The sequence below is a fragment of the Homarus americanus genome, unplaced genomic scaffold (genome assembly GCF_018991925.1).
Source record: "Homarus americanus isolate GMGI-L3 unplaced genomic scaffold, GMGI_Hamer_2.0 scaffold27231, whole genome shotgun sequence".
In the NCBI taxonomy this organism is placed as follows: Eukaryota; Metazoa; Arthropoda; class Malacostraca; order Decapoda; family Nephropidae; genus Homarus; species Homarus americanus.
In genome coordinates, this window is record NW_024718545.1 from 1,013,942 (window position 1) to 1,158,120 (window position 144,179).

At 39.9% G+C, this 144,179-nt stretch overlaps 1 protein-coding gene across 3 annotated transcripts; it reads right to left on the bottom strand.

Moving 5' to 3' along the window:
- Window positions 1-28,180: 28,180 nt before the first annotated feature.
- LOC121859703 (BTB/POZ domain-containing protein 1-like) lies at window positions 28,181-97,883 on the bottom strand. 3 transcript variants are annotated; one of them, XM_042356627.1, is made up of 10 exons: window positions 97,657-97,883; window positions 88,384-88,417; window positions 45,365-46,091; window positions 42,020-42,207; window positions 40,472-40,520; window positions 39,504-39,605; window positions 34,891-35,027; window positions 33,830-34,103; window positions 30,518-30,661; window positions 28,181-28,473 (listed from the first exon to the last, which is right to left on the bottom strand). In XM_042356627.1, exons 3-10 carry the CDS (start codon window positions 45,512-45,514, stop codon window positions 28,222-28,224), a joined length of 1,296 nt encoding a protein of 431 aa, XP_042212561.1. In that variant the 5' UTR covers window positions 45,515-46,091; window positions 88,384-88,417; window positions 97,657-97,883; the 3' UTR covers window positions 28,181-28,221. The 3 variants fall into 3 exon arrangements, with proteins under 3 accessions (XP_042212561.1, XP_042212560.1, XP_042212559.1); XM_042356626.1 differs by lacking the exon at window positions 88,384-88,417; XM_042356625.1 differs by lacking the exons at window positions 88,384-88,417; window positions 97,657-97,883 and adding an exon at window positions 62,830-62,925.
- Window positions 97,884-144,179: the final 46,296 nt, after the last annotated feature.

The window sequence follows — 144,179 nt, forward strand, 5'->3', positions numbered from 1 at the left end:
AGAAATGATGGGAGACTTACAGTAAGTGTAAAGCCAAAACAGAACAAACTAAAACATAGAGGAGGCATTACCTTAACTGAGACGAGTCTTAGTGAGAAAACCACAATAATTCACAGGCAACCATATGACCAGGTGACCTCTCCCTCCTAACACACCTAAAAATCAATAAAGACAAAATTGTGGTCTTGAAAGGTCTCCGAGACCGAGACCTACGTCACTGATGATTATATATGTTTGGAGGGAATGGTCGACTGGTTAAGTTTAAGTTCAGGTAGAGAGACTTACTTCACCTCAGATCACTAGACCATGCATGTGGCTTTCAAGTACATGATATGCAGCGGGTTGGGAAGAGTTATGTAGCCTGGCAACCCGGATTAACCCGGATATATGGCCGGGCCAGTGGTTTGAGGGAGTTGCCTGGTGGTCTAGTATTATTTTTATTTTTTTTTTACCATACAGAAATGTTGGAAGGACCATAATAAGAAATAGTGATAACAGTGAGAAGGTTCAGCAATATGAATGACGCTAGTCACACTTGGTGGGGTGACACCCGTAACTACCTGAAGGAGGTGAAGATCATTGGTCAAAGTCTGTAGGAGGTTTAAGCCAAAGGACATTCAGGAAGAAAGTATAGTAAATATTCATTTAAATATGCTCTTTAAAATAACTAAAATTTTCATGTCACTATAACCCACTGCAGTCCATGCATTAGTTACACAACTAACATTGATAATTTTTTGATAAAATATTTAGTCTTTTCATGCCTATGGTCACAACTGTACACAGCTTCATGCTTCTCCCGTATTTTCCAAAATTATGCATCGTAAAAAATATCCTATGATGATGGACTTTTGCTAAAAAATGGTCAATTATGCATTTGCTTATGCACGTATATAATTACACAATTATCTTATGCCTAGTAATTAAACCAACACCGATTGGTGAGCGTGTTCCAATGTTCACCTCTTGGCAATAAGTTTTGTCTTGGTTCTATGTGGGATCCGTCGTGTGGCTATTATCCTGTGAGCTGAGATAATGTACACACACGTTAGGTGAGTAGAGGAGTTAAAGAAACACGCCACAGCTGAATTAATCTCTTATAATATATCTAATAGTGTATATTGAAAGAACGCAACTTTTCCGTTACAAGTTTGTCTTTATTCAACAAAAGTTTTTCACAAACACCGACATTCCACCGTCAGTACTCTGCCCACACGGAAGATGATCATGGTAAACCTTCTAGAGTCCAGACACACAGAGGCTACGACTTTCCCTCATCTGAAGCTCCCTGCTGGAACTTCTTTGAGATGGGAGACCCAAGATGGTGCCGCTGTTTGTTTTGCTCTTTTGACTTGGGATCAAAGTGGCGACCACACCTTTCATGTTGAGTTACAATGCGCCGTATAACCTTTGCTGGATTCCTTTGATGCCGTCTGAGAAATTCCCTGAAAATGTCTAGCCTGGATACTTTTGCTCTAGATGTCATCATTCTCGGGACTGTCTTTCTCGTGTGAGTGTTAGTGCTCACTCCGATCTAGTAGCCACTGTCATTATATTAATTTCCTTCACTGAATATCTGCTAATTATTTCACTTCCTTAGACGACGCGGGCTTGTACACTGTAGGGGCCTCTCCTTCGTTACTGGTTCTAACGCCTAATACTCATCGGAAGGTTTTTCTCTCGAGGTATTCCAGGATCTTAACTCAAATGGTGTTCGCTTTATAATCATGAATATCTTAGGTAGTGATTTATATTTACATGGATAGATCTGATTACTGGTCTATCATAATTCTACTTAACCTAACCTAACCTAACCTAACCTAACCTAAGCAGAGGTGACAGTGAAAACAGAGGCTGGATGAGCAGAGGACTGTGGGTGAGAGGTAGGGACGGTATATGAGGGAACAGGCAGGTAGGAATAACTGGGTTAAGGAAGAACGAGTTTGAAGGAAGAACTGGGAGTAAGAAGAAAGCGAACCAGGAAATAAAAGTAGGGTTAATAATATATAAGAACAGTAAGAAGAAACAGCAGAGGAAAGGGAGCAGGAGAGACTGGGTTAAGCAGAAACGAATGGGGAAGAATGATTGTACTTAAGCAAGGAAGAATGATAAAAGTAAATAGGAACAAATAAGGAGAAAGCGTAAAGGCAAAGGGGATAGTAACTAGCAGAGTCAAGTAAACAAGAAGGGGGTAAGCAGGAGTAAGTAAGCAGAAGTAGGTAGACAAGCGGATCAGAGATAAGTTGAAACAGGTAAGCAAAACGTCCAGGTTATGCAGGAAGGTCCTGGGGTAAGCAAGATAATTCAAAATTAGAGGGTTTGCGGTAAGCAGAAGCAGGGGGGAGGCTACCGGTGGCGTGGACTGGCCAGGGAGATGTGAGTCCTGAGGTCACCTTTCGACGTCAGGAGCGTGGGCAGCATCGTCCACGCTCCCTGCAGGTGTAGGTGTGTGTCGAGGGGGGGATGCATTGGTCAGGTGCTTCACTCTCTCACAGTATTGAATTTATTTCTCCGCTGTGTAAGCTTTGGTAAAATAAACTTTGGTCTAGGAACTGTTGCTTTCACTGGAAACATTTGCTTTTCCACCATTTACGCTCGTGGCACAGATTCAGGGTCTCAGTATCAGCCCTGAGAACAGCGTCCGCTGGGAACAAACTATTTACACGTATCATCACGCTGAGTCGCAACATTGAAACCAGAAATCACGTAGAAATTTTCAGGTACATATTAATTTCATGACAAACATAAAACATTCTGACCAGCAGATTGACAGGCAGCTCCATATTGACTGGTGCTCCACGACAGTGAATGGAAACGTAATTAGATGGCCGAGGAATATGCAAATGGTATTTGATATTCATATTTGGCAATCAAAGTTTCCTATTTTGAATCAAAACCGAGCAAACTCGTTTTTCCGAATCCAGAGGACGTGAACAGGCATCAGGTCGTTGTTGTGGATGAAACCTGTTTCCATGATGTGCAATTATCGAATTTGTATTATCCGTGTGGAGTATATTAATGTAATAGCCATGCAACATACTTAATATACGTGGGTATCACTTATTCTTCTTGACTTCTAACATAAGGAAGGAGTCATATTGTTTTTTCTTGTTTCGTCTTTCTTTTTTCTTGCCAACAGTCGACATTTAATCGTCAATCCTCTATTCTAGAACAATAAATCTTAAATTTATTATTTTTTCTGTTTTTTAATATCACAGGATCAAAGGTTAAACAAATAAAACAGTATAGTGTGTGTGTGTGTGTGTGTGTGTGTGTGTGTGTGTGTGTGTGTGTGTGTGTGTGTGTACAAGAAGCAAGATAATACCGTATGTACATCTTTACATTAATACACTTATTTGGATTTATTTTAGATAGAGTAAAAATACCAGTTTTAGAAAGTGAGAAAATAACATCAACGTGTCTCTTTCTTCAAGTGAAAGTAAATAGAAATAAGATTAAAAAAAACATACGAGATAAAGTAAGATGCACATAGGACAACACATGTAGAGTAAACCGTAAGAACAAGCAACAAGAACAGACAGGCGGAGAAGGAAGCAAGGTGGAGAACGAGAGAGAGAGAGATAGAGAAAGAGATATTGACTCAGAAGGTATGACCGACCGGAACGCGGCTAAAATATGGCCCAGGAGAATGATAATGAGCGATCCTGCCTCTTAGGGAGAAGCTGGAATATGAATAGAATTAGAATAAATTAGCAAATGATCGGTTTTCCAGCGACGCACGAAGAGGTCCAGCAGTGCATAAATAGAGCTCACCAGGCGGCGGCAGGGAAGGCAGGAGACGAGAGAGATATGGAGAACCAGTTTTGTGGCAAAATATTTCCCTTTTTGTTTCGCTCTTAGTAGGGTTGTGGGGCCATCTGGTGACGTTGGGAGCCCGACCAGCGAGGAATATGGCTCCTAGATATTTACATTTACTGTCTACCTGTCTGTGTTTTTCTGAGGAAGGGCCGTGTAGCGACAAAGTAAAGCTCACATAGCTTACCTATCTTGTGAGAGGTGCGTTTAAAAAATGGTTGAACAAGTGAGCACTGACTCTTGGGTTAATCCTGTTTCCTATGCAAAATGTGATGGGGTAAGAAGGTGCCCAGCTGAACTGTTGATAAGGTCTGTGAGCCTCGTGCTTTACCTCAGGGCACCCGACCTTACGCAACAATGTGAACTCTTGAGAGCCTCTCTCACCGACACCCTATATTTGCAGAGGCGTACCAAAGCATCACACGTTGTTATGTATTCAAATAAAATTCCGTATTTTAATGAGAGGACGACCTCACTCCTTCAAGACCCATTTGCATTCCCCTTCGTCACACTATCATTTCCCAGTAGTGCATCAGTTAGGTGGCGGACTTGTGTGTGTCTATGTAAGTGAATTGTGTTGAAGAGGTGCGTGAGGTGGAACAAGTGAGACGGGCAGAGAAATATTAATAAAATCTTGCAGTGGTATATATATATATATATATATATATATATATATATATATATATATATATATATATATATATATATATATATATATATATATATATATATATATATATATATATAAACGAAACACAAACCAAAATAAATTAATGTATAAATTTTGTGGAACGTGTCAAGTAGCGGTCGAAGAAAATATTATTTGGTTTTGGTGAACCTAAGTCACGAGTGGAGGTGAAGTATGTCATGATTATGGTGGAGACGAACACGGACTTGCGCAGCCTGTCTCGGTCTGGCAAGTGTTGTACTCTTTTGAGTTCGATCATGAAATAAGCGGAGAGGTGCCAGTAGTCTCTTTTCTGCTTCGAATTTGGTTTATTACCGATAATTCAGGTACCTGTACAGTATAGATCTCAGAGCACAATATTGAAGACAAAGATGCTATACAACAGTGCTGTAGTTACAATAAAGGCTTGTTATCACATAAGACGATACACTACAACTCGCAATAGAAACAAGTAATACGAACGTCTAAGACCCACCAGTGAAATGTCGGCAAGGATGTGTATAAATTGTCTCAGGATTTTTTTACAACTTTTACCAAACTAGGAACGTAGTGGGACACACACACACACACACACACACACACACACACACACACACACACACACACACACACACACACACACACATTTTATGCAAATATGTAGTTTTTCATATAATGGCAGCATCAAGGTCACATATCCCCAAGAACTTGATTTTTCAAGGAAAACAAGAAATAAAAGTTGAGTTACGTTTAAAGTGATCTTTGTGAGAGAGGTTTATAAAATGTCTGTATATTTAAAGAAATTCTCCAGTGAGGTGCGCTATGTAAGTAATGCAGGAAATAAATATATATTTTTGATACATACAGTAAAGTAATATGAAATAAATTTACTTCCACTTGGCCGACATGTGAGGAGGAAATCTGCTCTAAGATCCAAGAAGTGAGTTATGGGTACATTAGAAGAAATGCGCAAAAAAATTAAATACCTTCAAAGACTCGTGCCTTTCAAGAGGCCACGACCTCGCCCTCAGAAAGTGCTGACGAACTTGGCAGGAAAAAAAAAATATATATATTCTCAGAATTTGTGAAGAAGGCAGCCTCGACCACACTCATCACCCCTCACTGCTCCTGGGCGTCAGCTGTTGGCTTTATTATTATAATTTTGTTTGTTTTGTATTTTTTCGTTATCTTCCTTTTGTTATTATTATTATTATTATTATTATTATTATTATTATTATTATTATTATTATTATTATTATTATTATTATTATTATTTCATGTATGGTCTTGTACTGTATATGTCTTTTCTCCTTTATAATTTTGTTTAATATTTCTTCTTTATTATTTTTTCTTCTAATATTCTCGATGAACCTTTGTTGGTGACGATTGAGCAGTAAGTGATGGAGACGTTTATAATTTCTTAGGGTTATTTTCCGTCTGACAAGAAATGTATTACTTGGTTGTGTTTCAGAAGCTGTTTGGGGAGTGTTATGATCAAGAGTTATTTCATTGGTTAATGTTAAAATAGTGGTCGGTTTGTCATCCTGGTGGTTATGTTGGGTAGGTAAGGTTAATTTAGGGCAATTTAGGTTTGGTGTATTTAAGTTAGACAACATAAACAGCCTCACCCATGCATCTGAGCCTTGACCCTGGTAACGTGATGTATGTCCGTATAACTTAGCACTAAAAAAAGGTACTGTAGCTACGTTGAATCATCTGTACAAAATAATCCCGCTATTGGGCATCAAAATATAACCCGAAGTAATAGGTAGTACGGTATTAGGACAGTAGTATGTGATAGTCGTAGTAATGTCTAGTTAGCGTTATCTACTCCACATTATCTTCCACCTTTCATCGACTACCCAGTTAACTACTCCCTCCTTTAGTAATTAAATCCGGGTCGAAATGATCGTCGGAAACATTAGGAATCTCTCCGGTTCACATATTCTCGACCACTCGCGGGCCTCCATTAGCCAGCCGGCAGCGGACGTTCTTTGTTCCTACGAAATACTGTTACTGGTCGGTGACTTGACGTGATTGTTAGGGCCTACACCAATTGGGTTGTTAGTGCCTCTATTGATTACCAGCACGCTTCATGTACAGTCACCCAAAAAAGTCCTGTCGCGAACCACGAACCCCGAGATTCAGACTCGTGAACCCGAAGCAGTAGACACTGATACATTATTCTGTCCATAAATGCTTCGGATTCAAGAGTCTGAATCTCGGGGTTCATGGTTCGCGACAGGACTTTTTTGGGTGACTGTACATCTGTAGCAGCTTAGTTTACCATATTTGTAGCAGCTCTGTTTACTGCTGTCAGTGTCCTCATGCGAGGACATTTTGATGCAAGTGTCCACAGCGGGCACAATTATTGTGTCCTTATAATCTTTGACGACCCTCTCTTCAATTCCATAGGAGATAACTGTATCCACAGCAAAATACATGAACATGCCCGTTGTATCTGTGAAGATCACGCCCGTTCACAGATTAGCCAGTCAGTCGTTCATGCAGAACCTTCATTAAACGTGCAGCCAGCAGGGCGAGTGATGCAGAATGTTGCAGCGTTGTGCTCCTGGCTGCAGGGTGGGATGCTTGATCAAGAGAATTTTCTGGCCTCTCCGCTTCGGAATTTCCACCGTGAGCAAGCGTTCCCCCGTCGAACATGAAAGCGTACTGCAATTAAAATTTGTTTCAATGTAAATTCGAATGTGTTATGGCATATTAGTGAGACTGTTTATTTTTGAGGTTCTGTAAAAGTAAAAGAAAGATATCCTCCAGAAGCCTTGATAACGTAGGGAAGGCCATTATCACTCCAGGCGAGCTACACCCCAGATACTGATCACAGCCTTCGGTAAAAATAACACACGAGGCCCTAAAATACGAGAGAATCTGCCGGCGCGATATTTTGCTCAACATGACGTGAATTTCCAGTTTATGAGCGTCCTCGGGGGCAAGATTTAAACTCAATTTTCTCTGGAAATGAGAAACAAGTGCGTATGTTCGTAGGGGGAAACTCTACTGTCTAAATCCACTCAGCGCTATATTCGTAAACGTCACTTTGATACCGTGCCGCTCCCCGTTGTTGCACGAGGAATTTGATCTTGATGTATAACCTTGGCTGTAACTCGGGGAGGGCGTGAAGGAGCTGGAGAATGTGTAGTGAATATGTATCGCTGTGAATAATGTCTCGGGGATTCATTATTGATTAATACTAAGTTGGATTGTTAAAATTTGTTGATATATTATAATCGGTTATTTGTTAATGGATACGATGCAATTTCAGTTCATCTTTCTTTTCTCTATTTTTTCTCTTCTCCCTTCTGTCAGTAATCCGATTATTTATTATTGAATCAAGTATAGTTCCAATTCCCTCTGTCTGTCCGTCTCCCTCCCTCCCTCTGCTTCGCTATCCTTTCCCTTAGTCAGTCGTTTCTAGTCTGTCAATGGCTCGCTCTTAGATGTAATACCTTACCTCTGCCAACTCGCTCTCCTCCCGTAAGCCCCCCACTGACAACCAAGGCCCTGTCCCCCCAGCCCGCCCACTAGGTCCTACTATCAGGGCTCCATCACACCCAGCTACAAGGCCACCAAACATCCACGACGTGATCACCGACCCAACCAGCCCTCCCACCCTCCCTTCCTCCCTCTCTAAATTCCCCAGTTAGTGGCAGGAGTTCAGGACTTTCCAGTTAATGTTGCAGATATCGTTCAGAAATAAGACCGAATCACCTGACGATTAGACACCCCAGCTTATTTCACTTAATTATTAAACAGCTTAACCTAATTTCCTCAGGTTGAGTTAAGGTATTTAATCATCAGGTAAGATAATCTTGGATGTCTAATATTCAGGTGATTTTTAAGACCTTTCTTTTATATAAACAAATAGTGTGTGGTCAAAGTCCCGTGTAACAAAGATATCTGTTAACACGGTCACGTCTCGGGGAGCTAACCTGTACGATTATATGTGGAAGAGGACGATAATAGTCTTGATATACCTCGAGCCCATTACTCGTGAAAGAGTTTTGCAGCAGGACCTTCCCCCATCGTGCTTTGCAGTATGACTCTCCCACTGTACCTGCTGCACTCTTACCTGTTCCTGTGACGTTTGCAGCATGTCCGTCTACGACTCCTGGAATATGATCGTCCCACTGTTATACCTTGTGCAGTATAACTCATCCTGTGCCCTTTTCTGCTTGACCGTGCTCTTATTCCTTCTGCAGCATGTCTTCCCCCAACACCTCCAGTTACCCCTGCATCATGATCCTCCTTCAATACTTTCTGCAACATGACCTTCCTTCAGTATCTCTTGCAGTATGGCCCTTCCACTGTGTCTTGTTAACTCCGGCTGTTAGTCATGCTAAGGACCAACATTTCACTTGAAGATCCTTGCTGATCCGCTGCTCAAGGTGCCGCGCCGGTGTGGATATTAATCTTGCCCGTATAATGCCTGGCCGGGATGTAAACAGTCGTCGGTATAGTAGAAGTAACTGTGAGATGGAAGAGAGTTCAGTCTGGGTTATGCTGAAGAGAAACATGTCTGTGGTGTATTGGGATAATTTATAGTAATACTCAGAAGAGTTCTCTTTGTATTACATAATACTGTTTGTTATATGTAAAAACAATGTGTGTGATATATAGAAAGTATGTCTGTGTTGTAGGCACAACACTGTTGTGTTATATTATACTTAAAAGTGAGTCTTTTCTGGGATATTGAGATATTTTAAGTTTAATTTCGTTTGTAATTCGTTAAATCATAAGCGTTGTTAATGTGTTCCCTTAGATTTTTTTCGTTAAATTTATGTTCAAGATTTCTCCCGCTTGATGCTGTGTTTGTATACATAACAACATATTCATATTCACAAAGTTCATGTGCCTTGATACTCATATAATGAAAGCCCCAGAATTTAGACACTAATTTATTGAACACAAGAACCATTTACTGTAAACTGATGCTTGTGCTACATCACAAACAAAAATAATGGAGTCGAACTTTTAAGAGGAAAGAAAGTCATTTCTGGTGTAGCGGACCTCGACATCCGGAGAAGCAGCCACCGCCGGCATCCTGTTGGAGATCGTGGTAGTTGACCACGATCCTCCAACACTGGAAGTCCTATCCCCCTCACGCTATCTTCACCCCCTCCCCCTCTCCTTCCCCCACAGACTACGCACTCTCAGGAGCCTCTTTGTTCCTCCACCCTTATCTGGTAACCATATTCTCTTCACAGAACTTTTGAAGGTATTATTTGTTCTCTCCTCCTTTGCTGTTAAATTCCCTCCCTCACAGACAGAGAAAACAAAATAAAAAGTCTTCCTCCTCCTCGTGTGTTTACCTGACCTTCGTAAAGATCCTCTGGGAAAAAAAAAGTCAGTCGTTCACCTCGCCTCTATTGCTTCCCCCAAACGTACCGCCTGTGAAGTATTTTTACCGCCCTTGGCCAGTTTATATCAAATACAATCGGTCACTTGAATCCCATTTGAAAATACTCAACCTGTGGCTTCACTTTTGCCCATTGTATTATGTATTGTCTTGTATGTATGTATGTATGTATGTATGTATGTATGTATGTATGACCTTCTTGTATGTTATTCAAAGATTGTCGAGAAGATGCCGTGTTTAGCTGAACCTGTGTATGTATATCTCTTTCATCTGTACTAAGTCTGTGTTTACATCTTGCACGTTAAGTTATAATTTCTTTTTGATCCAATATAAGGCCAGGTGAACATCGTGGTGTATGTGTCCTATTAGTGACTCCTTTCACCTGTTGTCCATCTCCAACATATTAACCCAAGACGGTACTGACGTCACCAGCAGCTAGTTGACGGATAAATAACATCAGAATCTTTACTTCGTCACCTTGTCTCTTGCTCACTGGCCCAACTTCTGCCCCGTCATAGCGGTATTCACTCTTCCCACCAAGTTTCCCAAAAACCTCTTTGCGCCATTCTTTATCCTCGTTAGTCTCTCTCTCTCTCTCTCTCTCTCTCTCTCTCTCTCTCTCTCTCATCTGGTAACAAAATACTTCTTTCATCTTTCAGGAGTTTGTATTAGTGTTCCTCCACGCACGCAAGCACGCAAACGCACGAACGCACACGCAAGCAAGCACGCTTCTCCAGAAACTACCTGATTATGTGCGTATCTCAGTTTTCGACCAACAACAATGATCTCCCCCCCCCTCCGTTCCGTTGATCTTACTGCGAACTTTGGACTGTTTTGATTATATTACTCCCAAGGCTCCTCTCTCGGCCGTCAACTTCTGGGGGAAAGTTGTGATGAGGGAGTGCGAGATACTGAAGTAAAAAACGCGAGAGTTTCAGCTTCCTGGTATTCGCATCCGTCATTAAAATTCAAATGATGAGCACTCCGTCTTATGAGGTGGGGTTCATTAATATCTTGAGTCGCATTAAGATGAGAATATTTATCAGCTGAGAGAGAGAGCGAGGAAGAAAAGTTCATGGCCAGGGATAGAGAAGTTTAATGATGTATTTGGTAGGTGATGGACACACACACACACACACACACACACACACACACACACACACACACACACACACACACACGATTCAACCAGCATAAATCTGAATCAAAACTAACACACGAATATTAAAAAAAAAGGAAAATACAAGTCAATAAAGTAAATAAAAGAAAGAACAAGATTAAGAAAGTCATCTTACATATTTAAGATGATGGTGGAGGGGGGTGGGGTAAGACTGGGCTTAGGGAGAGAAATAGATAGACCCTGTTTCATCATGGGGGTCTGAGCCCGGCCGCTTATCTCACCCACACCACCACCCGCACCACATTTTTTCGATGCGATTTCAAAACATGCAACGTCCGCGATTTTTCTATCACCCTGTACGAGCTCTCCTGTTGTGGATGAGGTCCCGAGTGTTCTTCTTCAGGAGTTGGAAACGTGTGGATTAATGGTGGTCGTCGTTGTTGGGTCTGGAACAACGCCGTGGAAGGAGATTCAAGATTTATATAATGAACACAAGGTGATGGGAAGTCGTGGTTGGTGAGCCAATTTTGGAGATGCAGAGATGGTGGTGGGAGGAAGAGGGGTAAGAGGAAGGAAGGAGGGAGGGAGTGGAAGGCAAGTGGGGTTGGGAGAGACGGGGATGGGTGGGGGGGAGAGGATTGGCACGTGAGCACCACCAGCCAGCACTACACCTCAGGCTACACCACCAGCCACACCCAAAGGTACACTGGCAAGCTGTGTCTTTGTGTTCCATTTCCAGGGTACTTCACTTGTCTTTTGGTTCAGGGTCATTAATACCACGAACCTACACACCATGAATGTCCTTTTGAGTGAAGCGTTTCTTGTGTGTGTGTGTGTGTGTGTGTGTGTGGTACAAGTCTGTATTTATCTATGACGTGGGCGTACACATACGATTAACTCCCATATACTGTATATAAATTTGTACTAAATTTTTCATCTATATTTTATAATCACATATAGATATTAAAACCCAGGCGTTGTCCACTGTACACATGCATTTATATTTAAGTGACTTTTGGCCTCGTGTGCCTGAAATGGTATAGGGCAGAGAGGCAGGTGTTGGTGGAGGCAAGACTCGCTTAAGGCTATACTCTCAGCCCATCCTCTTCAGAGATTAATGAAGTATAAGTAAATGAGTTAATGAAGAGATACTAGACTCCTAGAGAAATTGTGTGGGTGTTTTAAAGTGTTTTACTGAGGAGTTCTTACAAGTTCTGAGAGAATACTTTTTATTTCGGTGTTATTTCATGAGTTTGAGAGACTGTATCCAAACATTTAGTTGCGACATCTCGAGGAACAGTAAACCTTGTGATTTTTTATTTATTTATTTTTTTTTTTTTGCGGAAATATAATGGATCATATTGCAGTATAGGTTCAGTCAGCACGTGTGATGTTGTTGTGTGTGTGTGTGTGTGTGTGTGTGTGTGTGTGTGTGTGTGTGTGTGTGTGTGTGTGTGTGTGTGTGTGTGTGTGTGTGTGTGTGTGTGTGTGTGTGTGTGTGGTGTGCGCGATACTTCAGCCCTCTCTGCGGTCTTTCCTCCTTTTTCTCCTGTGTGTATTCTGCTCCCCTTCCCCCTTTACTCTTTTTTCCAAGTCTTTTGTTCCGTTTTCCTCTCTTTCATTCATCTATATTTTATTTTCATCGTGTGTCGCGTTTCCACCTGGAACTTAAAGTATTTCTGTGTTTCTGTTCTATTATTATTTTATTATTTATAATTTTCACTCTCGTATTTTTATGGGGTCTTTAATATCATTATTATTATTATTTTCATTATTATTTTGTTAATCGTGAATTCACCAAAGAGAGAGAGAGAGAGAGAGAGAGAGAGAGAGAGAGAGAGAGAGAGAGACCGTCATCACTGCTGAATCAGTCTCTTAAAACCAACATGTTGTTTGGTTCCCTTCGATACCTCACCCCATCACAACGTCTAGTAAATAGTTCTATCTCTTAAACTTATTTATGGAGAAGTTCAGCATAACTGGTTAAGTCTTCCGTTGTTCTGATATTAGTAAAGTTTTTCGCTTTATCTCTTGTCCATCGTGAACAGCCAAGCTCGTTTCTCTTCCTCTGAGAGTCATAATGTTACAACTCTCTCCCTCTACCACTGCTAGTTCCTCGGTGTCCCTCTAGACTTGTACACCACAGTCATTACATACACCCAAACACGCGACACAATCCTTGAGCAGCGCAGAGGGGAAATTTATACAGGTAGAATTATACAAAGGTTCCCAAGGTTTGTGTTGTCTGTTCTCAAAGTTATGACGTGAATTTCATTTCATGGATCTACATTCTTTCACAACATTGACTTAGCGGCAGATCAAAACCAACTTGAGAAAAACATCGTACAATCACAATCATAACTTATCTATAACTCTGTACTGTACGTTCTTCAAGTCTTCAGTACGCTCAGTCTTGCATATTTCTTGTTTCGCTTAACGTTAGGTATTTTAATATCCTTTCCTACACCTTGTCTCGGCATTTGCGTATGTCCTTCGGGGAAACCAACAATGTGTATATTTATTTGATAGTCATACCTGAATACTAAGTCCTCCAGCGAGCGTTACGGGAGTCTTAGTTTGTTTTAGACGCTTCAGGGTGAGGAGAGGAACAGGGTGAGGAGAGGAACAGGGTGAGGAGGGGACAGGGTGAGGAGAGGAACAGGGTGAGGAGAGGACCAGGGTGAGGAGAGGAACAGGGTGAGGAGGGGACCAGGGTGAGGAGAGGAACAGGGTGAGGAGAGGACCAGGGTGAGGAGAGGACCAGGGTGAGGAGACAGGGTGAGGAGAGGACCAGGGTGAGGAGGAACAGGGTGGGGAGGGAGGTGAGGAGAGGGGTGAGGAGAGGGAACAGGGTGAGGAGGGACCAGGGTGAGGAGGGACCAGGGTGAGGGAGGACCAGGGGTGAGGAGAGGACCAGGGTGAGGGTGAGGAGAGGACCAGGGTGAGGAGAGGACCAGGGTGAGGAGGGACCAGGGTGAGGAGAGGGACCAGGGGTGAGGAGAGGACCAGGGTGAGGAGAGGAACAGGGTGAGGAGAGGACCAGGGTGAGGAGAGGACCAGGGTGAGGAGAGGACCAGGGTGAGGAGAGGAACAGGGTGAGGAGGGGACCAGGGTGAGTAGAGGAACCATTCTCTCAAATCCTGGTGATACACAGAGCGCTGACTGGTCAACACAGGAACGAACATTTGAAGTCGTACGTCTTTAATTTGTTTAATGTATATGTGAAATAATAAATGTGGTCACAGGTAAATTTATCCATATTAGTGTGTCGTGTTACCTGAACCGTTTGTTGCCGTTATTGTTGTTTAAGTGTAATTGTTTGATTAACTTAATTTACACACACTCTCTCTCTCTCTCTCTCTCTCTCTCTCTCTCTCTCTCTCTCTCTGTTTCTCTGTATGTTTCTCTCTATTTCTCTCATTGTCTGTCTGTCTGTCTGTCTGTCTGTCTTTCTTTCCCTGTTTGTCTGCCTGTCTCTTTTCTCTCTCTCTCTCTCTCTCTCTTTCCGTCTCTCCTGCCCCTTTTTCTTTTCTCCCAAGATTCAAATTAAGCCAATATCTTAAGCAAAGTAGGACTCTGGCAACAATGCTCTCCTCCGGCCCATTCAATTCTTGCTCCATTTGCATAGGAATCGACCTTTGGTATGGGACGCATTGTGCGGTCTGAGTTCTAATTGCTGACAAATGCCTGGGGGACCAAAAATTGTTAGTGTCTGCGTATATTTGGATATATGAGTGTGTGTGTGTGTGTGTGTGTGTGTGTGTGTGTGTGTGTGTGTGTGTGTGTAAATGTGCACGTGTAAGTGTTTTTCTTGCCTAATCCTTGCGGGCCTCAGTAGTTTAGTGTGCTGGTAAGAAAACCTGAGAAGACCACACAGTTATAGCTCTTGAAGGTCAAGGTCAAGCAGTATGTGTGACCTTACTAACTAAAGCACAACCCGAGCTTGGCGGCAACAAACCCTAATTAAATGAAATATATTCTGAATACTTGATGTGATTTGATCCTAAAAGTGAATAATTTTGTTGGTCAAACATTTACAGGATATGTCAGAAGCCACTCGGATGGAGAAAGCCCTTCTTGGCCCGTACCTCGAAAGGGACAGTGATGAAGACTTTTGATCTCTGGAAACATGTATTTAGACCAAGTGATTATGGTGATATAAAGTCTGGGGAAACGTGATTGAGTAAGACTGGGGTGTACTCGTATGTGTTGCTGCAGATTATATTATCGTCTCTGGCACAGGTATAGAGTATACAGTTGCCCCATGTATAAATTTTTTTTTAATCAAGTGTGTTGTGTGTCTTTATGGTCGACCCGAGGGAGTGGAGAGACGGCGGTTGAGTTACCACAATAAAAGAAGGTGCAGGAGGACACACACACACACACACACACACACACACACACACACACACACACACACACACACGAAGAAACTGAACAAGAACATTAGAGTAGAGCGGTAATAAAGTAAATAAAGATAATCAGGAAAATTACTAAATAGGTAGAAATATATAACTACATGAATGAATAAGTGAATGCGTTAACTGAAGTATTAAATAAAACGAATCAGTGAGTAATATTTGTTCGTGATTTAAAGTAAATAATTGAATATTGTTTTTTCCTTTTGGTTCATCCATTAAAGTAGATTTAAAGTGAGAAAGTTATATTCACGTAATAAAGTTAATAAGTGAATATATTTCGTTCATATGTTAAAAAAAAATATATTGTCACGTTCCCTTGATAGTCATGACCCTCTCCCTGTCAACAGTCAACACCTTAGCCACACACCTGTTGCTCTTACGCCGTCAGAGTCACTGTTCCTGGTTCTTCATCACGACGAGGCGTCTTGAGGAACGATGTTTACACTATACGGTCTTGTTTATTTTACGGCCAATGACACTTGGTTATTTTTTTTTGCGTAGATATAAAGTCTGGGGAAACGTGATTGATTAAGATTGGGATGTACTCGTATGTGTTGCTGAATGATGAAGAATTGAAAAAAAAGAATGTGTGAAGGAAAAGAGATGGAAGGGAGGAAAGGAAAAAAAGGAGATTAAGAGATAGACAGGGATTAGAATGTATGGAAGGGAAAGATAAGATACGGAAAAAAACTGGAAAAGGATAATGGAAAGGGGTATTAATATAAAAAAAATGTATGAAAGAGGCGTGGGGGAAAACGAATGTGAAGAAGAGAACAGCCGTCGGGGGGACTATTATAGATAGAGAAAGATAGGAAAGGGGAAGAGAAGGGGAGGAAAGGATGAGGGTTAGGGACACAGGGGGTAGCCCCAGGAGGCCATTGTGTGGGGACAACACACAGTGATTGGCCCGGACAGGTGGGAGGATTTAAGCCAACCGCCTGACAAAACAAAAGCACTTGGCTCGCCTCCTCAACCCTGGGATGTGTGTTGGGCGTGATGGCAGAGATAGACTGTGTACAGGTGGAAGGGCTGTCTGCCTTGTTGGGTTATGTCTTAAGCTGGGAGGTGACGTGATGGTTACACACACACACACACACACACACACACACACACACACACACACACACACACACACACACCATATCATTTTATATCCCAGGACTTTCACCAGTATATAAATATTTAAAGCGTGTCGGCTCTATTAAAGATTCCTGGGAGATGTGAAGGAAAGTTGGGTATTTGAAGAACGCTTTTTATCCTTAGTTTTGACGCAGCCAGCGGGGAAGTGGTGCTGCCTCTCCATGCTGTCTTGTTCCTGAAAATAATTCTGTACTGACGAAATTTTTGAACGTCAAGGGTGAAGGGTGCAGCATGCATGATGAACCTCGGGAACTTGACAATTAATAATGAGGAAGGGTTGTGTTGGTGTGTATTGCAGTGGGAGAATGAAAAATTAAAGAGTAGGGAGAGAGTGAGAGAGAGAGAGTTGGGCGATTGCAAGTTATAGGAATGTGAGAGGCAGAAAGAAAGAGAAAGATGACGAAAAGAGAAAAAAATGAAGAGAGAAAATAGATTGAAAACGTCAAAAACGAATAAAAACATTAATCTCTCCCGAAAAAAACACCAAATGAAAGAGTAAGAGTAAAACCTAGAAACAGAACGAGGGAGATAGATAGAGAAACAATGACTAGGTGGGGGAAACAATAGAGGGAAATACAGTGGGAAGGGTCAAACAGAGAGACAGATTGAGTAGTGTGGGGTGGGTGGGGCGGGGAAGACTACACAAACTAGTGAACAGACGAGGCAGAAAAGTAATGGGTGGGAATGGAGACAAAAATACACGCTCTTGTACTATGCAATGCAATATATATCCAATCTGGCTACATTGTTCATGTCCTGCCCTGTACACACGATACAATTTGGGAAGTTTTTGACGTGTCCTCACCTCTGTGGATTTCTCGGCCGCTCATCCTAGAGGTCACATCTGACTAAAAAAAAAAGTGAATGAATGAATGATGACTATTGATCATAATGGTGATGATAATATTGATGATTGTCATAATATCAACAATAACAACAATTATATATTAATGTTAATAATACTACTAACGGTTAATGATAATGTAATTGATAAAAATAATAATAATAATAATAATACTACTACTACTAATAATAATAATAATAATAATAATAATAATACAGACAATCATGTGACTCCTACTACCATCTCTTCATCACGTCGTTAAGTATATAATTCCACTTGGAAGCGTCGATACAATTTATCATTGATGCGCAACTGAGTAGTGATTCAGTATCGACCAACTCACACAAAAGTAGTTCGTCTTCTTGGGCTCACTTCTTATTCCCACATCGTCTCCTCTTCCCATTCCTCCTTTCCTTCTTCCTATGTTTTGTGTCTACCTCCTCCAATGGCTACCTACCCCCCTCTCCCTTCCTCCTCATCCTCATCTTCCCTTCCTCCTTCTCCTCCTCCTCCTCCTCCTCCTCCTCCTCCTCCTTCGCCCTGTCGACACACCATTCCATATCTCTTCTTGCTACCTTCCCATATCTTTGGTGACGCCCTTGTCGTTCCTTTTCCAGCAGCACCCTCTCATGTCCTCTCCAACGCCCTCCCATATCTCTCCACCCCTCCCGTCCATTCTTTTGCCGACACACACACTTCCATGTCTCCTCTGTCGGTATTACGCCCCTTTGTCGAGATAATTATTACGTGCCTGTGTCGAAAATATTACAGACCATCGTTGAGATCATTACGCCTCTTTGTCGGCACCATTACACCCCTTCATCGACTGCATTTCATATCTTTGTTGAAACCACTTCCTTCCTTTGTTGAAGCCATTTCAGTCCTAGATGAAACCCATAACATAGCTCCATCAAAACCATAACATCTCTTTGTAGGGACCATTAAAGCTCTCTGGCAACTTCCTCCCCCGTCTCTTTCACGCCGCTGTTCTGCGTCTTTGGCGACACTCACTTACATCCTCTCCACCACCGTCCCGTGTCCTTTATGGCACCATCCCGTGTCCTGCATGGCACCTCTTGAATTTCTCTCAATGGGTGGCTATGTCCTATGCCATTTCCCAGCTCCATCTTACCTTCTTTATATTTTTCTGCCTCTTAAGACATTTTCTAAAAGGGTTACACTTTTTATCTTTTTATCGTTTTTCCTTTTTCTGTAAGATTTTATTTCTTGCTGCCTCTTCCCGTCTTCACCATAAATCCATACATAATCTTGAAGACTCACCATCACCCCCGTCCGTGAACCATCATCATCATCATCATTACCGTGAACCTCACCATCATCACCATTACCCTGATGCTTCACCACCATTAGCTGATGTGAACCGGGAGTATCACCCACAGTAACTGATGTGAACCATTAAGTAAGCGGAATTATTTTCCAGGAAAAACAAAACATGTTTACGATGTTTCCCACATATGAACTAGACATATTAATCATTCTTAAGATAAATAAACCAGGAAAATAAATGTCGACATGGGACTCATATACAGGGCCGACACCGGTAAATGGGGAATATTTACCTTCCTGTCAATAAAGAGTGTTTACCTTCCTTCACCCGGGACGGGACCATCTTGAGACGTAGGTATATTGACAGTCCTGAAATGTCTCTGGGATATAGGAAATCTCAGAGCCTTCTCGGTATATCATTTGATGGGAGTAAGAATACTTCTAGTATATTATTATAGTCTTGAGACAGTGGTGGTATATAGGAATTCTTGCGACGTTCTCAGTATATAAAGACCAGATGTTATTGGTATAGACGTTGGCAGCAAATACTTGGAGTATAGTCAAGTCTTGGGCATCCTGCTGGTACACAAACGGCCTTGGAGACTGTTGGGTGTCTGAAGTCTCCTGCCAGTATAGAGAAAGATCTCAAATGAATCCCTCCCACTGGCAATTTTGCTCGGCGATACGGAATTAAGTCTTCCTTTTGACGATGTCTCTCTCTCTCTCTCGCCGCCATCTCAGAACTCACTTGACCCCACGAGACTTAAATCTTATTTACTTGAAGACTTAATCCTATTAACGGGGTTGGCGAAGCGAGGCCGCAGTCGTGATGATATTTTTCAGTAGTAATTACGTTTTCTTGATATGCTGCAGGACCTTCTTTAACATTTCCTCCTACTCTTCTCATTTTCGTCTTAGTTTCTTCTCCACATTTATCTTCGTTTCGTTAATTCCCCTAAGATTATCTCCCACACCCATATGCTTGTTTTCTTCTCCCTTTCATTCAAGTTTCCCTCTCCTTTCGTTTCTTCATACATTTATTCCCCTTCCTGAGTTTCCACCATCTTTATTCCACCACGCATATTCACTCTTGCTACTCTTCTTCATGGTTCTCTCCTCTTCTTGCATCTTCCTCTTTGTCGTATCTCCTTCCCACCACATCATTCCTTCCCTCTTTGTTACCCTCCTTCTGTGTACACACCTAACATCTCCATATTCATTTGCTCCTCAGCGTGTGTTCCTGATGCCCTGTCAGGAAGTAAAACGCTTGAACAGGTGTAAGAGGTTATTAGAATGTGATTGTATCTTTTTCTTCTTGAGTCTGGGATAAAAATACGTTTTCTGTTATATTTGTTGTATTGGTTAATGTTTCTCCTATAGTTATATTTTATTTGCTTTGATTTTCATTTTATTGGGAGTTATTATTTATTAGGTCAGCTCTCTCCACCGTAACTTCCTCCTTCTTTTTTTTGTTAATGAATTTGTATCGGTTGCTCTTGTAAATTCTTCTCACATAATTGTTGACATGAAAAAGCTACTCTTCTTTTCAAATTGGCTGACATTGATAGTGAGATCTTTTCAAGTTATCTAAATTGCTTTTCTTCTGGACCCCTGCGACCCGACCCACTGTCGAAAACAAGCTCGCAATGGAACAAAAGGTTTGGATTTGCATTTTGTTTATCCAATCAAAGCTATTTTTACCCTTCCACCGTGCACCTGCAACCCCCTTTCTCCCAATCTCCTCACACAAGGCAACCTGGAAATAACAGCGATATAAAAGAAAGTAACGAAACACAAGAAAATTAAACGGAATTCACAGGCGTTTCTTATAAATTTATCATAAAAAGTAATTGGTTTCATGAGGAAACAACGAAGGGATTTCTTAGTTCCCGGATGCCAGACTATCTTTATAAGAATTATGGTCTTCTTTCTTGCGGTTCTGGGAGGAGGTTTTCCCCCGACTGGGAGATCAGATTAAGCCGTGCAACCTAATGCGATTTCTGGAGCACGGAGGGACGAATCAATCTCCGAAAGCTAACTTCCAATTTTCGCTTGTTGGTTTTACGACAATAAAACGAGATCATTCTCAATCTCTCTGGGTCAGTCTAGGTTCTGTGAGGTCTTACCCCCTCCTCCACCGGGCCAATCCTTTGAGAGCTTTGATGGGAGGGTATGTTACTCTCGGGGGTTTTGAAGGTCATTTCGGGTAGGTCTCAGAGCTGTGAGAGAAGACATGACGGTGATCATTTGAAAAGTTTCTTAAAAGATGATTTCCTGAGCCATTTTAGGGAGGTTTAAGAGATTTTATTTGTAGCAGCTCTCATTTGGGTTAATCTTAAAAATATAGCTGAAGAGATGAGCATTAACAAAATATACTTAGAGCTGAGTTCAATTAGATTGTCTTTAAAAAGTGTAACAAAGAAAATAAAGTTAAAAAATATAATGGGTTGTAGCTGAGCTCATCTGCATTAACGCCAGGTAATAGGTTAAGCATAGGTCAGTGTTGGTTAAGTCAGAAACCTATGCTTTTGTTTTAACTATAATATAACATTAAGGTGTTTTAAAAGCCATTCTCAGTCAGTTAAAGAGGAGTAAAAAAAATTAAAATGAAATTGAAACACTTGTAAAACCACATTAAAGAAATCCTCGAGAGAGTCAAGTTAGTCACGGGGTGTAAGTTTGGGCAAGTTTCTTTTAGTCACTTACAAAAAAAAAATACATTTTCTCTGCTCGTTCTAAACAGAGATGAATAAAAAAAGAAAGAAAAAAAAACTCCCAAGACGTGTCATTACCATCAGTTCATTAGGTATGACAAATTCTGTTTCCTAAGATATCGTGATTTGTATTACACTATAAAGAACCAATTAGTAGTTTTACATAAATGATAGAAATGTTCTTCTCCCGTAACAACATTCACTTCTATGCGCCTTTTCTTATCATACTTCATTAGTCAATACCATAATAGTGTTACCACCATACCCCGCCCCACAACTCTCACTGTAATGGGTTATCACCACATCCTCTCATCCTATCACCATAATATTACTTTCCTATCATAAAATAAACCTGTTTCTTCTTTACCAAGTAGTGGGTAACACGAGTGCCTTCCTTATTATCATCACCTTAACCTTGAGATGGATGATAGTTTAACCCACAGAAGACGATGATTTACAATATTTGAAGGATTGTGGTTTATTGGTTTAACCTTTTGAGGATGATTGATGAGTTAACCCTTTGAGGACAACGGTTTATCATAAAACATAACTATAGTACTATTTCTGCCACCAAATACCACCTTACCACCACAGACACACATATCGGGTGAATGAGCAGTTGCCTGGTCGTTGGAGCGGGGTAGGGTAGAGGGGGTATTCCTCAGCTAGCTCGTTTGCTTGATCTAAAGACTCCTTAAATTTTTTCCTCCTGGGCTATGTTAGAAATGAAGTTTTTGTTCCACCACTGCCACCAACTTTGGAAAATTTGATGAAAGGTTACGTGAGGCTGTTAGAGAAGTACAGTGTGATATGGTTCTCAGCTTGGTTCATTTGATGTATTATTTATCTTTTCCTTTTCGCCGCTCTCTTCTCTACTTTGTCTTCTGTAAATTTTGCTTGCCTTGTACTCATTTACTCTTCCCTCTCCTTTATGGTCCGTCTCTTGAATTATTCACATGGTTTCCTCTCAAATTAAGTCTTCCCTTCTCACATATTTATTTCATTTGCATTTCAGAATATCTTCATCCATTACTCCCCTTCAACGGAGTCCAAAAGAACGTCTCCTTTGCTATATTTTGTACTCTACCTTCCCCCTTTCACTCTTGAAGCTCCTCCTCCTCGTCCCGATTCTCAAAAAATACCCCACCTGTTATTCCCAATGGAGGCCATCCACGACGTTGAAATGTGTTCCCCTTTTTCACACTTTGTCCTCAACTTCTCGAAAATTAAGCTTCTCCCTCCACCAGCCTCGTGAAGCTCTACTCTCTGTCTCTCTCTTTACTTTAGAATTACATGATGGGCGGTTGGACGACCCTTTTGTCTCTTTCATGATCACTGATGGATGGATGAACTAACCTTCCGAACGTTTTAAGATTCTCCTTAGAGAGCGTGACGACCATACTCGCTTCAGGGTCTGTGGCACAGGGCTCGAGACCTTTACAACACATTATGACTCGGAGGATGAAGGGACGGTGACCCTTACTTGCACTTCAAGATTCTTAACGAAGGGTTTGAAGACCATTCGTCCACATTAGTATCCTCGGCGGGAAGGCTGGACGACCCTTCACCATTTCAAGAGCTCTAGCAGGTGGCCTTGGTGACCCTCCCCACCTTTAGGTTTGTGACAGGACGAGAGTTCCCTCGGGAGAAGGACGTTTTCTGTGAAGCACTTCTGACTTTACCGCCCACCACGCCAGGCTCCCAGCGTCTACAGTCAATAAATAAAAAAATAAAAAAATAAATAAATAAATATACAGGATATATATATATATAGTGCTGCTACTGACGACGACGACTTACCGATCTCTCCAACCCATCCATCAGTTCAGCCTTTCATCCACCAATACACCCGTTGACCTATCCACTCACCCGCCCATTCATCCATCCATCAATCTACCCTTCCACCTATCCACCTCATTCATCCTTCCACCAATCCACCCTCCATCCATCCTTCCACCTATCCACCTCATCCATCCTTCCACCAATCCTCTCTTCCTTCTCCCATCCATCTATCTTGCCCCTGTGTTCAGTCAGCCGTCACATGAACCTTCAGTGAGCCGTTGACCTTCCTGCTGATCACTGCGGTTCATTTCTCACACAGGAACGTAATTTCTATGTTGTAATTGTGTACTGAGCGAGTCCATTAGCACACTGATAACTTCCTTCTTGTCTCTATACACCCGGAGGCGAGTGGCGTGGAGGTGAGTGGCATGGAGTGGTGGGTGGGTTGGTGGGGTGGGTTGGTAGGGTGGGGTGGGTGGAAGTGATCGAGGTTGAGTGGAGTGGAGGGAATGACTAGACATCATCGTGTGTGTATGGAAGGACGATTGATTGATTTACTCTTTCCTTCCTTCCCTTCCTCTCTCCCTCCCTCCCTCCCTCCCTCCCTCTCACCATCTACTAGCTCACTCTCCCTCTCGCTATGAAACAGAACAATTCTCCACCCTCATTATTTTCTCTCACACCCTTCCCCTTCTCTTTTTCTTTCTCCTCCTCACCTTACATTCTCTTGATTATTCCTCATTCTCTCCTACCAACATTTCTCCTCCTCCTTTAAAGGTTGTAACACAGGAATTTCCCCCCCAAACTTCCTTAACACTCTTCTTTTTGCTAATTTATATATATATATATATATATATATATATATATATATATATATATATATATATATATATATATATATATATATATATATATATATATGTTTACATATAAACATTCAAATATATACATTTTCTCTGCACACTAACACCGTGTCTCTCCCTTGTTAAACGTAAAGCAACATTGGAATACGAGTGTAAAAAAAATATCAGCTTTTTGTATTCAATATACTTCATTTATTACTTCAACTCTGTTTCAAATCACACTGGAAAAGGTTGTTCATACAACTGCAAGAAAAATACGTGACCAGAGACTGAGATCATAGAATATAAAAAGAGAAACAACTTCATAGATCAAATGGTAAACCAAAACCAAAATAGAAATAGGACTTTTTTTTAGTTCAAACAGAGATTATTATTTTTGTATTTTTTTTTTACAACTTGTTACAAAAGTAAATATTATTCCGTGTTTCATCAGTGTCAGTTTTATCACTGGAAAGCGCTGGTAAAAGACTGCTTCATCTGGGGTTTATGTTATTTTTTTCCATTTCATGAAGTTATTATATACGACTCTGCTCGTACGTGTCCAGTTGTCCCTCATCGACTGGCCTAGACTGAGCATTGTGAAGATTGGTGTCGGCTCTTGTTAACACTACAAATATGTATTTTTTCCTCTCCGTGTAAATAGGACTTTTATATTCATTAAGTGTTTGTGTGGATAGGCAGTGATAGGCATTCTTAACAGTTACCAGTTCTAGAGATAATGAACTAGTCGTCACTGCTGTAGACACATTTCAGCTCTGTGTACTGTGTTAAATTTGTGTTTTTTGTGTTTCTCTGTTATTATTTCTTGAGTTGAGAAATTGTTTGAGTTTTCTCTTTTGAAGATTTGTACATGTCGTTCCTTTTGGGATTTTGTTAATGTTAAATGTGGTGTTTATTTGGATTTTATTAATTTGGTAATAAGGAGAATTACTTAATGTCGGACATGTAAAGAATTAGTTGCTGTTGTGTCTATTGGGATTTTGGTAATTAATGCTGTGTATGCTGAGAATTTCTAAATGAGTTACATGTTGAGAATTTGCTAATGTGGACTAATACTGTGAGGATAAGCTTTTGTTTAATGAATCATTCCTGGAAGAGCGAGGATAACTTGCTGAGGTGATCACTGGCTACCTGTCAACACGCGTTCAGAAACACCTGGGAATGTTTATCTATAATTCACTCATGATGGAGGAATTTCATTATATACCGTCGGCATGTAATATCAGAAATTTGAATAGAAATGAAACAGTGGACTTATGAATAAACATTGAGGATACTTGACCAGCAGTGTGCAGTAGAATAATCACAAGAGATTATTCATTTCATTAAATTTAAATGTGTGTCGGCCGGGCCCATGCCTAACTCGGTAATAGGAATTCAAACTACAGGTAATGACCATCTGGTGACCTGTTAGACACACTGAAAACTCCATGTTCCTTGTTAGCTACGGTAGTTAGCTCTGTGCCTCACTTTAGTAATGAACTCACAACCACTTAAGAGATTTTCTCCCTCTCCTCAGGCCTGACTACAGTTAAAGTTCCTTACCAGACCCCAGACTCGTGCGCTTCTCCTAGTCGTCACAGGTCGAGCTTTGTTGAATATAAATTACTACCGGCATATGAGTAATCAACAAAAGAATTAAAATTGCAACTGAATACTGATTTCTATCTTAATTAATGTAGCGCGGAATGTTGAAAAAAAAAAGGAGTTTTCAATACTGTACTTTACAGAGGATTATATACGAGTACATATGATATATACATAAAACTCTCTGTTGGTTCCCTTAGTTTTTGTTTTGAAGAATATATGGAGAGTCTAGATGCCTGCACTTATTGCGATCTCTCGTCTACATACGTTTATACACACACATTTAAGTATACACACAAGCAGTGAAGCAGACTCATAATGCCTTCTCATACATTGTCGCATATAAGATAATAGACAAAGATTCAAACACTCCAATCAACACCACGAGTATAACAATCTTTCTCACACACACGTTAATAAAAGCTGCTGCCTAAACTAGTACGAGCCTTATAATTGTTTCACTAATTGTATTTAACTTGAGTCCGATAATTTTCTTATAAATATTCCAAACATGATAATGACATCTGTTATGATATATGCAGTCCTGTTTTAAGTGTGTAATTATTAAGATATTTTTCATTAAATCTGCGAAGTTTACAGAAAAACAAAGGAATTTATTATCAATTCATAGTTACACCAGCTCACTCAACTTGTCCACTCATGTTCTGGCGATTCCTCATGACTGCATATATTTCACATCAAAACTTTTGTCTCTATTGTAGAAATATTTAATGGTGTATCTTGTATATTACTGAAGGTTTACATAATTCTTCCGTGAATCGATACCTTTACATATAGCAAAAGTGTACCTCAATAGCTGCTGTAGATGGGGGAATCGTGTATCATAATTCAGCAGTAAACTCACTCGTCTTCTCAAGCACATTACATTGTTTCGGTACTTTTACTTACCAACAGTGAATCGTGTTCTTAGCTTAAAGTCTGGAATTTAAGAGACAAACTCACTGCGACAAAAGGATTTAGAGCTTAGAGCAGGGGATCCAACACTAATTATGCAGGATTTTAGCATGTGAATATCTTATATCTCTGGGAATGGCACTGCTGTTTACTTACGCACGTTAAGAGTAATACATGTAAAATATGAGATACAACATATATATACAGAACATGGCTCGGGGTCTTGGTCCCTGAACACGAATTTGAATCCAGATGAACAGGAGTAAAATTTAATGCATCCTACGGGACATTATGCTGAGGAATTATGAAGTAGAGTGAAAGTGTCCAGTTAAATGTTGTCAATATTCTCACATAAGTGTACTCATCACCCATGACCTTCTGATGAGCATTACAGTGACTGGCAGGTGGTGAAATGTAATCCTGAATCAAGAGAATCACCGCCACCTGTTGTCTGGGTCACGGGGGACGATGTGAGGACTAACAGCGGCAGTGTCCATATTTTGGATCACGAGAGTGTAGGTCATGTAAGGTTAATAGGCAGCGATGACACTCCTCCTTGTGGCCTAGTAGAGGTCGTGTGAGGTCAACAAATGATGGTGAACAGTAATGGTAGTGGCAGGGGTCGGCCAGCGAGGTTAGCAGCCCCCTCATGTCCCCGCCCATGGCATCATCTTCAGCAGGGGGAGGCCAGACCAATGCAATTTGCTTTCAATAAAAAAATAACTGGAGACACTACGATCTATATATATAAAACACCTGGTAAACAGCTGTAACTCGTGAATCAAAGCTCTAAACACAGACTTTCTTCATTATACTGTATACGGTATATGTTCATATGTTCCCTCGTGTGACAAAGTTCAGAAGCTAACAGTCATGAGGAGTTACACAAGTTGTTACTAGTACAATACTGTATTGTATTGTACTCGAGGACACAATATAGAAAGTGTTTTACAAATTTATAATTTAATGTAAATGAACATACTGAAGTAAAAATATTGTTCAAATATATATATATATATATATATATATGTCTAAGTTTAGAGAATTACTAAATTCTGTAATATTCGCTGACTGGTCATCATCAGACCTGTTATATATATAGACAGTCAGTATGTTTTTCCACGTGTTTTTCCCAGATATAGAGATCGTGAAAACTTTATAGTGTTGTTATCAGTAAACACTCACTACTCAGCCACTACCTTTGCCTTTACTCGATACAATAATTATTACGTTTACACTTGTTTATTCAGCAAGACGTCTGTTATCGCTAGCGTGTCCTTGTGTGATTTTTAATATTTTCGCTGATGTGTTTGGTTTATATTCTCTCAGGTATTCTAAGTTTATCACCTTATGACTTCCTCTTTTCTACACGATAACTTTTTAAAACTGTCCAGCAACAAACACCACTGTTTATTCTCTTTCTGTATTTACCTGCACCTCGTATAAACTCACTCCGCTTTTACCACGATATACAGCCATATAGTACGGTCAACATTCCTCACAAATACATATGTTTAAGAACAGTCCGAGACAGTTAATGCAGTTCATCATGTCCTTGGATACGTCTGGTCAATATAACTTGAATCAGTCCATTTGTCATCATTAAACTGTGTTGGTCTAAGGAGAGTTTCAATGTTATACAGAAAGTGAAGCAAGGTTGATTTTTCGAGGCGCCTCTCTATACAGTATCAGAAAAACACCAATGCTTGAATGAAGATGCCGGGACTGATAGAGATCTGGAAGCCGCCCTCCGCCTCGTAAACTTGCTGACACAGTTTGTTGCCGAAGAGTGACGTGGCCGGGTCTGACACCTGCAGCGTGAAGATGTAGGTGACGGACTCTCTAAGGTGTACAGGATTCTTGAAAGCGAGGTTGGTGCCGTTGCCCTCAACACTTGCCAGGATGGTTGTCGACTTAGGATCTTCTTTACGGATCTCCAGCTGAAATGGCGCACTGAATTATTTGTCAGGTAAAATAAATAGTTGCGTCAGGTCAACATAATTAGTTACGTCAGATAAACATAATAAGTTGCGTCAGATAACATAATTAGTTGCGTCAGGTAAATATAATTAATTGTGTCAGGTAAAAGGTAATTAGTTGCGTCAGATAAACATAATTAATTGTGTCATTTTAAAGATAATTATAAAAGCGGAGAGATTAATTAAAAGACAGATAAATCAGAAGAAAGAAAATGATCAGAAAGGCTGTATGAGGTGAGTGATGACTGTAATTATCTACGTTCTAACCAAAATTTTAAATACACTTCAGTTGAATATAATAATATTAGTTTTTAAGCTTTTAAGAACAATGTTATGAAGACTTCCTTTAGTTGAATATAATAATAATAGTTTTTAAGCTTTTAAGGACAATGTTATGAAGACTTCCTTTATCATTATTGTTCATCAGTCTCAGTTAGCCTACATGAAGAACAATGAGAGCTATTGACGTGTTGTTCTTAATTAGTTCTCAAAGAACTTCCTGTGTGTGATCAAAGGGAGGATTATACGTGAATAAGTATTGGTGTTGGTAATTAGTTGACACAATAAGCTTATGGAGGATTCTAACTTTCAACAGAGACTTAATTAGTATTATCTGAGACAACACAAAAATATATATAATGGTCGTGGAGCCTGGCAGTCTGTGTCACCAAGGTGTTCCCCAGCCTCCCTCCCTCCCTCCTCACAGTTAGGTGTTATATATGTTGCAATAAAGTTGTTTCTTTTAGGTTAGGTTAAGTTTTGTTTGGTTAGATTAGGTTAAACTAGGTTAAGTTAGGTGAGGTCAGGTTAGGTCCAAATGTAAATTAGTGGATTTTTAATATAGCTAATTGGCTAGAAATTTGTAATCTTTTCTGAAATGACTGGTTACTTAGCTTGACTGTGTATGACATATATATATTTCACAATAAAGCCTTTCACCTGCTCTTGCCTTATAAAATGTAGGTTAAGTATAAACAAGCTTCCTCAGTAAAGTCAAGTGAGTGATTTGCTCTTAACTCAAAGTATGATTTTATTTTGGCCCGGTGGGGGGAGGGGCTCAAGTTCAGAATGTGATTATGTTGTAGGTTATTTGCTGATTATTTTCTTTCCGAAAAGTTCCTCTGATTAGGTCTTATCTTATACCTGTTCACCCAACATGTGAAAAATGATGCAAGTTACACAGAATTACTGGATGTGTATCTTGGTTTGTTTACATCTTTCTGCTCTGATAAGTCGCCGCCAAGTCAACCTTTGAAGACTAGGTTAATGTTTCATTAGGACCATGATTTAACCTTTTAAAGACTATGCTCAAACCCTTTGGTGAAGATAGTCTAACCCTTTAAGGACGATAGTTTAACCCTTTGAAGAGGATGGTCTAGCCCTATCGACTTCAAAGGGTTAATACAATCTGATAAACGTCGACAAACATACCCATACAGTCCTTCTCTGCTCCTTTGTTTACTTTCTGGGTGAGGGAGGCGTTCTATCCACACATGATGCCATAATTGTAGAGTGACTATCATTTCTACATCGCAACTATCTACGTCACTGGGTCTGGGAGGTTGTTCCTGAGTCCATAGCTAATAATATCCTATGATTTCTCTTGGTATAATAAAGCAGCATGAGGGGTCACTATTTTACTTTAATCGGATGTAAATTTCAACAATGATCTTTGGTAAATATCAGAATGTTATCAGTGTCGCTGTTACTCAAGGGCTGCTCCTCTACCTAGATAATTATCAACCTTATGGTATCTCCCTCTCAAATATATTCCTCTCACCTTAACATACACACCTGCAATTAGCATCTTCCTGTCGTTTTAGGTATCTATCTCTCTATCACCTATGAAAACCTTCTCACGTATGCATAATTATCCCATACCTCCCCATCTCGGTCACATCTTAACACCTACCCAACTTTTGACATGTATTTAGACATATCTACCCCACTCAGATATCTCTTTCTTACCTAGACATTTAACTCCCATTCAGACACCCAACCTCACCTTGACATCCTGCGTCCCACCTTCCAGCTGCACCCTGACTGCCAGGAGGACGATGTTGTCCGAAGGAATGAGACTGAACAGATAAATGGGTTCCCGGTGCCACGTCTTGTTCACACCCTCACACAGGCAGGTCCTCATCTGTTCCTGCGGGAGGAGATACAAGGATATGAGGCTTCGGAGAGAGAGGTCCTATCGATCATCAACTCTTTTCATTAACGATCTACTACCACAAAAGACAATGACTATCAAACTTGTTACCTTAACCTCCTTTAATTAACATCAGGTGCATTATCAGGTGCATTATCAAGATAGCTACATCATAAAAGTCTCAGAGTCTCCAGTATTATCAATCTAGTACAGTTTATGCCTTTAACATTTCTCGCTACGTAAACTAATCCAATTGCCATTTTACCCCACCGTTTACATGGCTATATATTTCTCCCTCATAAGTCTCGACACGGCATCTACTTTGTCACAGAACCGTTCAGTATATACCAAGTCTGTCGTGTCCCTAGAGAAATATATTGCCAGTTCATGATACACTTACTGTCCTCTGCCTTGTGAAACTAACTCTTTACTTATCCTGTGGAACGAAAGCAGTGAGTAACATACAGGTTTATAACGTCAAACATACAGCAATGTGTACAGTATATCTTATCTCATTATACATACAGTAATATGTATATTTTATCTCGTCTAACATAGAATTGCCCATATTCCAATTTAAGATTACTTATCTCGCTTTTATCTTTGTTCCAAATAAATAAGTTTGTTAGCTGTCATTTATATTACACTTGTATTGCAAGTTTAGCTGCGTCACTTTTAGCACCACACCAAAATAGATATGTCTGTATTAGCTGCATAAGTACGTTTACTTACATAATTTTTAGCTTTATATGAAAATGAATATGTATGTTTTAGCTGTGTTGTTCGTTTAGCTGCCGCACATTTAGCTCTGCACCAAAATAGATCCGTATGTTTTAGCTGTGCACAAAAATAATTAAAAATATAGACACTATTGTTTTGTTTGGCTCTTCTCGTGTATATACGTAATACTTCATTCATATCCAATCAAGAGTAAATATTTATAGATGTGAATTGACAGAAAAATATAGTTTATAGAATATATATATATATACTCTCTCTCTCTCTCTCTCATTTTGGGTAGCGGGTATACAGGTGGTCGCTCATGGCTGTCAGGTGAATGGCTGTGGTTACCTGGTAAAAGCCCTCATTACATCATAGCTCGTCCTGCTCGTGCAATTTTCACGCTGGGTCAAACAACACTCATCGTTCATCATGCAGAAGGTACACTGTTGAATAAGAGGGGAGGTACTAAGGAGGAGAGAGAAAGAGGAGGGAAGAATTGGCAAGGGATGGTAAGAATAAAGGAGGAAGGAGAAAACAAGATGGGGGGAAAGAGAAGGAAAGTGAAAGTTGGGAAGTGAGGAGGTAGATAGAATTAACGAGTGAAAGTGAGGGTCGACGGGGGAAGGGGGGGAGGAGGGATAGGATAATGAGAAAATAAGGGAATAAAATGTAAGACAGAATTGGAAAGAGATGAAAAGAGGAGACGAAGAGAGGTGAGAGATATAGCACAGGTAAATATCACTTTATTTGTCCTCCGTGTCGCTACCACGTGGTCACCCAATAGCTCTGCCCATAACTGTGTGACGTCAATGACCAACTGTGCTATGGAAAGTGAAGGAATTAAAAGGAGCGGGAAAGAGTAAACAAAAGGAAAAGATAAGAGAAAAGAGCAAGGGTGAAATAGGATAATGAAAATACAGGAAGAAAAGAAGGGAGAGAGAGAGAGAGAGAGAGAGAGAGAGAGAGAGAGAGAGAGAGAGAGAGAGAGAGAGAGACAGAGTGTAAGAATGAGAATGAGTGCAAGAAAAAAATATACACAATGAACACAGAATATTTATGAAAGTATAACGTGAGATCGAGACAAATTACTCCTAATTACTCATAAATAACTGACTTTCTCCAGCCAGTATGATAGAATTACACAAACAAACCATCTCCTTCCTAGCTGACACTACAGTTTATTATGTACTGCTGACGTCTCTTGCTAATTTTCTGACATTTTTGTTCTTATGGAGGAAATCTATAGGTTTCACCCTGATACATCTTACCCCCATTATAACTTAGATGTGGTCTGGTTTATCTATGTTAATTCACATAACACATCATGGTCTTTATTCCCACAAAGTCTTAATGAATTGCTACATGTATTAATCTCTATGGATATTTTATGTTTTGTGTTGAGATCTAATTCATCCCAGATTATTACACTTTGTTCAGTTATCTAGATGTTTGTTCTTAACTAACTAATGAATATTATGAGAAAAATTTTGGCCACAAATATGTTAATGATGATAACAGTATCATGTTAGTTAGGTAGTTCTCTCTGTCTGTCTGTCTGTCTGTCTGTCTGTCTGTCTATTTGTCTGTCTGTCTGTTTGTCTGTCTGTCTGTCTGTCTGTCTGTCTATCTGTCTATTTGTCTGTCTGTCTGTCTGTCTGTCTGTCTTTCTGTCTGTCTGTCTGTCTCTGTCTGTCTGTCTGTTTGTCTGTCTGTCTGTCTGTCTGTCTCTTTCTCTTTCTCTCAATCCTGTTTATAAATCCCAGCAATTTCATGGCGTCCTCCTGAGTGCTCATGGCCAAGTCGTGGCTGTGATATTTTCAACATAATCAGCATCATCAGCTCTCAGAATACCCCGGACCCCCCAAAAGCGACTCTCCAAATTTCAGAAAGTTGTATTTTCCGCAGAATTCATTCCAGTTTCATGCGAACGTTAATACACTTCGAAGGATTACCGATGCATTATTAATATCGAACTCATTACTCAGTGAATTTCGGTAAAATCATTTAATACTTACTGACAAAATAATATACGTAATTATATCTAAACTTTACCGGCATTCACTAAAGGTGTCCACTGTTATATTATTTATTAGATTGGGTTTAGGATGAGGCGAGGGTAATACACATGGTGTTTCATGATTGCCGTGTTAATGTTGTGTTTAGGACTTGGCTAGAGTGAGAACAATTTATTGTGTTTCATGAATTACTCTGTTGGCATGTGTCTCTGGACGTTGGTGTATTAATAATGGTGGTAATACTTAGAAGATAAATATTACATAAGTAAATGAATAAGTGGCACTGGAATAAAAAACAGCAGTAGGAACATCAGCAGTATTCATTATACCACCAGCAACAGGAGTAGAGACGGTGGATGTTACCTTAGTAACTCGGACTTCAAATGGGACTGGCGTTGGTACTCACCTGTGATACCAAAACCCTCACCTTGGTAATGGGGGAGGCTCGGCTTTCCCTACTAGTGTTGATCTGGAGCGACGTGTTTAGGTAAGAGGAGGCGGGGCTGCTCTTTGGGTTGGCGATATGCTTCAGCACGAAGACACTCTCATCTGACGACAGCACGTCCGTCGTGAGGACGTTCTGCACAAACTCGTCGGAGGTCATAGTTAAAAAGCGGATCAGCGGCAGGAACTGACTGATCTCTTGACGAATTCCCAATGGAGTGGAGGTCTTCCCACTAAGCTTCAGTTGAGCGTGACCCCTGCGGGTGTAAGAAACACATTGTTTTTAGTGTGTGTGTGTGTGTGTGTGTGTGATGGTCAGCATGTTCTTCTCGTAAGTAAGTGGCTCCTGGTTCGATACCGGGGCAGGGTGTAAGTATGGCCAAGTTTATTTACCCCATTTCCTCTGTCTACCCAGCATTAATTGGGAACTTGGATGTTAATCGATTTGCGGGTCTTGTTCCGGGGTAATGGTTAGTCAGTGAAGTTTGTAAACTAACTTGTATCAGGCTTTTTTTTATGCCTTCATTACTACTGTAGTGTTTATATGTTTTCGTCATTGTTGTTTATGGGCCTACAATGGTACCTGAAAAATGGACATTAAGAAATCTTTAGTGGGTTTTGAGCATTATTTAAATTTTTCGTTGAGTAATGTAATTTAAAGTTTTTAGGAACTTTCAGCGTTGAAAGTCGTTGGTAGCCGCAATATGCTCGAGGAATAATAATTTTGAAATGTTATTGATATATTTTCATCATGGCAGCCTTTTCAAAACACTTTACATTTACTAGAATTGATTTTACTTGTTCATTGAATCGCTTTATCTAACACTGATTTTTTTTTTTGCAGGTTGAGACATCAGTACAAGGTAAGTACACATTGTATCAGTTTGCATCTTCTGGGTCTTTATTTCAATGAGAAGTGTGAGAAAATGCATTAAAATTCCAACTAACCTCGCCATCACAGTCATATAAACAGAGCGAAAGATAATAAAAACTCGAGACGGACTGAAATCAATCCATCCCATCCGGTCACACTCCACTCCTTACCACTTCAACAAGGCCTTGAAGATGACAGTCTCGGAAGTAATTTTCAGGGGTTCCTTTAGGAGATGGGACATGGCCTCTGGGGTGAGATCCAGCAGCGCAGGCGACAACAGCACCGCGTTACCGTTGTCCTTGAATACCTGTCAGAACACCTTGATATTAAAGAACATCTCTTAGATATTAATACTAGATATATTATGCTCACATGTGCTTATATATAAAATATTTCATGGTCTGACTATATTAAGGAACACCTCCTGTTAGCACTAGTAAGGAGTAGCGATAACGTAAAGAGATAGTCAAAACTTCGTCTTCACTATCTTGTTAATCAAGTTCCTTTTTGTAGCGAAATTTCCTCGCCTTTTACACGTAAATTATTTTTTGTCACCTACAACAACAGATGTACTGTACGTAGGGAAGTATTAAGTGCTGACCTAAGGAATCAAGAGTTGCCTCACTACACACCCCAGGAACCTTCACTACTACCAAGCTCCTCAGATCAATTGTGTCATCTTTGGAGTTTATCTCTATCTCATCATGTTTTGCGGAGTTCTGGCCTATTTTCCCATCTAATACCATTCATCTTCCCGGGACAAAACACAACCACATTTCATCCCAAGGAAATGTCTTTTTTCCCTCGTGTGGAAATGACAGTTGAACAAAAAATCTCTCCCTGAATTTTCATAAATAATTTTATCAACCATACATCCCCTGGCGGGCCCTAAAAGCCCTGTCAGTGGATCTTATGGATTTTAAATGAGACTTGCATACTCTTTTTTGTTTCCATCACCCTCTTTCGCTTTCTATTTCCCTCTCTCTGTTTATCTTTCCATTCCCTCTCGGTTTTCTCTCTATTTATCTCTCTCTGTCTCTTGCCTTTCCCTCTGCCTCTCCCACTCGACTGGTATCGTTTATTTAGGTTAAGGGAGACTTTCAAGATATATCTTAACCTCCCTTGATTGTCACTGGTTGGAGTGCTGTGTATAGAAGTGTGTGTGTGCGTGTGTGTGTGTGTGTGTGTGTGTGTGTGTGTGTGAAGGCGCTAGATTAGAGTAAGTTACTAGCAATACTAGTGATATTAGTAGCACAGTTTATTTGTAAGTAATTGCAATCATAGCAATTATTGTAATACTAATAAACATGATGACAAAATTCATCGTTCGGGCAACAAGAATAGTAGGTGGAGGAGGAGGAGGAGTTCAAACAATCGAACAGAAAACACGAACACGGGATACTGCTGGCTGGGAGTGTTAAAAGCAGGCAGCAGTAGCAGGACCAGCAGGAGCGGTACCTGGTGGTTGTGGCGATAATAGTAGTAGCCACAGAAGGAACAGCAATAACGGCGGCTGTTGTGGCATCACCAATAGCAAACGGGAAATAGAACAAATAACAATAGTAGTAGACCAGAGCGTGAACGTTGTTTTCTGAGACTATTGGACGCTGACGACCGCAGGTGGGGCGCTTCCTGAGGACTCCTACACTGCCACCAACAGAATCCAGGGGTTTATTGCTCTCTCTCTCTCTCAGGATTATGTCTTACAGTTTTAAGCTTAAGTTAAATGAATATTGTTATTTGAAGGAAGTAGTTTTGTCTTAAATCATATACAGTATATTTAGTTATTCATCAATTCATAAATTAGTTTATATGCTTGTGCTCATTTATTTATGGTTATATTACTTGAATATTAATTGTAATTTTTGTATTTATTTTATATTTATTCATCCAATTATATCAGTAAAGGAATAAGGGAATCGGTAATTAATTTGACACCTGTATCAGAGGACCAATTACTCTAATTACTGGTTTGGCAATAGAACACAATATAACTGGGAGAGTAATTAAAGGTCGAAAAGCAGTATTTGGTATCACATGTCGATGGTGTACCGGGATATATTTATGGCAGTCGACATTAATGTTGTGATCCCCAAATGTTTATGTGAGAGAGGAATGTTGAGTAAACTATATGGCCTTCACATCATTAGTGGGAATTTTAAGTCTTATTGAGCTAAAGGAAAAAGCCATTTTATACAATATATAATATGATTATCCATTAGTCTCCCGACCATGTTTGTCTATCACTGTCAGTCCTCGTGGAGGGAACGCCTGACTTAGGTATAAATAAACAAGCCGCGGGGTACAACATTGAAAGCAGGATATTTGGCGTCTGGGACCGCAATGGTCGTCATATTTCGGGGAAAACAACGACCTCGACCTGCGGAAACGGAAATCAATAAGGAAGCAGGAATTGACAAAGCCACTAAAAGCAGGGCAAGGTTGGGAGGGGGGCAAGGCTGGGAGGGCAAGGCTGGAAGGGGCAAGACTGGGAGGGGGCAAGGCTGGGATTTTGGAATGCTTCGTCTGGATTAAAGATGAAGACGTTGCTGTAGCGGCGACTGCTGGCGTTCCCTCTGTGTTAGTTTGTGTGTGAACGACGGCCTGTGTATGTGTACATGTAAATGCCGTAGACAAACATACACGAACAATAACTAACGTACACACACACACACACACACACACACAGCACTCTCCTTCAGGACACGAGTATAAAACAAACTAATTCCCAATTTCATTCGAATTTATGTACTGTATTTTAGAGTCATAATAATTAAGGAGTAAATAGTGTCCCATTGTTCTCACCAGTGTTAAGGTCGTGTTTGTTGTATCATGTGTCAAAAAAAGTGAAAACAATGAACACTATTGAACTTACCCGAAAACTTCCAGAATTGAACATAGCACATTAGCGGGGTCTGTCTCTGTCCAGTAAATTCTTTCACAGTCAGAGCTCGGATGATCTACACTCAGTCGTGTATCACCGTGAACCCTTAGTTGGCCTACGAGGTGCCCATGTCATTGGTGTTAATATTTTATCGCTCAGAACATCTACACTAAGACGCTTTTATGCCCCAGGTTATCAGTGTGTGACGCTCCCTGCCACAGTTTTCCCACATCATATATCCTCCAACAGCTCCAAAGCTTCCTGCTTCAAATATCTTCAGTATTTGGCAAAAGTTTTCTTTAGTGAATAAATATGATAATGGCACTTGATTCTTTATTATAGAGAACTGAAAGAAATAAGAATGCTCGTATGTCATTTTGTAAATTATTATAGGAACGCACTGAGCAAAGTTAAGTATTTAGCATTTACGGCGATCATTTTTCTCTCGTCTACACTAAACATTTGCATAGTTGACACAACTTAATTATTTTCAGAAGATATCTTAACCACTGGAGTAAACACGGTGACCAACACCAGTGTAAGAGAAACATTGTATTCAAATTCATTACCCAGAAAACCTATTTTATGTTATTGTTATTTACGTGTTACAAATGACTGGTAATATTTGATTGGTTATTCAGGTGTTCATTTATATTTGCAGCACTGTGAAGTTGATCTTGTTAAATTGTTTTAAAATTATTATATAAAATATCTCCGGTCAGAGGGTCATTTGACTCTAGTCCAATAATCCCGTGATGTTCATATACGCGATAGCCAATTAATTTTAATCGGTTCTGACATTCGCTTCACCTTGCTATTTTAATCACAATCCAAATTAACAATACTGAAGTTTCTATCGGATTGTTTGGTTATATTTGCTTCTGTTAAACGAGGTTAGTTACAGCGACCACCATAGTACGTCCTGTTAGCTCACATGGTACAGCACTATATACAAATATTTCTCTTTAATCATCCTGTTTGTAGTGAAGTATTTATCCATCTACCTGTTGTTCCATTATACTTTATTGTCTATGTGTTTGTCTGTCAGTCGTTTTTATTAGAAACTGACACAATGGAATATTTGTAATGTCTCTGGACGTGGAAATTTTATCACGGTTTTATTCAGTAAGTGAGTCCCGGTGCTACTGTGAGTCGTGTAATCTGTAGTGTTATTTAGACAGTGTTAATTTATTAAGTATCTGCAGTGGGTATTTCAGTTAGTGATATATATTTCACTAAATAATAATAATAATAATAATAATAATAATAATAATAATAATAATAATAATAATAATAACAATAATAATAATAGTAAAATTTTAAATACATCAATGATAATAATAATAAATCATAAAAACAGAAAATAACAAGTCGAAAAATTATAATTGATAAACAAGATAAGGATAATTTTGTCTTCTAATTTCACATATACAGCAAGAGGGTTTATGCACAACTTTTGAAGCGATACCAGGAGTCTAAAGCGGCTTCATTTACATTACACCAGCTTCCCTTCCGCCTTGTGTTGGTGGTGTATATATATAACCCCTCTCCCCCCTCCCCTCCCCTCTCCCCTACCCCCACTAGTATTTTATCCCAGACACCATGAAAACATCCATCATGCTCCCCTTCCCCCCACTAATCCCTTTGCGCCATTAGTCATAACAAAACTTGTATTTGAAACTCCTCCTCTGCGGCTCATAACAGATTGTTGGGCCCGTGTGTGTGTGTTTGTGTGTGTGTGTGTGTGTGTGTGTGTGTGTGTGTGTGTGTGTGTGTGTGTCCACCATGTAAACTTTCCTCACTATATTCAGTGGTGTTTTTTGTCGCCTCTCTCTCCCTTTTAGCTAAACCTTCTTTCCTATTCCCTGTTGGATCCTTCCCCACCTAAATGGTCCTTACCCTCTTGCAAAGGCTCTGCAGGGAGTCGTTATCGGCGAACAGATGGACCAGGTACTTGTAAATCTTGAGTACATTGTTGCGTTTCACTACAGTTTGGAGATACTGAAAAGAAATCGACCCAGATGGGTGTTATTTTCATATCTGTAGAATGTTATTGTTTTTGTTTTTTGTTCTCTGCTAGTAAAGGGATTTCTATGGTTTCCTTAGACTGTGATAAGATATTGTGACTTTCTTTATAGATGTTTCATTACTTACATATAAAAAAACTGGAGGAATTTGTGAGTGACATCTGTAATGGTAATCGTATATGTTAGCTGCGGCAGGTTGACTTAAGAATCTATGCTAGACTTACTGTGCAGAAAAGCTGTTCTCTCTCTGAAGAAAACTCCTGTCAAACTTGATGTTATTCAACGACTTGAAGAATTTCATCTTAGCTATAATATCATGATCATCAATAAGAATAATTAGACATTTAAGTTTTCATGTAACTATAGTAAGTATGTTAACACACATTATATAAAACAGCATTATATTGGTTTCCGTTACGTTATCAGATACCAGCAAGGAAATTTGTCCTGCAATAAACTTACAAGATGAAGTAACATCTCAGATCAGTAAATTAACGTACGAACAACCAAACAGCCCAATAAAGCCGTGAACTGCCTCATTATTTAAACAACTAAGTAAACCTTTATCTCTGCACGACCTTTTACATGCTAATTCTGCCATCGTGGCTTGTGGTAAAACACCCCCCCCCCCCGCTGCCTATACTATAGTAGGAACAATTTGTCGGGTCTTCTCCGTTAATGGCTTCATGCTGCGTTGTGATTAAGAAAGCTTGCGTGAGGGCGGAGCAGTGATTGTCCCTCACTAAAGGTTTACACAGCGTAATTTGTGGGGTCCTTACTCAGGCTAATTGAGCTGTAGACTTCACCTCACCCTGGGTAGAATTTTTAAGCCTTACTCACCTTAATGGAGGTGTCGTATGCACTGGCCACCATGTATTTGTCAGACAAGCTGTGGAAGATAGAAGAAGAACGTGAGAGCGTGTGAGAGAGAGAGAGAGGGAGAAGAGAATACAGTTGTAATCAGTTTTCAGAGGGAGAGAGAGAGAGAGTAATCAAGTTTCAGGAGAGAGAAAAAAAACAAATGAAATTGAGAAAGAGAAAAACTAGAGAGAGGGAGATAGAAGGATAATCACAGTCGATTTTGGGGCGCGTAAATTTGACTTGAGTGAAGAGAAGAGAATAATGATCTCCCACAACAGCTACACAACCAGCTCCAGTAGCGCTTCCGGGATTCAATATTCTATATTTTACTTCTGCCTCTCTCTTTATAAAAAGTTATAATTGCACTCTAACTTCAAAGGAAGTGGAATTAGCATAAAACACGTCCACACCCGCTGCACCGACAAACTCCTCACAAACTTTTCAAGCGTTTAATTAAAGGACCTGAGTTAAATGTGTCATTCCTTAGGCATGTCTGCTGATCGTCCGTATGTCTGAGAGATGACTACAGGAAACGGCTCAAGATTTGAAATTTTGTTTTATTTAACTTTCTGGCATTTTCCTTTTTGAGTAGAATTCGAATTATTAAAATTTGTCTTGGTAAAATTAGAGCCACAACAATGCCAGTGGTTAAAAGTTATTTTATATTTATTTTAAATAATGTGTGCATGAATTTTATCAGGCAATCTTTTATATTTTTACTTCAATATTGCCCAAAGAATTTTGATGGAAGCAAGAAGTAATTATCTTGTAAGTCTTGTGAAGATTCCTCAGGCCTGACGCTTTTCCTTCAGGTTTAGAGGAAAAGTTTCGAGGCATAAACCCGCGGGCCAAGTTTTAACGTGGTGTTTGGGAGATGAATCAGCCTGACGGACATTATCATGTACCGTCCTCCTCTCCCACACCAATTATACTTAATTGCTCAAATTCTTAATCGTGCGTGCTGTTACAGCCTGCTGGCCTTAAGTGTCGCTAACAACTTTGTGGAATGTCCAATAATGTTGCTGTTACTGAGGGTTACGACCACATATGTGTTACCACCTTTAAAAGATAAGATAGTCTTTGAGTACTTATTATAGAGTTAAAAACCTGGTGTTTAGCGTTATCTCCTGCTGTATGTGTGTGTGTGTGTGTAATAATAATAATAATAATAATAATAATAAACGGTTTATTAATAGAGTTGCAGCCGGTGGCTGAAAATATACAGACTTACATTTGATTTAGACATAATGATATAATATGCATTGAATACATTTACAGGGCTGTACAGTACATAAATCAGGAGTTGTTTATGTGTGTGTGTGTGTGTGTGTATGTGTGTGTGTGTATGTGTGTGTGTGTGTGTGTGTGTAGGTTACACATAAAAGTCTTGCTGATTTCACAGAACGGTAGTCTAATTACTGAAAACATTGTGAATCAAAGCCTATATGTACAAAATATCTTTTGGCAAATAATTTACAATGATCCATTGGCGGATACTCAACAAAGCTTGTCCAGCACTTCCCCTACCTCAGAATCTGCAGCGCCAGGTCAATGCCATCAATCTCGTGCTTGTCGGAGTAGATATGGCTGAGAAGCCAGTGGAATGCCCAGGGAGAGTCGTCCTTGAGGGGCAGCACGCCTCTTTTGCTGGCCGGGTTGAGGAGGAGCAGGTCCTCAAACACCGGACTCCTCATAGCCAAGATCAGACTGTGGGCCTGAGGAGGATACCTGTCAGGTGATCATGTGTGTATGTGAAAGAAACACACACACACACACACACACACACACACACACGCACGCAAACACACACACAGACACACACACCTGCCTACCTCCTCTTAGAGTCTCTTGCATGTGAAACTTTTGATCTATATTTTATCATTATCCTTAAAACTCCATGGTGATTTTTTCCCCAGCCCAAGTTTAATATTCATATAACAGGTTAAGCATCTTTCTCTCGCTCAAAAAGTTGAATGGAATTTTAAATCAATCCCTGTTTAATTTCTACCAGAGCACATAAGCCCAAACAAACACGGGGGAAGATTATGCTTGCATTATCCGATTTTTGCCACTCGCCCAGCAGAGAAAATATTGACCCTTATGATAGCAACCGGCAAGGCCAAAAATTTCTTGTTTTTAATACGCAAATCTTGAAGAAAAAATAATAAGTGCGTCTTTCATAGTTTTTGGTGCAACTTAAATCGGTGTTTACAAATTTGGAAATGTCGTCTGCCTGTAATTCTGGAATTTGAGTTTAACTTGTTGGTTAAGTGACTCTGATAATGTAATATATTTTTGTTTTTTCAGGAATTTTATTATTAAGTTTTGTTTCTCTTCATGAGTTCAGTTTCCTTTGATGTTAATGTTTTGATCACCTGATGGTCTGACATATATAGCATGAACGTTTAATTAGTTAAAGACGGTATTTAAACCGTTTGAGGACGAGGGTTTAATCGGGTTAAAGTTTAATACATTTAGGATGATGTTTTAACTATTGTTGGACAATATGTCAGCAGTGAGGAAAATGGTTTAACGGGATGATAATTGAACACCTTTAGGATGATTAATTAATTTCTTAAGGACGATGGTTCAATTCTCTAAGAACATTGGTTTAACAGGATGATGGTTTAACACCTTTAGGATGATTACTGATTTACTTAAGGCTAATGGTTTAATCTTTTGATGGCGATAGTTTAAACCTTCGTTATCAATTGGTTAACGACAGTCACCAGTAGTAACTTTAACCTTTGAATTAATATATCATAAGCATTATATCAACATTTGTTTATAGTAATGAAAACTGTAAATATTCCCTCGTCGCTAATCTCCCCTGGGTAACACGTATTTATTTACCAATGACACTGTTGGTAATATTCTGACAACACAATACCTTCATAACTCTACCTGGTCCTTGTTGGCAGTCTTTATTAAACCTGTACGGTCTTTACATCGTTCTTAGTATCATGTCTTAGAAAAACTTGGTGCGTGAGGAACAATACGACAAGAGTGAGATCTACGTTACAATATTGTTTTGTATAGGTAGACACACAGGCATAACACACACAGCCCAAAAAAAGGAATATGTGTCAAAGGATGAGGGAAAATATACGGAAAAGAGAGACACGGGTGAGAATGTAGCACAAATAATAACGATACAATGTGAACAGAACAAGCGAGGTCATCTGGCTTTTGTGACGTATGAGTTACAAACGTCAGACGAGGAGTAGGTTAGGTATATGCTTTAAGTGTCTTGCCTGATGATATAAGATGCTCTCTCTCTCTCTCTCTGGTCACTTACGTTTTTAAATTAGTGGTGGTGGACATTATATCACAGTGGTGGCGATTACCTTCTAAAATTTTGTATACTGTGTATATATATATATATATATATATATATATATATATATATATATATATATATATATATATATATATACACACATACAATGTGTGTGTGTGTGTGTGTGTGTGTGTGTGTGTAATCATCATTACATTCCCTTTTCATCTCCCCCTCGTCGATATCCTTTTATATCTTGCTGCGATTATTGCCTCCCACCAATTCCCGCTTCGTCACCACACACACACACACACACACGCATCCCTCTCTCTCGCCCTTCCCCTTCCCCTCTCCCTTCCTCCAAATCCCATTTTCGTCTATCTCCCCTTCCTCTCTCCCGTTTCCACTTATCTCCAGAGCAAAATTCTCATTAATTTCTTTTCAACAGCCTTCCTCCTAATCCCTCATCTATCATGTTCTCACTTTTTTCTTCCCCCCTCACACCAAGATCCTCCTCACGCTTTTTCCCGCCTCGCCTCCCTCACTCCCGCCTTTTCTCTTATAAGTTTTTCTCTTGCTCGTTATCTTTTTTTAGTTCCCTGTTTCTCTTTTAAATTTTTTTTTTTTTGTGCTTTTATTATTATCAACCATATTTTACTCTCTCTCTCATTGTCTGTCTGCCTGTCTGTCTGTCTTTTAAAAAAAATATGACATTAATCAGAATTAAATTAACCTTATATAATTGGGATGAAAAGGCTTATAGACATACCTTTTAGTACATCATTATTAAAGCGACCTGATATATATATACAGTATATATATATATATATATATATATATATATATATATATATATATATATATATATATATATAGACAGTATATATAAATATCCTAATTATGTAAATGGTATTATAAAATATTAACCCATCAATTATATCATTATTCATGCTTCACTCGGCTATAGTGATCGCTCAGCGGGGATTATATCACATAACGATACAATCATCTCTCCTGTCCCCGGTTTTCCCCAAACTCACTTCACACCCAGTACCATTTCCCGTCTCTACTGTCAGGAAGTCAGCCCCACTGTTCGTCATGCAAATAGGTGTTTCAGTGAATAATTGGCTCCTCATTATCTGTCATTACAATTTAGAGCGAGTGACCCCCTAGGGTAGATCGTGTATGCATGAGTTTCTTGAGCCAGTTACCGTGTGCTGGCAATACCGTCTAACAACCTGCCCCTCCCCCACCCACCAGTCCTGTTGATTGATGCGTGTGTATTGTCAACACGTATACACAAGCACACCCACGAGTATTTACAAGCGCAGAGACCTGAAGAGCAACATTAACGTAACTATCAATGTTCACACACACACACACACAGCTTCAATACACTGTACCATAAAACTTTAAGCAAGAGAACACAGTAACTAGAAATTCTTAGTTTAGTGTTTTCTCTTTATTGCATTGGTGACTTTTATTCCATTATGAAATATATTTATTCTGATGAACCTTTACAATCTCATACTCAACTAAGGTTAACATTACTTTAGTGTAATAATGTACAGTATTACGGGGCATTGTTAGCTGACCTTGAACTGTTTACCCTCACTGCCAACCACCAAGGTGACGTCAGAATGTGTGCCACTCGCCAGTAGGAAGCCAAGTGCCTGCCCCGTGGAGCGTAGGGAGTCCTGCCACGGGCGGAGGGGCGTGAGTGAGGCTCCTGACTGGGCAGACATGCTGCTGCAGGGGGATTCTTAGGGTAGGAGGGGTTGACAGGAGTGGTGGTGAACTAGGATTAAAAGTTGAGCTGGGTTGGGGTAGAGGGTGGATTAACACGGAACAACATTCTTCCTTTTTGGACTGGTGGCTGTGGTGGGGGTAGAATGGAAGAAGAATAGGGGGGGGAGAAGAATATTGGGTAGGGTCACTGGTGGATAAAAGTAGCGTGACAAGCAATGGTAAAGTGGAGGTGGTGGTGGTAGGCTTCTTTCACAGTGTGTCGTATAGAGAGAGGTGATGGGGTGAAGGCGACCGGCTCTTTGGTTGAATGGTCTAGTAACACGACACGGTCTCTTGACTGACTGGACAGGTGGAGGTCTTCCTGATCGGTCGATTGACTTTTTGACTTTGTAGGCGAATGTTTGACTGGGATGTTGCTTAGCTGGGTATTGTTCGAGCGATTTATTTCAGCAGCTAAATGACTGACTGTTTGACACAGACTGTTTTGGCTGTTTTTTACTGAGTCCAGACTGACTATTTGCTGCAGTCTAACTGGGCGGGTACCTGTGGCTGCTTTGGCTTATGGCTACCAGTCTGAAAAGAGAATAGACATTAGACAAAATATATAATTGAATGTGTATGATACGTAGAATAGTACTAATATGTGTAGCTATAAAGATATACAGTATATAACAAGAAAATAATGAAACTAATTATAATGTTTTTGATCCATAATCTTAGATGTGATGAAGGCAGTTTTAATCAACAGTAATGGAGGCTGTCAGTGAAAAGGTTGACTGTAACGGAGACATGTTCAAGTAGTAGAACTTGAAGTATATTCAAAGGACGGGCAGAAGGATGACTCAGACATATAATGGTGGTCGTAAAGATATGTTACGACCCCAGTGCCTGTGACAAATTAAATAGAGGTAATTGAGTCCGACCTTCCGAGCCGTGCCTTGAAATGATAAAATCAACACGTGTCTCCAGGTGCATCTCTCTCTCTCTCTCTCTCTCTCTCTCTCTCAAAGCAGTAACCAGGAGTCACCATCAAGAGCACCAAACTCTTCCCCACAATAACCTGCACCGTCTGTCTCCCATACCAAATAACACCTCCCCCCCCCCCATTCCTCCACTTCATTTACACCATTCTCTCATTATCTCTATTCGCTTCTTTATTGACTACATTTCCTGACTTCCTCCTCCGCTTCTTCTATTCTTCGTACGACGTTCTCACACATTTACTCCAGTGTTGTTGAGGTACAGTTTTTGTTTGTAAGTTTTATTCATCTACCTTCTGTTACTCTACGTTATTTATTGAAGCTCGTTATTGTTATTCTTAGCTACACTCTTCCTTCCTTCCTTCCTTCCTTCCTCAGCCACAGACCTTTCCTCTATGAGTCTATGTCAAACTTTCCCTTCATCGTTCCCTCCCTCAGCCATCCTTATACATATTTAAACAACAAATAAAAACCACAAGCTGTCAACACCCCTACCTCCCTCCTCCACCGTAGCTCTACAGCCCTAAGGCCCTACACCCGGCCCTACACCCGGCCCTACACCCGGCCCTACACCTCTAAGGCCCTACACCCGGCCCTATACCTCTAAGGCCCTACACCCGGCTCTACGCACACGGAGAGATACGTTATCTTTTCTGAGTCCCTGAATTATATATGAAGATGGAGCAGAGTTGATTTTTTTGGAGAGTGTCAGGCATTATTTAACGCCCCAACTTATAATTACTTTGGATAGCTGGTTACAAAGGCCCTCTTTTAGTAGCCTTTTCATGTGTTTTTTTTTATGAGTTGGCTTCTTGATCGCGGTCGTCTGTGTAATAGCATACGTGTTTAAGAGGCAAGTGTGAATACCCCTTTACGCACGCCTACTTATTCAGAAATGCCTTAAATTTGAAATATGTATAAATGAGCTAGTACATCACGCACGCACGCACTCACGCACGCACTCTCGCACGCACGTACACACACACACACACACACACACACATACACACACGTGCGAAATGGTTTGACTGTGTTTTATTGGCCTGATCATATAAATTAATCTTTATATTGTATAATACCACAGTTTAATTTAAATATCTATATTGTGTTCACTTACGGTGTGTTAAGTAAAATTTCTCTTATATTTGTAAATACAATCATTACGACCTATTTTCCTTTATTCGAATCAATGAAATACTGAAATGTAAATAATGCGCGTTACCAGAATATTTCATCACTGACGTATCACAGCGTTTGACCTTTCCAGTTCGTGTTCCTCATCTAGTCAGACGTGTTTCACCGAGAGGTTGTCACACCTTAATGAGTCGTATGGTTAAATGAATCATGTGTGTCATTAAAACGTATCTATTTAAATTTAATGCGATAAGGAAAATATAACATTCTATCAGCACTTACAGTTTGTAAATGTTTTATTTTAAGTTTTTAAATGATATAAAATGTAATCAGCCGTGATATAATGATTTTCTGTCTGGCACACGTTTGAGTGAGTCGAAGTATAATGTTGACGAAATTAATATTTTTGAAGGAGTTTGTATTCCACTTTATCATGAACGGTGAGTGTACAGATCATCTGTGTTCTGCTGCCGTGTTAGAACACCAGGTCAGTGTTTATGTAACCGGAAGAGACATTGTAAATGTTGTTCACATCATATCAAAGATATGTATATAAATATGCTACGGTTTTTTGCGAAATCGGCTACTTTGCAAAATTCCCGGCATGCATATTGGTAATTTGGCGAAATAACTTACAAACAAACTAACCCAAGTTAAAAAAAAGAACAGGACCACTTAACTTGTATCGGTCTACACGAGCCATCCTAACCTAACCTAACCTAACCTCTCACTTAACCTAACCATAAGGTTAGGTTAGTTTAGGTTGTCTGTTTGTTAAGTTATTTCGCAAAATTACCAATATGCATGCCGGGAATTTTGCAAAATAACAGATTCCGTAAAGAAAATCGTAACATATATACATCATAATGCTTTACTTCTCGAAGGACAAGCTTATTGCTGCTATTCATCGTTAAGATTTATATAATTTCCTCTGTTGTATCGTGTTCATTCAATTACACCTACACATAGGCATTTAACAGTTTAATTTCAACTTAATCCTTCACTAACTTTAGGCGGTAATTGTCTATTAATTACCTGGAATAGTTACAGCAATTTAGATGGAAAGTGATTCACTTGTATTATAATCACCTCCGAATCTGGTTTGTGACTCAACTTCGCCTTGTTTAAAACTTTTATTCCCGGGTTAATAGCATGTCATTAGTCTCGTTCTGATTCGCGCCGTGTTCAGAACCCGCGTTAAAGCTGCGTCGCATTCGGAACGTTTATTGAACCCTGAGGCTATTCTGAAACCCAGTTCATGGATGCCTGATCATTATATGAACAGCAAAATATGTTCTGAAATTGGAATAAATGTGAGGTTTGGTGTGCAAGTGTATTTGGTTCTGACGTATTTTTCGCTTTGTATTCAACTCGAAAAAGGCTTCAAAAGTCAAAGGGAATTGGATGGTGCTCCGGACTGTGGTGAAGTAGGAGGATATTCTGAATTTACGTCGAAATTAGTGAATTACAATAACATATAGTCGTGACGAGAGATTCAAACTAATACAGAACTCAGACTTATACACAACTGCAACTTGATCTTGTCTGTGAATAGAATGATTGTCAAAGGCTTCTCTACTCACCGAGATATGTATGATAATGCTTAGTGTGATGTACTTATTAGTAATATACGTATAGATTATTAGAGTTTTATGTATATATTAAAGATCCACAATGGTGACGTTGAGAAGATATATCGTGATAAAAACTCAGTGTTTCGTTTTTCCAATCTCTATTGCTTGGTTTGCTGGCTGTTTTCAGACTCTTGCGCTTCTTCCTCACAAAGCATATGCTATCTATGTCCAGCCTAGGTTGTGTTTTCTTTAATTTTTGTTATCTCTGCAAAAGTTCATTTTCCATCAACAGTAATAGTGAGCAGAATGAGAGTTTACTAGTGAAGCTACACCCAGTCTTAACCCTCACGTGTCAGTGTAACATATGCTAAGGTTTAACATTACCACTTTAATGAATTTTGTGATTTGTGTTGCCTTAGTCAATAGTAAATACGAAAAACCGAAGTGAATTGTTATTTATGTTCTTTAGAATTTCCTTTTAGCAAAACTTGTTCCACCCAACACCAGTATTCTGGGAACTCTGCCTCTGAAAGATTGCCATATGTGATATAACCTCCATCAGTTAGAGTCGTCCTTCTACCGATATCTTCAGTCTTTGTTAAGGTGGCGCCTCGGTGAATGAATTAGACAACGATCTCTCCCTGTGCTCTTATCTGTCAAGAAACATGTAATAATGTATCTCGGTGCGACCAGTGACTTTCAACACCGTTCTCTAACTCTTTATTTCTGCACTAGAGAACAATATTGTGAAATTAACAGAGAAATCCCCGTGTTCAACAACTAGTGAGCTGTCATAGTAGAGGTCCAGCGTGGAGACAGGGACAGTTAACATGAGGTGTAAACTTAAGTAGGTGCTGTATAGGTTAAGTGGTCAAAGACTTAGGTTAAATATTTGTTAATGCCATCGACAGTAATAACGACTACGGTTACAACGACTAAAACTATTACAAGAACAACTACAATGTCTGCCTTGATTACGACGTGATTGATGATAACAATTACAGCGACTCTGGGGCTTATGAAACACACACACACACACACACACACACACACACACACACAAACAAACAAACACAGCTTCAGGGTGGGGATGAAGCTCGTCAGTATAATCCCACTCTGAATAGCTCTTCCTTTTTGTGCTATTACAACCGGGCGCTTCAGAGAGCATACTGAAGGGTTGTTTTTCCTGTGTCTGCCGGGAGTCAGGGGAGGGGGGAAAACATACGTATTCCCTGCACAGGATAATTTAATTTCATATCAAGGTAGAGCCTGTGTATACCTCAGGCATCAAAACACGATAACAACTTATCAAAGAGAAGCGATCTCGAAATTTTTTTTAATCATTATATTGTACTGGAGTTTGAGGACAGTGAGCGTTTGTATGTATGTAAAGAGATACACACACACACACACACACACACACACACACACACACACACACACACAACACACACACACACACACACACACGCACACACACACACACCAAATTTATTTCTGTAGCAGTTTGTCGCCGCGTGGTTGATTCGTGTCGACACAAACGGGGGAAAAAATATGTTTGTCGACACTAACAGCTGTACAGTACGTCGGAAACTCTGGGCGTAAATTTAGTCGTATATGGACAGGTGCCGCTGTCATGACTAACTGCCCCCCTCTCTCTCCCCCTCTCCCTCTCCTCCCGTATTTATCTTCTGTTAATACTGTATGAGACGCAACATAATCGGTATCTGATGCTCCCCCCCCCCTTCCGATTATGGTATTGCCTATGTAGTGAATCAAGACAAAAACAAATTAATTCTAGTTGAAGTAACATAACAACTGCTGGATTACCGTAGAGGGATAAACGAGTAAAGAGGAGGCAGTGAAGAAATAAATAATTATATTAAGAATGTGGTAAAATATTCAACTTTATTTCGTGTATGTTGTGTTGCGATGATTAAACAATGATTATTTTACGTTTAATAATATGTTGTGTATGTATGTATGTATGTATGTATGTATGTATGTATGAATGTATGTATGTATGTAGTTTAATATCAATTTGGATTGATTGACTCTGAACCATTCTGGATTCCTACTTTTTTTTCAATTACTATAATGGTAATGAAATGTAGGTCACTGCAGCTGTTTGTGAACTGAATAACCAAATCTCATGTATTCATGAGGTAAGCCACGCCACTACCAGGGATCTACACCATAAATATTTAACATCCATAAAAAACTTAAATTCAATATTAAGCTTTTGCAATAAATTAATTTACTCATGGTAATTACCCTCTTAAAATGTTACAGCATGTGAACCCCTCCCGGAGAGACCTACTTGCACTGTCTACCTGAGAAGGCTACGTCCCTGGGGTTTTGCCTTTAAAAATAAAATGTTTTCTGTAGTAACATTTCTGATTAGCAACTCCTTTAGTGCGTTTACTTTCATCTCTAAATATTTGCCATTGTTTTGATTATTACGAGTAATTGTTTCTTTTAATATAACTTAGCCTTAAATCTCTCCCATAATAAACTTTTTTCCTTACTGGCTATTTTAAGTTTAACATGAGGAATGGTTTCAGTTTCTTGGTTCTTCTCACAACACTATGAGCCATATTATAAAAGAAGACTCACCGGTACACTACAAGTATCTCAGTTGGTTCTTCATCTCATTAACGACTTCGAGTTAGCAATTGTAATGGAAAAATTTGAATTTATTTTTAAAAGTTAAACGACAGAAGACACAGTACAGTAACGTTTTAAGTGTTCGTAAATAAATGTATCTTAGCTTATACTCGTGTCTGTTCAACCAGTCGACGTTGTATTTAATTAGCCTTTGTTGTTGGTCTCTGTCTGCTGTATAACTGTTTATGCTGTGTATGTTCCTTTGCTTTGTCTCAGCTTCTGTTATTTTCAGTCTATTGTCTGTTGCATTTGTGTTGTGTGTCTCTCTGCCGTTCCTCTGCCTCTGCTGTGTGTGTGTCTCTGCCGTTCCTCTGCCTCTGCTGTGTGTGTCTCTGCCGTTCCTCTGCCTCTGCTGTGTGTGTCTCTGCCGTTCCTCTGCCTCTGCTGTGTGTCTCAATATCTGTTGTTTCTCTCGACTTCAGTCTTCCTCTCTCTAACCTCTCCCTCTCATCCTTCACTTTCTTCTCCTCCCCCTCCCCCCGTACAGGCAGTAAGTACAGGCATCACTTGTACTATGGAGCGGTGGGTGTTGTCATCTTCGCTATTGTCGTGTGGTTATATCTGTCTCTGATCTATTTAAAATTGACAATATTATTTAAAGTTCATATATTTTCGGAAGGTGAAAATAGCAAACCAATAATTCGTGTGAGGAGGGAGCGAGTAACGTTCTGGGGGACGAAAGTTATAGCGGGGCCGCCATTCCTCAGGATATTAAAATCTCGTTCTCAAAAGTTTAGCTCCAGAGGCCAGACTGGCTGGTGATGAAAAATTATCACGCGATGATGAACAGTTTCCATGCGTTCCAGGCGAGCTTGTAGCCCCAAGCTTTCCAGAAACCGTAAATATAAGCTTTCCCGTTTAGAAGTACTTGACAGTACTTGTAATCGCAAAGCTTTCCAGGAGAACTTGTAATCTTGCTGCTCTTAAGGAGATACTATAATAATCACACTTGTTGTTGAATAATGTTCATTCTAGCTTTCTCGGGAGAACTTATGAAGTTTCACACACCAACAAACCGTGTTATTCTCACGCTTCCCAAGAGATGTCGTTGCCTTCGTTTCTTCAAGAATAACCAGATGACTTCATGTCGTGTAAATCCCTTGTTAGCAGTGATGGTTTTACATTTCTTACATATGGTGTAGACCCCAGGAGTTCCTACAAGACTTAGGTTTTGTTTATCATTTGTTTCACTTAAAATCTTCGAGCAAATACGATTCAGTTAGATCCAGGAAAGTCAGTAAGGTTTAGTGTGGCCGAGGTGACAATCAGACAACGAACCGAGTTGTAGTAAGATGTGAGGTGGAGATTTGCTGCGTGTCTGTTGGAATTTAAAAATAGTAGTAGTTGTGTTATTTGCTGTTGGGGTAGTAGTAGTAACATCAATAGTAAGAGTGCGGGAGAACCCAAGTTTGAGCATCAGTTCACGGGTAATTTGAAAGACAGAAACACAAGAATGATGACAGTAAAGAGAGAGGAGACACAACTTTACAGCCGACAGTTAGCGGGCCAAAGTAGTGGGCGTGCTAAGCAATGATCCTGTCGAATTTGTCGTAAAGCAGGTGTGGAAATGACTAAACTTTCTTAACGTGCGTCACAAAGACCCATAAAGCTTAAAACTGCTTTGAAGATGACATGAAGTTTTCAAAACATCACATTTATATCATGAAGCTTGAGAATTATAATGAGTTTGGAAGTTTATTCATTGTACATTATAGTTATTTTCGTCAAACAACTTTATATTCATTCAGGTCTTTCGTAAACTTTAGTGATCATTAGTAGAGTTTGGAGTCATTTATACATTAAGGGATATACAGGTATCTTGATTGTTGTGCGTCATATACAATGTAAAAAGTTCGGATAAGTTTAGTTAAATTTGTTATGTTATCCGTTATAGTAGCCTCGTTCTTCATATATGTTGTCCTTCATGATATAGGATTTTTTCGTCCTGTCAAGATACGAAAAAGGAGAAAATTAACGAAAATTTAAAGAAACAAATCTGTATTCTAACATAAGAGTTCTGGTTCCCTGTGAGTCAGGCTCACTTGGACGTCGTGTGGCACAACACTTAAATGTCTGCCGAGTGGCTCATAAGTGCAGGTACACACACACACACAGTGAGTGGCTTTGTTTGTTTTTGTGTTCATAAATGTTTCTGTTGGTGCTACACTTTTAATGCCTCAGGCTCGCGTTCTCAGGTGGACCAGGTATTCTGATATATATATATATATATATATATATATATATATATATATATATATATATATATATATATATATATATATATATATATATATATATATATCCTCGACCATTGATACAGTATCGAGTAACCTAAATTACCTTCTTCCCAGTTTAGACGTCCATCATATACATTGTGTGTGATTTAAAAGAAATATATACACTTTAGAAAGGAAATTTTTCAAATAAATTCTTTATTTGTTATCAAACCAAATAGTGAGAGGTGTGCTATTTACTGTGGTGAGAAGGAGGTGAAGTTACTTAAGTATCCTAGACGCCAGCGTTTGCAGGAAATATAAATGAAGAGAAAAGAGACAACATGAAACAGTCTGGAAATCGAGAGGAAAGAGAAACACGAGAAAAAGATCGACAAAATCACAATGGAGAGAATAAAAGAAACTGTGTGAGAGAACAAAGCCACACAGGTGAGGGAGGGAGGGAGCAGGTGGTGGTAGAGTCAGAGGTCCGTCAAACACATCAAGATTTATAGACGCCAGCTGGCTCTGATCACCAGCTCCCGAGGAAATGGATGTGCCAATTCTTCACCCTAATTAGATTTTAGAGTAAGGGAAATTTCCACTTTCTCCGTGTGTGTGTGATGACTTGGAGGAGGAGGAGGAGGGATGGTAGATGAGCCTTGCAGGTAGTCTGGTAGTGTGTGTTTATGCTTCCTCACCTAACCTAACCAAACCTAACCTAATATATTTTAGTTTTAGTTTTTCTTTACTATAATACAAATAACACATGTGGGTTATTATTGTGGTTTTAAGATTCGATGGAGAAGCTTTGGTGTTTTGTGTTCATTTCACGGTGTAAGTCTTACCTGTTGGATACTAAGTCTCGTGCATGTATCAGGGCATACCTGTGTGTGTGTGTGTGTGTGTGTGTGTGTGTGTGTGTGTGTGTGTGTGTGTCGCAAATTCAGCGATAGTAAATATATAAAATAATTAACTACTGCATTTAGTCTACTAGTTAGGACAATGATGAAGCATTTGCAAGGGACAGTATTAGATTATGCAATTAATGTTACTGTTAAGCGTAGCGTGTGATGGCCTGACGTTGTGTGTGTGTGTGTGTGTTTGTCTATCGCTGTGTCCTTATTCAGTATTTAGTGCTTTTGTTGAGCCTTATATGCAATTACACACACACACACACACACACACACACTCAGACAATCTCTAAAAGAAACATATACCTTGAGCTTAATACAAATATGTTAAAACTAATTAAACCAAATTAATATAAATTCATTTTATTTCGTCGCAAAAGTAATCATTTAAAATTTATGAAAATATCAATTACAAATATTTGCATAAGTTTGTATTTTTTTCGTTTCGTTTTTGCTAAAATTTAAATGCATAAATTTAGTTTTCAATTCGGCAAAACTATTCACTAAGCACTCGACTTGAAAGAGATATAATTAAAATTGATAGATAAACAGTTTTATCGGTAGCTTGGAATATCGGCTCCGGCGTCCATGATGTTGCCGATGAAATTAGCTCCGATATTAAAAACGCTTTGGGTTAATGTGTTCTGAAATAGTTAATCTACCCCCAGGAAGAGTTTAATTAATATTTGTGAAATATTAGGTACTGATAATGCAGTAATAATTATTGGTGTGGTTTTGATCAACTTTGGTAAATTATTATTCCTCAGTTGTCTTTATAACGTTATACTGTGGCTTCATTTAACTGTTTCTTTCATTTAAGTTTGTATTATTATATTCCTAAGTACAGGTGTGTCAGTATGTTATTGTTAAAAATATTTGAATGATTTCGTATAAAGAGAATTTATTGAAGTTACCTGTGGATATTTCTTTAGAGCTTCTTCTCCTCCTTCTCCCCATTCCTCAGTAACCCTCCTCTCCTTCAGGCCACCCACGACCACCACCTCCTCCCGTGGCCGTTTTCGAGTGGCCCTGAATATTTCATCCTGGCCTACCCTGTAGTGTTGACACCGGTAATCGATTTATTTTGCCTCCTCCCTTGCTGTTTGTCAGGTCTTCCTCCTCGTCGGCCCACACAAGACGTGAGACTGGTGTTTACCGAGGGACTTTTCTGTCAACATATATGTTTGGGTAATGTTATTGACTCTGGATCTCAGTAATAGTGAAGGTGTGTTATTTTTAGAAGCAGTTTTACCTCTGCCTCTGAGTTGGCTATTTTTTCGGGACATTGATGACTGTAAATAATAATAAGCCTTACCTCAGATGTAACCCCTGTGTACTTTATTTAAATATTTACATTTTTCATTTGAACTCTTGAAGACAGCGATACTTGACTATAACGTACACCAGGTTGTATAAACACTGTGAGTCAAGGAGAAAGAATTTGTATAAAAAAGATCACTGCTTATATAGTTTGTTTAATATGGTACTGAAAGAGTTGCTCTGTTTCACGTCGTAGTGTATGAATGATTCGGTATTTACAGCACAGGGCGAGCAGCTTCCATCGCCGTAAACAGCCACCACAACTAGGAATAAAAGCTGATTTTTTTTATGTATCATGTGACCTCTTGGATACTCAGGAAAGGTGATACGTGGTCATAATAAGGTCAGGCATTTCCATATTGTAGTGGTATAAGAATAATATAATTCCTAAAACGTTTCATGGTATTAAATAACAATAAAGGCCATAAAGTACAGACGGACAAGGAGAGACCCTAGAGACAGACAGACCAAGGGAGAGAGAGAGAGAGAGAGAGAGAGAGAGAGAGAGAGAGAGAGAGAGAGAGAGAGAGAGAGAGACCTACCACACTTGTTACATTTTATCTTGTTATATAGCCTCATCGTGTCACATTAAGACAATAAATCTACCTGGACGCCTCGCTCAATACCTGCCTAATATTTAAAGCCGAGAAGTTGATCAGGGTTGAAAATATACCATAAGAGGTGTACGGTTAACAATTTGCTAAGGATTTTCCTCTTCGTAAAACTTGATAATCGGGAAATATAAGAATAATTTTCACCGTGAAGCGATAACGGATGATTAAGGAATATAATGTAGTTAATCTAGCTTGGACTTAAGTAACACACGATGGACAGTCAAGGAAACAGTGACACTCAAGAACAATAAACTAATGAACTCACTTGGTTCAGGAAAACATGAAATCTAGAAACAGGTCAGTCACACACACACACACACACACACACCTGGTTACGTTACAGATACAATGAGAAAGCGTCTCTCCATTATTTCCCCCTCGCCATTTTGTGGGAAGACTCGAGTATACACTTTATTTCTCGTCCAATTTTCTCTAAGTACCGAAATCCCCTTTTATGCGTAAACTTTACCGGCGCGTATGTCACCAGGGCGCACGGCACTGCTCTCATTGTGGCACTCTCTAGTAGGCCTAGCAGTTTGTGGGCGAGTGATATTGGCACCCTGACCACGGAGCATTGTTCTTGGCGACAGACTGTTGCTGACACTGTAATAAAAGTGTTCAATCTAGATTCCTGCTGACATTGAGACTATGGCAGACTGTTATTGACAGTGTAACAGAGGCTGTCATATGCTGACACATTGACCAAGGCAGACTGTTGCTGACACTATAACCATGGCAGACTTGCCTAGATACTAACCACGACTGACTGTAGTTGCCGTTATAAACATAGCAGCCGGATGTTGCTGACACAATGATGAAGGCAGACTGTTGCAGACACAACGATGAGGGCAGACTGTTGCTGACACAATGATGAAGGCAGACTGTTGCTGACACAACGATGAGGGCAGACTGTTGCTGACACAATGATGAAGGCAGACTGTTGCTGACACAATGATGAAGGCAGACTGTTGCAGACACAACGATGAGGGCAGACTGTTGCTGACACTATAACTATTATTACTTATTGTCACTGCAGCTTTCTGCTTCTAGTAATGATTTTTTTTTATAATTCTAATATCTCCATCCTTAGTACACGGCTCTTAAACATCAGTGTTGACATGATCACACTGCCTATAAGCAACAATGTAATAATGTTGACATGATCACACTGCTCTTAAACAACAGTGTAATAATGTTGACATGATCCCACTGCTCTTAAAACAACCATGACACTTTCATGCTGGTTTAATGATATTACTCATAAAGCGATATTACTCCTAAGTTATCGAGATGGAGTGTTGGCTTTATCCCCCGGCTCATAAAGCAATATTATGCTCTTAAATTACCGGGATATAATGTTGACATAATCTTAATTCTCATGAAACAATCACTGTAAGATACTGTTATGGCAACGTTACTCAGACAGTAATTATTATGGAATGGTTGCTTGATGGAAATCTCTCCCCCCTCTCCCCCCTCACCCCCTCCCCCCACTCCCCCTCATAAAAAAAGGTAGATGCAATATATGTAATGTTCACATGTTTGGTTGGAAACAGATTACGTAATACTTAACAATTAACATCACTTCTCTGCTGTGGTGGAGAATAATACAGTGATATTCAGAAAGCAATTATTATACTTACAACAATACTAATGAAAAACTGCGCTAGAATTCTGAATTGTTTAGTTACAAGTAGAATGTTATCAATGGAAAACGATGCCTTGCGTGGTGGTAAATTATATATATATATATATACAAGTATAAACTTTACGACAAACAGCTTCAGGGTCTCGCTAAATTTGATATTATCTTCCCCATCACTCCCATTGTCACTGTGGTAGTTTCGGCTCCTCTCGCAGGCTAATTGATTGTACCAATAATATATCAGTCATATCGAATTACTACACTATGTGGGGCAATTAAACAAATAATTTAGATGGAGCATTCGGCGAGTATGTCTGCCTGATATACGAGTACATTTGGCATAGTTCATTAACTTTGATTACAGTAATACGACCACGGGGATGTATCGGGTGTGGAGTCATTAGTTACCTCACCAGTCATACACAGCGAGCAGCGTGGTATCATGTTAGATACTGTATTGGACCTGCCAAGGTGTATCATGATTTATTAAACATACCGAATGTTGCAACATTTTTTTTTCAAACGTAATTGACTGCAGGGAGATAGCAGGTGTTGTGATAAAGAAATATATTAAGCTTCGGGAGATATATATCTAATGTTGCGGAGAAATATTGTGTTGTAAAGTATTCACTCGCGTTATGTCTGTGTTACAAGGCACCGAGTGTTGTAATGAACAGATGTCGAGTTTTGCAAAACAATGTATCCAAAGTTGTGATACAGTGTTACACAGCATCTCTTGTGTTGCATGTTGTAGCACTTGTTGCCGCGAGATTGTGTAGGTGAGGTGAGTTCCTTACGAGTAACAACTTGACAACCCCGGGGCAGAAGACAACTGATGTACTGAGAGAAGTTAGTCATAAATATACTTTACTCGAGGAATATTTTATTCCTGAATTATATCAAGTTGTTACTCATGAGAGGTTTATCATGTACTGTGTAGAAGTCTTTTATTTCAAAGAAGTATAATAAGTGTATTGAAATAGGTACAAGCTACACCCTTCGCCCTAACACCTCAGTAAGCACAGTGCGAAGGCATTGAACACACAGCCTCGGTACACAAGGACGAACTGCACTTGACCACTTTCACTTCTCCAACTAAAGTCAGGTACCCATTCACAGTTGGGTGGACTTGGATGCCCGAGGTACGAACCAGCAACCCTTTAGAATAGACACGTGCTGTATTCACACATCACAGCACAATTTGAAGAGTAAATATTTTCGATAGTGTCAGCAGTACACTTAATATACGCTGTAATGTCCTTTTTCTTTTGTCGTTAGGTTTTACCAGATAACGTGTTATTAACATAGACTGAACGTTAGTGTCCGAGGGAGTTTACTTGCCCTGTCTCCCGCACGCCCTCGCTACATTACACGGACCTCTTGAGGATGACGTCCCTATTTGTGGACCAATTTATCAAGTTAGAGTTTATGTCGATTCATTGGACAGCCAATACTGTTTATTTATGAGAAAATCCGAGTTTCAGATTCAACTTAAAGCGGCTGTAAGCAAGTGTTGTTGTTCAGGGTTTTTTTTATAGAAATTATAACTATGATGAAATGACAAGCATAACAACAAACATCTTGTCACTTATGTTTCTTAGGCCAGGTGATGGAAATGAGACTAACCCCCGTTGTGAAAGTTAACTACACTGCAATAGTAAATAAAACTGTGTAATGGATAAACATGACAGCTGAAGCAGTAAGGTCCAGTATATTGTGTTGATCATAAAGTTTTATTACCTTGAAGGACAAACTGGGGATAAACGTCTCTATCATCGCTGGTTTAGCTGAGGTGTTTGTAGTCGATCCCTGCAGGAGTAAACCTCTGAATGATAAAATGGTTTCCCCTTTTACCTGTGTATGTCATCTGTAGGTTGACAATAACCTCAGGTAAAGAGGATAAACTGTTCAGTACTCCGCCAGTAAGCTAAAGACACTGACCACGTCCCATTTAGGAAAAAAAATCATTGTATAATACTTCATGGTAGAGATACTTGGTTCATGACACAACAACACACGTGTACCCACAGCTGACGGCTCACCAGGTTATACTGCTTCTTTGTTCAAGTCATTCATATTCCCCAGAGCTCTAATTAATATTGCTTACGTGAATATATTGCAATACGATACCGCCATGTCATGCTTGGTTTGGTGGTCTGTGTTGAGAGACTTAGGTTAAGATACATTATTGTGTTATCATGTTATTAAGGGGTTATATGTAATAAGCCGGTGGCGCCAGGTGAACAGACAAAGGTGAGTTATAGGGATACCTGTGTGAGATGATATTACCGTGTCTTAATATATGTATATGGAAGTAACGTATCTAACAACATGCATGAAAGTGATGTAACTGGATGTCGTGATGGTGTAATTATGTCACGGTGATGTAACTGGTGTGAGGATGACTGACTGGTGTTTATCATCGCCAGTCAGTGATCCTCGTCAATCAGTTTGTTGTAATGGTTTCCTTCTGCTCCTCTAACCCCTCCACTTTTTCCTTCTCTTCTTCTTTTTATTCTCCTCCTCCTCTTCTTTCTCTCCTCTCCCAACAATCCTCCCCATTCTGTCCTCCAAGTCTTCCTCCTCCTTCTCCTCGCCCCTCCCCCCTCCCCCGCCCTTCTCCTCGTCTTCCCTCTCCCTCCCCCCTCCTCCCCCTCCTCTCCTCTTGGTCAGGCTTCTCTCAGTATTAAAATACATATTAATTCCTTCTCTCACTGTTACCAGATTAAAACTATGATAATATGTTGATTTTCTTTTAATTAATCGGTGACTCTACGTCTTAGTGAACTTGGAAACATTATCTTATTCGTATTAGGGAAGAAGAATCACCCCGTCTCGGTCTGTAGCGAGGAAGGTAAATGAGACTGTATTAATTTATGATCATGACTCGGTGTTGTCTGTCTGTATCTACTGTATATCTCTTTATCTCTCTCTCTCTCTCTCTCTCAGCAGTACCTGAACATACTATCGTGATAAACAATGTGAGGAATGTAAAGTATCATAAGCTTTACACACTTTATACTCCAGTTATTGCTGTTTGCAAATATTTTTCCACTCAATTACGTCTATTGTGTAATTTCCCTTTGAATTTTACTCATTCCAAAGGCTACACATCGACTATTTGAAGGCAATTCAATTTTGCTTAATCACTATTACAATTAGCAGCGTCCAACATCATCACCATCATCATCACCATCATCACCATCAAGGACACCGGGATAGATTCCATGAATTACACCGTCTCCATCACGTCAGTCATCATAGCTAAAGGGAGATCATCGTCATCGTCATCATCATCACAGCTATCATTATCACAACCATTATCCCTACCATCACCACAACAACTACCATCACCACAGTCACTACCACCACCGTCTCTCACAGCCACTACCATCACTACAACCATCATCATCGTCACTAAAAACACTACTGCCCATAACAGTTTTCCTACCACCACCACCACTACTACCACCACTACCACCACCACCACCATCACCGCCACCACTAACGTCACCACCATCACCACCACTACTGCCACCACCAGTACCACAGGCTCCACCACGAGCAGCTCAGCTGATCCCTCACAAAGTGGCCATTCCACCACTGAGGGCGTGACTATGCATTCCGTTCTCGATATCCTGGTGGAGAGGGGATGAGGAGTAGGAGGGGGGTTGAGGGGGAGGAGGAGTATGGAGGGGTGAGGGCAGGAGGAGTAGGGGGAAGAGGGAGGCGGAGGCCAAGAGGAGGGGTAGGAGGAGAGAGAGGGTGAAGGGGCAGGTTAAGGAGGAGGAGGAGGAGTAAGAGAAGAGGGTGGAAGGGGGGAGAGGAGGACGAGGGAGAGGGTAGAGGGAAAGGGAGTAGAGAAGGGTGGAGGGTAAGGAGGGGAGGGATAGTGTGTGTATTAGGGGGGGTGAGCTGGTGGAGGGGGGGGTGCCTGGGATCCGGAAAGGTTGAGATGCAATTCGGCATTACCGGGATCTGACGTTTTAATGGGGTCGATCAGGGCGTGTATTTGCCTAACAAAATGGGGAGTTAACGTAGCATTGGGCGTTAGTGCGAAATCTAATCAACTTTTATTCCTCTTGTGCTGGCAGGAGTATTGGATTTATTTCCTCTCGATGCGGCTGTCCAATACCTTCACACGGCGGCCGGAATAAATCCAATTTTTCACTCCATTATGCACGCCAGCTCTGGTAATCAGCGGGAGATAAGACCTATCAATAGGGCTTTCAGTTCCTCTCGTACATTACCTGAAACCCGACAAAGGTTCTGTGGTCGCCTTTGGTGATCAGAGGCAAGTAATTCCTGGGGCTGGGCACTGAGCCACACTCTACCACCACACACATACACACACTAGCAACTCACTGGTTACGCTTCTGTTATCGTGGACAGGCATAATCTTATCGCTAATACATTGCCAGAAACATCAAGACTATTTTTTTCAGTTATCGTCTAATGTTTTCGTGTTTTTGTCCTCGCCTCTAAAGAAGTCACGAGATATGAACGACAACTCGTGGGGGGAAAGCACAATATAAATAAAGGAGCTACAGGGAACTTTAACTCTATACACGAGAAGATGCCAGAAGAATCTTGCAACTGGATGACCTATTGATAACACAGAGTAAACTAACGGCTCTTGTTCACACAGGTGGAGGATTAGGAGGATGTGTACCACCAGTAATACTCAGTTGACGTGTCACGGGAAACACACTTCCTGACCACCTCTCCAAGCTCACAAAACATTACTTCCGGTAGTGGTGTTTTATTCATTGGTCCAGTATTGTGATATTGGGAACGTGTGTGTGTGTGTGTGTGTGTGTGTGTGTGTGTGTGAGGGTAGGTAAAACGGTGCTTGGATTATAAAACAGATTACCATACAACACACTACATAGGCACTGTCGCTGTACACTCGCCTTCCCCACCAGCCCATCTGTCCACCACCCTGTAACAACCAAGGCCTTGAAGCGCGTGTTCTAGAATTACGAGAGATACTTGTAAAAATGAGTGTGTGTTTGCTGCATATATATAAAGGAAAAAACACGTGTATGATTGCATTCGGTATATGCATATTAATTCGTATGCATCTATTTAAATTATATGTGCCCGTGTACATTAAGAATATATGAATATTCTCTTAGTTGTTCATAGGAAACTAAAACTATTTCCCGGGTGAGGGAGTTATCACGCAGATAACCATCTCGTTTACATTCCAACCCTGAGTCGCTCTATGATACAAGGTTTTGGGATGTTTGTGGGTGTTCTTGATAACCTCGTGTCCGCCTTTCTGATCTGACAAATGGAAGATTTTCCGCGTGAGTTTTTATTCGGTCACTCCTGAGGTTTTTTTTTATATACTACACAAAAGTCACTTCCTGTAATGTGATTTTTTATCTCTTGCCAGAATAATGATATTGTTGTTATTGTTTACTTTTTGATGTAAGTTCTCCTGGGAACATTATTAATTGTCATAAGATACTGTTATTACCCGATGTAGTTAGCAGTTGATTTAAGACAAAAGGTGGAATAATTTTGATAAAGATTTCTAAAGAAGGAGTTTAAAGGTAGACTCTTATTAGTATTATTTAGTAGATCGTCTCTTTAACTCATTTGTCCTCCAGTTATGTTGTCCTCCCATGAAACTCTTACTTACTCCTGTCCATCTCTCATCAGATTGAAGTTATGTGTAACCTGGAGGTGAAGATCAAGTGTTGTATATTACCAGTTGAACGATACGTCACAATAATTTAACTATAAATTTATAATGATCTTCTTTTAATTTTTTTTCCGTATTATTTTATATGGTATTTAAAAGTTTACACACACACACACACACACACACACACACACACACACACACACACACACACACACAAATATTCTAGTGTGTGAATATTATTACAACGACCATTTCCATGGAGTATTTTTCTGTCTCTTCATACATTATTTTGGTCATAAAGTACATAAACCTGGACCAAATTACTATATCATATCAAAATTTGCAGTACATCTATCAATTAATATAATTAAATCGCTTTGATGTAAATTTTATTACTCTCTCTGGATTATATTACGGTGAAAAAGTGTCTTAATAATCACATTTTATTTAAAGTCCAAATTATTCTAACAAACAATTGACAAATACTTTTGCAAGTATTTATGTTACAAGTATTTGGAGCAACATTAATTTATTGAGTATAAAATATACACACATACTCCTATAGGCAATTAATTGAGCTCAGTTTTCACACTGCTGTTGCTGAATCCTCCACTGCAGTAAGTGTTCTCAATACTGTCGTGGCCACTGTCATCACACTCAGTATCACATTCATAATCTAACAGTAGGAGTGTGCAGCGGCCGAGAGTAAGAAACGCTTGCTTGCTCTCCCGGGGGTCAGGGTTTTTCTAGAGCAGTCCCGATTTATTCAGTGGTCAGTGGGTACCTAACTTTACAGTTTGGGCAGTGAAGTCATTCAAGTTCAGTGTTGTTATCGTTACCTTCTTGTAAACTGAAAGCATGCTATACACTCTACTATATCTACACTGCCCCACATTTAACCTGATTAAAAAATGCCATGGGGAGGATTGTTAGGTAATAACTGACCTGCGACCATCATCTGGGCTTCAGAAGCTGCGCTGCATCAGCCTCACCATCAGTTATTTTGGTCTGGTGTGTTAGCAGTCGAGGCAACACAGAAGCTCCTATCGTCATGGACTTTGGTATTAGGACTCTCCTGCAGCTGGTAGTCTAGTAATGAATGGTTGGCTTGGGGTCAGTGTCTTTGATGTCTGTTCACCGTAGGTGTATACACAGAAGGTCAGACGTCTCTTAGAAACCCATTTAGAATGTTTGTATGTAACGTGTGTTATCACGACAAACGTTGGAATGGGAAAATTATATTGTACTGAAACAAAATACCGAGCGTGTGTGAAAGAAAACAAACTTAAGATTTCAAAACAACAGAAAACCTGGGACTCGCCGAGACAATACATTAATTTTCAATTGAAGTAAAACTAAAATCTTGCTGCAACACCTTCCCAACACCTGCAAAAGTTATTCGCAAGAGCAAAAAGTTACCAGCCACGGACGTCAATATTACACCCTGGACCCGGAGTGTCTCCTTAAACTGTACATTAACAGCGGGCTGTCGTTTATTTTAAGTTCCTTTCGTATTCACCAAAGTGGCAATGATCACCAAAAATCGTGTTTTTCCTCTTTATCGATCAATATTAAGAGAGACAACGAGAGGAGCCCCTTGTTGGGGGTCTATGACTTTGGTCTTCAGACAACAGTTCTGGTCTGCTGAACCCAACACCTGTAGAGATGACGACTGGAGATGTGTAGCCAGGCGGCCATTGTTAATTAATTTCTTTTGATCAGGTTGAGAGCATTACAGAGACGCAGCAACACTGTCTTCACTGGTGAAGGGCGGGCCGGGCTACGTGGCCCTCTGCCTCACAAACTGGAGGGTTCCCAAACTAACTTGATTTTGGTACCGGCAGTGAGGGAGCTTCTCTTATGGATGCCTCTCTTACACCCGCCGAAGCAGCGAGGCATCGGGGGGTTCCTGACGGTGAAGTGTCTGATTTCTCAAGGACGCAAAACGATACACCGAAGGAGAAGATTTTTATTTCACTCAGAATGATATCAGTAAGGCATTTGTTGACGAATTTTTATGATCTGGAATAGTAAAATCAAAGGCAACCGCTCCAAGATCTGGGTTAGCATTTTCTTCCTTGAGTTGGTTGTGAAGGGAGCTTTATTTTCGTCTGCCGTGTGAAGGTTTTCTGTCATGTTGGATGTAGGATGATCCGTGTTGGTGCTCTCGCTGGATGCTTACCCCGGGAGCCTCGGCTGAAATATTATCCTTGTGAAAAAGATTTTCTTCGTTGGTGAATGTTTTAATTACTGAACCTTGATTATGGTCACCCTATCTATCTATCTATCTATCTATCTATCTATCTATCTATCCATCTGTCATACACACATAGACAGAGGGACTGTGTCATACATCATACAGCATCAGCTGTGACAAACAAAACTTTTCCTGTTGGTGGTAACATGCGTCACTACTCCGCCTGGTGAGCGACCACAAAACTTTATAATTGCTTGGGCGTGACACTTTCATCCCGTAATTTGTCAACGTTTAGAATACCGGTGACGTGACAAATGCTGTTGTCTTTATTTTTTATAAAGGAGGTGTACCATTTGCTTCTTTTACATAAATAGATAAATGATTTAATGATAAACGTGTGTATATGTGTGTGTGTGAAATTCAGAATGTTGTATAGTACTGAGGAAATACATCATTACAGGGAAGGGTCCATTCTTTCCCATTATATTATCTTGTAAAAAGGACGACGTGGCTCCCTCCCTCCCTCCAGCACAACAAGTATGGCCCTCGCCCCTCCCCCCTCGTCACTAGGGCCACATCACTCGTCAAGAACCAACCAGACTAAAGTTGGTATTGACTGAAGAGATTACAGTGTCTTGGCCTTTGTAGACGAAAGGTAAATTTTAAGACTCATGTTTTTCATATGTTATTTCTATGCGGTTGTGTATTACTAGAAATTTACTGAAGTAGTAAAGTATACTTGAATTATGATAAAATGCGGTAATTTTGTCTCTGTTTTGATTGGTTTACAATACCGGTTATTGATGAGCAAAGACAGTCACGAATTCCTGATTAAACGCGAAGAATAAACGAGAAAGTTGAGGTTTTAAATGTGACATGCAGCAGTGTTAGGTCGCCGCCCCTCGGCACACGAGGAGGGCTCTGAATAGCTTCATTAGCGCCTTACCTCGACACACCATCAGTCCAGGTAGGCTCTGAAAACCTTATATTAAAACCTGATAATACGCGTCATAAAGTTAATCACAGGTGACATACTTAGGTTGACTCCTGAAAGACACGTTTATGCAAGGGTGTGGTGTGTCCTTGGTAGGTTGTTGTTCGTTACTGTGGATATTATTCAGAGGATGTAGATCTATGGAATGTTGGTAAGTGTGTTGAGGAACTGTGGATTTTAACATATTTTTTGCGGTCGATAGTTTGATTTCCTGTCTTACTTCATTTGTGTAGGTGAGTTTCCGTCTATACTGTACTAAAACACACACACACACACACACACACACACACACACACACACACACACACACACACACACACCAATCAGTCAGCCGTGACCAGAAACTCCGTAATGGCCTCATCATTTATTTGGAGTTGTTGTGTGGATTAAAAAAGTCTCGATCGTTTGCGTAACTCATCAACATAATGGGGGCGCCGCCTGTCATAATTGTTGCCCTCGTTAATGGTATGAGCTGCTCCTGCCACTTAACACTACTAATATAAAATGAATCATTCCTTTTGCATATCAGAGTCAATAATACTTTAACAAATACTTTTAATAATTTGCATACACGGGATAGGTAAAATTAATTATCAGGTGCATGAAGCGTGTGGGACTCAATGTACCACAAGAGCAGATGGGAGTAAATTTTGCATTTAAATTATTAAGATTTTTTCCTGTGTGTTTTACAGAGTGGTCAATGTGTAATACAAACGCGTATATGTGTATGTATGCGGTTCTTGTGAATGTGTTCATGGACGTGTGTGTATGCGTCAGGTGTATGAGGTTCGTATGTTGGTGGTTTGGTATGTTTTTCGTCATTCTCATATGGCCGGTGGATGTGTTTTCCAATTTGCATGTGTGTGTGTGAGCGTGCATGCTTGTGTTGTGAAGTGACGCCCCGGAATACATCTACATCCTGCCGCGTCTGGTTTGTAGGGGGGGGAATTGGGGGCTCACCCCGCCACATACATTCCCTGCACGCCCGTGTGAAATAGAAAAGTTTACCTACGCCGCCTTGCAACAGATAAAAGTGCTGAAAATGTTTCCTCCCTAGATCTTTTTCCCTTCGGCCTCAGCACCGCCGCCTGGACTGACGCTAATTCTCAACCATAAGTCTACATCAAAGTTTCCCGGGAAAATATTTGAGAGGTGTAATTTTCCCCACTTTTGTCAGAACAAGTTTTACAGTTCAAAGAAAAGTGTGTGTGTGTGTGTGTGTGTGTGTGTGTGTGTGTGTGTGTGTGTGTGTGTGTGTGTGTGTGTGTGTGTGTGTGTGTGTGTGATATATAGATAGATAGATAGATGGAATCAAAACAAAATAAACGTGATGTCGTGGCGTGAGTACATGTGTCTGCCTATGTGTCGTGAGAAAACTGAGAGGTGACTATTAAACGTTGATGAGGACAGAAAGTCGTTCCCCCAATAGTGAAAAGTTTCACGTTTTCTTGTTAAATCTGGCGAGCTTCATGGAGTCGTGTATGTTGTCTTATTTCGAGTCAGGCTTTTAATGATAATAGTAATAATAATAATGAAAATAATGATGATGATGAGTAGTAGTAGTAGTAGTAAAACATATAATAATAATGGTAACAATAATGATCACATAATTTCAGGGAGGGTGAGAGTGAGAGGGGCTCTCTCTCTCTCTCTCTCTCTCTCATCATGAATTTCATTTATTTACTTTCATTCGTATATCAAGTTTAATTTATCCTCCTCCTTACACTCTTCCTCCTTCATCTTCCACTTCTTATCGCACATCTTTGTCTTCTTCACCTTCCCATCTGCTCCTCCTCCATTCTTTAGACTTCTTCTTACTTCTCTTCTTCACCTTCCCTCCTCCTCCTCTTCTTCACCTTCCCTCCTCCTCCTCCTCTTCACTCTCCATTTCTTTGATTTTTTCTTTCGCTTCCGCCTCTTCACCCATTTTACTCCACCCTGTTCTTTTCTCCTTCTTCCCTCTTCCCTACCCACTTCCTCTTCCACCTTGGTGACTAAGTGGAGCTAGTTTGGACAAGTTTAGCGTCGGGGCCACTTCTGAATATACCCCAGCCAGATTACAAATGGCCGGCAAGTAACTCATTGTAACTTTTTTTTGGAAGGAGGGGAAGTGGTAAGGTGTGGGAGAAGGGGGGAGGTAAGGAAAGGGGAATAGGAGGGGGCGGGAAAGGGTAAGGAGAGGGGAAGGGAAAGGGGTGGGAGTGGGGAGGGGGAGGGGGAGGGGGAGGGGAAGTCGAGGCAGGATAAACGGAAGAGGGAAGGGGACCTGGTATTATTATTTTTTAGGCCCCGAAGGTGATCCGTGTCAGAGGAATGTAAATTTTTTTTTCTTCGTGGCTGAGGCGTTTGGTTCATGGTGATGATTTAAATTAACTGCGCTTCAACCACACAGGTACATAAGCGCGTGTGTATTAGATTAGTAAGTACACCGGTCATTAGCACCCAAAAAATTTAGATAGGTATTATACGGAAATTCATTCACGAACAATAATGACATAATGATAAAGTTGTCGAAGTGAGAATACCTTAAATATATATCCAGGTGTGTGTTGTAACTCTTCTACTCAAGGTGTGTTAACCAACTAGCAGGAGGGCAGTAACCGGTACTGGTAAAGGTCAAAATATGCTGGAGTGTTCTATGGAGGTTAAGTCATACAGTCACAAGGTCTGTATTCTTCTATGTGCAGAGGGAAGAGGTTAACCATCGTAGGCTATCTGTGTTGAGTAATGGCTGCAGAAACGTGGAAACTGACTTACACAAATGGTACAGTAATAAGGTTAACTGGGAAAAAATTAAATGTGCGATGCGTAACATAATAAGAAAATAAAATAAAGATATGGAATAGATCTCAAATTAAAGTGTGATGAGGTGTATTACAAGGTGTTGGGGCAGTAAGAGTCAGTGTACTAGAGGGGCACACCAACAGTGGAGGAAGGAGACCATGACTTAATAAAAACACTAACTTATCAGAGGGATGGATTAGTTTACGGTACAGTGTTGAGAAGTCATGTAACCCGGACTGAAGGAAGGTAACATTACCTCTGTTTTGAAGCCAGGAAGCTGAAATTTGGTTGAGAAGTGTAGATGGACCAGAGGAAGGTCGTGCGGGACGAGGCGAGGTAACTCGTCTAGGTTATACATAAAAAACGTTTATTTTTGTTCGATAGCTTGATATTCTTTTCCGTTGACGTTGCGATTAAATTTCAGTGTGGCAGATATAATTTGTAATATTTTTTCCACGTGTTTTGTGTTTGCATACACTCACTCTTTTCGTTTATAATTACAGCAACTTGATGGAAATTACTCTAATGCTCATTAATACTGGAATTAATTTTTTTTTATTCTAAGTGAATTTGAATAACGAATAAATAATAACTTTTCAACACCCACCCACCTGCATCATTACGAGCACTGAATAATTTGTGAGGCGCTGTCAGTAACATGGCTGTCTCGTCATTAGGTAAATAGTTTGACTGGTGAATCCAGTTAATATGTATAATTATTTACATCTGGGCGAAGAACAGTGGGCAATGTAACTGTGAGCTTGACGTGTAAATGGCTGCTGTGACGCGCCACTAGTGTATTGAGTGACGGTAAGGCAGCTGCTTATGTGACGGCTCGATATTTGCGCCATTATGTCACAGCGTACCACATAACTTGTCATTTTACAAGTGTGACCTTAACTATTACATTTTGTGACACGTATGAACCTAGCCTTATTAAAGATGTGATGGCGTTATTAAACCTTCACGTCACAAGTTGAAGCGTGAACATTATTCTGTTACGTGTAAATTAATTTGGCTTTTATGAGGAGGCGCACCATGTTCATTTGTGACGAGAGAGTTGTATTAGACTGAGTGACCTTCGGGATTATGTAGCACCCGTCAGCTGAGGCAATGAGGACACACACACACACACACACACACACACACACACACACACACACACACACACACACACACACATTTGTTTTAACGTACAAAACATAAATTTACGCGTCATATTTTTACTTTACTCAGTTTCTGCCGACCAGTGTTATGCCCTATGTGGAAATTAATATGAGGAGACAACCTGTGGTTCTACTAAAGAGTATCACATCTCTGAAAGTTCAAACGTTGGTCACTACTGATGAACACCTGTAGTTACAACACTGTCCTGGAAGACGACACAAGGAACGTAGAGTATATATCGCAGTGTGAACCCGCTAGTGTCTGTGCCTTTAAAATATGATGAATCTCTGTGTTTTAAATTTTGTAAATAAAGTTTTATGTCAACGTGGTTTATAGTCCGCGGTTTTGCTCTACAGATTGTAAATTTTCATCATTACATCATTCACATCTAACACTCCTATAGCGTGTTCTTCATTTATTATTTGAGATAAAATATTCCGACAGATTTTCTTTTTGTCAGTTTACGCTGCCAGTAGCTCGTGACTTACCACACTCATAACAGCCTGAGTGCTGGGCTGTGTTCTTTAGGTCTTAGGTGCGGCCGCTGCTGTCCAGGGGAATGTGTGTTAAGTGGAAGCGCTGAATTTTGAGTATTGCCAGAACGAGGAATTCCAGACCCTCAAAAGCTTTTATAGTAAATTTAGTGTATCGTCCTTCGACCTTTATAAAAAAAAAGATATATTCTTATTATAAAGTATATTTTCGTCAGCCATACCTCTTTTGGGAACCTTGTAGTTTTGCGTAAAATATCTTAGACCGAGTCGAAACTTTCCATATATTCGTATCGACTTGTATAGCTCGTTACAGAGAGAGGAACTAACCTTCTCGAGTGGTGACCCTCAAATGCTAGCAGGAAATTTAAGATTATAACTGTATGGTAGATGTAGACCAGCTGGATGGTGTACGACAAACATATTTTAAAACTAAGATATGATTTAACAAGAAGCTTTAAGAGTTTATGGCGAGTTGTCGGGATATAAAAGATATGCATAAACTGCGACAACAAAACAAAGAATGGAGTCCCGGAGTGTTTGGCTCAGAGGACACACTCATAGTAACTCACGACTCAAGGACAACATAGTATCTTGCATCGATCCACTCCTACGATCACCACCATAACCACACCATGTGGATTTTGACGCTAATGAACCTGAGGTGCGCACCAGTTAGCTTTGAAATGTTATCCAATGACATTAGCACATGGCATTGTCTGATAATATATTGCGTCTTCTATAACAGCTAATTGCACGTAATACGCATTTTTTTTTTACGGGGGATTAGTCCAACCGGGCACAGGTCACATCGAGGCCGAGGGGGGAATTGAACCATGAGTAAATACAAAAATGAAAACAAAAATACAGATCAAGCGTTGGAATCGATATATATGTTGTGTTGAGACTCTACAATTGTGTGTTAATGAGGCAGAAAGTCAGTCAGATCAGCAACCTGGGACTTGGTCACAATTTTTGTGATGCCATATGACAGCAGGGTCTACCATTAGACAACTCATTATGCTTCCAATATCTTCCCAGGCGGTAGTTTCTCCCTGCTTGATAACTGCCTACTACCTCACGGTGATAATCAGTTTCAACTTCGAGGTGATGTGCTTGAGGAATGACAATGTTCAGGAAGGTGTGACTGAGGGGTAGAATAAACAAGGTTGCCAAAGGCTTTTTACCTAAGCATTCTCAAACGCCTCTTTCAGGGTATTTTCTCACCACTTAAAACTTTTTTCTCTCCCCAATAAGGTGGATAGATAGATAGATAGATAGACAGATAGATAAGGTGCCAAGGTGCCCAAAATTATATATTAATGTGTTATGAAATAGTTGACACTAGAAGCTATCCATTATATCTTTATTTTATAAGTTCCACCACAACTTTACCAACACATTAAAATACAACAAGTACTGGAAGTGAGAGTTAGATTACGAACAAGTGTGTCTCAAGTAAGCGTTGCATGTGAGGCTGCAGGAGGGTTTGGGCTAATGCAAGTGGCGTCCTCAGGGGAGTAGAGGATCCTGAGAGCGGTGCTGTGCTGCGCTGGCCAGGATGTGCTCAGTCTTTTTGCTTTCGAGATAAACTCTTGTTCATATGTTTGTTTAAGGGGGTAAAATCGGAGGTTCTGGGTAAACAGTTGATAAATTATATATTGTGTGTGTGTGTGTGTGTGTGTGTGTGTGTGTGTGTGTGTGTGTGTGTGTGTGTGTGTGTGTGTGTCAGGTTCCATGTATTTAATTGTAGCTGCCTATAATAACCTGGTCCTTTAAACTTTCACATTGGACCTGTGATTATTAATTGTTTTCGTCATCACTTTTAATTCTTATAAAGCTTCTTGGTGGAGACGTTCCTTAACTATTTGATACGAAGCAAAAACTAAAAGAATTAATGGTGATTAAGCTGACCCTCATAATTGCCACAACCAACCCTCAAGTTGTTAGTTTCATCAGGTAACATGTTGGTGTAGAGACTAATGAATGAGCGATATAATGATTAACGGTGAAGCTACAAACAGTCTGACAAAGTGATAACAGGTAAACAGGGAGATATTACAGGTAAACAGAGAGTAATAGGAGGCAAATAGTGTTAATGATGAAGGGTAAACCGTGAACTCTACGCTGGTAACAATAATAATAATAATAATAATAACAACAACAACAACATTATATATACATCTCTCCTAACAACTTGTTTTGGGTGTAGTGTACTGTACAAACATCGCCCCTGTGTCGATTCCTCAGTAACGCGAAATACAAACAGTGTTCTGGCGGCTCTCCTCCTCCACACTGTTTATCCTTGTGTGTGTGTTAATCCTCTAACTTAATACTTGATCCCCCCAACAAACACTCCAGTCACGAGGGTACTACACACTCTTCTCTCTAATCCTAGGAAATGATGCAGATGTTTTGTACCGTAAGAGGCTTTAATCTTATGTTTACACTTGAATTAGTACTTCAGTAACATCTGAGTGTTTGTGAATGTGATTTAGTACCGTATTATTGTTTCCTCTATACAAGAACTGTGTAAAACATAAATATGTATATAATATAATCGGGTAAAGAGACGTAAATGAATAAAGTTTTCAGGTTCAGCACCACCCGAGATGAGCTTAACTCTGCTAATGTAAGTCGTAAACTTTTAATACGTGGCGCAGGAGCCAGGAGGCCCGGGACACCACGCGGCCTTAGACCGTCCGCTGGCTGCAGGACACGTGGGGCTTGGTCTTATTAGGGTTCTGTCCTGTTAGTCTCTGGTTATATAAGGGCATAGTACCATTATATCCCAGTTCTCTTATTTTTCATTTTTATTTGGTCCCAGCTTTATTAGGCCCCTGTCCCGTTAGGCCCCAGTCCAAACAGGTGCTAGTCCTATCAGGTTCACTAGAAGGGTAACTGCTTAAACTGACAAAGGCTCATCTGGCTGGTGGCCGACATATGGACCATATCGTCAAAAAAATTTCCCTACATCATATCAATGTCCTTTTGAGTGACATACTGGACACATTATTCTCTTCTGTCGTGACGTGTGTTTCCTAATTGTGTATACTCGTACTCATCCTTCTATACATTTATTTACATATTTATTGTTTGATTTCTACCTGTATTGTTTTTAAGTTATGACTAGTGAACGATATGTTAGAATCTTAGATGAAAATTTTTTGATTACCTTTTTGAACTATTTTTCATAATGTTATTTATTGCAGTGAGAAAAAAAAACGTTATCCCTATCTGGTTAAATAAAAAAAAAAGACAAACGGACTATAATCCCAATTTTGTATCAAGCACGCACAGAGAGAAAGAGAGAGAGAGAGAGAGAGAGAGAGAGAGAGAGAGAGAGAGTTAAAAAACTATCTTTAATGTGCACATATACTAGAAGGTGATAAACGTTTTGTCCTAGAATGTTTTAGGATATTCGAGAAATGTTTTCGTATTGTGTCCGTCAAAAACTCGTATAAATGACAACAGCTGTGATGTGGCGGGGAGAGGAGGTGTGACCCCATAAGTGCAAGGGTTCAAACTTTGTGTTGCTTCACTTATCGCTGTCGAGTCATAAAACGTGAATGGGTGTCTCTCTCCATAGCGCAGCGTGCCAGGGGACAAAACTTCTTCCCATTCGTGGTGTATATCCTTGTTTGGTGCTGTGGTTCTTGTCCTCCTTCAGTTTGTGCCCTGCCATGTGTCATTCTTCAGTCACTCCACATTCTTTTATATCCTTCTTGACCAAGGCTTTTCATTTCCCCTTTGTCCTTTCCCGTTGGTGCACTTTCATCCACTGTGTCCTCGCGCCAACTTGTCCTCAGACGAACACCTCGCTGATATTCTTCTACCTTGGGTTTGATCCTTGACTGTAAGGATTATTATACATAAACTGACACATTCATACGCCCGAATCGATTGTCAGACACCCAACTGAGTACAATAGTCTCAGTTAATCATAAAAATATTATATAATACTCGAGGGAAAAATCCTAAATCTTCCTCTCTTCTTTCTCGTCATCTCCCGTCTTGATGGAGACTGCCAGGTGGTAGGCAGCTTCGGTACCACGACTAACTGCTGTTGCAACTTGCACTGGCGGAGTGGCAGCCAAGTTGTGCAACTGTATAATGGGTGTTTCATGTCGGCGGCCTCGACTGTGAAGGCACTCAGGCCGTCACCAGCCACGCAGGAATGTAGATCACCAGCCATTACTAGGCCCTGTTGTGTCCGCCAACTACGTCTGGCCACCTGCACGAAAAATACAGCTCACACACACACACACACACACACACACACACACACACTTGTATGTTTGTGTGTCAATAAACTATGCTCGTGTTGTAATTTAAATGTGATAATGTTCTTAAGTCTTATGTATAGGCAGCTGAAGATGTTTAGTTTTTCTGCTTTTTGATAATTTCACAATGGCGCCTTTCTCATTTTCATGATACGTATTGAAATTATATTACATATATTATTTTGAGAGCCTGCGTGGCGATCACGAGTACATGGCGATCACAAAGAGTGAGATGACTCCAGAACACTTCATAGGACAGGTACAAACGCTATTACAGTACTATGTTAAGAGGTATAGATCTATTGACTACAATATACTCATCAAAACTCAAGCTTTTTCTAAGTAAGTGTTCACAGGTTTTACTTTGTTTACGATTAATGGTTATTCTTCAGTACAACGAAAATCGTCAAATTATACCCGGCAGCGCCTTGCCTCTCTGGAGTAAAAACAAGTTCTTTATTAATACCTTTTTTGTGTGCTGCTTCTGGTGGTAGACACAAGCTGGTTACAAAATATTTCGAGACAAAGCATCAGTCGTATTAGTCTGGCAAACCCCCCAACCCCTTGCAACCTCAAAAAACACACACAAAACAGGAAAATAAAACACACAAGTGAGTCCCGAAGTATGGAAAGAATACATTACAGTGGTGGGTCTATTTTCATGTTTTTGCACACACGCACACACCATCAAAAATGCATGAGAACAAGGGGCCTCTCACAGCGTCTGTCAATTTATATCTTTATGAAGTGTGACCGTGTTGGGTTCACTAGATTGGAGTCCACGATACAGTGTTAGTCAGGTGCAGGAGTTATATTTATTTATTGTTGCAGCAGGGTATTATACCATTCATGGTGACAACAACTGCCTCGCCATGCATTTAGTTTCGTGTACCTTTTACATACACTTTTCTATTTGCTTTTTCATCGTTCATGGATGAGTTTAGCTGAAGCGTTACACGGTGTTTCGTGCACTGTGGATTTCACTTATTATTCTTATTTTCCATTTCATCATTTATATTTAGAAAATATGTTGCAGGAGTGTCGTGGTCCTGCTGCCATTATTGTATATGCAAGTCCACCTTTCCAGAATTAGTGTGTGTGTGTGCTGCAGTGTTCCCTCTAGACACATTCCCAACACACAAGAGCATTCACTGTTTTGTCAGTATATTAGTATTTCAGCTGCCTGCTGCCTGCTGCTCCCTGCACTTAAAACCTTACCGCACCATCTCCGGGAATAGTGAAACTGTTCATGTTTCCTCTTTATTCAGTTTTCTCAGTAAACATTTTACTTAGATATAAAAACAAAACACCGTTCCATACTTGTCGACGTCACCCAGTGGTGGGAGGGACAGCCTCGCTAACTTGTATTGTTCTTTCATCTGAACGATAGATTTTGGCGTCTTTATATAATAGGAATATGTTTTAAAATTGACAATTCATTTTAAATCGTAGATAACGGGCGTAAACAACAGGTGCTTCAATATTTCATATTTATTTTAGGCCGAAATGAAATAGAATTTTGTCCAATGTTTGTCAAGGTGACTGAGGCCGTCGGTGCCGCAGTGAACAAAACATCATTTTTATATCTCTTAAAGTCGTTGTTAACTCGTATTTCTTTTCCAGCAGTGAGAGTGACGGGCTGCTGCGTTCACAAAGGTATTTTCTTTTGTTTTTTTAGGCTAGGTGCTGGGTAGTAGGAATTTTCTTCATTAACTAAAATTTCTATAATGGAACAAAAGAGGCAATATCGCATCACACCCCCACTCCTGTAACTTAACATAAAGATCGAGCTCTCAAAGTAACGACGGTGATGATAACCCCGCTGAGTCTGGGGTTATTACACTGAACCTTCAACACACAATTATTAGGATGTCGTTTTACTTCAATGGTCTTGTTAGGTAACGCAGTGCGTCCTGCGAAGAGAAATTATTCATAAGTAAATTGTATCCCACCACCATCTCGGTTTTCGTTGAGGAAATGCTGTATTATTTAATGACCTTGGTGATGTGTTATTCAAAGGTCAAAATCAATATATACTGTATACCTCCTGTCCACTGTGGAGCTGACCATTAGTGTGTATCTGTCGATTTTTGTTGGGTGGACTGACGGGCGCACGACAACCATAAAAATATACGTCACTTGGAGAGAGAGAGAGAGAGATGTTATTCAGGCTAATTATTTACCAGGTATCCAAACAAATACTTGATATTTTTTAAGTAAGGTTTGAGTAATACCTTTTACCTGGAAGGGTCGGCTACTTTATGGGATGTATCGTAATAGCGACTGTGTGACCTACTCTCAGCTAATCCTCTTAACCGTAGGGAAGAGAGGTGGCCTTAATAACCTGCCACTGCTTGCCATTCGCCTTCGTAACACAGATTTGTTGTACTGAAGCTTTTTGTTCTATCTTGTTACTCCAATTTCTTTCATGATTAAACAAAAATATATCGAGGGATAAATTGTTACTGTAAAATAATTAAAGGTGTTTCGATTACAGGTGAACCAGATTATCAGGTAAAGTTTTATTTGATATTATTTATGTTAGGATTAGTTGTTGTAAGACGATCTCTCAACCGGGGATCTCTTGGGCTTGACAATGAGTGATAACATGAAGTAACACCCAGACGAGAAAGTTATTGTGGCTTGATTTAATATAAAGTTCGTGACTGGTGAACTTCGTCTTGACTTCTGAAATATCAATATCAGTATACAATGAAACGTTTTACGATCGGGCGTTCAGTCCTCAACCTTTTGCTGTTGTTGTTACTGCCGAGAAAATGGTCAGGAAGCGAAACTTTTTATATCATATCCTCGAAAATGGTTGATTGTTTCTTTAAGATCATATTTCTTACAACAACTCATTCATTGGCACTTGAAAAAAAAAAACATTAAAAGTAGAGACGATCAAAATAATTACCTTTTCCATAGTTGATATAAAGTCAAGTATCTTATAAGGTGAAACACTGGGGAAGGTCCAGGAGAGCCATGGGACTCCTCTGCCTAATGACTCACGGATATGCGTTGAAGTCAAAGCGTGAGACGTGTAATGTGGGGATAGACATCATGACGCTCTCTTAATCACGCACCAATTACACCTCTGCTCCTAAGACTTCACTCGTAATAACAATCTGGACTTTCTAACTAAGCTCATACACTCCGTCTCTGAAGCTCTGGTGAACTGATGTCATTAGTCTGAAATTATGTTAGTTTTGACAAATATTAGAAAGGATTTGGTCTGGTGAATCCGATAAAAGCAATTTATCAAGTTAAAAAATATCGATATCGTATGAAAAATTACCGATTTTAAAAAATGGCTGTGGGAACACGTGTAACAAATTAGAGGAAGTAAAAATATAAACCATAAAATCTTTAATGTTATGAATATTATCAAACCCACGAGTGCAAGAGAATTTAAAGATTTCATGATTATCTTTATTTTTCTATTTTACCCATTTTTTTTTTTAGACACGAGCGATTTATTTTATATTTATGTGTGTATAATATAATTAATGTACCACAACTTTAAGCTCATCCCGCGGCGGTGAAATAAAACACTCAGGTGGATTCTTTGATTGAATATTTTATCACCTGACAAAAATACTCATTCTTTCATATCGATAGAAATATAAAAACAAAAACACATCTACAGTATAAATTGAGAGGAACACGTATAAGCCTCACGAATCTTCCTCCTAAAGGTTTTGAGCAACTGATCTTTTCACATAATGTTCGCTGTCACATTTCTCAGCTGTTGTCTTGTCTCAGCCATTACGACCCACAGATGTTAGTAAGTTTAGTTGCTGGTAGTATTGGAATAAAGGAAAGACGTAAATCAGCTTTATTCAACAAGCCAATATGGTTGTTACGTCTATTTACACACTTAGTCTGAAATTTAGTGAAAGTAACATTGGTATGAATACAACTTTATACCGTTATCTTCATGAGAGACAGACAGACACACACAGACACACACTAGACTCTGCTAATAGCCTTCCCTATTTTGCTTGGTTGAAGTTAGAGCTACACCACACCACACCACACCACACCACACCACACTACACCACACCACACCACACCACACCACACCACACCTCTGCATGGTAATGGAATAAATTCACGAGTTTTGAACGGTCAGGGTCACGTAATTTACTTTATTATCAGTTCCAACTTCCTTCGTAATGGCAACATGGCGGCAACTGACCTATAACTGGGGTCTCTAAATATAGTAAACGATATTTCTTTGAGTTCTTATGATGAGTCCTTGGGGAGTGACCGCTTCCCGACCTGTCCCTCTCATTAATTTGTATATTAAGGTAGTTCCATCGTCATGTTAGAGTGATCTTTTTTAGAATGCGGATAGTTTCTCTCTCTCTCTCTCTCTCTCTCTCTCTCTCTCTCTCTCTCTCTCTCTAAGGGCTAGGTGACCTTGATATATTTAATAAAACTCTATGCATAAGTCTGACACATAAAAAAATTCCACTCTTAAAATCGTCTAGGTATCAACATAGAGTTCCATAGTGCATAGTATAGTGTAGAGTGGCACTAGGAAAAAGCAACAGTTGATAAAGAACTTCCAACAAATGTTCCTCAAACACCAAATATATGGAATGGAAACAGCAATAGTTCAAGACACGACGACTAAAGAAACCAGGGGGAAAAAGAGGCTCCCGGGAAGTTAATTTTCTTTAACAAATAAATATACTCCGGTTACATACAGTACATTTAGACTATCATAACAAAAAAATAAAAAATAAAATACAAAAATTGTTCACCATCCCTTGACAGCGGAGAACAACACCGTCCATGACTCAGTGAACACATCTAACGAGCTCCCGTAAACAACATCAACTCCACCATCTACAGCGACTTTGATTACTTGTTCATGGCCGAGTAAACATCTTTAGTTTTTACCACAGAAGAGTTAACTCCTCGATACAGCAACGAGATAGACACGTGACGCAAAATGGGTAGAAATTTGCGTCCATAAACCTGTAACGCGTCACCAAATGGAAGTCTCACTTTGTTGTTATTAGTAATATTGTAAATATTCCCTCGCCCGGAAATAATTCATACGGATGGTTGTTTGTTTAATCAGGTGTTTGACCACTGTAGCGGCATTTTCAGCTAGGTGGATTCAAGCCGCTCTCAAAGCTAGTCATCAAAAAAACTTACAGCGAGGAATAATTATTGAACTGTACCATCATCAATACTTACCCGCGGCCATACATCAATGAGATAAACTCTTCACTCTGGACAGTCTGTGGTTAATAATTGTTTATATTTCATTACGCTACTATACAGAACAGGAACCATTATTACTGAATACTGTACCAGAAAAATTGTCCACTTATCATAACAAACACCCTAATGTAACTATATGTTGTTTATACTTAATTAGATTGAAATGATTAAGGTAATGTTTTGATATTTATAATAATCTGAGTAATACACTTATAGCCAATTCCCGATCACCTTCTCTTATACAAATAATACCATAGCAGCCATCCTTCCTTTACAGTGTGTTAGTTACTACTGATATGTTAAATTGTCATGGCAACACATAATGAGATCACCTGAAGATTAAACACCCAGCTTGTCATCTAAAGTAACTGGCTCTTATGCTACCTGGCGGTGGTTAGATTAGGTTAGGTTAGGTTAGGTCAGGTTTGGTTAGGTTAAGTTAAGTTAAGTAAGGTTAGGTTAAGTTAGGTTAGGTTAGGTTAGTGTAAAGGTCGTTAAGCTTCAGATGACCAAAATGAAATAATACACTATATAGATGCACCTCACCTCTAGAGAGTATGATAATTAGTCACTACACACATACTTGCATACGAAAGTCTCTCAGACAGTATTTTTCAGTTTCGAATATTCTCATCTGCCTTTGTGGTGTGTGTGTGTGTGTGTGTGTGTGTGTGTGTGTGTGTGTGTGTGTGTGTGTGTGTGTGTGTGTACGTACTTTACCGTGACAGACTTTACTCTCATAATGTTCGAGTTGATTTACGTAGTTTTTCTTCCTTCGCTGCCTCACACTTTTTTTGTTTTCTTTTTACTCTTATTTTCCAGTTATTGTTTGCTTTTCTTGGGCTGTTTTGCTCCTGCTCCTCATCATCATCATCATCATCATCATCATCACCATCACCATCATCATCATCCCTTTGTTCTTTAGGTATTTCTTTAATTTATCTTATTTTTTCTTTATCTGTTCTTCATTCTTCTTTTCTCTCCTTTCGTTTTTCTTTATTTTTATTGGTTGTTTTGTATTTTCTTCTTTGGTTGTGTTGAGGAAGGTTCTAGGGGCGTTTATTCTCTCTCTCTCTCTCTCTCTCTCTCTCTCTCTCTCTCTCTCTCTCTCTCTCTCTCTGTTGATGTGGTAAACAACACAAACATAGAGAAGATGAATAAGTAATAAATAACTAATTGGAAAAGATGTGAATAAAAGATGTATTTGTTCGTTTTGGACATCCAGGGCTCAGAGGGACACCCAGGGCACAGAGGTACACCCAGGGCTCAGAGAGAGACACCCAGGGCACAGAGAGATACCCAGGGCTCACAGAGAGATACCCAGGGCTCAGAGAGAGACACCCAGGCACAGAGAGATACCCAGAGCTCAGAGAGAGACACCCAGGGCACAGAGAGACACCCAGGTCACAGAGGGACACCCAGGTCACAGCGTGTCGGTTAAGAGCAAGAGCAGGGGTTGAAACTGAGCCAGATAAAGTCAGCTGTCGCTTCAGCTGGGTCGACCGTGTGGGATATTTTTACCTTTCTGCTCACTGGCGTCGGGGGAAACGTGAAAGTTGCAGGCCTGTATCTTTTGATCTTCCACTTGTAACTTCCTCTTTTTTTTCTTCCTTTTTTGTTCAGTCCCCAACACAGGACAACTTAATTATACTGTTTTTTTTTCGTTCTGGTGTTTTTTGTTTTTTTAAGCATATGTTATGAAAAATGGTTGAATTTTAAAAGGTAATGCTCGTAGATTTCTCTTAAGAGTTGCTGAAGTGCGTTCCTCTTAACAGTTGGGAATATATCTCGTGAAACAAGATGAAAACTAATACTGATACTTGAGAATATAATGTCATCGTTTTTCTCGGGTTAAATATGCTGTTTACCAACACCAAAGAGGAAAATATACGGAGAAAAAGACAGAAAGTGTGAAGAATAATTAAGAAAAAACACTCATTTTCCTGTCTGCCTGGTAGCACTTTTCCCTGAGAGAGAAAAACATTACGTAATGGAGTGACCATCAGACAGTTGAGGTATTGTAATATTATTTATTTTGTATAAGTTTTCTAACTTTTACAGAAGAAAATGTATAAAGTTATTTGATATTGTAAGGATCCGGGAAACAAAATTGAATGTCAAAAAGAAAAAGTAGTTACAATGTTTTTCCGACCCTATACTTGGCACTACACTACGTCACCCACGACCACATTACTGCAGTCGACAGGAAATGCAGGAAATTATCAGGAGAAACATTATACTCAGCACCAGCATATTTCGTTACATATCGTCTCCCAGTATGAACAGAATGATACTGCAGCTGACATCGTTCAGCAAATTTTCGTAGCATTTTCTCTCCTAGTATGAAATGAAATTACTTTAGGAATGACCACACGTTAAACCCTCAGTTTTATTTCCTCAGTTTGAATAGGATTAACCTGCTGGCAAAGTTTCAAAGCATTTGTAGCAATATTTACATAGTATCATTTTACAAACGACCATCCTGTAATTTTTTGCTGTATTTTCCTCCCAGTATGAACGGAGTATCCCTTAGTATATCATAACAGTATATTTTTACCCCAGTATCAACAGAGCTTACCTTTGTAAATGACCTAAAAAAAAAAGAAATAAAAAAAAAATCCGCATAGTATTTTTCTCCCAGGCTGAGTGAAACATCACCTCCCTAAACGCCCACCTAACAGTACCGTAGTCCTGGGAAATAAAGCAGAGTAGTGGCAACAAGACACCGCTTAGGGACAGTGCACCGCAGAATTCCAAATGCCCGTCATATACTCCTCGCTAGAGTAAAAGAATTCATATATCTCACCAAACGATCTCGGCGGACTGCCCTAATAGTGGTGGTTGGGATGGTGGGAGAGGGGTGAGTGGGAGGGAGATGAGAGGGGTGGGGTGAGGATGGAGATGAGAGGGGTAGGGTGGAGTGAGGAGGGAGATGAGAGTAGGGGGGGAGGCGATGCTCCTGCCGTGTGACGAGGGGGCATAAGGCTGTGGGTCCTGAAAGTCGTCCTGGACAGATATATTCCTCAGATGTAAATGTTAAGCCCAGTACCCCTTGTGGGGCTACGTGTTGCCTGGCCCACCTGCAGGACGAGAGAGAGGTGGAGTGTGTACTGGAATTCATAGGAGGAGGAGGAATATTTAAAGGAAAGAGGAGGAATATGTAGAGGAAAGAAGAGGAATGTGTAGAGGAAAGAGGAGGAGGAAGGAGCCAAGGAGCAGTATGAACAGAAAGGAACAGGAGGAATGTAAAAGTCAAGGAGTAGGAAGAGAAGATAGAATAGGAGAATTTTTACTGGAAGGAGAAAGAGGATTTTGTAAGACAATGAGTTGGAAGAATAAGTAGAAGACCAGGTTAATAAAGTAGGGGGGAAGAAAAGTCTAAACAGAGTAAGGAAAAAATTTGATATTTACAGGAGGAAGAAAAGCAGGACTGAGGATTATGAGTAGGAGGAAGAAGTAAGTGTAAGAAGAAAAAATAAATAAAAGGAGATGAAGAGTAAAAGAGAACATTGTGGCTTAAGAAAAATGAGAAAGAGGAAATAATAGAGAAAAGATTCAAATAAGTAAACAATAGAAGGACTATGAGGAGCAATATAGAGAAATGCCGAAGAGGAGATAATGAAGGAAGAGATAGAAGAGAGACATTAAACAATAAAGATAACTGAAGATGCAAGAGTAATTTTCGTATATTTTGGGCCCGACAAAATCAGTTTTCATTTATTTTCTTTCATCGCGTAATCGAGTGTATACAATACCGGGTAAGTCATGCGCCTTCCCGCCCCGCCAGCAGCATCGTCAAGCGTAATCCTTCAGGAGAAACAAAAGGGTTCTCTGAGCTTTTCAGACTTATTCTAAAGCAGCGAAATCTTAGGGAAGAGGAGAAGGCTTTGAGTTCCGAGATGCTGACGCAGTGGAGGTTAAATTACATTTCTAAATTTCAGAAGGAGGAATGTTTCATTTGCCTGGCGTAGGAGTTTCCCTAACAGAGTATAATGCCAGAGGGTGAAACTCAGCGCCCCAGTCACCAACCAACGGTGTCAGTCTCCAAGGGGGGGGATGTCATTATCATTTCATTATTTTTATTTCGTTTCCCTCAGTGCAAGTATTCTTTAAGCAGTTCTCCTTCATAAACTATTTTCTTCTCTTTCAAGTAAATCTCACAAACGTAATAAAGCTTCGAAAGATATAGTCATTTTTTCGATTTAAATTGAATTTTTATGATCTCTTATGCTTAAATCTTATTCTTATCTCGAGCTACGATTATCATCAGCGGTGTTCTGCCCCGAGTCCAATGGCGTGTGTGTGTGTGTGTGTGTGTGTGTGTGTGTAGCGGTGGTTAAATCATCTATACAACGGTGTATACTTGTGTTAACGTCTACAACATCACTATGGCAGTTATGTACACCCATCACGCTGACTCTTCATCACTCACGCCGCACACTGAGACAGACATTTGATGGGGTCTGTCTGTCCATCTATCTGTCTCTCATTCTGTCTGTCTGTCGCTACACAGCTTAACTCAACTAAGGATAATATCAGAAAGTAAATACGTATTATAAGGGATAATACTCATGTATGTGTGTCGGGTATATTTCTGAGGCACTGGTGATAGAAGAGGTTGTGAAAATGGGTCGTGGTATATAGAGGGAAATGTGACAGCGTCTGTCCGTAGATTTGCATATGTCGTCTGCCTGAGACTTCTTACCATAATAATCATTAATAATAATGGTGCCAAACTATCTTATATTAGAACAGTAATTGATAATAATAATTAGTTTGATTAATAAAAATTGTTTTAGAAATGATAATTCATAGTTTAAGACTACTCTTACTAATAATATATTGGGATAATGATATAAACAGCGTTAAAATTGATAATGTCAGTACAGTATTACAGGTCATTTAAAACTAATATTTGTAAACACAGTGATAATAATAACTTAACTCACAAATAATAAAACAAGCACAAGAAACTCTTTTACACGGCTAAGGACTCAAACACGGTTATAATACAAACAAAGGCTTCCTACAACAACAAACACCCGAATTTAGGCGCATCTTCAATATATATCTTGTATTTAATATGAACGAGTAAAGTGGTGTTGGCCTTTTACAAGTAGTTCGCTAGATTTAAAAACATAACAATGAGATGAGTAATTGATATGACAAGGATGCGTGCGTGTGTGTGTGTGTGTGTGTGTGTGTGTGTGTGTGTGTGTGTGTCCCTGAGATGTGGGGTTGAAGGCCTTAAACATTAATAACGTGAGAAAATAACCAATGACTGAACAAGCACAAAATAAAAATAATAACTTGGAATGTAAATACCTGACATAAAGGAAGGAAGTATGCAAATATGTGCAGGGAGATGAAAAGACTGCACTGGGACATTCTGGGAGTAAGTGAAGTAAGATGGATTAGGATCGAATCGTATTTAATGGAGATTTTTTACTTTATACATTCAGGCAGTGAGAAAAGAGCGGTTTAATGTTCTTGTATAATGGAAATTGAACAGTTGTTTAGAGGAATATCGAACAGTGAGAGATATGAGTTCCTTTATATAATTATTCCGGTATAAACAACAATAAATGATAAGGAAGACAAGTTTTAAGAAGAGTTTGAAGATGGCGTAGAAAACAAAACACAATGTGAAGTTTAATGAATGCTGAAATATAATACACGATTGGGTAGTAGATATGAAAGAGGAGAAAGGGAGAAAGAGTAAGCAAATATTGTTAAAAAAAGCAAACTGATGACTGCAAATATTTGACGTGATAATTACCCCCCACGATAATGTAAATAATATTATCAATATTAAAATCGATTCCAGTTTATTTTCGATATAATTCAGGAATTCTGTAAACGTATACTAAAATCCACCCAGGGGCAGTCAGTAGGTCAGATCAGGTTAGGGTTTTGAGTTGAGTGAAGCTGGTTTTATAAAGAGATTGGGTCGGATTGTTGACAAGTTATCTGAGTGGCTGTTTTGTTTTTGGGAGTGTGACAATGATATAGTGTGAGTTAGTATCTCTCTCTCTCTCTCTCTCTCTCTCTCTCTCTCTCTCTCTCTCTCTCTCTCTCTCTCTCTCTCTCTCTCTCTCTCTCTCTCTCTCTCTCTCATTTTCACTTTTTTTTATTGCTCTAAGTCTTCGTTCTCATCCACTCTATCATAATGACCCCCTCCCCTTTTCTCTCATTCATATGCACATGCTCCTCCTGCGCCTCTTCCCCACCGCATCCCTCACCCCCTTTCTCTCACTCCCCCTCTTTTCACCTTCTCTACCCCTCCTTTTTTTTTGCACCCTCCCTCCCTCCCTCTCTCCCGTCCACTCTCCTCTCTCTGCCTCCTATCCTACCTCTCCTTCCCTCACCCCCTCACCTAGCCCCACCCCCTCACCCCCAGCACCAGTTTAATAAGAATGTTCCATAAAGAACCAGAGATTTGTGAGGGACACAGAGAGTAAATTTTCAGGCCCACTGATATTCACTCGACGGTTAGGAACCTCCCCTCCCTTCCACCCTTTCCCCTCTCCTTCCCCATTTTCTCTTTTATCTTTCCCTTCCATTCGATCTTTCTCCAACCTTCACACCTCTTCACCCCTCTCCCTCCTCCCTCCCACCCTCTCCCTTCTCTACATTTCCTTTCCGTATGTCTCTTCCATTACTTTCTCTCTTCCTTTCGTCTGTTTAATTCTCCTCTCTCTTCATTTCCTTTTTCATCTTTACATATCCCTCCTTTCTCACCCCACTCCACCCACCCCTCTCCCATACTCCCTTCCTATTCCTTAGTTCCTCCCTCTCCCTTCAAAGCTCCCCTTCCCCTCTCTCCTCCCACCACCTACTTTCTCCCCCTCTCTCTCTCTTCAACTCTTCCCTCCCTACTGTCCCCACTACTTTACCCCCCCCTTTCTCCCACTCCCTCCCCTCCTAAGCTCCCCCTCTCTCCTCCCCACCACTCATTCCTCAGTCAATAAACGTGGACGACTACACTCACAAATGACGTCAGACTGGCCATTGCAGGTCATCCACTGTGAACCAGGAAAAAATAGACAGTGAATTAGGATGAAAAATTATAAAAATGAAAGTGAATAATATAAAAAAATAGTGAATAAAAGTGATTTAGAGAGAACAACGAAAAATAGGTTAAAAGAAAAAGATAAAATCGATTAAGGAAAGAGCAAAGTGAATTAGAAAAATAAGTTAATCTGATTAGTTTAAAGGAATTACAAAGAGGAGAGATGAAAGTGAATTAATGAAAAATGAATTTGGAAAAGGAAAGATAGAAAGGAATTAGAAAAAGACATAAGTGATAAAACAAATAATACAATATACACTACGTGAATAAGCAGAAAGGAAAATATAAAATGACTTAGAGAAAAAAACTGCGGGTACTTGAAAGAAAGAAAAATGCAAGACAAAAGAATAAAAGTGGAAGATACAAAAATTACAACAAATAACTGAAATAAAGGGAAAATTATATTATACCTCACTTCATTTACCGAACAACAACAATTATTACACATGGGATTATAAAAACCCACAATGAGTATATGTTAGTAGACTGACCAACGTTTATACAATATGAAAATAATAGTAATTGATATTAATAAAGGCAGCATAGTGCTTTTAATTATACTAGGAAATACAAGCGAGTAATTTAGTTTCTGATTTAAATGAACTGCATGGATACAAATGTAGTTAAATCTTTATTGGATATAGAGGAAGACGTTCACTTTAAGATAACCGGGATATACCTTAGTATTTGTTCGGCTAATTAACCTGTTCTGACCTGAGCTAAGGTGACCTAAACTAACCTACAGAACCTAACCTAACCTAACCTAACTTATAAAGTCCTCACATTAACTGATAGAAAGGTCACGTTAAAGGACAGATACAACACAATGTACATTCGTTTTCAGAGAGTGTGTAATGCTGCAACCTCGTTGTTAATGTGCCATCTAACGCACCACCTCAGCCCAGAGTCACAACACACTCATGATCCCATTCCAGTGAGAGAGAGAGAGAGAGAGGTTGGATCACGTCTGCTGTTGCTGGGTTGTGTAATGATTAATGGCGTCTTTCCCTGTCACCGCAAGGTCACAAAAATACGACCTGTACTTTTTCTTCGGATATTTGAAGAGATTTCGCCAGTGAGTCATTGTTTCATGATGGCCAAAGTTCAAAGGCAAGTTTTATGACAGGGCCAGCAGTTTATTGCCGACTCCAGCAATCAGTAACGCGATCAGGGCTTAACAATAGGTCATAAAATTGATCTAATGAATCCTCCTTGTGATGCAGTGAGCTAAAAAGGACTCGGTCAGCTTGGAGTTAAATAGGAATTTAGTGGATGAGTTAAGATTTCTACAGCACGCGATCCACATGTCGTATGGCTCCTGTTGTAGGTGATATTGGTGGTATGGCTCCTGTTGTGCTGATATTGGTCGTATGGCTCCTGTTGTAGGTGATATTGGTGGTATGGCTCCTGTTGTGCTGATATTGGTCGTATGGCTCCTGTTGTAGGTGATATTGGTCGTGTGGCTCCTGTTGTGCTGATAGTGGTCATATGCCCCCTGTTGTAGGTGATATTGGTCGTGTGGCTCCTGTTGTAGGTGATATTGGTCGTGTGGCTCCTGGTGTGGCTCCTGTTGTGCTGATATTGTAAACTTCTTTTATAGGACGTCGTTAAGTTTACGGGTGGTTGTAAGTCGAGGAAAGTTAGCCTTTAAGATTTCTTTGTTTTTGTTTACCAGAGGTTGAAGCCTTTCATCGGTGCCTTAGTATTGTGAGGCAGCGACACAGACGACACACACACGAGGCTGCCCTTGACCTTCTGCAGTATGTTTACTACTTAACAAATTATGACTTCAAATATTAGCAGTGTTAATAACGAGAGAGGGAGAATAATAGTGGTGGGCTGGCGGGGGTGGGGGGGGATAAAGTCATGACAGCAAACTATTATAATTTATGGTCCAAAAATTAATTGTTTACTTTTATTAACTTAATAATGTTATAAATCATTTTCACGGGACAATATTGATAGTGATGTTGAGCTCGTAGTGTACTAGAGCTACTGGAATTGCCTTTTTTTCACAGATATTTACAGCTTTGAAATATTTCTTCTTTTTCTGTCTCCTTGCCAATATAAAATGAATCACTTGAGAAAAAAAGCAAAATTTACGAAGTTGTGAAAGCTTTCAGCTCAAGCTATTGAGAAGGAGCGATAGATTTCATTCGTCCTGTGTTCGCAGACGGAGTCATTTCTGGTGGGAGACGCCACTTCCCTCAGAGGTGCAGGATTTTATATACTCGTACAGTATATATACTTGACTTTTTTTTTAATTTTTCAATAAACCATTTTAGTTTTTTATTGTTTGGTATGACTGTTCATATTTATTTTTCTAATTGAACTATGACACACTGGCGATGACTTCAACTCTACCCTAGAACACACAGTTAACTGGATCGTAAGGCCTCGTAAATGACCCAACGTACCTGTGTGAGGTGCTGCTCTCTGCGTCACATTCATACACATAATATTTCGTTTTCACTGAACATCTCTATTTACAACTTAAAAATCCGTCTAGATTCTGGTCATATGAAGGGATTTTAGTGAAACGTATCACAACCCGAGTGAATACCTATGTGTTGATCTATGTGGCTAAGTGGGGAAGGTTGGCTGCGTGTGGGTAGAGTAGGCGCGTTCTTCTGCAGATAGATTCTAACATCTTATTCAGCTGATAATATATTATTATTATTATCATTATTATTATTATTATTATTATTATTATTATTATTATTATTATTATTATTATTATTATTATTATTATTATTATTATTAATATTATTATTATTATTATTATTATTATTATTATTGTTGTAACATTTCACCGTCCCTCTCTGCGTCAGGCCAACGCTGTATAAGAACTGTCAACATCAATTCTCTCCAGCAGAAATGTTATTACCCAACCTCCACGCCGCAGGCATTCCTGGGTCCTCTCGTCGTCACCACACACCAACGTCCACCACCAACCACTTCATTTTAAACCCACCGTCATCACCATCACCCACCGTCACCACCATCATCCCCCACCGTCATCACCATCATTACTACTCACCAACATCACCATCACCACTATCATCATCACTGCCACCATAACCAGTACCATCACCACCATCATCACTACTATCACCATCACCATCACCACCATCATCACTACTATCACCATCACCATCATCACCATCATCACCATGCTCGTCACTCCTGCTTCCCACAGTGACTGACGCGTCGCCATTGTGCAGTAATTTCATTCTCCCAATCAACTTCATATATACACAACCCTTGACATGCAGCGCTTAAGTCTGTCTCCACTGAATTAGATACATCTGTATTTGCTTCTCACTCACTCCCAAATTACACGAATTGGGAGGAGCTGTGTTGTTCGTCTGCATGTTATTAATTTTGTCATTACGTCGCTCGCATTTTAAGAGATGAAGTGTGACGCCCCTGACATAAAATTTTCACCATTAACATATATTTCTATACATTTTGGTACACGTGAAACACTATGTTGGACTTGTAGCAGTTCATAGTGACTGGTATTATGGTATCACGTAAATCTCTCTTAAAACCCAGGTGAAAAAATACCATAGGAGCAAGACATGTTAACTTTTACCAATATTATTATATTTGAAAATGTTTACAGTCATGAAAATACAAAGGGAGAATATGTATTGATGAAAGAAGAGTGAGCATTCTTTATAACCCAGCTTAGTGATTCACAACTCACAGTAAGCAAGATGGCAAGGTGTGTGTTATTTCAGCTAAACTACAACAACAACAACAACGTAATGATTGTCAACTTCAGAGTGACAAAGATGAAAATGATTAAGAGAAACAACACATACACATTATACTGTTCCAAGTATCTTCATGAAGTGAGTGTCTTGCCGTTTCTGAAACTCATGAAGCTGCAACAAAAAGAGTGCCTGATGGATTGGGTTGTTGGTTTGGGTAAAACTCGACAGTAAATGTTATTAATGGCAGCATTGAAGCAACAATACCTGGTACGTTATATTCACCACATTATCTTCCATAAAACAACTGAAATAAAGTTATAGATTGGTTATTCAACGCAAAATGGTCCAATATTTCTGTTAATAAACTATTACCACTAACCATACCGCTGCCTCTTCTAACATGTAAATTAGCCACGATATTTACAGATACAATTTATGTACTTCCACCTTTTGATCTTACTCTCTCACCACACACATTTATCTCTCTCTCTTTTGTCACTTAGTCTCTTTCTTCCTTGCATAGCCATTAAAATCTCAAAATAACTCCGCCGTCGTGTAATTTGAGTCCCGAGCAGACGAGCAGCGCCTCATTCATACACCTCCGTCAGTCCTTCAAATATAAAGAACAAACTCGTCAAGGCCAACACACGCTATGGAGGTCGTTTCTAATGACATGAAACGCAATTCAGAAAGATGCTGAGAAGGTTGTGTGAGGGGGCGTTTTCATCTCAGACAAGGAGGGAGAAATATTCCGAATATTACCAAAGAAGACGATATTTTTTTCCTGTTATGGCGTGTGTACTCTCGCTACTTCTTGAGGCTGAGAGTTTTACATGAGTTTGAAAGTTCTCTGGCGGGTTAAGGCGTTCTATGCAGGGGTCTACGAGCTCATTGACGAATGTACAGAAGTTCTAAGAGGATTTGGAAATTTTCTACGAGATGGAAAAGTTCTCAGTAAAGGAAGTTTTCACAATGGACAAGAACCATTTGAAGTGGTGTGTAGGTCCCCGAGAGCTGGTGGTTCTTCTGTATGTCTGGGGTTCTGTTGGGTTCAGGAAGTTCTTTGAGGTACAGGATGTCTTAATGGTGAGGAGGTGTGTGTGTGTGTGTGTGTGTGTGTGTGTGTGTGTGTGTGTGTCCTGAACTTATAGTGTATTAATACCATTTAATAACTAATATATCTTTAAGCTGGTAGTCATATGTAATCAGTAACAATTATCAGCAATAGATTATGACATCTTGAACTTATCAAAGAACTGATGGAATACGAAAACTCATGAAAATTGACTGGACCAAAGAGAAAACACAGGATACGTAACACACAAGAAATCAAAGTTTGTTTACACCTTGAGTCTCACCTGTCCACCCAGCTGTGAATCGGTGTTTACCTTTACAGTTCAGGAAGAGAAAACGATCAGTATAGTGCCAGACACGATGCCTCATAATGTAACGAGAAGATAACTGCACATCCAATACTGTTTTAAAGTTCTCTATAATACCAAAGATGTATAACTAGATAAACAAAGTAAGATCAACATGAAACTTCAAATAGATTATAGTTAAACAAGAGCAATGAGGATTATAGGGAAACAAGGAGGATATTAAACCACTAACATAACCCTTGAACATTTCCTGCCTAATATTAATCGTTGGTGTAAATGACGTCACTCGGATGAAAAGAAAATTTGTTTACTTGGTTTTTTTTTTCTCTCGGGTTTCATCACAGCGACCTGATTAATGGCTGGCAGCATCACTCTTATTGGTAGTGTTGCCTCGTCGCCTCCAGATTATATCAGTGGCGTGTGTTAGATTTATTTCCAAGTTTATTCTGAAGGTGACGTTGGGTAGGTAGAGAGAGGGAGGGAATATTAGTTCCTTGATGTTATGTTATGTTATGTTATGTTATGGTATGTTATATTACACACACACACACACACACACACACACACACACACACACACACATACACACACACACACACACACATGCCAGGATGATGTCACTATTATCGGCCACCAGCAGGGTTGAGCTGAGAGGTCCTCCTCCAAGACCTCCTCCTCCTCCTTCTCCTCCTCCGCCTCCTTCACTCTTGCCACCACCATTTTTATGAACCCCTGCCCCCCCTCCCCCCACCTCCCCATATCTCATACCTCGACCATCATCACTCTCCAGTCATCCTCACTCGCCTCTGCTCCACTTCCCAGGATCAACTTCATCCTTCCTTCTTCATCCTTCCATCTTTATCCTTCCCCTTTTTATCTTAATTGTTGTTATTCTTCATTTGTTCCTTCTGGTGTTATTCGTGTTTGTTTATCTTTCACGGTTCACTCTTTAAATATCCGGTACGTGTGTGTGTGTGTGTGTGTGTGTGTGTGTGTGTGTGTGTGTAGATTGAATGGTGATGTTGTTTTATTTTAAGATTGTATTAAGCAGGACCCATTTACCCGTACACAGACATATATAAGTCCATATAGACACGTGTAGACATACAGAGGCACACACACGCACAAGCACTGGATCATGCACCCACATCCAAATATATATATATATACTATATATATATATATATATATATATATATATATATATATATATATATATATATATATATATATATATATATACTATATGCACTCAGTCAAACTCATCAGTACGTTTGCATGTATGAACACACACACACACACACTCTCTCTCTCTCTCTCTCTCTCTCTCTCTCTCTCTCTCTCTCTCTCTCTCTCACCTGCTTGACGGGTTATCACACAACATGGTGACCTTGGAGGGCAGGCAAGAACGCCCTTATCTTGACCCAGTTGCAGACTCACTCGTTATTTACTCATTGCCTCCAAGTCGACTTCTCTTGCAACTTTCCCTACATTGTCTTCCCCTAACTTTGATCAACTTCTGATAAGGACAAGTCATGGTGAAAGTTTCCATAGGAGGGAAGAAAACGAGAGAGAGAGAGAGAGAGAGAGAGAGAGAGAGAGAGAGAGAGAGAGAGTGTGTGAGGTTAGGTTTTATTAGTTAGCATTAGGGTGATTAATCTTTAGGTGAAATAAGCTGAGGTGCCTTATTTTGCGGTGGTATGGCCCCTTTAATAATATACGTAGGTGTCGTCAGCATTAACCATAACTCAGAATCGTACAAAGTTGTCCTGTCGGGATTATTATGTAATTACACATAACAATATATGTGATAGCTCAGGTCCGGAGATTGAATTGCTCACGCTAATTTCACAGAATTAGTAATATCCGGTAATTATCGAGACTGTTGGAGGATCATCTTAGCTTGGCTGAAATTGGTTTTGCTCGCGTGTCCTATATGTAGAGATGCATAGGTGAGCAGCCTCTTAACTACACAAATATGTAACATTATTTCTTACGTGTATTCCGCAATGATAATACCTACAGTGCTTGGCCATAAGTTTTGTCAGTATTGATAAAGAAAAGTGGGCTGAATTTACCTGCTGTGGATTCGTCATGGTGGTTATGTCTGTTGATCAGTAGCGAGGCTTGTGGTCAGGTTGTTATCCTGGTTATAGGGATAATTATTACATGACCATACAAGTGTGGTCTGATGCGACATTACCTCTATCATTACCAACACTACTACTACTACTACTACTAACTACTACTACTACTACTAACTACTACTACTACTACTAACTACTACTACTACTACTGCCACTTCCACCATCACAATCCCCATCTCCACCACTGATGCCGCCAGTAGTAGTAGTGATCGTGGTAGGTAGTAGTAGCAAAAGTGGTGGTGGTGATGGTGTTAAGAATCATATTGTAAATAATTTAGACGTTTGACATCTGCATATTCCTACAACAACCTACAGAACGATAGTTGTATTGAAACGCCTCACTATATATAATTAGTAACGATATAGTCAGAAATGGATGACAAAATTTGACCCAGAATTGGGAACAAGATATTACTGAATATTTCCCTTTTACATAATTCCCTTAAACCTTTACTTTTTTGTGTCCTAAATTGTTATGTTTTAATGCCCAGGGACTCTCAGTTTATTATCGACATTAAGACATTTTATCAACAAGATTCAAACTTCAGACACGAGAGAATGTCGACTGAATTTAATGTGATAATTCTGTTTATTATTGCACGTGTCGTCCAGTGCTTACGACACACACGAGGCATTATTATAGTTGTTTGTTTTATTGTTCTCTCTTAACTCCACTCTGAGTCTTTATCATGTTTGTGCTCTTACTGTTTAACGGGGCCCCTCACACACACACACACACACACACACACACACACACACACACACACATGTTTAATCCTTGTGTGTTTCATCAATTATGATATACCGGAACTGTGAGAATTATTATAGTTTGGGGACAGCCAGAGGGGATGGAGGGGGGATACACAAGGAGTGGCGCAGGTGCCAGTTCAAGGACACACCACCACCACTGACGGGTCCGTAACGAGGAAGAAATACGTCTATCATCGCGGTAAAAAAGAGGACAAAAGGAACAGGAAGTTAGAGGAAGTCCGTGTGTGTGTACGTGGGTAAGATCATTTTATAAGACATTGTGAGAAATTCATTAAAGTTCGGTCCGTAGAATGATGTTAAATGGTAATTCACTAATATTATTGAGATGTTGATATTTAAGGTAAGAACTAGTGAATGTGTGATGTAGGGTATAGTGATTCATGCCTGTGATCTGATGATGATGATGATGATGATGATGATGATGATGGGTAGGAATATAAGTTTGTAATGTGTGGAGAAATGAGAACTATCTCCTGATGCGAAAGACTGAGACATGGGAGTGTAATACTTCAATAGACTGACAGAGAAAAAAACATTTGATGACTTGGTTGAGACTTAGTTGAGAATTGGTTGAGACTTAGTTGAGATTTGGTTGAGATTTTAGAGTGAGAAAGATGGACAAAATAACTGAGAAACACACACTCCCAAAAAAGTATCTTCACGGAGGGGACCGATGAATTTCAGAATGAACACTGTGACTCCTATTGTCTTGATAAGGTTGTCAAAATCCTTCGCTCGTTGTGTCATATTGTCTCACACCAAATCATTACGATAGTTTTTGAAGGGAGTGTACAGTTGAGAAGATGTGAAATAGAGGGACATGTATTTTGTTAAAGAATGAAGGATAGAGAAATTCTTTAATGGCGTGGACTTGTGGAGAGAATGGTGGAAACTAGGATGCCAGGAGACCGTATATAAAGGAGTGGAAAGGGAAGAGAAGAGAGAGAGATCGAAAACAGGTTGAGGGAGTACACGCTAGGTAGGTGTTAGTATGGGAGAGAGTGTCATGGGTGTGCGCAGACAGGAATGCATGGAGGAGCTGGTGGCTAGTGGGAGGTGATGCAATATATATATATACAGATAGATATACAATACATACAACAACCCTCTACAGTGTATGTTCTGTTAGTATACACGTGTTAACATCCTTTCATGGTAATTACTACTCACCAACAGTATAATGATGATACATGTTGAAGAGAAGGTGTTGTGGTGACCAGAACAATAGTGGTGCCTATAATTTTCACTCCACATAACAAACTCCTTCAGAGATCTCCTCACTAATTTTCACCTGCACTTAACACATTATACACCTTGACTAACATACAATTCTAGACTACAACAAATAAATGATTGGTCATTATCACAGAGAAGAGGAACAGATATATCTATCCAAGTGAACGCGACGCCGTGTACTAAATCCCCCAACCAACTCTCACCAGCCGAATGACGCAGTGGTGATGACAGGAATACGAATGGAGTCACATTAAGCTGATTCTTGTTCTCATTCGCTCTCTGCTGCTCCCACTGCTTCGTATTTTTTATGGCTGACTGAATGTTATATTTTGGTTGTAAGTCGATGGGAATGATTGTATGGGGTCAGCTCAAGGGTGTACAGGGACAACGAGCATATTTCTCTTTAAGTCTCATCATCTAACTTATTTCATTATGGTGTATAGTGATGTATGTATTCTTCGACTGTCATTTAGTGTGTGTGTGTGATACTGGACAAAAGTACCCACTACTCTCGTCTAATCTCTACCGCAGTATGACTGTATAACAACTTTGGGACATTTCCTTAACTTCGCCGCTGGCAATATCGGTAGCGTACATTTGCCGTGGCAGATATGCTTGTGGCACAATACCTCCCCCGTCCGCTTACTGCACACTTGCCCAACTTTTCCCGAGATGACGCTGTTCGTTGCCATTCCTGTCTATTTCGGATTCGCTCAATTGCCTTCTCATTCCATAGGCAAACCCTAGTGGTATCAGTCTCTCTGGGGCCCGAACAAGTACAGTCAGGCTTGGAAGAGTAACTGCTCTCTCTCTCTCTCTCTCTCTCTCTCTCTCTCTCTCTCTCTCTCTCTCTCTCTCTCTCTCTCTCTCTCTCTCTCTCTCTCTCTCTCTCTCAGATGCGGCGGGAATCTCTGAAATCTTCGCGGCCTCCGGTACTAAGTCGAAGTTGTACAGATTTAAGGGAAGTGATTTTGTTATGCATTGGTATGAATCCCGGTTCCTCACTAACCTGACTCCAGGATGGGCAAAGTTAGCCAAGTGTCATTGGTTGGGGTGTGTGTGATCGTCCGCCTCACTGCTTCTTGTTTCTCTAATGCCTATGTTGGGATGGGACTGCCTCATGATGGTTGTTGGTGAGATTACTCCACTGCGCCGTAACTGCTTGTAATGCTAATGTAATCTGGATGATGCTGCTCCCATTAACTTGTGCTTAACGTTAAATGTACTGGATAATGTATTCCTTGTCTCATCAATGGGCTGATGATTATTTTAGCTATGAAGTGATGATGTTTATTATTGGCATTAGTAACAATAGGATCTGAACAATACAAACAGAACTTGTAATTCAAGATCCATGTGACCTTTATAAGTGGTGTTCATCTAAATTCAGGTGATGTTTTGATGATGGCCGTGTGTCCGTGGACCAGCTGAGACGAGTCCTGGCTGGAGAGGTGGTCCTACTTGGTATTTCTCTGTGACTTCTGACTGATCTAGAGTAAAGAAACAAGATCTTTCTGGTGCTATTCCTTAAAAGCCATTATGGAAGTGTGAAAGGAATAATTCAATGGATTTAGCAGTTGTATCGAAGGAAACAAACATAGGACCAAACAATATTACGAACTTTTCAGTACAGAGAGGGAATTTACCCAACTGATGCAATTTGAAAGTTTGAAGGCAATACATCAGAGAATCCATTAACCAGAACGGCTACAGATGAAAATAAAATGCTAGATGATTTTTTGATAAATAATTTGCTAGTGATACACCACAGTGAGGACAGAAAAATAACAGACCATTTTTTTGTTTTTCGTTTTTCTTGTCAGAATCTGGAAGGGAAAAAGTCACAACTCCAGCGGACGAGGAGATACCCTGGAACTTGTGTCTGTGATGAATGTCTCGCCATCAGTGAGGGTTGAGTGACAGCTGAGTCTCACACTATTCACTTACTCACTCACTCACTCACCAGCAGTAACTCAGTCTATCAGTTATTACCACCAACACCAAACGCTCAGACAGCCACCAATACCACCATACAGTCACACAACCACTAACTCTTGCTGACAGGTTCACTTACTAACACGGTCAGTCACTTATACGACCACTCATTCAGTCGACTAGTCGCGAATACTTTTGTCGAGTATATTAACTGAATAATAAGTCATTCAGGCGAACAGTCACTCAGACGACAAGTAAATCACTCATAAGACCAGCAGAAGCGCAGGTACCTCGAAGTTCTTATTCAGTACTGAGACTCCGACCTTCCCTCTCTCAAGCGACATCACTTTCACACACACACACACACACAACAAAACAGCACATCTCACGCATCACAACGCAGCACATCTCACGCATCACAACACACCATATCCCAGACGTCGGCGAGTTCAGTACTTCCAGCACAGGGAACTGCCTCTGTCCGCTACGACATGGGTGATTTAGAGAAAATGTTTTAACTTTTTTACCCTTCCATTTTCTTTTATGAATCCATAGCGCTAGGGACGAGCGGTACTCCAGGCTAGAATGAGGTCAGGGAAAAGAGAATGATGTATGTGGGGATACAGAGCGTGTGAAGACCTCCCACCTGGAGTTAAATATTAAGATTACCCTATTTCCCTGTTCTCAAAGGAAGTATAGTTTACTGTTGAATGTTTCTGTGCCCTTTGGCTTATGTTCCGTGTGGTATATAGTCTTCTGTGTCCAGTTTCCTATATTCTATGTCTCTGGGCCTGTGTCCTATAGCCTAGGTCCTTTGCCTGTGTCTGAGCTGTGTCAAATGTTTATACCTTGTGTTGTGTCTTGTATCCAACGTCGTGTTTTTGGGGGTAAAATCTCTTTACTTACTCAACAATGTAAATAACACTGATTCTTTTGCTTACTTTTCTTTACTGTTTATACCCAGGAATTTTCATACTTATTGAATGAAAAATGTATTTAATGTATGTATATAATTTCACTCGACAAATATTGGTTTTCAATAATAAAAAAAATGGGGAAAATTTTTCGATATTTATTTTTGTTTATATCCCCCGCCACAGCTCTTACTCTCTCTGCGAAAACATTAAAGTTTGTCAAATCCACTCCAAACTTCTTTCTTTGACGATTAAAACTTTTGACGTAGTTGCATCTCAGGCGGCAGCAACTACAGCGGAAGTAAAACACTCCGGCACATTTGTTCCCGTGACGAATTGCGGTCTTGGATCTCTCGCGGCAAAACTAAGAAAAGTCATAACCTGACGGAGATTCCAAGTTCCCAGACGGGGTAGGTCGTGCAAGCGAGGAACACTGAAGGACAGAGCAATAAGGTAAATAGTTTTGTAGATGCCGAGGCTTTGGGCTAGGAAAATCCTTCTTCGTAAACACCAAAGTGGACGATAGACGAGTTCTGGAATGTCAACAACCCAGTGTGATCTCCTTTCTACCTTGAACGATGGCTGACCTGGGATCCAGTCCCAAGGTTGGATTTCTCTGATTTAACCTGAGGTATTCTACTCCACCATTGCTTCGTTACGAGATACTTTCCTTGATTTTTTACCTCTGGTGCCTTGAGACACCGTCTGGAAATCTTCGCTCATGTTACTCTTTCCCAAGTGAGAATTATCTACTTTTTAAGACTCTTGGTCTGGTGAGCCGCCCTTTAATATGAGGAAACGTGCCACCTATGAGAAACAAGATTAAATACATAATAAATGTAAGAAGAAAACAAAGAAATACATTTATGAATCAAATAAAGAAGAAAAAGTGGGTGAAGAGGAAAAACTGTGGTCGTCATAGCAGCTGACTTACACTCTAGTTCTTTGGTGTGGCTCCATTAGGAACACTACTCGTACAATTCCACAAAAAGTGGAAAACGTCATGATACTTCTTCCCCGCCCCGAGCACTTATCTCTACACCTCTTTAAGAAGTGACTATCGTCTCGTCTGAGAGTACCCACCTTAGCTTCGCTTTTATTATTCCCCCTTGTGTGACCACTACTATCTATTGCAGCATCGCCTGAAGCCCTTACCTCTGGTGCGAATCTTTGGGACTCATCAATCCTCACCAAACGCCGGAGAGCCTTTTTTGGGCTCCTCAAGAGCTGGCGCAAACCCTCCGCCTCCATCCATCGTCGTGCTGACGGGAAATTGGACGTTCTGTTAGCCGTCGCCGAGTGTAAGACGCAGCAGTGGCTCCATGGCTGAGCACCTTCGGTTATCTTATATTTTTTTTACAAAACTCGAGTTACCATTTGCTCGAGTATCTCTTCAGATGTCGTCTCCGATAAGGAGAAAATTGCGTATCTCGTTTATAGTTGAAAAAATAAGTATACTGTGTGTGCATACAGTATATATATATATATATATATATATATATATATATATATATATATATATATATATATATATATATATATATATATATATATATATATATATATATATATATATATATATATATATATCAATTCCGTCACAGAGAGGAGTGTCTGGATGTGATATTCCTCTGCCACAGCAAGATCCAAAACATCCATCTGACATTAGGCTGCCGCTTCAAAAAAAAAACAGCATCAGACAGCAGCATGTTCATCCTATTCGCGACTCAATATCAAAATTTTGGGTTCGGCTCTTGTACCACTGCTTCTTTGATGGTGGTCCCCTCCCTCCCTCCAGCTCCTCCTTCATCCCCAAATCACTGACTCATTGATGACTAGTCAGTGGGGTGACCTCTTCTCAGCCTTGTATCCTTGCCATGCAAAACACCATGAACAGTGTTCGACGAGAAAAGTGTATTGGATGTACTATCTTGATGTTACGTCAGAGAACACACCGAACGCTGTTTGGAACGTAGGGGGAAGTAGCACCGTCTTGCAAAGATGAAGAAACGGTATGTTGCAAGGCAGAGATACATGCAAGGATGAAGAAACGCTATGTTGCAAGGGAAAATTAAATCGGTGTTAAGACGAAAAAAGTGAAGGAGTGTTGTCTAGAAGCAAACTTTATTGAAAAGAATAAAACTGTATTGCGACGACGACAATGACTTTTTTTGGTAAATTGAAACTTATTTCACAAAGAATGTTGCGACGGAAAAAAAAACTGAGTTTCGGAAGAAGCTGACGTATTTTCAGGGGAAGAATAAAACTTCGAGAACTACTGAACCGAAGGAGAGAAACTGAGTTGCAGTGAAGAAAGAAAACTTGACTAGCAACGAAGAAGGAAAATTGACATGCAACGGAGAAGGAAAACTTACATGCAAGGGAGAAAAGCAGAGTTGATAGGAAGAAATAATTTTGTGTTGTGAGGATGTAAAGTCTGATGGGCGGAGAGTGGAGGGAGTGTGGGTGTGGAGGGAGTGTGGGTGTATAGGCGTGTAATATTTAGGTGGGGGAGTGTGGGTGTATATGTATGGAGTGTTTGGGTGTGGGAGGAGTGTAGTAAAACTGCTGAGGGCTGGTGGTCGGACTGTCCCTCGCTTCACTCACCACAACTTGTCCCACTCAAGGCCGTAAGCCAAAACTCAGCTCACCATTTTACAGGAAATTAAAACTTTATTGCACGAAAAATTACCTCACTCTGTTGTATTTCAAGGTTAATTTTATTTAATTGTAATAGGAGGCCATTACCCAGGGTTGAGTTCCAACCAGCGGAAGAGAGAGAGAGAGAGAGAGAGAGAGAGAGAGAGAGAGAGAGAGAGAGAGAGAGAGAGAGAGAGAGAGAGAGAGAGAGAGAGAGAGATTTCTGCGTTAAATGATCTGGGTATTTCCTGAGGCAGACTTGTAAAGCAAGCATCAGAGGAAATTTAGAAATGTACTACTATGCCATGTAGATACTAAGTTGGAGTGTGACGTTATGCACTGTTTTCTTGGTGAAGGCAATAAATAATGAAACTTTGGGTATTAGGGACTCCGTGAAACATTCTCTTTAGTTTCTTAATGACATATTCTTGCGTAGTCTCCGAACATGCCTTTTCCCCGCTTCTTTGTCTTGTACAGTGAACGAGCGACACAGGAACTATTCAATAATCCACAAGATGTGACACGAGACGCACACTGCTGGTTGATCTTCAAAGCCACGAAGGGAGCGACACACACATCAATGGAATACCGCGGACTATATTAGAGGTAGGCGGCCCCCATCTCTCTCTCCTTGAGATATCTCCGCCAGCAGCAGTCGGGTGGGACACATCTCAGTGCTGGCGACAAAGGGGACGACGCTGCTGATGGTGTTTCTAGACGGGATGAATTCTGTTTGTCATAACAGTATAGAGCGGCTGGTGCTGCTATCTGGGGGGGGGGTGGTGGAGGAGGGTGACTGACTAGATGTCTCTGTCTCTATCTCTCTTACATCTATTGCTACTGAACACTCTATTATAGTGGACTATTATATTCTTAAACTCTAACCTAACTTTTACCCACGATCGCCATCTAGTAATATATAGATAGGATTGTTAGGGAAGAGAACATCATGTGGGGAAACAACTTGTTATAAGCTGCTGGAAGGTGTCTCACTACATTAAAATGAACAAGAACAAGTAGTGGTATATTTACTGTACACCATCCCACACCCACACGACTTTGGGAAACGGAGTGGATTCGGTTGTTTCGGAGTAATTCTTTGTTTATGAAAGGAATATGGAGAGAGAGAGAGAGAGAGAGAGAGAGAGAGAGAGAGAGAGAGAGAGAGAGAGAGAGAGTATTACGTGAACACAAAATAATAAAGTCTGATAAAACAGAAAGAACATCCCTATTGTCTTTATTATTTAATTATTATGAGTAATCAGAGATGGAAATATATATATATATATATATATATATATATATATATATATATATATATATATATATATATATATATATATATATATATATATATATATATATATATATATATATATATATATATATACACTGAACTTTAATAACTCGTACGTGAAAGAGTAAAAAGAGTTCGATGTCAAATTCGCCTAATTACATATCAATCACACTGACTAATGGTCCTGGCTGAGTCCTAGAATTTATGGCACTGAGTAGATTAGGACGAATTTTAAACGAGCTTATCGTGGGTGTAAAGAATTTATGTTCATATCAATTCTTTCGAGACCACATTAATGTACAACAGCATTTTCATGGTCAGTTACTCCTTTTAACCAGTGTATCTGAATGTGTGTGTGTGTGTGTGTGTGTGTGTGTGTGACATAGGTATTTTTTTTGCTATGAGTGTAACCTCATGTTGCTTTTGTATTTCCTCGTGAGTCTTACATATTCGCTAAATGGCTAAGTCGCCGTTACCTCCCGTGTTGAAGGTCGGGATCACGTATGCTAGTCATTCCATAAATTTTCTTGATCCATTGATTTCCTAAATGTTACTTGCGTACACCAATAACTCAGTCAACTTCAAGAACTTTGAAGTCCTTTAAGCCAGTAGTGTCAAACTCAAAATCTTTCGAGGGCCAATTCTTATTTTAGTTACCTTCTTCAGGGCCAACACAAGTGCTATATCACATATTTGCAGGATTGAAGTTTACAGCTTCACACATTGCCTTACCTGGCTTACCAGGAATACCTCATTTGGGTTTGTCTGATCTTAAGTATGTACAATTCATTTTACTAAACATGATTATATCTATTTCTATCATAATTTCACGGGATGATAAATTTTACCGTCATCCCGCAAGACACACCTGACCATCCCCAGGGCCACATTTGGTCCGCGGGCCATGAGTTCGACACCCCTGCTAGTAAACCATTATTACATGACCTTTGAGTACTTTGCATTCCAATACCATGCATCCTCATACCGCCGTATTATAAAAACAAGTGAGGGCTCCTCAAAGTGAGGAAGAAAGGGATGGGTGGGAGGGACATCCTAAGTCGTTCCTTAAGTTCAGAAAATTGTTATATAAATACTTATAATTAGTTAAACCGTATAAAGGGTCGGGCATTTGGTTTGCAGAAACGAATTCATCTTGAAAACTTGCATGCAACAATGCAAAGATGTAAAATACTGTACTATGAAAAAGAATAAATTTGTCGAGATGCTAAAAACTTAATACGAAAATAAAATTTTGGTTGCTAATGCCACTTGTTTTTTTCATTGCCAGGCTGTATTTGCTATTCTCATGTTTCTCATTTAAGCTTTATTATTCGATCAGAAGTTTGTTAGGCTTACTTTTCCTCTCCTTTATTTCATCTAATTCGTGTTAAGTTAGGTTGGGAACGTCATTAATCTTTGTGTGTTTTTTTTTTTTAGGTTATGTTGGTAAGAACTTATTCCTCCACCATTTTTGGGTATATTCTTAAGAATGGGAAGATTTTTTAATTTATTGAAAAGTTTTCTAATGTTGCTCATTAACTTGCAGCCTCTTCTATAGTATTTCCAGTGACTTTTTTAAGCTTTCGGTAATAAGTTTGGTTCAGTTAATCCTCCACCATTTTTAGGTATTTTTTTCAGTGTTTCTTGTGATTACCAAAGATTGTGTCCAGAGTGTATCACAATTTGCAAACTTCATTTTTATTTTACCTTTTTGCAATATGGGACTGAATCTGGATTTAGTCAGATCTTGGTGATTCTTCCCGGACCAAGTAGGGTGCCTCTTAGTTATCTGGATCTTCCTTTAAGACATTCATCCAGTTTGTTATGGTTTTCCTCTCTTATGCACTGGTTGTTATTTGAATGAATGACAGTATTCCTACTTGAATGGCGTGTTTTGCTTTTCAAATGTATTATTCTTTTTTAAAACATGGTGCTCCCTGGCAAGCACGAACTGTTCGCCAACGTTGTCTTCAGTTTTCATGGTCACATCCAAAGACAAAAACTTAAATTTATTATTTTACTGGAATTTCGAAGCACATGGCTACATCCTCTTGAATCTGTCGGTTTTCTATTCCCTCCGAGTAGAAAACATAAACACCTTCGTGTGTAAAATTATATTTATTACTCCTGGGATGTTTACATTAAGAATTTTCTGGGTAGACAAAGTCTCTTGACTTTTTTAATAGGTCGCTGGTTCACCCTCGGGGCACCTCCCAAGTTCATCCTGCTGTGGTTGAGTACCTAACCTTACAGTTGAACAAGGAAAGATAGTCGAGGACAGTGCCAGCCTAACTCACCCTTTGTGTATCTAAAACGGGGTTAGTTTAAACTGTGCCGTATACTACTGTCTGTGTCGGTCCTTCAGGCGTCGAGATGGCAAGTAGGACGTGTCTCTGCTCAATCAGTTTCTACACATTTTCTATGATGATTTATTGGATAAAAAGTAACTATAAGCTTATTTATACGACAATATTATGCAGGATTATAAGAAAGGTTATGCATAATATGCAGTATACGTTTGTCTCCGTGACCTCGATTTCTTGTTAAACATGATTAAGTTTAACGAATATTTGTGTAACCGAGAAGTAAGTTTGTCTATGTGGGGGTGAGTGTGTGAAGTTGTGTATGACAATACCAAGGAAAGAGGAAGTGAAAATCGTTTGTTTGTTCATATTTTATAGTATTGTATTTTGAACGGAATGTTATATTCGTATAGGAAACGCGTACAACATCCTCAGGTAAGGGACATTATAACCAAGAATGTTCACTGGTCAATGGTGTATGTAGTTTAGGATCTCAACACAGCTGGCGTTGCATTATCTCATTTAGTTTCGATACTGATTCATTCGGAGGAAACACGGACTTTTTGAGGTGACTGTACAGTTCAGTGAATGAAAGTGACGCTACACAACAAAACCAGTATTTTTTTTTTTAGCACTGCTGGGAGTTGTATGTCATATCTGTTCTCAAACAGCAAACTGTTAAGGTTCTTACTACAAGGCTTTCCTCTCCCCTGAATGTTGTGAGTCGCAAGTAGTGCAATTTTTTCACACTGTTCAGGTTGCAAAAAATTATTAAATAGAACAGCTCAGGTCAGGTGTAGTCTTAACATTTCAGGATGGCGCTCAACGTTGGCTCAATGGAAGTGAATTGGAATACTGTATTTTTTCTTCTTGATTTGCTCTTACTTACCTGCCACCTGTGTCTGTGTGGCACTCGTGAAGGGAATGGTCACAAAACAATAAATTTAACTGACTGTTATTTGTTTTAAGTACTACAGGATGTCCTCAAAAGATTCATACATTTGACACACATAATGCTACATGTGTATTTCGGGGAGTAGTATATACAGTACAGTATATGTATTGTTCACAATATATTTATAATATTACATATAGGTTGGGTCATGTTATACAAGGTTGGGTTAGCGTTAGGCTGTTTAATCTTTAGGTGAAATAACATGGGGGGGGCTAATCTTCATATGATTATTTTTTCATACCTTATGAAAAGTTTACTCAAATTTGAAAAGCAGCTTGACATAATTATAAAGGCCACAGTTAAATGTCCTTTCAAAGGAATTCGTTATTTTGTAAAAGCAATGTGTAAGTGGAAGAGAATTAGTCTTATTTGGGAAATTTACGCAAATTTCAAGTTCATACAGTTTAATTCTCTAATTAGTGTGTCACAGTGCTGACTGTAATGTACTGTAGATTAAGGCTGTCCAACACGCAACACGTCGATCACAGGAAACCTTTTTATCCGAAGGTAATCAGCGAACTTTAGAATGAAGAGATAAATCAAAGTACACAACCTTCATCATTTTTACCAACATAGTCTATATTACGTGTGTGACTCAGCCGTCTTTCCATCACGAGTGAGAGTTGTCAACTTGTCATCACATCAGCTGCTTCACTCACCTATCACACGATGATCTTAGTGAATAACACAGTGAATCAAAACACACTTAACATACTACTTTTTCAGCAGATTTGATAAAGCGATTTCGTGGCTTACGAGTGCCTCTGTAAACACCGCCGTATTCACTCAGACTGTTCAAAAGTTCATAAGAAATTAATTTTTCCTTTTTAGCGTTTTTCAGTGGAAGCAAAGACAACATGGCCTTTTTTACTGAAAAATCTCCTGCAGTTTAAAATATAAAAAGTTGAAAAGTGTTTGGTCAGTGTTCCCGTCTAGACCCAAACGAAAGAGTCGAGACCTACTAATATTTTGCAACAACTTTTCATGTTCAGTCCTCAACACCTCTAGCCACTGTCTGGTGAAACTGTTTCAAATACTTTCGCAATTTTTTTAAATTCCCAAATACCTTCACCATTTCTCTGACATATTTCCCTACCAGTACTCCATCACTGAACGGTGTCTCTGCTTTTGTCACCAGTAGTGCAGCTGTGTACGAGGCCATAAAACGTATCACCTGTTTCATTTTTACTGTTGTAAAGAGCCCGGTCTGTTGGCCTTCACGTCTTTTTTTCATTGCCTTTTTCACAACCAATCTGGACACCAAGTGTGAGAGAGACCCCGAAGGTTCAACTCTCGCTAGCGACCAACACTAAACACTGATATTTACCGCTGTGTTCACTGAATAAATAATAATCTTTTCAGTGTTCTTTAAACGTTATTTTTCCGCCTCATCTTTCCTCTTAGTTGGTTTACTTTTTATCGTCGTTCCTCAAGTTTATCAGGAAATTTAAAGCCAGGGATACTCAACTGTGTGTGTGTGTCATGTCAGAGGTCCACAGAGCGGGCGGAATTACATCACAAAGGTTGTTTCACTAATAGTTGGAATGAGTAATTGAACTGTAAAATGGTTAATTATCTGCCAGCTCACTTTTGTATTCATCTCTGCTGGTTCTCAGTCGTCGCATTACAACTACCAGTGCTGACAGTGTGTACGATACACTGATACACTGCTCCTCCACCTGGCCTGGGAACACCATCAGCAACTTACTGCCACCAGCAATCCCCCGCCCACCTCGCACAATCCGCCACTGCAACAAAATTCAGCCCATAAGAGCCCGCACTGATAGATATATGAATAGCACTATCCCATCTATTGTTAAAATAATAAACAACTCCTGATTTATGTACTGTACAGCCCTGTAAATGCATTGAACGTTATTAACATGTCAAAATCACATGTAAGTTTGTATACTTTCAGCCACCGGCTGCAACTCTATTAATAAACCGTTTATTATTATTATTATTATTTATATTATTACACCACTGTCAGTATCTATATATGACTTAGTACTTCATTCATTGATACCCCATATTCTATTTTTTACTTTTTCATAAATATTTTCTTTTAACTGAAAATGTTAATGTTGTAAAATACCTCACCTCTGGATATTTACCCCCACCCCCTCCCCCTCCATACATCCTTCAAGATATCTGGTGTAATACTGAGCCAGATCTACTCTGGCCTCATCTTACACTTGACGAGTCCTTCATATTGTTACTGAAGAATGTGAGTTAGACACATACAGTATACATGTCAAGGTTTATTCGTCTGCTTGTGGTATATTGAGAATTTATCTTACGCCATATAGGAGTTCAGTATTTATCAAAACATCTCATTATTAGCAGACTAACAGTTTATTCACCAATTTAAAAAAAAAATTCAAGTGTAATACATTTTGGGAATGAAAGGGAAAAAGGATGATTACAGCACATCAATATCATGAATCTTTGTCAGCAAACAAAGTATTTCATGGCGACTCGTAATTACAATAAGAGTTTTGAGTTAAGTCATGAATAAAAGTTATCTCGGAGTGATGTACGTTGATCTCTCACAACTGATGGATGTGTAGCAAATGTAATTAGAATTCCATGACAGATCGAGATCACGAAGAACAAGTGGACGTAAAATTTAAAAAAAGAAAAAAAAAGTGAGAGATTCACTCAATCCAGGTTCCATCCTCGTGTCGTCTCTGGTGTGGCGATCTTGACTAATAACTTCAAATATTTTCACCATTCCCTTCAGGTTTTGTGTCTCCGGGGACCACGACTTTTGATTTCACCAACACACAAAAATTAAATAAATAGAAAATTAAGCATAAAATCACATAAAAACCTTCGATTGACTTTGTTAAATTGGTAAGACACATCTCACGGCCAGGCAGAGAGCGACTGGGTGTAATCTATCAATTAATGTATCAGCTACCAATGGGAAACTGATCATTTTTACACTTATTATAATATTGGTATTGTCATAATATACACACTAAAGAACAAAGCTCTAAGCGTTAATATCCAGTATATAATAAGGCAATACTTAACACAAACGCTGGTCAGTCACTGTTAATGCTTCACTTTTATTACCTCCTTGAGTGAGAGACAGAGAGGCGTATGTTAAAGAGAATTAAGTCTATTTTACTCTGAGGTAAATTCACTTCACATCCACGAGACAGGTGTTGACGTTGAGCGAGATCCTGAAATTTTTGCTAAACTACATAATATAAGCAGTTAATTTATTTTTTCTTAAGAGCTTCCAAATTCCGCGAAAATTGCTCTACTCTGGAAAATAGGTAGACAAATTTACTGTGAATATGGATAATGAAATAAGTTTTGATTTTAAAATTAGTAGAAAATTTTTACTAATCTTTTGTAATTCACTTATAACCTTTTTATATACGGTAGTTAAGCTACATACGGTAATTATTATTATTACTGTATTTTTTTTACAAGACGTTATTTTGTTTAATTACGTATATGAAAGTGAGTTTTAGTGCAGCCTGTGTGTGTGTCATGTGTGCGTGTGTGTTTATATGTGTGTGTATGTGTTGACTGGAGCGCGTGTGTACACCCGTGTATGAGGATGGGTGGGTGGGCGCCTAGCTTGGGTTCGCCATGTATGAACGTGTTGGGCAAGCACGGGGACGTGTCTAAGTGTGTGTGTCTTTTTTAGTCCAGGTATGAACCCATCTTCTGGCGCATTATTCATGGTTAATTATTTGTGAGAAAACATCGTTGTTTTCGAGAATTTATAATTTCATGTTTTACACTAACAAGAAAAAGATGATAACTGAGAATTAACAGACAGGGATAATTATATGATTATTATAAAAATGGCTCCATGAAAAAGAGAAATTATTCTAAATAATCTGATGAATATACATCACAGAGAAACAACAACATGGCGGCGAGAGACTGATACAGCAGGAAGTTTCTCTAAACAATATCACTTCCTGTAAAAAGAATTTTATGGACGGCATTGAGAAGCTTCAAAAACTCACATCAAAGTGAAATGTGAGAAAAAAGTCTAGTTGGCAAATGTTGCAATTACATGCAAATCTCTGTTGCTCTCACCGGCACGTAAAACATTTCATGGTTTAGCGTTCCGAATTGGATGTCAAACTCATCCCAAAAATCCTTGATTTGCATGTAGCAATAGATTGCCAATTCTCCCAGTAATACTCTTTGTATGAAAGGTTTTACTGTGCTTCACGAATAACCTCTGTTGGCGTTTACCTAAACATATCAGACATCATAACATGTAAAAGATGTGATGCTCAGTTTTTCGAGGAAAATATTTTTTTTTTAGCATAGTTGCCCCCAAAAATTTAAATGCACAATTAAATTAAAGACCTGTATCATTGTTGTGCTGGTTGTAGAGAACTAACACTGCTTCATGGACTGTACGTCAGACCAAAAGTGAGTGGGAGAAAAACATGACACACACCGTACATAACACAAAGGTGTCTTTCATTTCTTAGTTGGTTACACCTATTCATTACGTCACCAGTTAAACTCATTAGGCAGCTGGAGAATGTCCCCCTAGGATCTTTATCTACACCAACACTGCCCCACCAACTCTTCCGTGTCCCCCGCAAACTGTGTAACCTGTCGCTAAACTTGTATCTTTATGTTCAGTTTATGTTTTATGCAGCAGTGGTGAAGGCTGTTGATCTCACGAAACGTTGAAGTGAAGGAAGTTATGTGTTATGGCTCCATGGTGTTTTGACCCCAGATGCCGTTTTCTTTGCAAGATTTCTCACTTGCCATCTGTGTATCTTTGAATAAGTAATTTTGTCGTGGATAAGCCTCAGTGTCAATCAACTCGGGTAAATATTAATATTATGGAAGGTTAAGACTAGTTTTGATCACGGTTTAGGTTAGGTTGAGTTAAGGTTAGGTCGTTATCCTCCTCTCCCCCACACATAATCCTCCTCTCCCCCACACATAATCCTCCTCTCCCCCACACATAATCCTCCTCTCCCCCACACATAATCCTCCTCTCCCCCACACATAATCCTCCTCACACATAATCCTCCTCTCCCCCACACATAATCCTCCTCTCCCCCACACATAATCCTCCTCTCCCCCACACATAATCCTCCTCTCCCCCACCCTCATCCGTCATCACGTGTGTTATCTTAATCTCTATAATATACTACCAATTAATAATTAAGGGAAGATAAATATACAAATAAGATAACTGGGGAGCTACTCGTGTTGTTCTCACCCATTAATACTTTTTTCTCATCCACCAAGACTCTCATAGCCCATCGGTCTTTTTCACAATTACTGAAGATTTTTCCTCCAAATTCACGTTGTTATTCACACTAAACGTTCTTAATAAAATCTTCAACATGTTCCTTTCGTTACATTTTTGATATCAAAGCGAGTTTTAATAATTTTATATACCGGCATGTCTCTGTTCCTGTCGCACTGTTTACGTGAGTCTTGACACGTGTTCGTACCCCCGTGGCCTGCACCTCCTTTGTAACTCTTCACAATTCTTCTCCTTTACTATGCATTGTTAGGTCGGTATAACTCTGTTCCCACTACCAAGAACTCGGATAAAGAGATGCAGGTAATTTGAGTACTTATTTGGCCTATTTTATTCATTTGACATTATTTTTGCTGACTGACCTTTCCAGACTTAAGATTTTTTTTACAGATTTTATAAACGATTTTTAAAACTATATAAAAATATAATTGTCTGTAAGAGCAACACTTAACGAGCATGAATTACGAACTAACACTTAGAATAAAATACTTTTCACTAGTACTACTATATATAAAAGATCTCTAGTAATGGACATTTAGAGCGAGTAGAGACTAACAGAGTAAAAATGTCCGCATAAGCACTTTGATCCAATAAAACACACTTCACTTGCCTTTCACACGCGATTATAACTTGATGGATGTTCAGCGAGGTGTGGGTCCCAGGTACAGGTAGTGTTAATTGAAATGAATTGATCAATAACCTTAAGGTGTGACTTTAAACATTCACAAACTTGACCACAATGTAAACAGATTCTCTCTCTGTCAATTATGGTATTGGTTATAAAGTATTACTGACCTTCAATAACTAGGGTCAATAAGCGTCTATTCTCCGTTAATTCAACAGGTTTCCCTCTGTGGTGTTTGTAAGTAAAGCTTAAACAAAGGAGTATGATTGAGTGGAACTTTGCATCATGGTTTAAGTTTTACTATATAAAGAGCCATTTACTTTTTTCTGACGGTTGATACAGGTCAAGAAGGGTCACGTCTTCAAGGGCAAGATCTTGAGTCATAACTAAACTTCTTAAGACTCTGTAATTGGCTTTAAAAATAAATAGAAGTTCAGTTTTAGAGGATAAACAGTAATTAAACTTTGGAGTAACTGCATCAAAGGTCAATTATGTTTTTTTTTGTTTAGATAGATTTAGGCTGAAAAAGAATCTATATTATGTTCGAGGAAAAGTGTCAAATATCAACGTCGTAACTTCCGCCTGATTTTTCCAGCCAAACATAAACAGGAAAGCTTCATTAACAAAGCTTAGCAGGGCCATTGAACGCTTAAAGTATTAATTCGTCTCACACTTCCTACATTATAGTGTAATGTTTTAATTTTCTTAATTTTATTTACAATTTTAATGCTTCGAAACATTTTCCTCGGCTACATCGAAGAACTCTCCCTCTCTGCTTCCAAATATTCCCGCCTTTTATACTTCACAAAACTTTCCACGACGAGGTTCAGTTCAAAAGATCATATATTAGGTAGGAACTTAATAGAGAGCACGAGGCAGAGAGCGGTGTGTGTGTGTGTTCTCTAAAGGGTTCAGGCGAGGACGCTGCCTTAGTAAAGCTTAAGTATGAGTCAAAGGAGTCACCCGGAGCTTGAATCGTTCCTTTTGAAATACTGCTAAAAGATCTTGTGTGGGGGTAAATATTATGAGAAGTATGAGGGAAGTAGATTAAGATACAGTGTAATGAAAGACCAGGAAGCGGCATTATAGAGTGAAGAGCCTCTTGTCATTTATAAGATGACCTCCACGATCAAGGCTTCTGCTTAGTGTTCTCCCTCTTTTTTTCTTATTTTTGCAAGGATCACTTCATATTTTTTATTAAATCATTTTGTATCTGCTTATCAATCGTTTAGTTATTTTCTTTTAATTTTTGTAATTCACTGACGATGACAGCTCAGGGTAATAAATCGAGTAATATTTGTTCGAGCATTCCATCACATAAGACGGAAAATATCCTGTCAGTCCTCCATCCCATCCATGAACCAGCCTGAGACTCATGAACCTCTAAACCCGAGACAATACACACTGTTGTACCCATAGTTGGTGCACTGGGTCGTGTGGTGTCTCGGATTCACAGGTTCATAAGTCTCGAGACGGATGAGTGATAGGACTTTATTCCATGACTGTACATTAAGAATACCAATGTACCATCTCTTGCACTCTCAGACATAAGTTAAATGTACATAATGGGTTTATGTGTGTGTGTGTGTGTGTGTGTGTGTGTGTGTGTTTTGCTCCTCACTCTTCTTGTTTCCTGTAAATCCTTGTTGGCGGCGGCGGGACTGACCACCAGGGAATTCCTCTACCGCCGGACAAGCAAAACACTTTTCTCTTACCTGAAAAATCAAAGGTATGTTCTTTCCTCTCGTTGTAAATTCATAACAGTAAATCCCGCTACATTATTCTGGCTTAGACAGTGAGCGTATAGAAACACACAGTTTACTTTCACAAAATATCTTATTACGTTAGAAAATTTATATGTAAACATGAGTGTAGGAGGTGATAATATAACACACGAGGATGTGGCTGGGGATATTGACTCCTTTGATATAAGTTTGTTTAATATCCGTTGAAAATTTTTAAAAATTACCAAGTAAATAATATCAGAAAATTACTCCCAGCTGCTGCACTATGTTAACATTAATTAGTCTCAATATTAATCGGGTTACACATGTATTTAAAGGCGTTAATGTAGTTATTTGTTAATAGGTATAATAATCAGTGTATTTTAGTAAAGGATCATCATATTATAGGACTCTCATTATATATAGTTGGGGTATTAGAGACATTCACTTGTTAATCCCGGCCAGGTAGTGTTATCAACTGAGGTGTTAAGATTCCTTCCTATTAGTTAGCCACACTGCCTTCACCAATATAGCCAACATCACAACAATATCGAAGATAACAACAGCAACAACAGCCAACCCGGGAAACAAATCGTTTTGACGCACACAAAAAAAGGGAGACTGAACCATTTTTAAATCGTTTTATCCATTGGCAGATTGTTTTTGGACCTTGACAACAGAGAAAATGTTGGAAGATAAGAGTTTTTCAATGTTTTTACAAGTTAATATAATATAGGTTGATGTCCTGTAACCTCTTGAGTATGCCTTTACATGATAGTAGTAATAATAATAATAATGATAATAATAATAATAATAATAATAATAATAATAATAATAATAACTGCACTTCAGACTTAGTAACAAAGAGATGAAAGTATTGTATTTAGATGCACAATTACTTCAACATAAACGCTCATTAGCAGGAATACAGTAACTGGCAGAACACGTTCATATCTGGTACCAGCTGGGTAATGTCAACAAAACCAGTATGAGCTAAATGAAGCCCCGTATGTCGAATTACACATAACTGGACACAAAACTGATCTTTTGATTAGGTGAATGAAAGCAATGATGAGAATTATTGCGGGATATAAAAAATCTAGTTCGAGTGCTGTACTATATGAGCGGATTGTATGTGTGTATGAGAGAGAGAGAGAGAGACCATCAGTTCGTATCCACACCTGCCTTTGTCAACACTTGCTCTTCTTCATCCACACCTGTCTCTATCTGACCACACCTGCTTTTCTCTGTCCAAACCAGCTCTTCTACACCCACACCTGTTCCTCCACGCCCTTACCTGCCCCTCCAACCTCGGTGACATCTCCTTGGTGTTGATGCATTTTACAACATTTTCTCTAAAACATGACATGACAGCATTCCCCGAGGATTTCCGATGAGTTCAATATCAGTGACGATCCGACTAAAAGCTGGTGAGTCTAGACTTGTGAAATATTAGTGTACAGCGTCGGTAGTCTGAGAAAAAGCGACCGAGGATATTTCGCGTGTTCTGCTTTACTTAAACAACAACAACAGTAATAATAATAAGTTAAAAGGGTATTAGAAATATTAAAACCACTAATAATAATAATAATTATAATAAAACAATGACCATAATGCAGTTACCAAACACTGAAGGAAGGTAATCAGTGCAGGACCACCTCTTTCTGGGTCAGAGTGAAGGGCATATTAAGGAGCCATGTTATTAATTATATGCTAACGAGGAGCCAGTAAATCCGGCGTACAGTAGCGTGCGGTCATAAATACACGGGGCACATGATAGATGGTTCCCAGCTTACAATATACCCACTCGTATTTTACCCCGTACATGACGTCATTGCTTCGCCCCACCGTCATGATATATGGCCATGATTAAACGTTATGCTACGCCGCCGAGGTAGAGTTATGGGCTGTGAATGGCAGGATTTTCATGTAATCTCCATTGATTTTTTTTGGGGGGACAGATTTTTCTTGTTTGGTTTAAGAGGGATTTTGTTTTGATAATTTGTGTCTGTATTTTTACCTTCAGGATTTATATTTTTTGTTAGTGGTTTATGTCTTGTGTTTGATTTAAGAAACTACTGTGGAAATATTAACAAATGACTATTTCTTTCACTCCAGGTAATTTTATTGATCACTTAACTCTTTATTTTAACTGACTTTAGTAAATAATAATAATTGAGTATTTGTATAGAAGTCAAAATTTCTACCCAGTTTCTCAATGGTTCATACGATAACTGTTTTTTTTTTACTTAGGACTGGAGATATAAGACCCACATCAACCTGCCATAGTAAAACTTAACTCAACAATAATGACTCGGGTGGAGGTGGAGTTACACCGAAACTCTAGGTTGAATTTGATACTTTCTCATAGCACCAGTCGGGGGACGGGGGATAGAGGAGGAGGAGGCAAATTAACGTGTAGAAATTATGTGGATTCGGACCCTCAGTTTCACCACACGAACCCGGATTCAAGAAGATTCATACAGTGTATTTTTCTCGTAAGTGGAGATGTAAGAATGTATTTAACGGTATTTCTTAAGGTAATAGTCACAGTTTGCGTTCATAATGGCAGCAAATTTATGCCGAGCCTCTCTACCTGTACATAGTGGAAGATAAGTTCAATTAGGGAATATACAGTAGTACAGGGACCTGGTGGATCAAGGCGCTGGGTAGTGACTGGTGGAGTTGTTTGTGGTGACATTAGTGTCTCGAGGTATAACTTGTAGTGAAATTGCGACCCAATACTGTACAACGCAACGCACTGTAACCTAACCTAACCGAACCGAACGGAACCTAACCTAACCTAACCTAACCGAACCTAACCGAACCTAACCTAACTTTATTATACCTGTAAATTAGTGTTTTATCTTGTAATTATATATTTTTTCTCGTTCTCAATATACTCAACTGCTGATCCTGTAAAAGTCTACATCCATCTATTAACGAGAATCACCATGTAAGAAAATTGAAGTCTCTCGGTCACTGAATATCTCAAGCCCACTCACCTTAACACTACTACTAAACTCTCTTCTTTAATCACTACGTCATGGTGAGGAAGGTTGTAATATTAAATCAGCGAGACTATAAAGGCTTACTGCAAGGAGCACTTTAATCCTCTTTGCATCAAGAACTTACGTCTCTAATTATCTATGAATTTTTAATATCAACTTCATTAGCCAAAAGTGAAGTCAACTAGGCGATGATTAAATAAAGACTACGTGTATATTTACTTAGATTCATGAGTTAATGAGGTAAATGGGTAATTTGGGGAAAGAAAGGGAGAGAAAATAAGGAACACAAAAATTATGAAATTGTTAGAAATATGAAAATAGACACGTGATGATGTTTCACCTTCGTTGCTGACAGTATGTACTGTGGCTCTCACCACCACATGTCTTGAGTCTTTAGTCGTTCTCACTATCACATGTCCTGAGGCGTTCTCTTTTGGGGCGTTCACCTCATTACATTTCCTGAACTCTCAAACAGTGGAGCAGAAGTTGGCCTGAACTCTGCTTGGGCTGTTTTCTCCCAGCCAACTTGGAGGCAGCAGCCTGCGTCTCCTACAATACACTCGGCTGGGTGTGCATTTCCACCAAGTTTTGGAGTAAATGGAATAGCACAACGACTCGATGCCTCGTAGAATGTCCATTGTAAAAGTTGTCTTGGAGGGTTTTAGTGTTTCTGACAACAGGTGCTTTTACGCCGGTGGCTCAGGTTCCCCGAGCTGTCACCACTACTTATCTCAGTCAACAAGTGTCTTTATTTTACTCTTAACTCACTTTTCTGGTTGGTCCTATTTATTTGTTCACGGAAAAAAAAAAATATATATATATATATATATATATATGTATATATATATGTATGTATAATTTGTGTTGTTTAAAAATGAATAGCTCCTGTCAGTAAGTGCGTTTATTTTTCTATAACTCAGATTTTTTGTTTGATCTGTATTAGTTACACTGGACAAACGATGTTTTAATTATGATCACAAGTACTTTTGTTTTTGTTATGGTCACTGTTTTTTGTGGATAATTTCTTTCCTAGTGTTGTCAGAGGTAATTCTGTCAGGTTATATTATTGACAGCTTAGCTCTCTTGTAGTCAGTATTATTTCCTTGTCAAAAATTATTTTATATCGTGGTAACTTAGTTTCCTGGTGTTGTCAAGCAATTTTCTGCTGTTAACAGACACCGATGTTGTCATGATCCCTCCACCTTTACCCGCACATAACACGGTGTTAACTTTCTGCTCTACTCTCAGAACCCAACAATAATAATAATACGTATCCCAGTAATAATAAATAATGATAATGACGATGAATATTTTTATTCATATTACTATTATTATCGTCGGGATAATGAATATGAGATAATAATAATAATGATGATAATTCATAAAACAACAATAATAATAATAAGAATAATAATTAATAATAATAATAATATTAATAAGAGCAATAATAATAATAATAATAATAATAATAATAATAATAATAATAATAAAAATAATAATATAAACAATACCAGTAGAAAAATAACCTATGTAATATATCTAGCGAGTTACAGGAGCGTCGGCGTCAAGACCAGAGACTAACAGCGAAACATGTCCACCAAGTCACCTGGAAATAAAATATCACTGCGGGCGGTGATATATTGCCGAGACTGAGGCAATAAACCCACTCTCTCGCTGATGTCCTTAAACGCTCAGTCTTGGGACCCAGTGGGGGTGTCTTGGTGGGTTAGTGTGAGGTGTCCTGGTGGGTTAGTGTGAGGTGTCCTGGTGGGTTAGTGTGATGTGTCCTGGTGGGTTAGTGCGATGTGTCCTGGTGGGTTAGTGTGAGTGTCCTGGTGGGTTAGTGTGATGTGTCCTGGTGGGTTAGTGTGAGGTGTCCTGGTGGGTTAGTGTGATGTGTCCTGGTGGGTTAGTGTGAGGTGTCCTGGTGGGTTAGTGTGAGGATTGCATGGAGATTACATTAGTCTAATATATTACAGTTGTGTTAAATGGTCTAGTTAAGTATCAGTGCAAGTGTGGTTAAGTGTGAGATAGTGTATTTGACTTTAAGATGGTCTAGTTAAGTGTGAGTGCAAGTGTGGTTAAGTGTGAGATAGTGTATTTGGTCTAGTTAAGATGGTCTAGTTAAGTGTGAGTGCGAGTGTGGTTAAGTGTGTGGCCAGATCCAGCCATCAGCGCGACGCCTCCAACTCGCACAATATCGATCAGTAATCCTCACCAACCATAACTTCTGCTCCCGGCCAGCGATCAAGATAAAACTTTGTCAAAACCCATTGAATTGGGTCGTAAGATTGGACGATACCTCACGTCAGTGCCTTTAAAGTTTGCTGCTGAAGACGTTCTCTTAGTTGAAAAGTAGTGGCCACGGGATGTGAGCGGGGGGGAGGGCGACAGACGTCCGGGAGGACATACTGACAGGCGTTTGGGACACAGGAGGAAATCTTTACGCGGATTTATCGTAAGAGTGAGGGACTGGACGTCGCTCTGGGGTGGAGGTGTGGACACAGAGGCGTAAAAAATGGACGGGAATAATAAAAATTGCACGGGGAGGAAAGTTCCTTAAGCTGACAGAGGGACAGATCCAGTTAGAGTGTGTGTGTGTGTGTGTGTGTGTGTGTGTGTGTGTGTGTGTGCGTGTGTGTGTGTGTGTGTTCAGAGTCGTCCTCTTTTTACACAATGTACAGTACATCCATGGCCCTTCTCCTATACTTAATGTTAGTATTTTTATCATTATTATTGGTCGACGTAAAAAAAAAAGTGATAAACAAAAGTCTTCGTCGAATAACATGAATTTATTGGTTGAAAGGAGAAATAAAGGAATCTGAGGAGAACTCTTGTAGGTAATGCGATTTCCTACCGACGTGCCGTTTTACTATTAGTTTTGATGTGGTTTCGGGTAGGCAGCAGCAGGGCCGTCTGAGCCGTGGAGAGACTTAGAGCTACTTCAAGAAATTACCCCCTCCCTCCTCCCTCCTCCTCCTCCTTCCCTCCTCTCCACACCACCCCCCATCCCTCTCTCGCCACACCCCCAATCATGAGAGCTACTTTCTCCAGGTTAAAGTAAAATGAAGAAATTCGGATGTAAAATGTTTGTGGGTGGGGGTACTATATCTCTCTTATTGAAAATCAGGTTTAATACATAAAATTCTTCCGTTATTCACAAGGTTTGGGTTTTGAAAATTGACTCGAGTGACTAAATTCATGCGATAATTCATTGTGGCAGGATGTAATTATCAGTTCCACTCACATACACAAACCATTAATTACCTAAGCTAACCAATAATTACCTCTCGGGACGTGAAGAAACTTGGCCAGTGTTTCATCTTGTCCGGGGATTGAACCTGGGGACCTCTAGCTTGCGAGGCGAGTATGCTTACCACTATAGCACAGGTCACCGCCATCCGTTTTGATAGTGAAGGAACTCAGAGTCAAACAGAAAAATAAACAACTAGCTTTTTTAACATGACGATTAAACAAGGAAAACAATAAACGTAGAAATTAAAAAAAAAATTGAAATAGCCAAAAAATAAATACGAAACAATAGAGAAAAGGAAAACGGATGAACGAAAACAAAAAGGAAAACAGAAAAGAGGGAAAAACAAAAGAGAAAAAAACAAAGGCCCCTCTGATTATCACCCTCCCTCACCCCGTATCATAGCCATACCCCCTCCCTATCCCTTTCCCCCCTTCCTCCCTCGTCCTAATCCCCTTCCCCCTCAGCCCTCCCCCCTCAGCCCTCCCCCTCCCTCCTCAGCCTCCCCCTCCTCCCTCAGCCCCCCCCCTCCATCACCGGAAATTCAGCCAATATTTCTTTCCAGGCGAGTAAGCTTGTAATTATAGTACTTAGGGGCGTAGTCGAGCGTGATTGTCAGGCGACGTCTGTCTCGTGGATTAAATGCTGCACCCACACCAGCTGTCTGTCTCCTGTCTGGCTGATGTTGTACTTAGACCAGCTGCCTGTCTGTCTCCTGTTTGCTGTCTGTCTGTCTCCTGTCTAATATTGCCTTCACACTCTCACATTAGGTTCTTGTTATTTGTCTTTGCGGCCAAGTTATTGAATATCCAAGATTCATAATTTGTCAACAATGTACTGTTCACTTACCGACCAGGGCTCCGTCATCTGGGATCCTAACCTTACCTAACCTAACCTAACCTAACCTAACCTAACCTAACCTAACCTAAATCACGATTATACACGACGTTATTCCGATAAATCATATCCAGAAGTTCTCGGAGTGACTAAAACGAGAGGAAAGTTGCTTACTGCTGAAAAGTCTTGGAATAAAGAAGGGGATGTCGAGTGGTGTGGCTATACCAGTAATTTGTCCCGTGGCAGCGAGCACTGAGGCGGGGTACATTAGGCCGGGAATATTGCGGCACGAAGGAAGAAGCAGAGTGTGGGAGAGAGGGGAAAAACTCCTTGTGAGAAGCAGGTGAAGGATCTTGATAAAGTGAGGAGATATGAGGGGGAAGATATGAGACGGGAGGAAAATGTGAATATATATAGTGTTGATGTTGGTATGAGGTGAATGATGTAGGAGGCAGTGCTGGTGTGTGGGTGGCTGTGTGTGTTTATAGTAAATAGATTAAAATGATGAGGGTTTTAATTTTTAGTGTTATTTGTGGGTCGTGTGTGTGTGTGTGTGTGTGTGTGTGTGTGTGTGTGTGTGTGTGTGTGTGTGCGTGTGTCTGTCTACCTGCGTGTTTGTCTGTGTGTCTAATCAGTTAAATGGATGCATACACATGATCTTTGCCAGACATTGTCCTATAAGTTAGGTACATCTCTTGACGAGGAAAAGTTTATATAATGAATTACTGAAGATGATGAAAGATGGCGCTGCTCTCCCTCCCGACACACCTTTTATTCTTCACTAATGTACTCGTGTTGTACAGTGGCAGTGATAATGGCAGGTGGAGATTGTCTCATCGAAGGATATACTATATTAAAATAAAAATAAACTTATTTACAGCTATGCAATGATTAAGTATGTATGTATGTATATATGTATGTATGTATGTATGTATGTATGTATGTATGTATTAGGTGTGAGGTAATCTATTTATGATATTGAACAGAGCAGGAGACGACATGTTACCGTAGCACAAATTGGTGTGATTATGAGGATATTAAATGTGCCGATATATGATAATGTAGGAGAGTCTTGGTGTCGTGTTAGGTATACGTGACCTCAGGAGAGCGGTCGCAGGTCCTCTTTGGTTTAATTGTTGAGTTCTGCCTAAATCACACTGTTGACCTCTTGGGGTCTTAGTATGGCTTCCCCTCCCTCGTTCTTCCTTCCATCCGTCCACAAACTTTTGACATTTTCGACTTCTTTCCATGAAGTATTTGTTCATTATTGGTGAAACCTTGCAGAAAAGTTCTTTGAGTTATTCTTTATCAAACGTTTGTCTGACATCAGCGTATGACCTGCAAGATGATGGTGTTACGAGGGAAAAAAATAATTTCTTGTCTTAACCTTCTGGGTGAATTTTCCTGAAAATTTATAAGCGCGTCCCTGAATGCTCCTTCCAAAGTTGTGTCTGATGTCAGCGTTTGTCATCCCAAATGGACGTTTAGACGCCGTGCTCAGGCATGACGTCACACAAGATGACCGACGTTCGCATATGACGTCACGCCGGAGATCCAGTTAGGAATTTTTTTCTCGCCCTCCTAAAAAAAAGTTGGGGTGGGGTGAGGCGGGGCGAGGCGGGGCGGGGCGGGGCATGGCGTGGGTGGGGAGCTGGTCGCTGAAACTGTCATTACTTTTCCCCCGAAGTTATTACGCATTGTATAAATAAGAATCTAAAATGAAACGGAATAATTGACCTTTGACTTTCTTGTATATTTTATTATTGTTAAACCAACACGCTCGATGCCATCATCACTGTCACGATCACCACCATCACCCCTACCACCATCACCCTCACCACCATCACCCCTACCACCATCACCACCACCACCCACCACCATACCACCATCACCACCACCCCTACCACCATCACCACCACCCCTACCACCATCACCACCGTCCCTCGCTTCCCACTACCACAACCGTCACTTGCACTACTGTTACCGTTATTTATACCACAACCGTTCTACCATTATCCCCACTTTCGTTACCATTCCCCTACAACCACCATCTCCACCTTTACCACCACCATCCCCTCCCTTACCACTACCACCACCACCACCACCACCACCCCACCACACCGCCTTACACCACAACTCCTAACAGTACTATGACTACTACTGTCTGTGCACCTAGTCACGACACAGTTGTTATTATTATTATTATTATTATTATTATTATTATTATTATTACAATAGGTATTCCTGTCTTTCTGCTATTCCTACTAGTGCTATTAGAATCAGCTCTCCTATCACAAGCACCCACCAACCCCACTTCCACATTCACCACATGAGCGCCAGCCTCTCAACCACCCCCATCCCTGATGATGATGCAGCAGGCAGGTGGGGGCGGTGCAGGTGACTTATGGGTAAACTTGGTGTCGAGCAGCCAGGAAGCTGACCACATAACTCACCTGAAGGTGGACGCTACTGCCCTCCTGTAAGAACCTGCCGCCTCTGCGTGATGCTCCTCTAACTTTGGTCCTCATCAGGGAGAGAGACAGAGAGAGACAGAGAGACAGAGAGAGAGAGAGAGAGACAGAGAGAGACGTGTCCTTAGGAAATGTTTGGTTTATTCAAATATTTGTTACGGTAAAGAAAGATCATTTTAGGTAGAGATGAAATTCATTCAAAAAGGAGAATGTTAAATAGAAACGTCTGTATTTAAGAAAGTGGGCTTGAGAAATGAGTCTATTAAGTCGATTTGTTGTCAAATAAAAAAAGGAGCCTTTGGATGACCTTTGTAAATTATGCTCTGTTGCTCTGTTTTGGTCGATGAAAAAATGGAGATAATAATTTATGATGACCCAGCAAGAACTTCAGTAAAATGAGGTTTCACTGACTCGTGTCGTCAATGCTTTAAAGGAACATTTTTAGGGTAAAGACACGCGCCAGTAGGAACATGTCGCTGTCTGGCCATGATACTGTTTGGACCTATCACTGGTAGGTGGGTTAATGGTCTTGGTAGAGAATATGTTGAGTTTATTACAACCTGAAGTGGATAGTTGAACAGACAGAGGTAAAAATGTGAACAGACGGAAGAGCGAATACTGCCTTAACCTAACCTAGCCTAACCTAACCTAACCTAACTTAACCTAACCTAACCTAAACTAAACGAGTACCGACAACCTGTTGGTGAAAGGTTGAGAGAATAAATGACATGAAAATACTCAAGTCAAAGCTTCTTGAAAACATGATGGGAACAAACATAACAGAATGCCCATGATGTAAAATTCTTACTAATCAAAAGTTGAGCTCAAGTTAGAACGAAAACTTCACCAAAGGTTATTGAAGAATGAATTTCTGAAGGCTTTCAAAATACGTGAATTTACTATAAACTGCTCACAAAGAATCCACACAATTTTTACATAAACTTTCTCAACACAAGAAATTTTAAGCTTCTTTTCTCATTAGCTTAAAGACCTGCAGCGGAGTTCATTATCCAGCTTTTATCGGCTTAATTTCATTTATGTTGTTTTTGGTCCTGATTCTCACCTTCCTGTTTTGTACTGCGTGATGTAATGCACCTAGGTGTGTGTGTGTGTGTGTTACAGGCTTCTAAGATACGTATTCCTTAAGCTCTGATCTATCACTGGACGACAGAAGGACGTGTAGATGCAGTCACCACACGGAGTAGTTCGCCTCATTTCATGGAAATTTTCTCCGGTATCTGCGTATACAGTCACCAACTTAAACTCCCTTACTTCTCTCAACCTAAGTCTTTGCGTTTTTGTGTATGTTTTTTTTTTTATGATATATTGACACACAGTTTTACCATTTAGAAGTAAACACATCGTGAATTTTCTGGCACTTTTGTTTAATTCATCGCCATTTTTTGTAACTGTCCCACACAGAAAAGTTACCTAAGTTCTTTCATTCAACCATTTCAAAAGTATGTAACATTGTGAAACTTCCCTTCAATCATCTTTTATGTAGGTAATTTCAAGAAGTACATTCACCCACTAAACTCCTGTCGCTTCTGCTGAACCACACCACACACACAGCTGTGGTATGAGCAGCTGTTATTTCTTCTGTCGATTAACTAGAATATAATTAATGTTGTCCAATAATAATTCTTAAAGTTGACCCCAAATTTTAGGTTTATTGCACCGTCTTCCCTCTTACATATCCCATTCTATTATTGCTTTTCTCATCTGTCGCTAACGAAATAGTGGGCTTAGAAACAGTGACCGTCCGTCCGTGCGTCCGTCCGTGCGTCCAGTAAACAGTTTTAACGTATTTTCTGATTCAGTTGCCGGATTGACTTCCACTTTTGTTATGGGGACACATCAGAGGACTCCTGAAAACTAATAACATTGTAACACGGCTCAGTGACTGTCTCTCCCCCTCCGCTCCTTTGATCTTTCCAAACATTTCCAACTAATTTCTTTTTCTTTCCAGTGAAGAAAATTTACATATTCCAACAGTTAGTTGATTTAATTACATTCAATCCTCAGCCTAGTGAACACATACGATTACGAGGGCCAATGTTCATCACAGATTGCCTTAGTAAAAGCAGACAAGTAGACAGGAACCAGTCATGTCGTCATGCCCTGGGGGAGGAGGGGGGGTTGAGGCTCTTTGAAGGTAACGGGAGACCAGGCGAAAACTCTGTACAATACTGAGGTCATTGTTCTCTTGTCTGGTTCAATCAACTGGGAGGTGATTCCCCTTACGCAGGACAAAAGAGGAACTTAATGGAATATAACACCTCCTCACTCCCTTCACACGCGTTCTCCCTCAGCTCGTGGTCACATTTTCACCCCTTTATCATATATATTGCTTACCTTCCCCTCACTGATACCTTCTTTCCCCTCATAGTTACGTTCGTTGTCGTTCATAGTTACGTTCCTTTCCCTCACCCACACCTTCCCTCCCCTCATCCCCACCTTCCTTCCCCCACTCAAATACACCCCTTCCCTCCCCTCACCCCACCTCTCCCCCCCCCACACACCCCTTCCCTCACTCTCACACACCCTGAACAGGAAATAGAACATCACTGAAACTAACCTGAAGATAAACTGAATGAAAAGTTCAGTAGTAGTCTTATGAGCGATATCCTGCCTTGTCCGGAAGTATGGCTAGAGTCTGTAGTCATTTAGGTTTATGTAGTGGATTTAGTCTCCTGCTTTGAAAACGATACTAAAGGAAACAAAAAACATATTAATCCAAGTTCCGTCTACTGTAGTCAGCTCGGAGGTAAAGGGCGTCTTGGGTAGAATTTCTTCATATTTGGTGGTTAAGATTGAAAATTTTGTCAGTGCCCTGTGTCGGTGCTCCTGTGCTAAGGCGTTGGAATATTTTTCAGCTTTTCGTTTAATGAGTCTCAGCGTGTTCAGGGGTAGTGCCAGTATACAGGTCAAGGTGGTGATGAATTGGAGGTCAAATACTTTAGTGTTGTCTTACAAATTGTGTTAACGGTATTATTTAATGTAGTTACGAATTAATTAAAAAGTATAAATGAAAAAAAAATCCACTTTTATGTTTTACCTTTTATCTCACAGAATTGTGTTAATACTGAAAGAGAATAAAATAAATTCATGAAATTGAAATTCAGTAAATATTCTTTTGTCAACAGTGGATGTCAAAAATGTCTCTTTTTCGCTAAATCTCTTCTGGGTTGTTTTAGATTTAAGGGATCTGCTGACTTAATAATGCCTTGTGGTATTTGACCTGTAACGATGCCAAATCAGAACAGATGTAAATGGCTGTCAGTCAACAGGTAAATAAAGAGTATAGCGTATAGTATTAAAACACCTCTCTGTACATTACTACTACAATGGCCGCATGAAATAAAGGAATGGCGCTGTAAATTATTCTTTACTGCAATATGAAAGAAAGAAAAACAATAAGAAAAATAATATTAGAGAAATGTTTTTATTGATAACTCATCCCTCACACCCCGAGGCCTCAAGTCTGGGTCTAGGTTTTCAACAATTTGCGCGTTGAATTTCTCCCTCTCTTCCCCTCCAGTTTTAGGATAAGAGTCTCCGTCTTCTCACGGTACATCTCAGAGCAATATAGCCACCATTATAACTGTCGTCATGCTACACCAGCTGAAGAGCACCAGGAAAATAATTCGATCTTTTGTCACCAAGTTATGGAGAAAATTCAACTAATGATGCTTTAGCAATCTGTGTACAGGTCCTGCCTTAACTGTAGCCAGGTGTTATATCATTAGCTCCTACACCAATACCATTCGATTGCTTTTGATTATGTTGTACTACGGAAATTTAAGAGACTTTATATAATGGTCTTGTTGATTATTGAAGCTTTGTTGGTTATGTGATGAATATTATATAGGGTGTACCAGAAAAAGAAAGTCCCCCCCCCCCCGCCTCCAAATCACAGTGTCTCAGGAGCAGGCAGGGAGGGAGGCAGGCAGGGACAATTTTCTGGGACACCTTATATTATTATACTGTTGTTGTCTTTGTCTTTCTCATTTAATATACATGTATACTGTATATACTTATTTGTTTACTAACTTCATATATACATTAATTAGTTTGATATATTGAGTTAATAGTTTGGCCACTTAAAGGAACACTCGTCACACTGTACATAATATTATTTGGAAAAGTAATACTATTATCCTTTCTGGTATTGATTTTCCCTAGGACAAAAATAGTCTTCAATGTCAGTTAATTGTTAAAGTTTGGGAGGAAATTTTGGCCAAGAATTTATTGTGGAAAGAGAAAAAATTTCTATAACCGGAAATAGAAAAAAATAGATAACAGGGCCCCGGTCACATGGCAGATATTGAGTACATCAAACCCCGTGAACATTCTGGCATTAAAAAGGAAAAAAAAATATTTCCCTCTCTGACCTTTTGCCTGTGAGAGGTTTTAAACTTGGGTCGAGTCGGTGGTGGTGAGTTGTGTCAATAGTTGTCAGTGGCCCAACTCAACCAAGAGACACCCGACTTCCCCCCCCGAGGACCTGCCTGAAGGAGAGGAGTTGAAGCCTCCTGCGTGAGATGCTGCACGATTTTCTTGAAAGGAAAAAGTTGAGGAGTGTAGGAGTGGGAGGCCGAGACGTGATTTTTTTTTACTTAGATATTTTTACATGTGTGAGTGAGACAAACGTGTATGGTTGTCTTGTTCTGTCTATGTTCAAATTATCAAACGGGATGCTTCTTATGTAACCATAGTATGCGTTTATGATATATATATAAGTTATGCCTATAAGTACACCCACTAAAAAATTATTCGGCACTCATGCCATATTGTATCACGCCGTAAGGGTGCTGAATAATTTTTAGTGGGTGTACATTAGGTGTGTGTGTGTGTGTGTGTGTGTGTGTGTGTGTGTGTGTGTGTGTCGCCAGCCCAATATTTACGTCACACAAGCCAAAATATTTTCCGAATAAAGACCCTTAGACGGTGTAAATGTCGAATACCAACATATTTTGACGGCCGTTGTTGGTTGTGTTTTAGGCGCGGGGAGAGGGCGTGAACCAGCCTTATCATCAATTGTGAATACCATTGTTCTCCTCCAACAAATTCTGTTTGGGAGGACTGGACCATTGACCCTGGCGCTGTTTTATTGACTATAACTCTCTCTCCCCCTCCCCAGTCCTCTTTCTCTCTGTCTTTCTCTTTTACTCTCTCTTTCTTTTTCCCCTGAACTATGCAACAAGAGAAATGATGAAAATGGATAAAACATGACTAAAGAGAGAAATAGGAGACAAGGGGGGGGGGGGAGCACCGTCTCTCTTATACTTATCTTCCACTGACTTGATGCTCAGCAAGAGTCTTACTGAGGCATGGTCAGGACCCTCTTTCCTCTCCCTTAACCTCCCCCCCCCCTTCCTCTCCCTCACTCTCCTCCACTTTCCTTATCCTCTTTATTTTAGTTGTATTTGTCTGTTTGCAAGTTGGATATTATTACACGCCTCTGGTACAACTTCTCCTCCTCAACCAGTGTTTACAGAGACAAGCCTTACAAAGAAGAGTTATGCTCACAGTTTTTTTATAAATACTTGGATCCCATGACCATAAGTTTAATTCTTCCTAATCCGATTCCGGGAAAGATAACTTATGATAAAGCCCAAGTTTCCCCTAAAATTAACAGGATTATACCTCGGTAATTTGGATCCACTGAGAGAGTTGACTGAATTACTGAACCTATGGGGAAAGGGGTCCTCCCTACCTTAATTTTAGGTCCCTGTTATTAAATTGGGAGTGGACTGTGAGGGAGAGGGACGAGAGGGAGATAGATAGGGAGGCCCTACACACAAGGGGATGGATAGGAGGATTTTGGAGTGGGTAGGAGAGGGGGGGTGTTTGTGTGTGTGTGTGTGTGTGTGTGTGTGTGTGTGTGTGTGTGTGTGTGTGTGTGTCGTTATTTCAGTCTTCACTGTGTCTGTATTACAATAATTGCATCAGTGTGAATATTGGGAACGTGGCAGCAGCAGACGGTCTGTGTGGGGTTTGACTCACATTGGTGTTAAACAATTGGCTCTACCATTGTACCTGAATCACTTGTTTTATACAGTGGTGATGGCACTGAGGCACTATACTCGTCTTTCACCCACGAGAGCAGCGTTTAACCCCACCTTTGTTATACAGTATATATGTATACGTGGTTTATCATCACGAATGAAAAGGCAGGATTGATTAGTTTGAATATCTTTGTAACTCACATTGTACCACTGTTGTGTGTGGTGTAACGTCATTGGTGTAACAGACGCGGTGTTGTATCTCACGTACACATAACAAACAAAAATGCCCTGTTACATCCACTGCCATAAAGGGTAACACACAACAACAGAAACCAAGTAGTGTTCACGTCAGGTGGTAAAGTGTTCTCGCGAGTGATACCCGACCGAAGTTGAGGATTGGGTTCTCTCTCCTACGCCATCCCTTGTGCCCTCAGCAACACATCCTACAAGTGGCATGAGTAATCTATTAGCTGCTCAACGTTAAAACCCAGATCAGCACCTGCCCGGCCATCAAGTGCCATAGAAGGGCAAATAAATTCATAATATAATCTTATACAACCAGTCATCGGTATTAAAGTGAAAAGAATAATTGAAAGACTCACAAGTAATATAAGTCAGATAAATCAACAAAACGAATAAAATTAAATACAAATAAACACTCGTTGGTAGGATGAGACTCGAGTGATAAATAAATGTTGTCGTGGGTGTTGGAAGGGCGGTAAGGTAAGCGCACGGAGCCAGACAGCGGGTCGTGTAATTGTTGAATTTGTCATGTTTTCCCGGATGTGTCTGGCTATATTCGGCTCCCAGGGCAACGCAGTGGATATTCGCGGTCCATAAGTAAGGTGAAGGAAGAGAGAGAATGGGAAGGAGAGACGATAGGGACGGTGAGGGGAAAAGGAAAGAGAGAGAGAGAGAGAGGAAAACAAATTACACAACAGACAAACAGTATAAATGTGTAAATACGCATTCACAGGACTGAGCATAACACTCAAGCAGATATACACTTTTTTAATTGAAACACACACACACACACACACACACACACACACACACACACACACACTTACTCTAAACTAATTGCATTATACTTAAGTTACCATTGGATGTACCATGTTACTAAAGACTAAATAATCCGCTTTAGAGAAGAGATTTTAATTATACCATTACTGAATTATATTAATGTTTACACTGTATTTGCCATCCACTGTTGAGTGTGATATAAACGACCAATTATATGACAGAGCACCTTAGTGGCATCCATAAATATTTATTTTAATTATGATTTAATAGCGGCAGTAACTCGTGTGTGTGTGTTGGGGATCTGAGAGATAATTTTTTTCTTAGGCATAATTGTCTTTTTCACGAATTGTTGATGTTAATTGTATAACATATTAATGTGTTTTAACAACTAATGTACCGTAATACGAGACAGTGTGTTAGGCATCAGTAATTATTATTTACCAGATATAATCACCTTCATGTGTTGGGTGATGTAGCCTGTCAGTGCATCATAAAAAAGACTGTAAATATACCAGCTGGGATGAGACGCCCTTCGACCACACCTGCAGCAGACGGGTCGTGTGTATGTTGGCTCTAGTCTCGTCACTCAGGTATATGAGTCTATCACCTTAGAGCTCTTCCTCTCCCCAGGTAATATATTGCTGGAAAACAAAAGTTGGTCCTGTGCTGATGGACTCTGCCCGAGTTTTGTTGTTGTTTTTTCCGAAAGTTTTCCCGGTGAAATATCTAAGAGGATAAGTGTGGTGTGTAAGCTGTAGGTACAAAGCACGTCACCCACCAGGGAATATGTTCAGACTCCCTTCATACAGACTGGATTACTGTAAACATAAAACCAAAGAGGGAATCGCTAATCCGTCTGGTTCACTCTCCAACACAAAGGAATATAATGTTGGGGGTAAAATACTGTTTGGTTACGCTTTAACAGTTTACTAATAAGGGAATGGAACTCAGTTTTAATAAGCTAAAAAGAAAAAAACACAGTAAGGATGATCATACTCACTCGTCTACACCTTCCAGGGAGGGAGATAAAGTTTCTTCAAGTGATAGGACCAGTTAAAGAGCTTGAGATTTTTATATAGGGCAAAGTAAAAGGAACTTATACTACTGTTCCTGTTTACGACGTGTATGTAAATTGTTCCACCGCTTTTGTAATTACTTGGTCTTATTGTTCCTGAACTACGCACACCTGTGGCTTCCTCCCCAGAGTCTAAAATTAACGGCGCGGATGAATACACAGAAGGGAGTTCGGGTGAATTCTAATGAAGTGTAGAAAGATGATACATTGAGAAGTTCATTTAATCAGTTTTCTTAATGGGAAAAAGACAAAAATAGTCTCATAGTTTAAACTTGATCTGATATTACTTATAGGTATTAGTGTCTTCGTTAATGTAGACTTGATCCGGTGATGTGTGATGGGTAAAGTGTGTCTCGCTACAGAGGTCTAGTGACACCTTTCTCTCCTCCTCCTTCAGTGTGGCGGAGACTGTGTTGTATGGGATCAGGTATTTGTTTGTCGATGGTCCGTTGATATATTCAGGTGTGTCATTGATACCTGTCTACTTCTGGTGGGTGATGACCAGGTGAGGGAGAAGAGTGTCTTAGGCAGCGTTATGGTTATCTTTACACTTACCTGCCTCTGGGTATCACGTGGGCAAGAGGACTCTAATTATTACTGTCAAGAGGACTGAGGACCCACGTAGGTGTTTAAAGAGGAGGATGGCATACACTAAGAGGGATTACTATACGGTGTTTAGGAGAGGATTTTAGTTATCACGTTATGCACCTACAGTAGCTTGAATACCTACATGCCTGTATAAATTATGTATATATTATGTTTTTTAGACCGTACCTCAGGGTAGAATGTAGTAAAGTGTAGGGTATTATCCCACAAGGCTCTTATTTTACTCATGATCCAAACTTGTGTTGGAATCAGTGTATCAGTGTGACAAGTGGGTAACTGTTAAGGGGGTGAAAGTGTGCTTTTGTTATTTTTCAAAACAATCTTTTTCATCTTCGTTACATAACCGTTGTATACGAGTAAACTAGTGTGAATATGTTTTTTCCTGAAATTTTTTTTTAGTATTCTACGTCGTTTCAACGCTCTTGACAAAAGCTATTTTTATGGTGAAAAATGCATCACATGATAAATATAATGAACAATACTTTTAATGAAGAATAATGTGTTACTGGGGGTAGTTAACTTGTTGTCGCACAGTTTAAAAAGTGTGTAGTTATGAGTATATAATGATGATGAGAATTAGCCCTCTCAATATTCTGGTACAGTCTATTGTCCTGGTAATTTGTTCCCACTAAGTGAGTGTAATCAACAGCACGTGGAGACATGCAAGAATCAAGGACATTTAATTTAATAATTTTCTCCCGGCCATTTTTTACTTGTCTCTTAAAGCGGAGGTGTTTTTGTGAGCTTCACCTAATGGAATTCCGCCTGTCTGCAGTATTTTAATGCTATTCAATACTTTATGCTATCTACTTTTTTTCCCAGTTCCTGTGTGTGTGTCTTACGGTGCTCTTGTCATTATATAAATATCAGTCTGTGTTGTTGACTATGTGATCTCTCTCCACCTTGACTCTACTAGTACTACACGTGATATTTTTGTTTGTTTTCTTGCCTGTGTGTGTCTGTCTCTCCTCACACCTCTCTCGTCATTAAGTTATCTGATTCTCTCAATATATTCTGTTTTTATTATTTTTTTCCTCCACTCTGTCATCAAATATCATCTAGTCTATTTTGTCTAGTATTTCTCTGATTGCATTTATGTAGTTTTTGTTTTATACAGTAATAATCTCTTGTGTCTTTCATTTTTTGTTTTTATCTATTATTCATTTCTATGCCTCTGTTTATTCATGTCTTTATCTATTATTCATCTCTATGCCTCTGTTTATTCATGTCTTTATCTATTATTCATTTCTGTACCTTTCCCACAATTCCAAAAATCTGGCCCAACAGACAAGTGTACTCAGAGCGAGGTATCCCATCGCGGCCACTAGAATGCTAATACCCCGATATGTAGTACCTCTGGGCCATTAACATGCTAATACTCGACACTGTTACTGCCACTTGAAGCTACTACTAACACTCGAAGCTCGAGTTACAAGATACTAGAACCCCAGTTTACTTAACCCGATGTAAGGGGGGATGAAGGCTAGTGGAATTCTGTCAGCTCCCTTATAAAAATAAATAGTAAAATTAAACTACGTCCATAAAGATATTCTTATATTACATTATTTCTTAAATCTTATTACGTCTTTTCTGTTCAAAAAAAAAAGATTCCTCACATTAATGCCCAACAAGGAAAATACTCCACACAAAAGTGCTCCTCTGACTTCAGCACAAGATGGAGAGAGAGAGAGAGAGAGAGAGAGAGCGAGAGAGAGAGAGAGAGAGAGAGAGACACTAGATGAGAAGGCCTGGCGGGAGAGACTTTAAGTGGAAAGTCCCGCAGAATATCCCGTAATTTGATTATGATTCAATTACCTTACATATTTTATTATGAAATTTCTGAGGTCTTAGGAGCATCTTCAAAGGGCCTCTCGTTCACATGAGAGAATAATTAGTTTTATAATTTAAAGGATGAGAAGGGGAAACTCTCATCAGAGTCCAAAATCATCCGCAGATAACATAGTTTGGGCAAATTTCTGCGGGCCATAACATACTCTGAATACATTGAGAATGTTTTTACCAACTGTGAGGAAAAAGTTCGAAAACTGCCAACAGGAACAGTAAATCTCTGCCTTTGTCTACAATCTAATTTTCTCCCAGTCACTCTTCTTCTTCTTCGTCTTGTTGTTTCTTCTTCATTTCTTCTGTAGCTCTCTCTCTCTCTCTCTCTCTCTCTCTCTCTCTCTCTCTCTCTCTCTCTCTCTCTCTCTCTCTCTCTCTCTCTCTCTCTCGCTCTCTTCTACACTTTAATCTATTTTCTCTTTGATTTCTTCCTACTTCTTCCTCTTCACTCTTCACTCTCCTTTCCTTTCTTCTCACACACCGTTCTTCCCCCAAACACACACACACTCTCCTTTTCCCTCCCTTCTCCAACACACCCTCCTCTCTCCACTCTCCCCTCCGATACTCCCACTTATTCTCCCTTAAAACTCTCCCTCCTTCCCTCAAACTCCCCTCCCCTCCAACATACCCTTCTCATCCCAACACACACACACCCTCCTCTCCTCTCCTCTCCCACACACCCTCCTCTCCTCTCCTCTTCCACACACCCTCTCCCTCTCACCCAACACTCGACTCTTCGGGGAACTTGGCGAGGTATCTGCAACTTGGCGCAGAGGGTGAAGCCTCCTCCTCTCCGTTCTCATAATTAATTACAAGATCAAACTCGAGACTCACTCATAAGAAAGTCTTGTTTGTTTTCACCCAGTTACTGCCTTTCACCACCCTGCTGTGGCCGGGATGAGGGTCCTCCACGCTGTGATTGCACCAGTTTTGATGCACGACGAGAGGCTGGGGGCTGGGGGCTCTGAGGGTCGAGGGCTGAGGGCTGAGGGCGTTGGAGTTGGTCATAAGGACTTTAGGGTTAGGATTAGGCGTCGATTTTTGGGAGGCTGGAATACGGCATTAGGGAGATATTGAGGATTAAAATTGGATGCTGGGATTTGGGAATGGATGTCCTGTAAATTAATTGGGTGTTGGGATATAGGCGTTGGCATTGGGGTTGGAATGCTGGGGTTGGGTGTTAGGGTCGACGGCTAGGAACGGGTACTCGGGCTAGGGTTAGGTACTGAGTTTGGGCGCTGTGATCCGAGGACTAGGGATTATGGGGCTGGGGTTTGGAGCTTGGGTCGAATGCTATAATTTGGAGACTGAAATTTGTTATAGGTGTTAGGGACTGAATTTGAATGCTTGGGTGAAGGTGATGGAGATGATGGCTAGGATCGAGGGCTAGGGTAATGACTAAGGCTTAAGCTATGGGATGGAGGATGAGGCTAGGGGACCACATTTGAGAGCTGAAGGCTTAGGGTTTTGTTCGTGTGTTGCATTTAGGGGCTGGGCTCGGGTGGTCCTTACGGGTTGTGGGTCTGATGCCTGAGTTGTGAATTGTTGATGGGGGCTGATAAAAGGAGGAGGATTAGAATGGGTAGAAGAAGTTGATCGAGATGTTAAGAGAGTTTCCTTTCGTGGCGGTGAGGGATTGAGTGGATAGAGTTGAAGGCGTTTAGCATTCTTTATGGTGGAAATTCTACTTGAGGAGATTTGGTTTTGAAGGAAATTGGTAACGATTTATATAAGTTCAAATGGAAGCTTAGATGTGAGGAGGTTATGGAAAAAGGTTTATCATTGGATAGAAGAAGGATTGAAATGGATAATCTTAGCTTATTAAGGCTATGGATGCAAAGAGGTATAGACTGATGGGAACAAGGGGGAACTCCTGCTTGATGCAAAGATGAGAATGAGGACAGCTTAGGGTAATAGCTATGGGTGAGTGGTGGTGTTTGGGAGTGGAAGGGAATGGTGAGTGGTGGAGGAGGAAGGTTGACGATAATGTTATAAAACAGAGTCATGTAATAATGGGATTTGGTATTCAAAACAGGGTATCAGCTCTCCTCCTCCCCTTCGCTTATACTGTAACAACCTCCTCAAGAACGTCCACAGCTTGGCCAAAACACAGCAGCCGTCCGTCATCTCAGACACAAGACTTCCGACGAAGGGAAACACTCTTTCAACATCGCTGCTGGTGGGGTCATGCAGGATGTGTTCCCAAACTTTTCTAGCGTGTTAGTGAAGATTAAATCATAAACTAATTAACTTTCCATGTGACTGATGTGTGTGTGTATGTTGTGCTTTGTCGGCATACAAAAAAAACAAACAGTTGCGTGATATGTATTAAGTATTTGAGAAGGAATTAACTGAAATACATCACTGCGGTTTGTGTTTTGTTATCTTGGTTGTAATTGTGGATAATTACACGTTACTATGACTGATAAATTACCATTACACGCTAACATGTTCACAGTTATGTTTTAGGAGACTAACAAGCTCGTTCAAGAAGACTGTCAATACTTAACACTTAACTTTATTCAACTAAATCTACCTGAGCACCGTCTCTCTACGTGACTGTCATTATCACTCACTCACTGACGGAGAATAATCAGTTTGTACGAGTTTGTTCTTATCTTTCAGCATATACTAAGGAAATAGGCGTATAGATCAGGGGACAGCAGGGAGAGGACAGGTGAAGGCACGGAGAGGACAGGTGAAGGCACGGAGAGGACAGGTGAAGGCACGGAGAGGACAGGTGAAGGCACGGAGAGGACAGGTGAAGGCACGGAGAGGACAGGTGGAGGCAGAGAGAGGACAGGTGAAGGCGGGGAAAGGCCAGGTGAAGGCGGGGAGAGGACAGGTGAAGGCAGGGAGATAACTAGAAGGAAGACAGTGGAGAGAACAAGGGAGGACAAGCAGGGAAAAGGATAATAAACAGGGAGGTGGGAGAACCGCAACACCTGGTTGGACAAAAAGTGAAGCCTCGACTGTTATTTAGAGACGAAAAAGAAAACCTATGTCAGAGGATGTCAGGTTAGGTTAGGTTAGGTTAGGTGGTGTATATGTAAATTGAAATGAATAAAGTCCTAACACACACACACACACTAATAAAATGGTAAACGTACATGCTGCCTAAGACACGCACATAGCCCCCCCCCTTGAACCTCGCTACCGTACACGCAAACGCAATTATGGTTAACGAAATTTAAGTCGAGGCTCGTGTAACTCCTTAGCCCTCACCTCCCTCCCAGTGCTCACCTGCAGCGCCTTCGAGAACACCACTCCTCTCCACTCCTCTCCACTCCTCTCCACACCTCAGTACATCAGAAAACACGAAAACTTATAATTCAACTTAGTTTTATATTTTTTTTTATATACAGTATATTTCAGTGTTGTATTAGGGTAATATATATCTTGAGTTTAATACAAATAATTCAGTCATTAAGCTATGAAGAATTTTTATTCTCGTGACACTGGACAAGTTAGTTTTAGTGTTAATATTTACAACTTTCGGTACTATATCCCTCTAAGCACAGTAATGGTAACTAACTACTGTTCAGTATTTTATTGTGTGTGTGTGTGTGTGTGTGTGTGTGTGTGTGTGTGTGTATGTGTGTGTGTGTGTGTGTGTGTTACTATTTGCACCTTTTGTGTTCCGTGTGTCTGTTACGTACACAAGTATGATATTGGTGTGCACAACTAACCATAAAATCGGGGGCGGCGGGGTGGGGAGGAGGGGGGATGGGGCAAGAATATTCTCTTCGGGGAATATCTTGTACGACGTCACTCACACGAGCCAATGAATTCCATAGCTCGACTTCTAAGATGGATCTGCCACTTTGATCTGGGGACAAAGCAGCGAGGAATGTGGCGGAGTGACACAAAACTCCTCTCGAGACAATTCCATCACGTGAGACAGCGACAATATTACCTCTCTTGGTATGCCGGAGTAGCTAGCAGTCTTGAGGCATCCCTTTTTAAATATACTCTCTCTCTCTCTCTCTCTCTCTCTCTCTCTCTCTCTCTCTCTCTCTCTCTCTCTCTCTCTCTCTCTCTCTCTCTCTCTCTCTCTCTCTCTCAAATAAAAAGTTGTGTAGTGAATTTGTTAATTTAAAGATGGCGTCATAGACTTTTTATCTAGATGATGATGGATTTGGAGCTTTAGATACCAGTGTTAGAAAGCTTATTGGTCTCTTGAGGGAGTGGTGAGAGGGGGGGGGGGGAGATGCCCTCTAAGGCGGTAAACATTTCTACTTTTGGTCCTTAGTGAGACGACGGATAGTGTGAGGTTCAGAAAATTGAAGGGGATTTTTCTTTACATTTACGTTCTACATAAATGGGATATTTAATTTAACATAGACACAACAGAAACAAGTTGTTGTCCCGCAGGAAGAAGACTTACAGATCAGGTAAACCTTACATCACACCGCAGTATTTTTTCCCCTTTAAGAAATCACGATCGCAGTTGCACAATTAAGATGAGGATATAAAGAAAAAGATTACAAGACGCTGTATAATAGAAAGAAGGGAGAGAGCGAGAGGGAAGGAAGGGGTCCTGGCCACCACAGGAGGGAGGTGGAGCAAACTCGCCTCACACACCACCGCTGTTGGTCTTCAAGAATAGATTATGATAAATAGGACAACCTCAGTCTTCCCCATAAGCCTATTGTTCCGAATTTGAGACTTGAGACATTGGATATTTCCTGAAGGAGGGAGGGAAGAGACAACATTCACCAGAGGGTCAGATCTATAATAAGTTAGGCTCTTGTACGCTGGAGTAACATCTTAAGCCACTACGATATTGGGGAGTATTGGGGATCGTGGTGTCTGGGTGGGTTATGAGAGTTGTTGAGGAAAGTTTGACCCGCGGGCTTTGAGTGTGGTCTTACAGCTGGTGTTTGTAATGGTGGTAGTCACGTTAAGGGATTTCTTATTTCAGGGGCACTAGACCACCAGCCTCTGAGAAAAGACATCGTCTCTTTCCCTTCTATTAACGGGAATTATCATACATGTTATAAAATTTATTACGTGTTCGTGAAGTAATCAGTCATGGAAACATTCAGTAAATTCAGCTGACCAGAGCCGTGTTGACGTTAAATCTGACTTACAAAAATTAATCTTTGATACTTCTGAGTGGGGGCAGAAACTAAACACTTAAAACGGAACTCACATCAGCAGATAGACTTGGTGCTCCCTCTGGTCTGGCCAACACGTCTACAATAAACCTCTAACTCTGGCGTGTGAAGGAGATAAAAATACTCTGATACAAAACGGGATATACTATTATTACTGAGCAGCACTGTGGTAAGACCCTCAACACATCACGACTATGAACCGCAGGGAAACGCTTATTACCGAAATGAATAGTGACCCATCCCAACAGATCTCCAGAACGAGCTCACTCCCTGGTGGTGACGGGCAAAGAGACCCTGGCGATGATTAAGCCAGGGTGGGAACAAAGGGGCTCCCCAAGAGTGCAGACAACAGAGGTAAGAAATAATTTGTGGCCGTATAACTCCCAGTTCACTATTAATACGATTTACACATCATCTCAATTGCTCCATTACCGAGTAGTGTGGGGCAGAGGCTCGGTTATATATATAGCCTTATTCACCTGCCTCAACTTGCGCTCTAATGAACACAGCACAATTGAGGTTTAACCCTATATGCTACCTCACCTGTAACAAAATATTGACTCTGTTAAGGCAATCAACATCTTACACGTAATGGTGTGTTCTGTTAATGTCTTTCCTCAGTTGTAGACTCTCGGGTTTACATAATATTTTATATAACTCTTATGAAAATTTGACTTGCCCTTTTAAAAACGCTGATCATTACCTCCGTATTATTAACCATGAAACTGTCATCGTTTTCAAATATAAAATAAACCTCCATCAGTCAGCTTTGTCTCTCACTATTTATAGATAAAAATAATTCAATTTAATTAATTTCACTGTTATTCACTATTCTCGCCATATGTGTGACTGTTAGCTATCGTGTCTGGCTTATAGTGATGGAGGGAATTGGAAAGTAGCCTAACACAGCCAGCTAGCACAGTCTCCCCTACTGATACCTGCGCAGAGAACCGAGTCTTCACCTGTCCACTCCCTGTTACTGATGACAATCCCCCGGCAATTATTTTAAGTAACTTGTGAATAAGGTTTACCACCTTATAATAATCTAATACACAGAACGGACTTTTTTGTCTCTTATTTCACGTTTCTGTATATCCAAAGTAGGAAATGAATTCGTAGGTGTTCCGTCTTAATGTACAGTACATCTCGTTGTTATATATAGTTGGTCTATATAGAGATAAGATCCAGGTGTCCACATAATATTGTGTTAGACTCCAGAAACTCTTAAAGAGGATTACCTGAAGCTTGGCCACCATCCCCAGCTTATTTCAACTGATGGTTCAACACTTCAACGCTACCTGGGGTGGGTGTTAGGTTAGGTTGTGTTAGATTATGTTATGTTATACTGTATTGTGTTATTTTTGTTATATTATGCTTGGTTATGTTATATTAGCGTTAGGGTGGTTAATATAAAGGTGAAATAAGCTGGGGTGGCTAATCATCTGGTGATCTGAATGGTGTGTTGAAGCGTAACACATGAACACGTTACTTCTCACCTCCCGTCATGGCGGCTCAGGTAAGCTTCACACCACCTCTGAGCGTTACCACCACCGTCTGTCATCTCACACTCACTCCACATACTCGAGGATAATTCTGACGCCTAAACAGCTTACTGTCCCTCCGTGGAGCATAATTTTGACGTATAAATACCAGTGCCTGACAAAGGTATATAAATTTCACCTCCCTCAGAAAGACACTGCACATCCTCTGTCACCATTAAGGTTCACCTATTGCTCCCAGCCAGCTCTGAATAGCTTCATCCACCTATTCTTAATAACTGGCGGAAATTCTCGGAAGATTTTTAAAGAAGGGAACGATCGCCAGTATTTTATCCGGTCATATTCTTCCCTTCCCTTTTAATCTCATTATCAACAGCGTGAGTATATTTAGATGCCATTACTCTTGTGGGGCTGAGTGGTCCTCGCGTGGCTGGACCAGATTTATGGAAGAGATCGATCCCATTCTGCCTTTTCATTAACATATCTGCCGTATCCGTGTTGCAACACCACCGTAACTCGTCTCGGGATGAACCCACTTGAGAATAGTCTTGGCTGAGTGTCAAATGATTCTTATAAGGTGAAGAAATTATTGTCCTGTAAATCGATTTTTGTACGTATGATGAAACCTCAGGATGATGGTGATGGTGGTGAGGGTCAAGATGATGATGGTGAAAATGATAATGATGAGTATAATGATGGTGATGGTGAAGAATAGGATGATGATGTGATGAGGTTGATTGTGAAGATGATAATGTTATGAGAGTTTATTTCACCACCATTACCATCTTCAACATCATCATCTACACCATTACCACCACCAATTTCACCATCATCACCACCATCGTCACCAACACAAGCAGTTTAGTTTGATTTATGTTTCTTAATTAAAATAATAATTGACCTCTCATATTTTATTAAACACATTCTTTAATTAACTCCCAATACGTAACCCTAACTTATAAATTGTCAGAAATAATTTGTTTTTTAATATATAAAACATTCACCACATTCTTACAAGTATGGTCTTTGGCTTATGTTAAAAACTAAAAATAACTTGAAAATTTCGATACAAACTTTTAGTATTGGTAATTTTGGTTATACTTGGGAAACAAACTTTAGGTATATTCATTGTTTTTGTTGATGTATTGGCCTGTTGTTGTTGTTGTTGTTGTTGTTGTTTTTGTTGTTGTTGTCATGGGGTATCGTCAGTGTTCTTGCATCTTCAGTGAGTGATGAAGACCCGACCACATAATGTTTCGTGTGTGTGTGTGTGTTTACCAGCGTTCGTGTTCACCTTCGTTTTTTAATATATATTATTTTTCGATATCGCATACTTTCTCCTCATCTCCTTTTCATTTCCTCCTCCTTCTCCACCTTCTCCTCCTCATCTTCAATCCTTATCCCCATCTCCTTCTCATCTCCTCCTCCTTCTCCACCTTCTCCTCCTCCTCATCTCTTCCTCCCCCTTCATCTTCTGTTGTCCTTAACCTCCTACCCCAAGACCTGCAGCAATTAAGATGGTGAGCGAGGACCCGGGAACCGCAACTCTCCCTCTTGGATAATGGCTATAAATTTCTCTCGTTAATCCATATCTTTTCACTTAATGGGTTTTCCATGTCCGCCACCCCTAGAAAAAGAATGAGGTCATTATGCTTCTGGTGAAAAATACTAAGGTTTACCTCCCTGGCTCTTCGTTCTTTCTGGTCATACACTGCCTGTCTCGCCCTTCCTCATAGTTTAATACCTCGGCTGCGGTATAATGTCTCGTTCCCCCGCTTTAATACTAGTTTCCCTTGTCTTGACTTACAGGTCTTGTATAAATCAGTAGGTTTTTATCCTGGAGATATGGGTGAAATAATTAATACGAAGATGGTTGATATGTAATAACTCCTATGTATTTCCCTTTTTGGACTGACCATAAACGATCAGGTTGGTTATAAAAATACATAAAAAAATATTAGTTTCATACCTAATCTAACCTTACATTTTTATGGCCTACTATATGCATTATTTTACTATTTAAATGGTAAACAACTCCTTAAAT

Coding starts and splice junctions, on each gene's coding strand:
- LOC121859703 (XM_042356626.1), bottom strand. CDS start 45,514: ATGTCTGCCCAGTCAGGAGCCTCACTCACGCCCCTCCGCCCGTGGCAG. Junction 40,521..42,019: donor CTGGCGCTGCAGATTCTGAG/GTAGGGGAAGTG, acceptor TATCTTCCACAG/CTTGTCTGACAAATACATGG. Junction 35,028..39,503: donor TGCAGAGCCTTTGCAAGAGG/GTAAGGACCATT, acceptor GTGTTCTGACAG/GTATTCAAGGACAACGGTAA.